The sequence below is a fragment of the Cervus canadensis genome, chromosome 22, assembly GCF_019320065.1.
Source record: "Cervus canadensis isolate Bull #8, Minnesota chromosome 22, ASM1932006v1, whole genome shotgun sequence".
In the NCBI taxonomy this organism is placed as follows: Eukaryota; Metazoa; Chordata; class Mammalia; order Artiodactyla; family Cervidae; genus Cervus; species Cervus canadensis.
In genome coordinates this window covers 3,415,691-3,553,177 of record NC_057407.1, presented here as the reverse complement: position 1 = coordinate 3,553,177, position 137,487 = coordinate 3,415,691, and the positions used below count along the sequence as shown (strand labels likewise).

General features: G+C 47.1%; 3 protein-coding genes, 1 long non-coding RNA gene and 1 pseudogene across 11 annotated transcripts in view; 3 read left to right on the top strand and 2 right to left on the bottom strand.

Moving 5' to 3' along the window:
- The first annotated feature begins 15,879 nt into the window (after positions 1-15,879).
- On the top strand, positions 15,880-38,945 carry LOC122425030 (annotated as a pseudogene).
- Positions 38,946-54,259: 15,314 nt separating this feature from the next.
- RBSN (rabenosyn, RAB effector) lies at positions 54,260-76,938 on the top strand. Of its 4 annotated transcripts, none has more exons than XM_043442690.1 (12): positions 54,260-54,565; positions 56,371-56,694; positions 60,823-60,963; positions 63,134-63,234; positions 64,150-64,195; positions 64,321-64,482; positions 65,817-66,058; positions 67,343-67,413; positions 69,749-69,835; positions 71,070-71,172; positions 72,172-72,276; positions 72,917-76,938. In XM_043442690.1, the coding sequence occupies exons 2-12, from the start codon at positions 56,547-56,549 to the stop codon at positions 74,060-74,062; spliced, it is 2,352 nt and encodes a 783-aa protein (XP_043298625.1). In that variant the 5' UTR covers positions 54,260-54,565; positions 56,371-56,546; the 3' UTR covers positions 74,063-76,938. The 4 variants fall into 4 exon arrangements, with proteins under 4 accessions (XP_043298625.1, XP_043298627.1, XP_043298626.1 ...); XM_043442692.1 differs by having other exon boundaries at positions 54,260-54,630; XM_043442691.1 differs by having other exon boundaries at positions 54,260-54,650.
- Positions 76,939-81,981: 5,043 nt separating this feature from the next.
- MRPS25 (mitochondrial ribosomal protein S25) lies at positions 81,982-128,766 on the top strand. Its single transcript, XM_043442621.1, has 4 exons — positions 81,982-82,255; positions 115,903-116,009; positions 128,071-128,158; positions 128,508-128,766. Exons 1-4 carry the CDS (start codon positions 82,122-82,124, stop codon positions 128,698-128,700), a joined length of 522 nt encoding a protein of 173 aa, XP_043298556.1. The 5' UTR covers positions 81,982-82,121; the 3' UTR covers positions 128,701-128,766.
- On the bottom strand, positions 108,800-110,102 carry LOC122424617. Its single transcript, XR_006264485.1, has 2 exons — positions 109,962-110,102; positions 108,800-109,050 (listed from the first exon to the last, which is right to left on the bottom strand). It is a non-coding gene; the product is annotated as an uncharacterized LOC122424617 (long non-coding RNA).
- A 1,660-nt stretch (positions 128,767-130,426) lies between the features above and the next one.
- NR2C2 (nuclear receptor subfamily 2 group C member 2) overlaps positions 130,427-137,487 on the bottom strand; it is a 108,723-nt gene continuing 101,662 nt past the window's right edge. For 4 of the 5 annotated variants that reach the window (XM_043442619.1, XM_043442618.1, XM_043442617.1 and 1 more), the window contains 2 exons: positions 137,444-137,487; positions 130,427-136,068 (listed from right to left, as the gene is read on the bottom strand). The exon at positions 137,444-137,487 is cut by the window's right edge and continues 62 nt beyond it. In XM_043442619.1, the coding sequence (XP_043298554.1) occupies positions 135,894-136,068; positions 137,444-137,487 (219 nt within the window). In that variant the 3' untranslated portion in view covers positions 130,427-135,893. The remainder of the gene's footprint in view (positions 136,069-137,443) is intronic. The other variant, XR_006264484.1, reaches the window with a different exon arrangement.

The following is a 137,487-nucleotide window of genomic DNA, read 5'->3' as shown; positions in this document are numbered from 1 at the left end:
CGGCATCAGCGGCAGCTGAGGCCTGAGCTCAACTCACACCCACGCTGACAGCTTCCTGAGGATGGAGACAAAAGCCAGGCTGCCCGGCCCCTGAGATGAGAGGCGGGCCTGGTCAGCCTGAGAAAACGACCTCAGCCCCTAACTCAATTTCTTACCAATTATCCAGGCAAAAGGTCTCCAAGGTACAGACATCCGCAGCCTGATGAACTAGAACGCCAGACCACCGGAGACAGACAAACATTCCAACCACAAAATTTGTTTGGAACACTCCAACAGAGAAGGGATGTCAAAAGAGATGGACTGTAATTTCAGAAGCCGCGAGTGGTACCACTTGACATGAGTAATAACAAATAACGGCTATCATTTATCGAGGGCCTGCCAAGCGCCAGACTCCAGGCTAGGTACTCTCCACGCGTTATCTCGTTTAATCCTCACCAGCACCCTGTGAAATAGGTACCCTGGGACCCTCTGAATAGGTGAGGAGATTCACGTTCACAAGCCCCAAGGTCACATAGCTAGTAAGTGACAGAGCTGTGTTTCGCAGGTTTAAACCCCACCCTTGCTCTTATCCACTTTATATCTTCCTTCTCACTCTGTGAAGCCAGGCCTCATAGATCACTGCCTACTTTGGCCTTTAAACAAAGAAGGAAATATTCTTTCCCCGACTCTGCAGAATAATAATTATCCATTCCTGCTAAGCCTAGGAGACTCGGAGCCCAGCTGCTCCTTGGACCTTCATCCGTCTCTCTTGAGTGCCTGCTATCCAACCAGGAAAGGGGCTGGCTTTGCCATCCATCCTTGGGGCCCCAGAGAGAGAAATGGATGAAAATACTCAGCTTTGAAGGGCGCCAGTAACAGAGAGAGTGAGGTTGTGCGGAGCCCCTGACTTCAGTCTTTCATCAGAGCTTTCTGCTGTTTTAATTTTCCCCGGGCATCTGGAAAGACAAGTCCTCTGTTCTAAAGGTTTCATGCAGAAACAACGGCAGGTGTGGTCATTTAATTTCCTATCATAAAAAAATATATATATATGCATATATATCAGGTGACATTTTGAACCAGCTGGCAGGTTTTTGTTCTAAAGAGCAGGACCATTACTAGTTCTTATTTTGTGTTCTTCCCCGCAGGGCACACCATGGTTCTCTGCCCTCCACCAAGGTGACTCCCAGGATACAGGACTGTCTACCTCCCCTTCTGATTGCTGAAGCCTGAAAACCCTTTCATGGGAGGACAAAAGCTTTTCTTCTATAATGAGCAATGAGGCTTACAGGCAGATGGCCAGGAGAAAGACAAGGTGAGGGCTTGCCAGCCTATCTACCAGCAAAGACCCAGAATTATCAGGAACCCCGAGTCTGCCCTTTGGCAGCTGACAACCGGGAATGTCTTGGGACGACAACTGTAAGCAAAAAGCTGGGAGCAGTCTTCAATTGTAGGCTTTCAGCTGACTGACAAATTAATGAGCAAAGACATTGAATTCTTTTTTTTTTTTTCTTAAACTTGCACACTAATGAGGAAACCTCTTTCTTCAAAGTTCAGAGATAGCTCACAAGCTAGGGAATAACTGGACTCCACCATGGATTTCCAGCTCTTTTGTTGACTCAGATTCACCTTGATTTGGAAACACTTTAGCTAGCAAGTAAGCAAGCAAATAGTCCGAGGGACCATCTTGATTTTTTTATCATTTTGGCTACAAAGTGAAAGTGTTAGTCGCTCAGTCCTGTCTGACTCTTTGTGACCCCATGGACTGTAGCCCACCAGGCTCCTCTGTTCATGGAATTCTCTAAGCAAGAATACCGGGGTGGGTAGCCGTTCCCTTCTTCAGGGAAACTTTCCAACCCAGGGATCGAACCCTGGTCTCCTGCATTGCAAGTGGATTCCTTATCATCTGAGCTACCAGGGAAGACCAAACACTAATCTTTTACCAGTTCTTCCCCTAGCTATCACCAATCTTGAGTTCCACTCTCGTTTGAAATAATAGTGGCTAATCTTTTTGAAAAAAATATTTCTTTAGCTGCACCAGGTATTAGTTGTGGCATGTGGGATCTAGTTCCTTGAGCAGGGATCAAACCTGGGCCCCCCTGCATTGGGAGCATGGAGTCTTAGCCATTGGACCATGGGGGAAGTCCCAGTAGTAGCCAGTCTTACTATTTGCCGGAGATACTGTTAAGAGTTTTATAGATATTAACTCATTTGCCTTTCTTCATTCTAATTTACATGTGAAGAAACCGAGACACTGACCCGAGGTAACTTCTCCAAGGACACAGATAATAACAGGCTGACCAATCTGAATCCAGAGGCCACACTCTAATATTTTAACTGGTGAACATCGTATAGAAGAATAACAGACATGGATCAAGAAACAATACGATCAGACCCCAGAAGTGCCTTCCTGCTCAGCCCCACCCGCTTCCTGCCGCCTAGGTAACTACTATCCTGATTTAATACCATGAATCACTTTGCCTGTTTCCAACTAAGTTCAGATATGTAACCTTTCATGTTTATCTTCTTTCGTTCTTCATAACTGTAAGATTCACTCAGGTACTTGCCTCTCTCTCCTTCTGTCAGCCTGTCTGTCCTTGAGTCCCAATTACCATCATCTTTTGTGGTTTTTTTACATCTGATGCTTCCCAGATGGCACAAGTGGTAAAGAACCTGCCCGCCAGTGCTGGAGACCTAAGAGACGTGGGTTCGATCCCTGGGTCGGGAAGATCCCCTGGAGGAGGGCCTGGCAGCCCACTGCAGTATTCTTGCCTGGAGAATCCCATGGACAGAGGAGCCTGGTGGGCCACAGTCCACGGGGCCACAAAGAGTCGGACACAGCTGAAGGGACTTGGCATGCATGTGCGTCTGAATGTAACAAAAAGCTATAAAACTGAAGACAGCTTTATTCTTCTTCACAATTGCTTTGGCTATTTTTAGCTCTTTGCCAAGCTTGTCAATAATTACCAAAATACTTGTTAGGCTTTCTTTTTGTCTTCCCTGGGCTTCATTAAAATTACAAACAAATGTGGTAAGAATTGTCATCTTCACAATAATGAGTCTTTCCAATGAAACATCCTTTCTTTTTTTAAGATTTTTTCCCCCTCAATAATGTTTTGTAGGGTTTAAGGTATTACACATGTTTCATTCAGTTTATTTCTAGGTATTTGACGTCTTTTATGCTATTATGAAGAGATTCTTTAAATTTCTTTTTTCATTTGTTTGTTGCTAGTGTTTAGACATAAAATTATTTTCATACATTGGCCGTATATCCAGAGACCTTGCTAAATTCATTTATTTATTTAATCATTTGTGTGTAAATCCTTTAGAATTTTTCACATACACAATTACAGTATCTGCAAATGATCACATATTTGTTGTTTCCTTTCCAATAACCATGCCTCTTAATCTCTCTTGCTTCAGAATTCTTTACCTAAGTACCATGCTATAACCCAAACTACTATACAGAACAACAGAGCTCTCTGTAGGATCTGCTTTCCTCTCAAGTCCAACATCCTTTGGACTCTGAAGCAGGTCTTCTTTTCCTGTGTTCACTTATCAAGTTTGGAATGTTTGGTGCCCCCAAGGAACAGAAAACCTGACCTTTGTGGCATAAACAAATAGGAGAGTATTCGTTTTCTTTTCTTCTGCCTGAGCTACCTAATGGAGATTCTAAATAAATGGCTGCTGCAGCTCCAGCCATCAAATCACATTCCAGGCAGGAAGAAGAAGAAAGAGGACAAGTCACCTCTCCTCTCCCTCAATGCTTATATTCTGTATACTTTCTCAGAAGTATCTGCAGTAGATTGCCGTCTAGGGCACATTGGCCAGACTAGGGCACACAGTCATTCCTTAACTTCAAGGGAGCCTGGGAAAGTAGGGTATGGACTTATCAGCAATCTGTCATTCGGGCCAAGTTCGTTGCCTCTTTGAACAAGATGGTAGTTCATTCGGCAAAGAGGAGATGGCATTGGATAGACAATTAGCTGTGCCAACTGCAACTTGAACAGATTCACCTGCACGTAACAGGCTTCCGCCTGCCCTGTCTCCCTGTGTCTCTTCACAGCACCATCTCCTGCCACCACCAAAATCTCCAGGTGGTCAGAGCTGCCCTGCGTGTAGCAGCCAAGTGGAGCGAACGCGTCTCCCCTCCCTTCCTGCCGCCCTCTGTTAGAAATTGTCATAGAGGGTGCTGATCATGCATCAAACATCATAGAATTGTTAGTAAAACAGGTCACTTACAATCCCCTTGTGCAAGGACCTCGAGAGGAGTGTCTGGGGTCCAGCCAGAGTCATGGGGGAACCACCATGCAGGTACATGGCCCCATCTGAAAACAAGAATTTGCTGACCAGCCAAGCTTGTTATTGGAGGAGGAAATGGCGACCCACTCCAGTACTCTTGCCTGGAGAATCCCACGGACAGGGGAGCCTGGGCTACAGTCCATGGGGTCGCAAAGAGTTGGACACGACTGAGCATGCACATGTGCAAGCTTGTTATGCCAGGCACCCTCTCCCCTAAGGATAACTTCTCTCCCAGGAGGCACTGGTATTCCAGTAAGCCAGAATTCTGATCTGAACCCCTACTAAGGCTTGAACTAGAACCCAAGCTACTCTCAAAAGTAAGCTAAAAAGTAGGAAACCATTTCAGCCTTAGAGCACTTTTGAACTTGGATGACAAAGCAGTTCTGAGGGGGGTTTTTTGTTTGTTTTTGTTTTAGCAAGCTGGAAAGTCAGGAAATCTGGGTCTGAACCCAGTCCTGGCAAGTTAACCTCAGGCAATTCCATGCCCCTCTCTGTGCCTCAGGGACCCCCTCTGAAAATATAGGAGAGCTGGCGCACACGGCCTCTCACACTCGGCCCCGGCCAGCTCTTCAGACCCCACCCGAGGAGAACGAGCAGGGGCTACAGGCCGGTGAGCCCTCGGTGACTGTCCCTCGGGGTTTGTCAGCTTAGATCCCGAGGACCCTGAGAGGATCCCAATGCCATCCCACATCAAAGATGCGGAAACTGCGTATCTCGAAGGTGAGGCAACCTGCTCACGATGGCACAGTTAGTAAGCAGTGATTGGGGTTTGAACCCAGGTCTGTCTGATTCCCTCCCAGGCTCTGGACCATGACAACAGGTGGCCTCTACCACTACTGGTCCCCCACCCCCTGAGGATGGAGCCTCTGGGACCAGTGTGCAAAGCCTTGGCTGCAGGAAAGATGCTCTTGCTTCTGGGGGAGTAGAAAGAGCTCCCAGGTGAGGGGCAGGGCCGTCATCTGCCCACTCACCCTTCCCGTGCATCAACTGCCTACACAATCACAATTTTCTGCTAAGCATTTGGCTTTTTTTGCTTTCCCCTCCCATAAGCTTCTTGTTTCATGATTTCCATATAAGTGATTTCCTGGGAATTGTCATTCCCTATAGTGCTCAGCTGCTACACAAATCGGATCGCCCAAATCTAAAGTTAGGTTGAACAGAGGAGGTAAACGTACCCTTAGGACTGAGCCAGCTGGCAGCCCTCCGCACGTGCATCATGTCATTTGCTCGGGGCACATCCCTGGGCCAGCCACTCAGGACGCCTGCAAACACCCTCCGCAGAGTCTCCACGGGAACCTGGAGTGTCCTGTCAACCATCCCACCTTGGAAACTTTTTGTGAGAACATATGTCATATCTGTGGAGCTGCCTCGGTTTTCCCAAAAGCAAATCAACCTTTGGGAGAACAAAAGGCAAAAAGAAAAAAAAAAGCAAACAGGAGTATCTGGTTTCTGGACCATTCTCTGAGGCAAAAGGCAGTCAGGACCTCAAACTTCTGAACTCTCCACCACCCCTTACGGCTACAGGTTCCTGAGGGAGAGTTGCAGAAATGTCAGCAGTAACTGATCCTCCTGACTTTGTTGTCTCTGGTTCTAATAAGCTTGCTGGTCAGTTAAGGAGCAGAAATGACGACTCCTTTTGCCTGGAGCTCACAGTAAGTGCTTCTCAAAGTCTCTCTGGTGAAGGACTTCCTTTCTTCCCTCTTCGCATCGATCACGGACTGATAATTTGATAAAATACGATAAAAGTGAATTACTAGAAAAAAAGTAAGAAAAACATGCAAATAAGAGCCTGAATATTTTATTACTAGATTCAGCAAACTCAATAGATTCAATGAGATTCAATAAAGTTACTCTGTTCAGTTACTATAAATTTTTCTTGAACACTTAACTCTCAATTTCAGTTCTTGCCTTGTCAGTAGACCGGTTTCAAACAGCCTATAGATCAGCCCTGGTCCAGGAACCCTGGCTGACGAGCACTTGGCAGATACCTGTCCTCAGGTTTCTCGTCCACAGCCAACACTGGTTCTGGAAGGCAATCCCAGACTCCTTCTCAGCACTGCCAGCTACTCCCCACATCAGGCCGGGTGTGCAAAAGGAAAACTATGTGGTCTCCCTGGTTCTCTTTGCAGCCCCACACTCTGATCCTGGAACTTCTGACTCTGGGCGGAGCCGCTGTCCTGACTCACCCACTCCGCCCGCTCTTTTCCTGCTCTCTCCTGCATGGACAGGTCTTCCATTCCAAGGGGCCAGAGCCTGCCTGCAGGGGCGGAAGCCGAGCACTGGATTCACTAGAAAGAAGAGAGAAGTGTAATCCTGAAATTTCAAGGAAAGAAAAATCTAAGAGGTTTTCTCCCACAACCAGTTCTTTCAATGATCTCTTTACACCCCGCTGGCAGTATGTACTAATCACATGCTTTGAATCTGGAGACACCATCTGTGGAGCACCTGCGATGCATCAGACCTCATTTTAAGTGGTTATTTTTGCTGTCTCAGTTCAAAACACGCCTATGAAATATCATTATATCCCCATTGTAACAGAGGGCGAAACTCAGAGAGGGAGAGCGACGGCTCCAAGTCACGCAGCTGTCAGTGACAGAGCCTGGATACGAAGGAGGTCTGTCACACTCCGAGGACTGGGTTTTGATTCCGTTTACCTTCTCCTCTTCATCCAGACCCGCGTTCGTGTCGGGGGAAGACAAGCTTGCGCTCCCTCTAGAGGTGACACTATGCAATCCTTCCTCTTCTCCAGAAGGTACCGCCGGGCCCGAGAGGCAGCACGTCCGCTCCCTGCCCCTAGGCGGCAGTGGAGAGCAGGCCAAGGCTCAGCCCCAAACCCAGCCCCTTATCTCAAAGACCACATATTAACATCCATTAAGGAACTGTCAATACGACGCCCAATTCGCACAGTCCACGGATGATGCTAAGGCAGCTAATTGGACGTTATTCATTTGCTTCTCTGGGTCCTGGAACCTTGACATTTTAAGGTGGGAGGCTACAGAATGTCCACCCCCCCCCCCAAAAAAAAACCCCTGATGGAATGAGTCAGTATTTTATCAAAAGCATTGGCTGGAGAATTCACCCATCTGGCCTCAGCAATCTGGCCTCCTAGACAACTGCGGAAATAAATAAAGCCAAATAAGAAAATGGGGATAACAACTGCTACTATTTATTGAGCTCCATATGCCAAGCTCCGTGATAAGCATATATATATATATATATATTCCAAAATATATATATTCCAAAAGTCTAAACAGCATTCCTTTGCAATTTCTTCAAGAAGGGAACATTTTCATACTTTGGGAGAATGATTTTTTTCACAAGACCCTAAAGTCATTTGATATAGAGGCAGATGAATTAGGTGGGCGGTGAAACTGAATCATGGCTTTTTTTTTATGGATCCAAAATGAAATGATGACTACAGAGTAATATGATCAATTTCCTAGGCGTCTCAGAAATTAGGTCTTAAGATTGCTAGCAAGGGGGTTCCAGCAGATTTTGAGTAGTGGCAGCCTTCCAAAGGAATATTTGTAGTCAAGGTGACTTCTTTTTTACTTTTTCAGAAAAGCAGTGTTTATTTGTTTTCTGAATTGCAAAGGCCATTTATCTTTACTGCAGAAAGTAGAAAATAGAAAAGATTGAAAACAAAAGCACAAATTATTTGTAATCCTGTTATCGTTTTGTTGTTCCCAATTTTGTTGCTAATAAAATTATGATGCAATAATATTCTCCTATATATCTATTTTTTGCACATCTCTGATTTTTTCCTTAATACAAATTTTTAAGCATAGAACCTCTGGATCAAAGAGTATGTATATGTTTAAAACTTTCACAATTCATTGCCAAGTTGGTTAGTGAAGATTTTTTTTTTTAGTTATTTTAAGATGAACATTTGAATTATTAATAAGATGGAATTTTTTAATAGGTTTATTGTATTTGTTCTTTTGTGTGTTGCCTATTTATAACTTATGCTGATTTTTATACTGAAATATTTAGCTTTTTCTTTTTTTGTGAGAAAAAAGAAAAAATGTAAGAATGCTTACACAGTAAGGAAGCCAACTCTTTGTATGTCTTGTCATTCTCCCTAATTTGTCACTTTTTTCAATCTTGAATGATTTTAAAAGTCATGTTTTTTACTTTCATTTAGTCAAATGTATAGACCTTTTTCTATGTGTTATCTTTCTTTCTGGTATAGCTTTTTTTTCTTCGTACTTTGGCCATGCCACGCAGTTTACAAGAGCTCAGTTCTTGACCAGGAATTTAACCCTGGCCACATGACAGTACCAGCCCTGAATCCTAACCACTATGCCACCAGGGAACTCCCTTTGTTGGTATAATTTAAAAGCCTTTTCCTCCATGGAGGTAATTATTCATTAAGGAGATTGCAGGGAACAACAGGATTTGGGATGTATTTGTTGTATATAAATATTGGGATATTGCTTTGAAAGTCTTGGTTCTTTATAGTTACACTTCTTATTCATTCAATCTTTTTTTTTTTCAGCTCACATCAGATGAATCCTTCTATTTTCCAGGCTCTGTGCCAGTCCTTGGGTGCAATGATGAATATTTTCAGAGCTCATGGGTCACCCAGCCCCGCTGTAGTGTAGCTAAAGCCGGACTTGGAAGCCCACGAGCCACAGGAAGAAGGAAACAGGGTCGCTGTCCTCAGTCTCCCTCCCTGGATCGCAGAGTGTCCCTTAGATTCAGGGCTTCTTGGGGTTCTAGTCTCACTCTCCTTTTCCTCTCATTCCTCACCAGGTCCTAAATGATCGCCTCCAAGGACTGTGGGGTTTAAGGGTGCCTCCATCACCCTCCCAAGCTTCAGGGAGGATGCTACGTTCATCAACACCCATGGGTCCCCACAGGCACCTCAGACTCAGCTCACCACCTCCCCACACTCCTCACCCCCCCGTTCAGCTCAGTAATGGCCCCACTACCTACTCGAGGACCAAGCCAGCACCCTGGGGTCACACTTCATTCCTCATCTCTCTACCGCTAGCCTCTCTGTTTTCTAACCAATCACCAGATTCTGACAGTGCTACCTCCTGTCTTATTTCATCCCCACTCCCTTCTTCCACGACCTTACCTTGGGCCCTCTCATCTTGGATGATGTCCCAGCCCCCTGCTAAACTCCATGCATCCCGTCTGGTCCCCTTCCAACCCATCTTCCACACGGCAGCCAGAATGATTATTCTAAAGAGCAACTCTGACCATGTCACGCCCCTCCTCCGATTGGTCCTCACTGGGCTCAGGATAAAGTCCATGCATCTTAGCCGGCCCTACAGGAACCCCTGGGATGTGGCCCCTGCCAAGCTCTCTAAACTCATCTTCCATATTCCTTGCCCTCCCCCCGTTCCTCATTCCAACCACATAAACTACTCATAGACCCCTGAATGTATCAAGCTTTTTCTTGCCTCCAGGGCCTTCAAATGCTCTTCCCTCTGCTTGGACCGTTTTCTCCCACATCTTTCCCCAGCTGACTCCCATTTTCCCACAAGACTCAGTTTATTTTTTATTTTTATTTGTTTATTTAGTTGGCTGTGGCCGATCTCAGTTGTGGCAGGTGGGATCTTTAGTTGCAGCCTATGGGATCTAGGGATCCCTGACCAGGGATCGAACCCAGGCCCCCTACACTGGGACCATGCGGCCTCAGCCCCTGGACCACCAGGGAAGTCCCAGGGCTCAGTTTCAACCTCACTCTCTCCAGGAAGCCTTCTGTGAAATCCACCTCCGTGGCCAATGCCTTACAGACCCCTGCTCTCTGCTCCCACAGTCTCCCTCCCTACTTGCCGTAACGATGGCGCCATAATGGCCCGTTTACTTGCTTGCCTTCCTCTCTAGACTGTGGCATAGCTGCCCAGGTTATACACCGCACAACTCACAAGAGACAAGAATTATCACAAGAGTGGCCCCTGAAGTTATGCAGTGCACACCCTACCCAGCTGTGCCTGGAAGCTCCGCCTGAGACCTCCTTGAAGAGGACTCTTTCTGTTCACTCTTCTGTATAACACATGTGCGTGGATGGTAATTGTTGAACTGATGAATGGAGAGATGCACAGTGAATGGGTTGATGGATGGATAGATGGCTACCGATCTTGGTCTCCGTGTCTGCTGGCCAACGAAAGAGTCCTCCATCTTTCATTATCCGTGTCATCTCCCATCTGCTCGGCTCCCCTCTAACCAATTCACTGTCTTACCTAGCTTCCAAGCAAAACCTTATTTGGGGGTTTAGTCCTTCTACTGCTGAAAATCAAGACTCATTGCTCTTTAGTTGCCGCCCCAACTCCTAACAGTCTCCTGAAGGTTTAACCAGGAGTGACTGATGACCTGGGATTATGTGGGGTTTTGTCTTTGACATTATGAAAAGTTAGGCTCTCTGCAGTGCTTCCTAAGGCATAGGAGATTTAAAGAGAAAACAACTCAAATCTTCCTTTCTCCTCCAACTCTTTCCTCATTGTTTAAAGAGAAATTGCCTTTGGAAAATTACTGAGTGTTTTTCTTTTTTCTGCATCCTGTATGTGTGCATAATCACTCTGTCATGTCCAACTCTTTGTGACACCATGGACTGCCAGGCTCTTCTGTCTATGGGATTCCCCAGGCAAGAACACTGGAGTGGGTTACCATTCCCTTCTCCGGGGATGCTTGTGGCTCAGAGATGGAATCCGAGTCTCCTACTTTGCAGGAGAATTTTTTCCTGTCTGAGCCACTAGGGAAGCCCCAGAATTCCTTTACTGAATAGCTAATCGTGTGGCCATATTCTTACGCCAGGGGCTCTACAGGTAAGGAAATAGAGTCCAGTTTATAAATGCAGTTTGTGATATAACATATTTCAAGTTGACACAGGGGGTTAACTCTAGTATTGACACATTTTAAGAAGTCAGAGACCTTGTGTCTTCTTTTAGCTGTTACAGACCCAAGGTCCAGCCAGTACTTGGCGCACACACACCCACACACACACACCCTCATAAAATATGTGTTGAATGAATTCATCACAAGAAACTCATAAAAATATGTCCTTAGTGGCGAGACGGCTGGAAGTTATTTAACCATTGTAAACACAGAAACATTGTATGCTTTAGGTTAAATAAGATACTGTATATCGAATGCCTAGCACAGGATCTGGCATTTATTAAATAAATGAAAACTGCCGTTAAAATTATTGGAGTGGGGTCAGATGCAGGGGTGGGAGGGAAGCTCAAAAGGGAGGGGATGTACGTATGCATATGTGTACGCTTAGTCTTTCAATCCTTGAGGTCACTCCTCACCAGGTTCAGGTCCCTTCGTGGCTACTCACTTTTGTCGTTCAGTCGCTAAGTCATGTCCAACTCTTTCTGACCCCATGAACTGCAGCACCCCGGCTTCCCAGTCCTTCACTAATTCCCTGAGTTTGCTGAAACTCATGTCCACTGAGTCAGTGAGGCCACCCAACCATCTCATCCTCTGTTGTCCCCTTCTCCTCTTGCCCACAATTTTTCCCAGCCTCAGGGTCTTTTCCACTGAGTCAGCTCTTTGCATCAGGTGGCCAAAGTATTGGAGCTCCAGCTTCCGCGTCAGTTCTCATCACCAGTTTCCAAGCTGTTGTTACAAGAAATGTCCACGAGGCAACAGCAGAGCTTCAAGCCCCACTCAGGTTACTCAGTCCCCCAGTCAGAGACCTAAAGAAAGTCGTGCTCCTAGGTTGCTCATTCCAGGGGAACGTGTTAGAAGAAACACTCCAAGGTTTATGTCTCAGAAATTCTCTTCCCTTACCATTCACCCTCAAGACCCATGCCAAGCCCTGGCAGACCGCTCCGTTGAGGACGCTGTGGTTCCCAGGTGGGGCGATGGCTCCATGAGAGGAGGCTGCGGCGGGAAATTCCACCAGCGTGAGAGTTGCACACCAGGTGACTTTTTCAAGCTCTTCCAGCCCAGAGCGTGCACCGATCTTTGGATGCAGGAGGTTTTATGGAACCTTCAGGAGGGTGCACCTGGATTGGGAGACCCTGGTCCCGTCCGCAGGGGACCAGACACCAGAGTCCACAAGGCTTTTGTAACTCTTTCTGATAGACACATTTGAAATTTAATACCAGGGCTGGAGAGCTACAGGCTTAAAGCCGTAAGAGCAAAGGGTTATATGTGAGCACAGAGGACAGAACAATTACTTCTGATCAGAAGGGGGTGATATTTGAGCCGAAGGCAAAGGAAGAGGAAGACTTCAATGGGAGGATGAATGAGTGAATCCCTTGGGAAAAGAAATGGTTTGTGTTCCTTTTATGGTACAAAAATGAAAAGAATTAGACTTGGCGCTGTGTTCACAGGGATTGGCATTAGTCCTGCAACTTCAAGCAAATCATTTTTCTGCACAGCAGTTTATCCATCTGTAAAATTGGACTAGTAACCACTCATTTCCCAGGATTTGTTTTAAGACTTAAATAAAGCTATGTCTGGAAAAGTTCTTTGCTTGAAATGCTAAGTGCCATAAAGATATTAGGTATAATTATGCTTCTTAATTTCTCTTGTACTTTGTCTCTTAAGAATTCAGTACAATGCAGAACATTACTGAGTGCTTGTTCAGAGGCAGACACCATTCTCTGTACTTCCTGGATACTGTTTCATTGGCCGTCCCAACAATCCTATAAGGTGGGTCGTATCCATATGCCCATTCTCCAGATGAGGAAAAGAAGGCATAGAGAGCTTCAGCTGCCTTGCTCAGGTCACACAGCTCTTAACTACTGGGGCCCCAGATAGTACCTCAGCACCCCTGATCAGAGACTAAAGATGCGTTAAAGATGACGTTAGTCTGGCCCACTTAGGACACATCAGCCAGCTGAGAAGGGATGGATGTGGCAGGGTGACCACCTCTGAAGACACAGTCATCAAGACCCCTCTCCTCCAGTTCCATCAGTAGATCAGCTGAAAGTAGGATTAATTATAAGGATCACAGAATTCGGTTTTTCTTTTCCCAAACATTTTATGTCCTTTACTTAAACACTGATTACAAGAAAAACCAAGGCATAAAAGTTATAGAGATTTCACAGGGCTTTTTAGAAAATGAAATAGGCGAACATCCTCCTGGTGAAACCTAGCCTGACAAGGTCATTGTTAAGGAGTACAAAGCCAACAGCTGGATAAATCAGAATAAACGAGGCCCAACCTTCAGTCAAATCAAGTGGCATTTATCTGTATTTTTAAATGGCTCTCTAACGCTTTTATTTCCTTGGTATAAGAGTTCCAATAGAATCCTAAAGTGATTGTATAGAACACTGGGGCTTTTTAATAGCTTCTAACTTAGCAAGCCATGGTAATTTAAAGAGAAGTGGATGAGCTGCTACGAGGAGGAAGATTTCTGCTGATGAAAACGAAGGTGTTCTGGGCCCACTGCTTCTGCCTCTTTCTGGAGAGGCGAAATGCACACAGGAACGTGATGGAACTTTCCAGCTGGTGATTTTGCATTATCAGGAAGGAAAGTGTTTATGAAAATGAAAATTACTGATAATTATGTGTGAAAGCCCGCAAGGGAGAAAAATGCAGAAACATTGCAGAATCTTTATTTATATCCACAGCTGAAGCCTGTTTGGTGGGAGTGTGAATTGGTCCAGTTTTTTGGAGGGTACTTGTTAATGTCCTGACACTTTGACCCGGCAAGGCCCCTCTGAAAATCTACTTTTTAGCAAGACTTAACACATATCCAAGGTCTGTGTACAAGAATGTTCACTGTAGTGTAGTTTGCACATACAAAAATATAGAAATAATCTATTTCCATCATCATGAATATGTTTAAAAAATGCTGGCATAACCATATTTTAGAAAATTTTGCTAATAAATGGAATGAGATAGATCTAGACATTCTGACATGAAAAGTTGTCACCGATGTTTTAAATGAAAAAAAAAGCAAATTACAAAAAAAAAATATCTATTGCATGCTTTTATTTTGTATGCTTTCATTTTAAAATGAAAGCCCTCACCGTGGGGCTTGGGGAAATTTACTTCTCCTTTCAGATGGTCTGTCTCCTCTTGTGAGCAAAGATGGTCTAAGAGAACCTGCCCCAGGGGTCTTTGTAAGGAAGAGAAAATCAGAGAGAGCCTAAGAACAGACCAGAAACGAGGTCACCGATTACTACTGTCCTGTGGGTCCTTCCTTGGTAGAGTCTCCCTCCCGTCGTCTTCAGGATGAACTCCTTCCCATCCTTCTGGACCCGGCTCACCGGCCATCGCCGACGGTCTCCCTGGTCTCTGCGGCGCAGGCAGAACTGATGGGGGCTCCTCCTCCGGTCCTGCGGGGCCCTGGGCACCCAGCCTCGCCCCTGCACGGTCCAGCCTGGGTTTGCTCCTCCGTCTCCGCCATCCCCCCCGCCCCCACCGCCCCGAGTCCCTGCGAGGCCAGCCAGCACATTGCTCTCTCCAACGCTTGGCTGCTTCATCTGCGAAATGAAGGCATCACCTCCTCCCACAAGGCTGTAGAAGGAACGCAATGAAAAATGCATGTGAAACGCATCAACGGCATTTAGCCAAACCCAAATTTAGCTATTACTACTTCTGTTATCCTTGAGAGGCCGGGCTCATCAGGGGAGAAGGGAAGCATAGCTGAAAAGTCCCTGTCCAGGAATACATCCTGAATGGCCTGGTGATGTGGAGCAAGTTTCTGTGTGTGTCTGTGTGTGTGTGTGGTTCTGTCACTCTGTTGTGTTCAACTCTTTGAGACCCCACAGACTGTAGCCCGCCAGGCTTCTCTGTCTGTGGAATTTTCTAGGCAAGAATGCTGGAGTGGGCTGCCATTTCCTTCTCCAGGGGATCTTCCTGACCCAGGGTTGAAACCCACATCTCCTGTGTCTCTTGCCTTGGCAGGCAGATTCTTTAACCACTGAACCACCAGGGAAGCCCCACAAGTTTCTTTAATTATTCAAGAAGAGGTGAGCTCTTACCTAGGATCCCATTTCCATCAGAAATTGCATTTCATGTGCCCCTTTGTGAGCCTAATCCTTAAGGCAAAGGGGAAAAGACTCTTCCTCACCCTTAAAATTAAATACAAATATTAGAGAACCTTGGTGTGGGTTTTTTTTTGTTTTTTGTTTTTTTGTTTTTACCACTTACGAAGCACTTTCCTACCCATCATAGAATTTGGAGACGATTTTAATGGGAAGAAAGCACAGCCAAATCTTAACAGTCATAGTCTCTGGGTGGTGGGATTTGGGGTGATTTTAACCTTACTTGTGTTTCCCAAAGCTTCAAAAATCTTCTGCAGTTTCAGAGCTGAATAGAAACAATGGTTACATAATATTGTGAATGCAATAAATGCACTAAATTGTAAAGTGTACAATTTTACATTATGTGAATTTCACCTCATCCAAAAGATCTCCTGCAATGCTACACACGTGATTTCACAGTCATTTATGAAAATGAGCTTTGAGGCGAGAACCAGCAAGGACTTTTACGGCTCAAAGGCAGTTCAATCAGCAGTCACGCTCCCCCTCCCATGTCCAAGTCTTAATCCCAGGCGGCCAGCCTGCAGCGCGCTCCTCCGACCACCAGGGGGCTCTGCGGAGGCCTGGCGTCCCCACTCGCGGGAGGGCGCCTGCTCTTGCTCTTGCGCCTTCGGAGCACGTGTGCGCGCGGGGGGCGTGGCCCGCGTGGCCGCCTGAGCGGCGGGACGTCGCCTGCTCGGTTGTGTCCCGGGTACCTCCGGCCTGACCGACTTCATGTCTGACAGACTTCGTGTCTGACTGACCTGCCGCCCCGAGTCCTTGCGGACCCCCCTCTTCTCGCCCCCCAGCCCCAGCCCTCTTCCGTCCGGGCGGGTCCCCGGCTTCCATCTCCCACCCCGAGCGGGTTCCCTGTCCCGCCCGCCGTCCTCCGGGGGGCCCTGGGTGAGCCCCGGCCCCATGGCGCGGCAGGCGTTGCAGAGCTCGGGGGTGGCCTTCCGCAAGATCCTGTCTCACTTCCCCGAGGAGCTGAGCCTGGCTTTCGCCTACGGCTCGGGGGTGTACCGCCAGGCGGGGCCCAGCTCACACCAGAAGGTGAGCCCGGGCCAGCCCCGCGCCGGGAACGTGCTTCCGAGGTCGCTTTGCCCTCGGTCCCTCCCGAGCCCTGCAGCTGCCGGGCCGCTCTGCGCATCCCCGTATCAACTCGCAAAGTCCTGATACAAACCCTGCGAAAGGGCTCTTAGCAGAGCGTCAGCGTGAGCTGCTCTTCGAAGGGAACTTAGGAGTCCGCTTGGGTCTAAGAGCGGGAGATGCAATTATGTGGAGGGAAGAGCTGGTGCCGGGACAAAACGGGAGAAAAAAAAAAAATCTTGCCAGGTCCTCGTTCAGTGTTCTCGAGTTTTCTGGAAAACTTAAAAAAAAATACTGATAATCTGGGTTCCAGTTGCGGAGATTCAGATTTAATTGGTCTGGGATGATCCCGGGCTTTAGGAATTTAAAAAAACTTCCCAGGTGATTCTGTCTCGCAGCCAAGCTGAGAGTTCCGTCTCTGGCAATGGGAGAAAATACAAAGTGATTCCCTGACTTTGGGAAGCTGATGGATGGATGGTAGGGTTTGGGCATTTGCAGTGACTTTAACAAATAGCAAGGGCTTCCCTGGTAGCTCAGCTGGTAAAGAATCTGTCTGCAATGCTGGAGACCCCGGTTTGATTCCTGGGTCGGGCAGATTCCCCTGGAGAAGGGATAGGCTTCCCACTCACGTATTCTTGGGCTTCCCTGGTGGCTCAGACAGTAAAGAAATAGCTTGCAATGCCAGAGGCCTGGGTTCAATCTTTGGGTTGGGATCCCTTGGAGAAGGGAACAGGTACCCACTCCAGTATTCTGGCCTGGAGAGTTCCATGGACAGAGGAGCTGGCCAGGCTACAGTCCATGGCAGGTCACGAAGAGTCTGACACGACTGAGCAACTTTTCACTTGCACTAACTAAATCTGAAACCTGTATGCAAGTCAAGAAGCAACAGTTGGAACTAAACGTGGAGCAATGAACTGATTCAAAATTGGGAAAGGAGTACATCTAGGCTGTATATTGTCACCCTGCTTATGTAACTTATATGCAGAGTACATCATGTGAAATGCCAGGCTGGATGAAGGACAAGCTGGAATCAAGATTGCTGGGAGAAATATCAATTACCTCACATATGCAGATGATGCCACCCTTATGGCAGAAGGCAAAGAGGAACTAAAGAGCCTCTTGATGAAGGTGAAAGAGGAGGGTGAAAAGCTGACTTAAAACTCAGCATTCAGAAAAGGAAGATCATGGCATTCAGTCCCATCACTTCCTGGCAAATTGATGGAGAAACAATGAAAAGAGGGACAGGCTTTGTTTTCTTGGGTTCCGAAATCACTGCAGATGATGACTGCAGCCATGAAATTAAAAGACACTTGCTCCTTGAAAGAAAAGCTATGACCAGCCTAGACAGCATATTAAAAAGCAGAGACATTACTTTGCCAACAAAGGTCTGTCTAGTCAAGGCTGTGGTTTCTCCAGGAGTCTATGGATGTAAGAGTTGGACTATAGAGAAAGCTGAGCGCTGAAGAATTGATGCTTTTGAACTGTGGTGTTGGAGAAGATTCTTGAGTCCCTTGGACTGCATGGAGATCAAACCAGTTAATCCTAAAGAAAATCAATCCTGAATATTCATTGGAAGGACTGATGCTGAAGCTGAAGCTCCAATACTTTGACCATCTGATGTGAAGAACTGACTCATTGGAAAAGCCCCTGATGCTGGGAAAGATTGAAGGCGGAAGAAGGAGGGGATGACAGAGAATGAGATGGTTGGATGGCATCACCGACTCAATGGACATGCATGAGTTTGAGCAAACTCCAGGAGTTGGTGATGGACAGGGAAGCCTGGCATGCTGCAGTCCATGGGGTCACAAAGAGTTGGACATGACTGAGCGACTGAACTGATTGAACTAACAGGGAGAGTTAGTGGGTGAGCGGTATGTTTGCTCTGACCCAGGACATTTACCAAGTCTGTTCTGGGCAAGGCATTGTTATTCTTTAAAGTTGGCTGAGCATAACAGCAGTGAGGGTACAGTTTTCCTTGTGATTGCAGATTTTTTTTTTTTCCCCTGCAAATGGGGGAAAACAAGTTTGCTTCCAAGATGGAGTCAAAATTTAAGACATCAAAGATGGCAGACAAATATTTTCTGTTTAGTGAGGCTTGTGATTGACTTTGGCAAGGCTTTTGAGCTCTTGCTGAATTAAGGTAAAAGGAGCAGGAGTCTAGATAGAGATGTTTTCTGTATGTGCAGCTCATGTTCTGGACTGGGTTTTTGTTTTTTTTTAATAAACAAAGGAAATGGTCACGTGCTGTCTGCACTAGGGCCTCATGGCTTTGGACACCTTGCTGTAATCTTTCAGTTAATCTTTGCCTGTTCACTTCCTGGTGAGGCCATCTATACCATGCCTTGAATTTGCTGTTTACCACCTATACCAGTATTTAAGTAACGTGCTCATTTGTATTTCATCATGCTCAGTTGCTCAATCTTTTCCAGCTCTTTGCAACCCCATGGACTGTAGCCCACCTGGCTCCTCTGTTTATGGAATTCTCCAGGCAAGAATATGGAGTGGGTTGCCATTTCTTCCTCCAGGGGATCTTCTTGACCTAGAGATTGAACCCTCAGTTCCGCGTCTCCTGCATTGGCAGGCGGATTCTTTACCACTGAGCCACCTGGGAAGTCCCCTAATTTAAGTAGTACTTTTCTTTAAATTGACAACATATGGGAAATGATACATTTGGGGCACATAGTAAATTATAGATTATAATAGGTTATTTTTTTCCAACATACGTTAACATGAAAAGTTTTAAAAACATATCCACTCAAATTCTTAACTATCACCACTAGTTTGTAGGGAACTCAGAGCATCCTGATTCTATAGTCACCCCTTCATTTTCCTGTGAAGATTTTCCTTTGAGCAGACCTGGAATTCCCTCCAAGAAAAGGTGTTTCCTTTTCCCTCACCCTCGTTCCCTGCAAGTTCACAAATAGATTCCAGCACCTGAGTCTGTCCCGGATGAGTCCCTGCCTTGGTGCCCTGGTTACTGGCAGGCAGCCTCGTGTGTGGTGGTGCATCCTTTAGCCCGCCCTCCCTTTCTGCTGCAGGAACATTTCTTACCACGGCAGCCAGCGTCTCTCTTTGGTCCCATCTCCCACCACTCTATACCTGCATCCCATCCCAGCCCTACTAACCTAAGCACAGCACCCAGAACTTGCCCAGTCTCCTCAAGAGCATTTTCATCCAACAGGACTCCCCCGATCCACTATCTATCTGAGCGAGGCAGGGATGAGCACTGAGGGTGATGTCTGCATTGCCTTTGGGCCGGGCATTTACTTTTCTGGTTGCCGTCCATCCTGCCTCCTGTCTGTTAGGCGCCTGCAGCAAGAAGGGCTCTGCGCTGTGGTGGCCGGAGTGGGGGGAAGGCGGTCACTCAGCCCAGCCCCGCACATCCGCACTAGTCATGGAGCTCGGAGCTCTGTGCTCTCTCCAGGGTTAATGTTATGCTGAGCCGACCTCTAATTAGTAGTTTCAAACACCATTGCAGGCTCCAGTAACCAAATGTTTGGGCATAATTGTGTGCCAAAGGGACTGTACTTTTTAATTAAAATTCTTTAGCTACTTTTTAGATATTTGCAGTCTGCAAAGGCTGCTTAGATACTGAAGTTCAGTGAAGTGAGTCTGAAGATATCTGTTGAAACAAATGGAATTTTGTAACCTAGAACAACTGCATTCAGGGTTTGTGCAAATTACTACTGAAATGAGCTTGACCAGAATTCCACGTGTTCAGAGCTGATAAAGAGGTTTTATGTTTGCATGTTGCATTGTAGTTACACAAGTCAACCGTGAAAGAGAAATTCACCATGTCAAGGATGTCAGTGAAAACTTTGAGGAAAATTTCTCATTCTCTGCGATGAAACAAACACTGGAAGCCCAGCCTGAAATTCAGGGACCTGGTTTAGCTCTGCTCCTCCGGGCGCCACCTTGGGCATATCGTTTATTCTCTCTGAGCGTCAGGTTTCTATTTCTCACGTGAGGAGAATGAACTGTACCACGGGTCTGTCGGGACCAGTGTTTTTATTGATATTTCCAGTCCATTGAGGACCGAGACCAGACAGCCTATAAGAGCCATTCTGCCTCTGACATCACAAGTGCCAGAGTTAAAACTGTGGTCATTGCACCATAAATACCTTAGACAACAGACAGTCTTGGAAACTAACCCTTTGCAAAAGATTTTGTGGAGATGTGTTTTTACAAGTTAGGCAGTTTTTTGAGTGGCTTTGGAAATCAAGCTTCTGCCCTGGTCAGAAATTTAGTTCTTTATATTTTGCACTTGCACAAGGGTCAGGATGGTATTTTGCTCTTTTTCATGCACATTTCTTTTCTTTTCCAGCTTATCAAATACGGAGTTATTAGCACCAGTGTTTTGATTGAAGATCTTCTCAACTGGAATAACTTATACATTGCTGGTTGACTCCAAAAACCGGTGAGTGAGTGTTCTGTTAGGGATGGTTCTCGTCTCCAGACCATGCTTCTGGAATGCTCCCTGCTTTGAGTTTCTGCAGATGTTTGTGGTAATTCCACACTCAGCCAAGTGCTCCAAGGCTTAATTCAGGGCCATTAAGTCCTTATAATTGTGAGGGAGGAGGCAATATGGAATTAAGTAGCTTACGTACCGTATGAAGCTTTGTATGTTATAAATATTCCATTAAAAAAAATAAGGATAAAAGGTAAAAGGTAGAATTCAGGTTTTTCAGTTCAGTTCAGTTGCTCAGCCGTGTCCAACTCCTTGCGACCCCATGGACTGCAGCACACCAGACTTCCCTGTCTATCACCAACTCTTGGAGCTTGCTCAAACTCATGTCCATCAAGTCGGTAATGCCATCCGACCATCTCATCTTCTGTCTTCCCCTTCTCCTCCTACCTTCAGTCTTTCTTCAATCAGATTCTTAAGCCTGATTTATAAAATAGTTAAGTTTTCTAATATTGTTATTCACAATTAATTAAAAAAAAAACAGAAGAAACTATCCTTTGGGATGTACATCACTCCCGTCTTTCCTTGCTATCTAATACAGTTTTAATTTGGAGTTTCTCATACTATATGTGTCTTTTATGTGTCATCTGAATTTTGCCAGAAATTATCCTTGTTTGATAAATAAAAGGCAGTTTAAACCCTACTTTCTGGAACATGAGAAGAGTTTGGTTACAGCACTAAGTGGTTTAGAGACAGTGGCTGCATTTCAGATACATGAGTGTCCTCAGTAGGGAGTTCTAGACTCACCGCTTGTTTAGAAAATCCGTCAGAAGCAGCACGATGGTCCACAGTCGTGTCGGGAGCGCACACTGCCACAGCCGCACAGAGAGCACCTTGGCCGTCCGGGCTCCGAGCGCGCGCCTCAGGGCAGTGGGGCTCCCGCGCGGTCCCTGGAGCGGCGTCAGCGTTACCTGGGAGCCTGGCAGAAATGTACCCAGGCCTGCTGAGCCAGAATCTCTGGGGATGGGCCCGATACTGGGTGTTTTAACAAGCCCGCAGGAGACTCTGATCTCACTGAAGAGAAGAATCCCGGCTCAGAGAAACACGTGCACTGTGCACCAGGAGACACGCGGGGAAGCTGCCTTCAGCTGTGGGTTCGGATGTGGGCTCTCACTTAATCTTCCCAGCAGCCTCAGAAGCCTGGTTCAGTTATTAACCCCGTCACAGAGGTAGTAAGAGACAGAGATGGGACTTGGGCTCATCCTGTTGACTGCAGTGCAGTCTGTACAACCAGCCAAACACACCGGAGCAGTTTGTATCTTGATGGGAGGGGGCGTCAAAGATGGTAGCTCCTACCAGCTAGTTTTCCCTTCTTCTTCCTTAGTCGGGTTCAAAATCAGTTCAAAATGGAGCATGGCCTGCCCAGGTTAGATAAGAACAGAGATGAGTTCTGAATAAAGAAGTAAAATGCCTTTGTCCACCATAAAATTAAGTGAAGAACAAAGAGATTAAAAAATAAAGTTCTCAATTTCTCAAAGGTCATTTATTCCATTTTGTACTAACTTTCTCAAAATTCATGTGGAGTTTCCTCACTTAAGAAAAATGTTTATTTTGTTTTCTTTCCTATGTCATGAGTTGTCTGGTTTGGGCTTAAAACAGGAGACTCCAGAGTTGCTTATTAGATTAGTAACTATTTCATGTCAACCTGCCTAATGCTGCAGCATCTTCAGGGCTGAGGGTGCGCGTAGTAACACCCAGGTTGGGCCCTGCTCCACTTCAGGACGTCTTCCCCTGAACGTCCTGCTTTTCCAGGTGAAGATCGTGGCGATGAATGAGGATATGGCTCTGCGCTCAGCCCTGGATCAAAACCTGCAGAGCGCTGTGACCGCGGCTTTCCTCATGCTCCCGGAAAGCTTTTCTGAGGAAGACCTGTTTACAGAGATCGCCGGGCTCTCCTACTCAGGTTAGTGGGCTTCATGCTGCGCTTCCTGCCGGAAGGAGATTCGCTGCTGGGAGACGGAGCAGGCCCGACCCCCCCGCCCCTCGCTGCGGGGAGACCCGGCAGGCCCGACCCCGCCCCTCGCTGGCAACTGAGGTTCCGGTCCCAGCACCTCTGTCAGGGTCTCTGCAGGAACCCGGCGATCTGCCTCCTTCCCCAGGGTCTCTTCCTTTTCACATCTCTACATAGGGTAACCCCTCTGTTGTTGTTATTGTTCATTTTTATTTTGAAACAGTTTCAGAGTACAGGTAAGTTTCAGTAATCATCCAGGAAGCTACCATATATGCCCTGTCCCCAGAAACATCTCACCACACTTCTTTTATCATTCTGTCTGTATCAGTGATGTTCAGAAGTTGGCAGCAGACCCCCTGGAGAGCCTGTCAGAACAGACAAGACCGCCGATTTGGGAGGTCTGGGGCGGGTCCCCAAAGTCTGTGTTTCTCTCCCGTTCCTGGTGATGCTGATGCTCCTCCAGGGAGCCCACTTTGAGAACCACTGTTCCCTCTCTGCGTGTAAATACACCGTATGATGTATGTTCTTCTGAGCTGTTGGGGAGCAGGGCACACGTGTCACGTCCCGTTTAGGCCCATTGCTTCAGGACGTGTTTCCTGAGAAGAGGGCATCCTCTCACAGAACCACAGTGCAGGCACCAAATAACAGCGATACATCACTTCTATCAAACTGGTGATTTTCATTTCTAATGTTGCCGGTTGTCCCAATAATCTCCTTTCTAATATTTTACCCTCAAGTACATTATCCCGTCAGGGATTACATAATGTATTTAGATGCCATCTCTTTTATCTTTTAATTTGTAACGTTTCCTCAGCCTTTCTTTGTCTCGTACGACACTCACATATTTGCAGTCTGCAGACCAGTGATGTTGGTGCCCTGATAAGCAGTGTTTTCTCCCATCTAAACAAACTAGGGGGGAGACATCTGAATACCAGGCCAGTGTCCTGCTTCTTACCAAACTTTCCCTCCAAGGGTGAGTTTCCACTGGCGATTCTTGCTGGAATAGTCTTTACTGTGATGGGTGCAAAGTGGTGACTTGGCCACTCCACCTTTCCTCGTATTAAGGAAACCTTTCTCCCTCCTCCTCCATTCATCTATTGATTTATCTAAATACTAACTTCCTTTCCCCTTAAGCCAGCTGTGCTCCTCAGAGGTATCGGGGAGGGGGAGGCCGAGAGGGCAGAGCCCGGCCCCTCCCCGTAGCCTCAGCCCAAGAGTCCCCCAGAGATCTGTTTAATGTGTTAAGGATTTGTGTATAACTCCATTTTCAGAAAAGTAGTCTGTCTTTTAAACCATAGTTTGAAAATCACTATCTTAAATATCCCTCTTTCCCAGCTTTTAAGTATGAGTCAGAGAACTCTATGCTCAAATGCTGCAGAAGCAGCTGACTCATCCTCTGAATCCCTGCAAAGATAAGACTGCATGGAGACGCTGCGCTCACAGAGACACGAAGGATCTCGCTCTTCAGTCTTGTTCCCACAATGTGTGTGCTGTGAGCCCAGCTGCCATGGCAGCATGGGTGAGAAGGCAGGTGAAGTCGCCTCGGTCTTGGTTGCTTCCAGCATCTCACGGCAGCCTCCCTGCCTGTCAGCAAAGGCCAAGGGGCCAGCATGGTGGGGCTGCATCCAGGAGGCGCGTGTGGGGACGGGGCCTCTGTCTGGGTACCTCCCCCACCCCGCTCCCCTGTGAGGAAAGGTGGACCTGAACCTCTGGTTGACTTTGTGGGAGAAGATGCAGAGCGTCCTCTGCTCTGACCGCGGCGTCAGCGTCCGCTTAGTGTCAGGTGGACGCCAGGTTGCTGTTGCTGCTCAGTTGCTCGGTCGTGTCCGACTCTGTGGCCCCAGGGACTGCAGCACGCCAGGCTCCTCTGTCCTTCCCCATCTCCCGGAGCTTGCTCAGACTCATGTCCATTGAGTCGGTGATGCCATCCAACCATCTCATCCTTTGTCGCCCCCTTCTTCTCCTGCCTTCAGTCTTTCCCAGCATCAGGGTCTTTTCCAGTGAGTCAGCTCTTTGCATCAGGTGCTCAAAGTATTGGAGCTTCAGCTTCAGCATCAGTCCTTCCAGTGAATATTCAGGGTTGATTTCCTTTAGAATTGACTGGTTTGATCTCCTTGCAGTCCAAGGGACTCTCAAGAGTCTTCTCCAACACCACAGTTCAAAAGCATCAGTTCTTCGGTGCTCAGCCTTCTTTATGGTCCAACTCTCACATCCATACATGACTACTAGAAAAAACCATAGCTTTGACTAGAGGGACCTTTGCTGGCAAAATGATGTCTCTGCTTTTTAATGTGCTGTCTAGGTTCATCATAGCTTTCGTTCCAAGGAGCAGACTCTCTTAATTTCATGACACTAGGAGTTCTCCGTAAATTCCAAACATTGACTGAAGACATTTACTTACAGACTTTAAGTAAGCATTCAAGCTGCTCTCTATCTTGAGCTGATTTTTGTTCCGCCTCCTGAAAGGACCATGTCACATGCTCCTGGTTTCTCCTGTTGTTCAGTAAACACTTGCTGACTCACAGCAGTATCATCCTCTGTTCCGCTGCTTCTAGAATGTTCATTAGGAGCTGCTGTATAGCGATGCTCAATAGGTCAGTGAGTAGGTAGGTGGGTGGATGCGTGGGTAGGTGGATGGAGCATTACTCCTTTATTCCGTCACAGAATCCTCTTAGTGCAGCCCTGTCCGTTCAACAAACGTGTGTGTGTCCTGTGTCTCCCTTGGCCACACACTGCACTAGGCCGGGCACCCGCTCACAAGCGAGATACAAATGAAACTCCTCGTGGAGGTCATGTTCTTTCAGGGAGAGACAGTGAAGCAGCAGTGGGCGGTTTCAGACAGTGGTGGGTGCCGTGAGGAGAAGAAAATGCTTCAGGTTGAGGGTGGGCTGTTTCTCAGGGGGTGGTTCAGGAAGACCCTCTGAGGCGGGGAACGGTGTCTACAAGCCGGCCTGGGGCTGCTGGGGAAGAAACGACCGATGAGTGGGTTGCTCCCCGGAGCCTGGTCTCACAGCTTGCTGTGTCTGACCCCAGCCCCTCGGCCTCTGGTCACTCCCATACCTCATCTCGCCTCGTCCTGTTTTCTTGCAGTTATATCTGTCATTGCTTAATCAGCCTAGGGTCTGTGACTCTGGCCAAGTAGCCTACATTACTCATTTCAAAGAGGTTGGCTTCTTTTTCCTGCAACACTTAGGACACAGTGCTTTACAAATCCTCCCCAGAGGGGGCTGATTCCCACTCTGTGTGACCCCTATCTTGTGAATAAGACCTTTTCCAAAGTCTTCTGTAAGTCAGTTGTTTAGATTGGGAATATATTTTCCCATTGAAACAGCATAATATATGATGGTTGTTGGTAAGCCAGGACACAGTGTAATTAATGGTTAACTAGCCCGTGATATGATGGAACTAGACTGGGATGGTGCGGATGGGAAGGATCTAGACCCTGCAGGCAGGTGTCTTCTGTAGATGTGAGACTTGCCCCAGGTGATGTGTTGAAAGACCAGCTTTTCTACTTGCCTTTCCTGGGCTTCTGAGAACACAGTATACCTGAGTTGATCAGATTCTAATCCCTTCAGGAAACCACCCAAACCTCCTAAGCCCTCAGAATATTCCAGACTTCAACTTACCCACCAATCTCATTTTTATTTACAAACTTGGACATCTACTTTACACCTGTTTTCAGTTGAGATAGTTGATATGTTGTCCCTAACCTGCAAAGTTCCGTTTCTCCCTGGCGGAGTCTGGGGGACGTGGAGAAAACAGTGGTCTCTGTGTCATCGGACAAGTTCTTGCCAGTAATTGCTGGTGGAGGCAGGATCCGTCAGTATTACTAGCAATAATAATAATAATAATAATAATCCCTGTATTCTGTGTAGTATTTGAGGATCACTTTAAGTGCCCCAGGGTCAGTATTTATGGCATTATTGTTATAAGTGATGGTGAGAAAGCAGTGGGTGGAAGATGGGAGCCTACAAAACTGGGGAGGAGAAAGCCTTCTAATCCTTCAGTTATTCTTAGAACTCAGCGTTTAAGTAAACAGGAAAGGAAACCGAATGAACTTTAAAGGGCCGCCTTTCACATTCTCGTGAAAGTACAAACTCTAAAATGACTAGTTTTAGGTAATGATCCCTGGTTTAACATTTATCAAGTGAATCACCGTCCCATACCTTATAATGAATTAAGGATGCAATGTCTGCTCTGAGGAGCTTCACATTCACAAACATGCAGTCACAGTGAGTCCGTGGCAGACTTAAGAGCAGCCCGTGTGGAAAAGGCAGGCGTGTGTAAGTGCACGTCCCGTTCGGGGAGGGAGGAGCAGACAGCTGTGATGGAGGTCCATGCTGGTGGCAGGAGAAGGTCGCATTCTTTGTCGTATGTCAGGAATGACTCTCGGGACTTTTGATCCAATAACTCGTTTCATCCTCACACACAGCCCTTTGATAGGGTGCTAAATTATCACACCATTTAACAGATGAGAACACCAAGGCCCAGATCTGTCTCAGGCCAGTTGTCTGGTAGATTAGTAGGTGGTAGAGCTGGAATCTTAGCCCACACTTTTTTTAACTTTTTATCTTGGGTCGGCACACGGCTGATTAACATGTTGCAGTAGTTTCAGGTGCAGAGCAGAGCAACTCAGCCATATGCATGTATCCATCCTCCCCCAGACTCCCCACACATTCAGGCTGTCCCATAACATTGAGCGGAGATCCATGTTAGCCCTCATTCTTAACCACTGAAATTCACTGCCTCTCTGGTGTTTCAGGGAAGAGGTTAGACCTGGATTGGGCAGGGTGTTGAAGACAAAGTGAGCAGATGGGAATTTGACAACCAAGAGCCACAGAAGTTTTCTGGCATTGCAGGTTGGTCCAGGATTTGTGGTTGTGGAAAGATAATTTTGCCAGCAGTGTGCAGGAGGGAGAAAGACTGAGAATGAGAATGTTTTTTCTCTTAGCACACGGTCACGAGGGTTTCCTCTGCTGGACGCCATCTAAGCTCTGGGGATGAGGCGGGCACGGCCGCGGCCCTCGTGGGGCTCTCTCTGCGGTTGGAAAGTCAGCCAGCAGACACGTGGCAGCACAGAACGGGGTGGGGGGGCAGGTGTCACTTTAGTGCAGCCAGAGACGGTCTCCCCCAGGGTGGGAGCTGAGCACCAGCGTCTGAGCACCCGTGAAGAGAACCGGAGAGCTGACCAGGCAGAGAGGCCCTGCAGGGAGGACGGTTGGGACCCGGCCTGTGTTGGGTCGCCTCCAGAACCCCCCGTGGCGCGTGGCAGGCCCCTCAGCATGCGTGTGGGTGGATGGACAGAGCACAGCCAGTCTGAACCACGATGAGGGCTCAAGCAGGGCCTCAGGACCGTGGACAGCCTCACGTGGAAACGGCTGGTTGTTCCATTTAGTCGCTAAGTCGTGTCCAGCTCTTCTGCGATCCCGTGGACTGTGGCCCACCAGGCTCCTCTGTCCATGGGATTTCCCAGGCAAGAATACTGGAGTGGGTTCCATTTCCTTCTCCAGGAGATCTTCCTGACCCGGGGGTCAAACCCACAACTCCTGCATTGGCAGGTGGATTCTTCACCACTGAGCCACCCAGGAAGCCCATTCTATTTAATACTTTGCTTTTTTTAATCATTATATTACTTCACGGAAGGCAGCATTACTAAAGTGTTTACAAGCTGGGGCTCTGCAGTCAGACTCCTGGGTTCACCTCTTAGCTTTAACCTTAGTTAACTTTCTGTCTTTGGGCAAGTTTCTTATCTCCTTGTGACTCAGTTTCTTTCTCTCGAAAGGAGGTTTTTATACGGATGAAATTAAATCATACATGGAGATTAAATCGTATGTGCCTGGCACATCATAAATGCTCAGTAAATGTTAGCCTGCATTATTCTAGATCCATGTTTGCTTGTATTAACAGAGGACTTCCCTGGTGGCTCAGACGGTAAAGAATCTGCCTGCAATGTGGGAAACCTGGGTTTGATCCTGCGGTCGGGAAGATCCCCTGGAGGAGGAAATGGCAATCTACTCTAGTATTCTTGCCTGGAGAATTCCATGGACAGAGGAGCCTGTCAGGCTACAGTCCTTGGGGTCGCAAAGAGTTGGACATGACTGACTAACACACACACACGCAACACAGCCGCTTGCTGTAGACAGAAAGGCAAGGCTGCAGTCAGACCTGAGTTTGAACACTAGCCTCGTGGAGGTGCCGGAACCTTTCTGAGCCTGTGTTCTCCTTTGTAAAGTGGAAATAACTATTTCCTGAAAAGATTTTCCATGAGATAATATGTATAAAAGCCCCCAGTATCACAGCTCACTGATGGTTGGTGCTCAGAAAATGACTCCTATCATTACTTATCACTGTTACCGTGTATCATTCTGGCTGCAGAGGTTTTCCTCAGGCTGAGACACCCTGATCCGCCCAGTGATTCAGTGATTGGCGGGCGCTCAGGCCGCCATCATCTGCCTTTGTTTTACTAACGACATGACTATGGTTCACTTCCACCAAACCTGTTTGCTAGGGAAGAGGGCAAAAGGGGGCACTGGCTTCCTTGGACACGTTCGCCAAACTGGGATTATGTCGTCTGATATACTAACCACTAAACTGGTGCATGTTGACAAATGATGCCTGTCAGAGTTAGCAGAGGACTTAAGTCAGGTAGAGTCACTTGGCCCTTCACAGTCCTTGAGGAACGAAAAACACCTTCAACCGCTGACATGTGCGAGAGAGAGAGTGGGTTTCTTTTTGATGCCAGATTGTCTGATCGCAGGCTCAGCTACTTCTAGGAACAAGACAAACAGTGAGGAAGTGCCAGCTGAGTGATTCTTAGAGAAAAAAAATCAGGAGTGAGCGCCAGCCCTCTCCAGCGTGAGTGAACGTCCCCATTTCTGGATCCTGGTAAAAGCCAGTAGAGACGTTTCCTCTGGGCTGAGAGCTCCTGCGATTTCTCCCATGACAGTCACACCTCTGTGCCCGCGCCAGCAGTGTCCCTGGGTGACGTGGGTGTTGGCCTTGACTCTCGCAGTCATTTGGAAACAGATTTCCGCAGGCTTGGCCCGCTTGCGCTTTTGCTGAAGCCTCGCTCGGAACGCTGCTTTACTCGGTCACTAGCTGATTTTTGAGCCTGCCGCACTCCTGAGAGGGTTTCAGTCACCAACCATGTCTAACGTCTCCAGGTTACTTACCGTGTGTCTGGGAGTGTTGTAAGTGCTTTACGTGTATTAACTCATTTAATCCTGGGAACTCATGGGCTCGCTGTCCTGCTGCTCCATACTGTAACATGTGTGAAGCTCCCGAAGCCCAGAGCAGGAGGGAGCTTGTCCCTGTGGCTTCTGGTCCGGAGTGCGGATGCACGCGGGCGCTCTGGTCCAGGATGCTCGCTCCTCCCCTCCCCGTCCTGCAGAGCTCACCCGGGGACTAGGGGAGGGACTGTAGGGCCCCGTGGGTCTCCTCCCCATTCCTGGCCATCTTCCTCTGCTTGTGTTTCCTTCTTTGCACTCTCCACCTCTGAGGGACTGTGTATCTGTCGGGTTTCTCATCTCTGGTCTCTGTCCCACCGCTAGGACGTGGAAGGCAGGCGTGTTTTCTTGCTTTGTTCCTTCCTTCAGTGATTACGGTGGTGCCTGACACACACCAGGTGCTCAATAAATACTTAGGGGACGGACGGATGGATGGATGGATGGATGGATGGTGGTGGTGGTATTGGTTCCTTCCTGAATCAGTATCATAAACCTGATGCTTCCTACACCTCTCCATTTTGTGTTCTCTAAAGTGTGCGAGAGAATAATTTATATATGATTCAAATGGATATCACCAGTGCATCAGCTATTTGTTCTTACCTCATTCTCTTCCATGTGTGAGTTAGTGCAGTGATGGTATCGTTTCTGCAACCACGGAGATATTTTTGAGGATGTATTTTGAATGGTCTGTTAGGCTCCCTCCTAGAAATACTGCCTTAGTCATCTTTGTTGAAATAATAATTATTTTTCCACATGGAAAAGAATGAAGTTGTACCCTTAACACACCCTACACAAAATTAACTCAAAATAGATCATGGATGGGTCTTTCCAGGAGTCACTAGTGGTAAAGAATCTGCCTGCCAGTGCAGGAGATGCAAGAGACACGGGTTCAATCCTGAGTTGGTAAGGTCCCCTGGAGTAGGAAATGGCACCTCACCCCAGCATTCTTGCCTGGAGAATCCCATGGGCAGAGGAGCCTGGCAGGCTACAGTCTGTGGGGCTGCAAAGAGTCAGACACAACTGAGTGACTGAGCACACACAGATCATGGATGTAAGAGCTAAAACTGTAAGACTTTTAGAAGAGTCACTTTGAGTTATGCAGTGTGTTCTTAAATACAAAACAAAAGTACAAGCAACAAAAGAAGAAATAGATAAATGGGACCATATAAAAATTAAACTTCTGTGATGCAAACAAAACTTTCCAGAAAGTGAAAAGGCATCCAAAGAAATGGAAAGAAATACTTGCAAATCATGTATCTGATAAGTGACTAGTATCTGAAATATATAAAGAATTTTTAGAACACTGTAAAAAGACAAATAGCTCAATACAGAAATGGGCAAAGGATTTGCATAGACTTGAAAAAGTGTACAAATATCAGATAAACACAAGAAATGCTCAGCACTGTTTGCCACTAGATCCCAATTCACTCTCAAAACCTATAATCAACAGCATGTATATTATCTACGGTGAAACAGATCACCAGCCCAGGTGGGATGCATGAGACAAGTGCTCCGGCCTGGTGCACTGGGAAGACCCAGAGGAATCGGGTGGAGAGGGAGGTGGGAGGGGGGATCGGGATGGGGAATACGTGTAACTCTATGGCTGATTCATATCAATGTATGACAAAACCCACTGAAATGTTGTGAAGTAATTAGCCTCCAACTAATAAAAAATAAATAAAGAAGGAAAGAAAGAAACATAAATGTAAAAAAAAAATAAAAAAAATAAAAATAAAAATAAAAATGTAAAAAAAAAAAAACCTATAATCAAAATACAGACGAGAACAGGTGTTGCTGAGGCTGTGGAGAAACTGACCTGCATACGTTGCTGAGGAATGTAAATAATACAGCCACTTTGGAAAAAATATTTTGGCGGTTCCTCAAAATATTAAAGCAACTATGTGACCCAACAATTCTACTCCTAGGTATCTACCCAAGAGAAATGAAAATATATATTCACACAAAAATTCATACACAACTGTTCATAACAGTGTTACTGATAAAAAAAAATGGCCCCAAAGTAAAAACAACCCAAATGCCTGGTAACTGGGAGATAGATATATAAATGTGGTACATCCATCCAGTGGAATATTACTTAGCCACAAACAGGAATAAGTATTGATAGTTGCTCCAACATGATGAACTCTGAAAACATGCTAATCATAAGAGACCCTGTATTGTGCAGTTCCACTCATACAAACTGTCCAGAACAGGAAAATCTGTAGAGAGAGAAAGTGGGCTGGTCTCTGTGCGGGGCTGAGGGTGGGAGCAGGGAAGGAAGGTGACTGCTGACGGGACAGGGTCCCTTTTAGGGAGGCTGAAATGGCCTAAAGTTAGATGGTTGCATAACCCTGTAAATATCTATAAAAAGCATATGCTTTATATAAGAATTATATGGTATGTGATTTATATCTCAAAAAAAAAAAAAAACACCCAGTTTAAGATGAGTATTACATTGCACATATCAACTTCCAGTTTGAGCTGCTATTCCTGACCACTTCCATATCAGGAGTCCCGGGCAGTAACCTGCTCTGAAATGCCCTGTTTTCATGTCCCTTGCTGCTTGAGGCAGAGTCTGTATCTTTGTATGCCCTGATTCCAACACAGCTCCTGGCACTTAGAAGCCACCCAGGTATTTATTGAATTGAGATGACAGGAGTATGGCAGTTAGTCTAGGAGGGAAAGTTAGCCTGCCGGTGTCGTTAGAGACCCAGGGCTTCCTGCACCCTCTGCCCTGCCCCTCCCATACACGCATCATGACAGCAGTGATGTCTCCCTCACTGTGGACAGAGGATCCTCTAATACCTTAATCACGGAAGCCTAAAGGCAGTCTTGGGAGGTTAGCGTGACTGTTACAATCATTTTGCAGAGAAGGAAACTGATTGAGAAAGGTTAAGTAACTCACCCCCCAGCCACCCAGGGATATGGTCCAGACCGGAGAGCCAGGGCCTTTCCACTCACACCCCTATGTTCGTAATAACGGCCCTGACCGCTGGGGATGTGCTGGAATCATAGAGCAGGCCAGCTCCAAATGGATTACAAGCCTCTGAATTTGTCTTACTTCAGGTCAAGGAGAGATTACCCTTTTGTCTAGCCATTGCATTAGACAGGCTGTTCTCTGGCTTGGGCAGTTAAGAGTTAAACTCCCATAAAATATGAGTCAGCAATCGGATTTTCTCAACCTCTGTGTTTTGTTGCGAGTGTATCTCCAGAGGTAAGAAAAATTGATTCTTAGGGTCAGATGCTGGTTCATGCTGTGTCCACAATTCTATTCACTTTGTTCTGAAGCAGCGGGCGATAAGCCCACTTGCTTGCTGTTCCCCGTGGCTGAGCTGGTTCTGCTGCACAGCAGTTGGAGAAATCCGGTTCGGCAGACATTTATGGATCTGCCTTCATGTGCCAGGCAGCGGGAGAAGAGCCGGGGTCACAGGGACGAACACGCCTTGGTCCCTGTCCCCAGAAATTCCTTAATGTTTCCCAGCTCCTTCCATCGTGGCCGGCAGTTGTTGTTTGGGGAGGGTTTGGATCATTTGCCTTTAAATTTTGGTAAAATATACTCCCTCTCAGAAAGTTACTGTCTAAAATGTAAGAGCTTTTGTTTGTTAAACGGACAGGAGGTGAGGAGGTGGCATAAACATTTAGAACTCGACAGTGGTGCAGACTGATCCTTCAGTTCTGAGCCAGCTGTGTGAGACTCAGAGTTTGATGACAGTTCATCCCTTCAGGGAGAAACAGAAAACATTTATAGGCTCTGAATGAAAGCATGAGGGTATATACACAATTGAAAGTCAACCCAGCTGCCTCTCCATTCACATTTGCTGGGACAGCATGTCTGTGCATCCATGAACTTACTTCAGAACGCTAGAGGTAGTGAGCCAGCGTTACAGAAGTGAGGGAGAGGGGGGAAATTACAGGGGAGAATTGCAGAGTGAAGTGAAGTTAGCACCTGAAATGTCACTGCCCTGATCTGAGAGGTGGCCGGGCCCTGGGCAGGTTGTCGCTCCTTGTCCTCGTCCGTGAGACTGAGGATAATCTGCACCTTCCTCGTGAGGCTTGGCAGCCTTAAACGAGACAGCAGGTGCGGAGCACATGCCTTTAAAGAGCCCGCAGTAAATGTGTCTCTTATTAGAGCAAACATAGCCATTTAAAAACAGTCTTTTGTCTCATTTTTTTTTATAAAGTTGTTTCCTTCTGGTACTTTTGTGTCCTGGCTTCTCAGCTGCACATTATCCCATGGTCATTTTCCATCTTGGTGTGTGGTTCCTGTAACGCTTAGTGGGTGAGCCCTGATCCATGGTCAGTGTGGGCATGCCCCGGTTTGTGGTTTGTGTGGGTGGTCCATGGTTGGTGTGGGTGGTCCGTGGTCCGTGGTTGGTGTGGGTGCTCCGTGGTTGGTATGGGTGGTCCGTGGTCGGTGTGGGTGGTCTGTGGTCGGTGTGGGTGGTCCGTGGTCCATGGTTGGTGTGGGTGCTCTGTGGTTGGTATGGGTGGTCCGTGGTCCGTGGTCACTGTGGGTGCTCCGTGGTCGGTGTGGGCACGCTCTGGTTCGTGGTTGGTGTGGGCACGCCCTGGTTCGTGGTTGGTGTAGGTGGTCCATGGTTGGTGTGGGTGGTCTGTGGTCCGTGGTTGGTGTGGGTGCTCCGTGGTCAGTGTGGGCATGCCCTGGTTCGTGGTTGGTGTGGGTGGTCTGTGGTCAGTGTGGGTGATCCGTGGTCGGTGTGGGCATGCCCTTGTTGGTGGTTGGTGTGGGTGGTCCGTGGTTGGTGTGGGTGGTCCGTGGTCAGTGTGGGTTGTCCGTGGTCCGTGGTTGGTGTGGGCATGCCCTGGTTTGTGGTTGGTGTGGGTGGTCTGTGGTTGGTGTGGGTGGTCCGTGGTTTGTGTGGGTGGTCCATGGTTGGTGTGGGTGGTCCGTGGTCCGTGGTTGGTGTGGGTGCTCCGTGGTTGGTATGGGTGGTCCGTGGTCGGTGTGGGTGGTCTGTGGTCGGTGTGGGTGGTCCGTGGTCCATGGTTGGTGTGGGTGCTCTGTGGTTGGTATGGGTGGTCCGTGGTCCGTGGTCACTGTGGGTGCTCCGTGGTCGGTGTGGGCACGCTCTGGTTCGTGGTTGGTGTGGGCACGCCCTGGTTCATGGTTGGTGTAGGTGGTCCATGGTTGGTGTGGGTGGTCTGTGGTCCGTGGTTGGTGTGGGTGCTCCGTGGTCAGTGTGGGCATGCCCTGGTTCGTGGTTGGTGTGGGTGGTCCGTGGTCAGTGTGGGTGATCCGTGGTCGGTGTGGGCATGCCCTTGTTGGTGGTTGGTGTGGGTGGTCCGTGGTTGGTGTGGGTGGTCCGTGGTCAGTGTGGGTTGTCCGTGGTCCGTGGTTGGTGTGGGCATGCCCTGGTTTGTGGTTGGTGTGGGTGGTCTGTGGTTGGTGTGGGTGGTCCGTGGTTGGTGTGGGTGGTCCGTGGTCCGTGGTTGGTGTGGGTGCACTGCTCCCCTGCTGAGGGACATTTGGTTGCTGCCAGGATTTCGGTGTTGTAAATCATGCTTTAGTGAACAGTCGTGTGTGTGTGGAGGGTGTTCACTGGCTTCCTGGGAGACCTCAGGCTGGTTCCGTCGTCCCCGTGTCCCTGTCCCCTTCCTGCCACATGGGGAGGGGGCAGTGCCCACCTGAGGGGACGGCTGTGTGGACAGACGAGGTAGGACGATGACCCAGACCCTCAGTGAGCTCACCTCCTGGCCTCGGTTTGGGTTTGGGGCTTGGGGCTCACTCTCCAGAGATGAGGCTTCGTCAGTCACAGCTTCCAGAAGGCCTGCAGCAGTGTACAAAGTCAAGAGCATTACGTGAGAGAACCAGTTTCTCCACCCTCTCACTAGCAGTCATCCTCGTGTGTGATTGTGGAAACAAACAGTGAGAAAACGCTGTCGTCTGTGTTTGAGCAGCTTGTCAGGACAGGACTCACTCGAGCTCGCTGCCCTAACCAGTCCCCACCTCATCTCACGGAGGTCAGGTTCCAGGGGCTGCCTGTGAATCTTTTCCAAAGCTTGTAGTCCCCACACGCTTTCTACTGAATTGCAGTGCGTGTTCGTGCTTTGAAGCTTAAAAATGCAGTGTATTTTATTCCTCACTGAGGTACATACTTACTGTTGGGTATCTTTTAATTTTTCCAAACAAACCCACAGTTTGCTCTAGAAAATTTGCCATGGCAGGTCATAATTTCGATGATTCCCTTTCTGCTCTGTGGAAAAAAATTGGCAAGGGCAACCACATATCCTGGTTTGCCCACTTTTTATTCATCATAATGTGATGACTCACAGCACCCCCTTCACTGTCAAAAGTGACCTCTTTTGGATGATAAATTACATTGTCACCCTCACCCCAGGGCTTCCTCAGCTGCTGAGGTATGTGTCTGTTCTTCCCACCTCACTTCTCCCCTGGACGACTTTCTCTCTGCCCAGCAAGGCCTTTAGCCATGCAGCTTTCTCTAGGCTTCCCCTGGAGGGCCTCACACGTGCCCAGCCTCTTCCATGTATCACCACAGCCGTGTCCTTGGTACTGTTTATTGAGCTTAGTATAACATCCTCTCAGTTCAGTTCAGGCGCTCAGTCATGTCCAACTCTTTGCGACCCCATGGACCATAGCACGCCATGCCTCCCTGTTCATCACCAACTCCCGGAGCTTATTCAAACTCAAGTCTATCAAGTCAGTGATACCATCCAACCATCTCATTCTCTGTCGTCCCCTTCTCTTCACGCCTTTGATCTTTCCCCACATCAGGGTCTTTTCAGATGAGTCAGCTCTTCGCATCAGGTGGCCAAAGTATTGGAGTTTCAGCTTCAGCATCAGTCCTCCCAGTGAATATTCAGGAGTGATTTCCTTTAGGATGGACTGGTTGGATCTCCTTGCTGTCCAAGGGACTCTCAAGAATCTTCTCCAACACCACAGTTCAAAAGCATCAATTCTTTGGTGCTCAGCTTTCTTTATAGTCCAGCTCTCACATCCATATGTGACTACTGGAAAAACCGTAGCTTTGACTAGGCTTTGGTGTAGTCAATAAAGCAGAAATAGATGTTTTTCTGGAATTCTCTTGCTTTTTCCATGATCCAACTAATGTCAGCAATTTGATCTCTGGTTCCTCTGCCTTTTCTAAATCCAGCTTGAACATCTGGATGTTCACAGTTCACGTACTATTGAAGCCTGACTTGGAGAATTTTGAGCATTACTTTACTAGCGTGTGAGATGAGTGCAATTGTGCGGTAGTTTGAGCATTCTTTGGCATTGCCTTTCTTTGGTATTGGAATGAAAACTGACCTTTCCCAGTCCTGTGGCCACTGCTGAGTTTTCCAAATTTGCCGGCATATTGAGTGTAGCACTTTCACAGCATCACCTTTTAGGATTTGAAATAGCTCAGCTGGAATTCCACCACCTCCACTAGCTTTGTTTGCGGCGATGCTTCCTAAGGCCCACTTGACATTGCACTCCAGTCTGGCTAGATGTCTGGCTTTAGGTGAGTGAGCACACCATCCTCTAGGCCCAGTTATATTGTTGCAAATGGCAAAATTTCATTCTTCTTTTATGGCTGATATTCCTTTCTATATATGTATATATATCCCATCTTTATCCATTCATCTATCAGTGGGCACTTAGCTTGTTTCCTTATCTTGGCAAATGTAAATAATGCTGCAGTGAACATAGGCTCCCGGGTGCCCCCTGGATAGGCCTCACGGGCCCTTCTGTTGGGGCGGGGCTGGCTTCTGGGCATGCGCTTAGGCAGGGCGGTTCCCTGGCCCACGAGTTACCTGTGCGGTGGCTGCTGGCCTCCCGTGGTCGGGGCTTGTCCACGGGTGACTGACTGCAGGGCCTGCGGCGGTTCCGGACCACTGGATAGCAGGCTGGTGCTGACGGGCTGGACAGAGGATGCCAAGATGCCCTGGCCAGCAGCGGAGTAGTCGTGGGCGGAGTGAGCTCCTCAGGAGGGCGGCCATCAGCGCCTCTGTCCCCAGGAGGAGCCCTTGCTGCCTCTAGCTTTTCTAGATCGGCAGTTCACCACTTGCAACTTTTTAAAGTTATATCAGCTTTACAGTTTATCCTAAATGTAAACTTTGCCTTATCAAGTATAATAAGGTTATTTATATTCACAGAGCACCTCAAAAGCCCTCGTACAAACACAGCAGGCAGGGCCAAGCTGAGTGAGCAGCACCAAGGACGAGATACACACAACTCCCGTCTCTGATTGGTCACAGGCGGAGTTTTGTTAACAAGATGAAAGTTTATAATAGAGAAGCTTCTGCGTTGGAAAAACAAGTGCATATTAACTCTCAGGGTGACTTCCTTCTGTACTTCAGTATATTTTAACTGGCTGACGGGCTTTGTGATTTGAGAGGCTCTATTTTCCCCCAAGCAAGTGCCTGCATTCCTGGATGCTATGTTCATGTCCTGAAGGTGAAAAAGCCAGTGTTTCGAGTGCGAGATCCTGCCAGGTTAAGCTGGTGCGGTGTCAGCTGGGGGGCTTTGGTTCACAGGTCATTTGGAGGCCTGCAGTCCACAGGGCAGAGTCTGAAGTCGCAGTGCAAAACTGGTTTTGTATTTGTTTTAACCAGGTGACTTTCGGATGGTGGTTGGAGAGGATAAGGCAAAAGTGTTGAATATCGTGAAGCCCAACATGGCCCACTTCCGGGAGCTGTACGGCAGCATTCTGCAGGAGAGCCCCCAGGTGGTGTATAAGGCCCAGCAGGGCAGCCTGGAGGTGAGCGGTCGGAGGGACAGGATGGTCCGTCCTGAGGCAGGAGCCCGTTTAGGGGGAAAGTAGGGTGAGCAGTATGACCAGTGAAGTGATGTATTCATAGAAAGTGCGTTTTGTGTGTAAACATGTTCTCTGTGTATTTGAAATAAGGCTAAAAGGTAACATAAGAAACTGGTGACAGGAGGCTGCCTCTGGAGAAGGGGACTGGGGCTGACATGAGGCTGGGGGTGGGGACCGGTCTTCACCATGTGTGTCTTTTGTGCCATTTGAACTTCTTGCTATGTATATTAATTATTAATCAAACACAAATGAAAGCAAACTCTGAAATTACCTTCTTTTTGCCTCCAAACCCATCTGCCTCCCAGAGTTATCTTATTAACAGGTTGGTGTATTTGCTTCCAAATCTCATTGCATGCACTTTTGTGTGTATTTGTACATGTATACACATGTTCAGTTCAGTTCACTCAGTCATGTCAGACTCTTTGCGACCCCATGGACTGCAGCACGCCAGGCCTCCCTGTCCATCACCAACTCCCAGAGTCCACCCAAACGCATGTCCATTGAGTCGGTGATGCCATCCAACCATCTCGTCCTCTGTCGTCCCCTTCTCCTCCTGCCCTCAACCTTTCCCAGCATCAGGGTCTTTCAAATGAGTCAGCTCTTAGCCTTAAGTGGCCAAAGTTTTGGAGTTTCAGCTTCAACATCAGTCCTTCCAATGAACACCCAGGACTGATCTCCTTTAGGATGGACTGGTTTGATCTCCTTGCAGTCCAAGGGACTCTCAAGAGTCTTCTCCAACACCACAGTTCAGAAGAATCAATTCATCTGCGCTCAGCTTTCTTTATAATCCAACTCTCACATCCATACATGACTACTGGAAAAACCATAGCCTTGACTAGACGGACCTTTGTTGACAAAGTGATGTCTCTGCTTTTTAATATGCTGTCTGGGTTGGTCATAACTTTTCTTTCAAGGAGTAATCATCTTTTAATTTCATGGCTGTAATCACCATCTGCAGTGATTTTGGAGCCCCAAAAAATAAAGTCAGCCACTGTTTCCCCATCTATTGCCCATGAAGTGATGGGACCAGATGCCATGATCTTAGCTTTCTGAATGTTGAGCTTTAAGGCAACTTTCTCACACTCCTCTTTCACCTTCATCAAGAGGCTCTTTAGTTCCTCTTCATTTTCTGCCATAAGGGTGGTGTCATCTGCATATCTGAGGTTATCGATATTTCTCCCGGCAATCTTGATTCCAGCTTGTGCTTCCTCCAGCCCAGTGTTTCTCATGATGTACTCTGCATAGAAGTTAAATAAGCAGGGTGACAATGTACAGCCTTGACATACTCCTTTTCCTATTTGGAACCAGTCTGTTGTTCCATGTATGAAGCAGTTTGGTCTTTTTCATTTGGTTTTATTTTACATAAGTGTATTCATACACGTTATTCCAAAGCTTGTTTTTCCCCACTTGTTAAACATATTGTGTCTTGGGACTTTTCTTTTGACATAGCAGACAAAACTTTCACGTCACTTTTCAAAAAAATATTCAGTTTTTTGAAAATAAAAGTCAAAAAACCTTTCCTTTGAAAAATGTAATTTGGATATAAGATTGTTTTTAACTATAGGATTCATGTTTTTTTAATCTTTAAGATAAGACTGTTAACTTCTTTGAAGCTCCTTCTCTTCCACATAATGGGGCAATTCATGTCGAATAACAAATTAATGGTATTTCTAGAACTGAAAGGAAACTTTAAAAAACAGGAATTATTTTAAATGTAATATTAGGGAATAACATGAATGCCCAGAATACCCACCACTCAGGTTAACAGATTTTACCATGTTTGGTTTAGATTGAGATATTTTTAATTTTTACTTTTCTCAAAGTAATGCCTGCACACTTTAAAAACCAGCTGATGCACCAAGGTTTTTACCAAAAAGCAGCGGTCCCCTGCCGCACACTCCTGCTTGTCTGAGCTAATTCCCAGAGCAACTGCCTTCATCTCCTTCACTGATTCTTCTGATGTTTATCTCCATATTTACAAGTAATATCATTTGATTGTTATTTGTTGATTTGTTTTCAATTTTGTACACTTTTTGTCATCCTTTTATGGAAAATGAGAATGTTTTACTCTCATGCACTCCATTCACACACAAACACACACTCTCTTTCTCACACATTCTTTCTTTCCATCTCTCTCTTCCCCACCACCCACTTATGCTCCACATATAGTTATCACATGGGCTTCCCAGATGGTTCAGTGATCCACCCAGATGGTTACGATCTGTCCATTTGCAATGCAGGAGATGTGGGTTCAATCCCTGAAGCAGGAGGATCCCCTGGAGGAGGGCATGATAAGTCACTCCAGTATTCTTGCCTGGAGAATCCCATGAACAGAGGATCCTAACAGGCTACAGTCCATGGGGTCACAAAGAGTCAGGACACAACTGAAGTGACTGAGCATGCATGTATGCATAATTATTACATAATTGTAGGTTAATAGTCAAAATTTACTTTATTAAGGAACTGGCTTTCTGCATTGCTGTGATATACTACTATGAAATTTACTTTCCTGTGCAACTTTGTTTTTCTTGGAGTTAATCAGTCCATTTGTTTAGTTTCTATGTTTGCTTGCTTAGTTTCTATGTTGTGGTTCAGTCACTAAGTCATGTCCAACTCTTTGTGACCCCATGGACTGCAGCGTGCCAGGCTTTCCTGTCCTTCACTGTCTCCCAGAGTTTGCTCAAACTTACATCCATTGAGTCAATGATGCCATCCAACCATCTCTCTTCTGCCGCCTCCTCCTCCTGCCCTCAGTCTTTCCCAGCATCAGGGTATTTTCCAATGAGTCAGCTCTCCACATCACATGGTGAAAGTATTAGAGCTTCAGCTTCAGCATGAGTCCTTTGAATGAATATTCAAGGTTGATTTTCTTTACGATTGACTGGTTTGATCTCTTTGCAGTCCAAGGGACTCTCAAGAGTCTTCTCCAGTTTAAAAACATCAATTTTTCAGTGCTCAGCCTTCTTTATGGTCCAGCTCTCACATCCGTACCTGACTACTGGCAAAACCATAGCTTGGACCATACAGACGTTTGTCGGCAAAGTGATGTCTCTGCATTCTAATACACTGTCTAGTTTGGTCATAGCTTTTCTTCCAAGGGGCGTCTTTTAATCTCATGGCTGCAATTGCTGTCTGCAGTGATTTTGGAGCTGAAGAAAGTACAGTTTGTCAGTGTTTCCATTTTTTCCCCCATCTATTTACCATGAAGTGATCACACTGGATGCCATGATCTTAGTGTTTTGAATGTGTAGTTTTAAGCCAGCTTTTTCACTCTCCTCTTTCACCTTCATCAAGAGGCTCTTTAGTTCCTCTTCACTTTCTGCCATTAGGATGGTGTCATCTGCCTATCTGAGGTTGGTGATATTTCTCCCAACAGTCTTGATTCCAGCTTGTCATCCAGCCCAGCGTTTCTAATGATGTATTCTGCATGTAAGTAAAATAAGTAGTGTGACAAAATACAGCCTTAATGTACTCCTATCCCAATTTTGAACCAGTTTATTGTTCCATGTCCAGTTGCTTCTTGATCTGCATACAGGTTTTTCAGAAGGCAGGTAAGGTAGTCTGGTATTCCCATCTCTTTCAAGAATTTTCAACAGTTTGCTGTGATCCACACAGTCAAAGCTGTTACTTAGCGTGGTCAATGAAGCAGAAGTAGATGGGTTTTTTTGGAATTCTCTTGCTTTTTCTGTGACCCAGTGGATGTTGGCAATTTGACCTCTGGTTTCTCTGCCTTTTCTAAGTCCACCTTGTACATCTGAAAGTTCTCAGTACACATACTGTTGAAGCGTAGCTTGAAAGATTTTGAGCATTACCTTGCTAGAATGTGAAAGGAGCGCAATTGTGTGGTGGTTTGCACATTCTTTGGTATTGGAATGAAAATACCTTTTCCAGTCTTGTGGCCACTGCTGAGTTTTCCAAATTTGCCAGCTAATTGAGTACATTCTACCAGCATCACCTTTTAGGATTTGAGATAGCTCAGTTGGAATTTCATCAGTTCTACTACCTTTGTTCACAATAATGCTTCCTAAGGCCCACTTGACTTCATACTCCAGGATGTCTGGCTCTAGGTGAGTGACCATTCCATGGTTGTTATCCAGGTCATTAAGACCTTTTTCGTATAGTTCTTCTGGGTATTCTTGCCACCTCCTCTTAATCTCTTCTGCTTCTTCTAAGTCCTTACCGTTTTTGCCCTTTATCATGCCCATCTTTGCATAAAAGTTTCCCTTGGTATCTAATTTTCTTGAAGAGCTCTCTAGTCTTTCCCTTTCTGTTTTGAAAGAAAATTGTTTTCCTCTATTTCTTTGTGGTGTTCACTTAAGAAGACTTTCATTTGTGTTGTTGCTTTTCTCTGAAACTCTGCATTCAGATGGGTATATCTTTCTCTTTCTCCTTTGCCTTTCACTTCTCTTCTTTTCTCAGCTATTTGTAAGACCTCCTCAGACAATCATTTTGCCTTCTTGAATTTCTTTTTCTTAGGGATGGTTTTGGTCACCACCTCTTACACAGTCTTATGAACCTCCATCAGTAGTTCTTCAGGCAGTCTATCAGATCTAATCCCTTGAATGTATTTGTCATTTCTACTATATAATCATAAGGGATTTGATTTAGGTCATACCTGAATGGCCTGCTTTCTTCAATTTAAGTCTGAATTTTGCAATAAGGAACTGATGATCTGAGCCTTAGTCAGCTCCAGGTCTTGTTTTTGCTGACCATATAGAGCTTTTCCATCTTCTGCTACAAAGAATATAAAGTGAAAAAAAATGAAAGTCACTCAGTTGTGTCCAACTCCTTGCAACCCCATAGACTTCAGGCCAGAATACTGGAGTGGGTAGCCTTTCCCTTCTCCAGAGGATATCCCAACCCAGGGATTGAACCCAGGTCTCCTGCACTGCAGGCGGATTCTTCACTAGCTGAACCACAAGGGAAGCCCAGGAATACTGGAGTGGGAGGCCTATCCCTTCTCCAGCAGATCTTCCCGACCCAGGAATCAAACCAGGGTCTCCTGCATTGCAGGCAGATTCTTAACCAAATGAGCTATTAGGGAAGCCCTGATTCTGTTATTGACCATCTGGTGACGTCCATGTGTAGAGTTGTCTCTTGAGTTGCTGGAAGAGGGTGTTTGCTATGACCAGTGCGTTCTCTTGGCAAAACTCTGTTAGCCTTTGCCCTGCTTCATTTTGTACTCCAAGGCCAAATTTGCCTGTTACTCCAGCTATCTCCTGCCTTCCTACTTTTGCATTCCATTTCCCTATGATGAAAAGGACATCTTCTTTTGGTGTTAGTTTTGGAAGGTCTTGTATACCTGTAAATAATTCACCCTCAAACTCTCTTGCAAATCTGTAAAACATCCTGCTTTGTAGGCAGACACATCAGGTGTTTTCTCTGTTTCTTGCTTTTCGTGGGGACATTCATCCCGGAGTCCTGTGTCCCCCGTTCCTTTCGGGGCTGATTGCTTTCTAGACACGCTGCAGAGATCTTCCCCTGGAGCTTTATTTCACTATCACCTATAGTCTACAGGGTTCTTCCTTGCTGGTTTCATCTTCTCCTTGTCTATCTAAGTGGTATTTTGTTGAGATTTCCATCTGCCTCTCCCTAATGATTGCTTTTCTTGTGCTTAAGCAAAATCGCCACCGCAGCAGCACGTTCTGCCTACTGTTCACCTCTTTAAATTTGCTTCGTGAACGGGGGTTCTTTACTGAACTGTTTCTGATGACCAGCTCTGGACATTTCTGGAGGCAGGGGGTCATTTCCAGGGCTCCAGCCCCTATGAGTATCCGGTGCCCAGAAGCAGTAGTTTTCAAGGTGTTGTTACAGGACGTGTCCACAAGGCGGCAGCACGTTTCCGTTTCCAGGTCTGGTGGGAGAGGAGGGTGGACAGAGGGAGGAGACACAGCCGAGGGCTTGTGCTCCTTGCTGTTTCCCGGGACGTTTCCCACCCCCGACCCATGCCAAGCCCTGGCAGACGGCTCCGCTGAGGACGCTGTGGCTCCTAGGTGGGGCGACGGCTCCGTGCCAGGAGGCTGCAGCCGGGATTCCACCGGCGTGAGAGTTGCACACCAGGTGACTTCCCCAATCTCTTTCAGCCCAGAGCGTGCGCTGGTCTTTGGATGCAGGAGGTTTCATGGAGCTTTCAGGAGGTGCGCCTGGATCAGGAGGTAGTGGTCACGGTCACAGGGGACCAGACACTCCAGGATTCAGAGGGGCTTGTTTGCTGACCCGTCCTCCCTGGCTCTCTCAGCTGGCCCAAAGTCCAGGCTGGGGGGCCCCAGGCTGCTCAGGCCCCAGAGAGGTGACACAAGCCTGCTCAAAGGGGCTTCAGGGAAATCGTGTTCATATTTCTGGGTTTTTTTTCCCCCACCCCACTTCTCTCTAGGTTGAAGGGTTATGTTAGGTTAAATAGAGTTTATTTACAAAGTTGTGGGGTTTTTTTTTGGGGGGGGGGGCAGTTTCCAGCCACCTGATTCCGTTATGCTAAACATAAAAGTTTTCTGTGTTGATTTCTTTCTCCTTACAGATTTCTGGAGTGTGTGGAGTAAGCAGCCTGTGCAAATGGGACCTTTTTGATAATTTATCTATATATTAGTGCATATCTATTACTGTTAAACACCTCATATGTGCTTCTCCCTGACCTTTCTGCTTCAATAGCCATCCGTTTGGTTTCTGGTCCCAAAAATTGGTTTTTCTTCCCTAAATGAGTTCATTTGTTTCAGTCTTTGGATTCCGTCTCTAAATGACATCAAAAGGTACTTGTGGTTCTATGCCAGTGGCCCTTCACTTAGTGTGATCCACTCCAGGTCCATCCATTTTTCTGTTTTTTCTGTAAAAGGCAGTATTTCAGTCCTTATTTTGGCAGAGTAATATCCCAGTGTATGAATGAGCCAGATCTTCTTGAGGCATCCATCGTTGATGGACATTTTTTTGTTGTTTCCAGGTCTCCGCTTGTGAATGATGCTGCATGCAGGTTGGGTGAGTGTGTCTTTTTGAATGAAGGTTGGTTTTACTTGTTTGTTTTTAATTTTTATTTTTTTCACATAGCACCCAGGAGTGTGATCACAGGCTTAAGTGGTAGGTGTATTTTTATTTTTGAAGGGGCCCTTTCTCCCGTTCTCCATTGTGGCTCTTAGCAATTGACCTTCCCAATAACGGCGAAGGAAGGCTCCCTCTCCTCCGTACCCTCCCTGGAATGTATTCTTTGTCCACCGTGGTTGATCTGCTTTCTGACTGGTGTGAGGTAATACCTGGTTGTGATTTGATTTCCTTCTCATAATAATTGATAAGGGAGAGCCATGGTTTTTATGCAAAAAATGAAAACACACAGTGGGTGTAAAAAATCACCTCTTGACGTTTGCTCTCTGAAAGGTGCTTGTGTTTTGAATTTTTTTAAATTTTTTATTTTTATTTTTAATTTATTTTTTAATTTTTAATTTTTTAAAATTACCTCCCCTGGCATTTTCTGGGTCTCCATTTTCCGTCTCCCAGGCCTCAGGGCTCAAGGCTGGTCAGGCTCCAGGGCTATGACACAAGCCCAGGTCACCGAGGGCTCCTGGAAGAGCCGTGGCATGTGTGTGTGTGTGTGTGTGTGTGTGTGTGTGCACGCGTGTGTGCGTATGTTCGTATGTGTGTGTGTGTGCGCGCGCGTGTGTGTGTGTGCCCTCTTCCTTTAAAGTTTACATATTTTTTTTCAATTGGAATCGAGTTCATTTTCAATGTTGTGCTTCTTTTGGGTGTTAGGTACCCTAACTGCTCTCCATGTATTTCATTTCAGGTTTCTTTTTCCATACAGGTTGTTAGAGAGGGTTGAGCAGAGTCCCTGATGCTGGACAGTTGGTCCTCGTGACTGCTTTCTGTATGCTAGTGGGGATTTGTCAATCCCAGACTCCTAATTCATCCCTAACCACCCCCCACCTTTTTCCACTGGTAACCATCAGTTTTGTGTTTTTTTTCCTGGGTCTGGGCATTGTTTTCTCTTAGGTCAACCGGTCTGTTTCTGTCCGTTTTCCACCTCCTATCTAGGTGACATCACAGGCTATTTGTCATTCTGTGACTGAGGTCCTTCACTAAGTATGATCAGCGCCAGGTTCATCTGTGTGGTTGCAAAAGGCAGTATTTAATTCATTTCTGTTTATGGCTGAGTGAGAGTCCATTGCATCTGGGTGCCACTGACGCATCCATCTGTCCATGGACATTTTTGTTGCCAGCCGGTCTTGGTGACTGCAGATTATTCTGTAGTGAACATTGGTTTTGCTCGTTGTTTTCACCCATTGTTTGGGAATCAGGGTTTTTCTTTGCATATAGTTTCAGGAATGTGATTGCAGGACCCATCGGTAGCGATTGGTCTGTATTTGTCTTTATTTTCTCTGAGGGTGCGACCTTCAAACCTTTGCCATCGTGGTTCCTGCGCTTTTCCCTTCCCCAAACGACCGTTGGATGGGTCCCTTTCCCCCAGGCCCTATTCCGCTTTGCTTCTCTGTTGCATTTTTCCTGATCTCCTCTCTGATGGCTGTGAAGTGGTATCTGGTAGAGATTTCCATCCGCCTCTCCCTAATGCTTGCTTCTCTTGTGCTCTAGCAAAATCACCACCGCAGGAACTCATTCTGCCTACCTACCACTCACCTCTTGAAATTTGCTTCATGAATGGGGTTCTTTTTTGAACTGTTTATGATTACCAACCCTAGGACATTTCTGGAGGTAGGGTGTCATTTCCAGGGCCCCAGCCCTTGTGAGTATCCAGTGCCCAGAAGCAGTGGTTTTCAAGGTGTTGTTACAGGACATGTCCACAAGGAGACAGCACGTTTCCATTTTTGGCCCTGGTTGGGCGGCAAACCATTCATATTACCGTAATCCAAGCCTATGCCCCAGCCAGTAATGCTGAAGAAGCTGAGCGGTTCTATGAAGACCTACAAGACCTTTTAGAACTAACACCCAAAAAAGATGTCCTTTTCATTATAGGGGACTGGAATGCAAAAGTAGTAAGTCAAGAAACACCTGGAGTAACAGGCAAATTTGGCCTTGGAGTACGGAATGAAGCAGGGCAAAGGCTAATAGAGTTTTGCCAAGAGAATGCACTGGTCATAGCAAACACCCTCTTCCAACAACACATGAGAAGACTCTGCACATGGACATCACCAGATGGTCAATACTGAAATCAAATTGATTATATTCTTTGCAGCCAAAGATGGAGAAGCTCTATACAGTCAGCAAAAACAAGACCGGGAGCTGACTGTGGCTCAGATCATGAACTCCTTATTGCCAAATTCAGACTTAAATTGAAGAAAGTAGGGAAAACCACTAGACCATTCAGGTATGACTAAACCAAATCCCTTATGACTATACAGTGGAAGTGAGAAATAGATTTAAGGAACTAGATCTGATAGACAGAGTGCCTGATGAACTATGGACAGAGGTTCATGACATTGTACGGGAGACAGGGATCAAGACCATCCCCATGGAAAAGAAATGCAAAAAGGCAAAATGGTTGTCTGAGGAGGCCTTACAAATAGCTTTGAAAAGGAGAGAAGCGAAAAGTAAAGGAGAAAAGGAAAGATACTCCCATTTGAATGCAGAGTTCCAAAGAATAGCCAGGAGAGATAAGAAAGCCTTCCTCAGGGTTCAATGCAAAGAAGTAGAGGAAAACAACAGAATGGGAAAGACTAGAGATCTCTTCAAGAAAATTAGAGATACCAAGGGAACATTTCATGCAAAGATGGGTTCGATAAAGGACAGAAATGGTATAGACCTAACAGAAGCAGAAGATATTAGGAAGAGGTGGCAAGAATACACAGAAGAACTGTACAAAAAAGATCTTCACGACCCAGATAATCACAATGGTGTGATCGCTCACCTAGAGCCAGACATCCTGGAATGTGAAGTCAGGTGGGTCTTAGAAAGCATCACTATAAACAAAGCTAGTGGAGGTGATGGAATTCCAGTTGAGCTATTTCAAATCCTGAAAGATGATGCCGTGAAAGTGCTGCACTCAGTATGCCAGCAAATTTGGAAAACTCAGCAGTGGCCACAGGACTGGAAAAGGTCAGTTTTCATTGCAATCCCAAAGACAGGCAATGCCAAAGAACGCTCAAACTACCACACAATTACACTCACCTCACACGCTAGTAAAGTAATGCTCAAAATTCTCCAAGCCAGGCTTCAGCAATACGTGAACCATGAACTTCCAGATGTTCAAGCTGGATTTATAAAAGGCAGAAGAACCAGAGATCAAATTGCCAACATCCGCTGGATCATTGAAAAAGCCAGAGAGTTCCAGAAAAACATGTATTTCTGCTTTATTGACTATGTCAAAGCCTTTGACTGTGTGGATCACAATAAACTGTGGAAAATTCTTCAAGAGATGGGAATACCAGACCACCTGACCTGCCTCTTGAGAAACCTGTAAGCAGGTCAGGAAGCAACAGTTAGTACTGGATATGGGGAAAAAAAAAAAAAAAGAACTGGACATGGAACAACAGACTGGTTCCAAATAGGAAAAGGAGTACGTCAAGGTTGTATATTGTCACCTTGCTTATTTAACATATATGTAGAGTACATCATGAGAAATGCTGGGCTGGAAGAAGCATGAGCTGGAATCAAGATTGCCGGGAGAAATATCAATAACCTCAGATACACAGATGACACCACCCTTATGGCAGAAAGTGAAGAGGAACTAAAAAGCCTCTTGATGAAAGTGAAAGAGGAGAGTGAAAAAGTTGGCTTAAAGCTCAGCATTCAGAAAACTAAGATCATGGCATCTGGTCCCATCACCTCATGGGAAATAGATGGGGAGACAGTGGAAACAGTGTCAGACTTTATTTTTGGGGCCCCAAAATCACTGCAGATGGTGATTACAGCCATGAAATTAAAAGATGCTTGCTCCTTGGAAGGAAAGTTATGACCAACCTAGATAGCATATTAAAAAGCAGAGACATTACCTTGCCAACAAAGGTCCGTCTAAAAGGCTATGGTTTTTCCAGTGGTCATGTATGGATGTGAGAGTTGGACTGTGAAGAAAGCTGAGAGTCCAGAAATTGACGCTTTTGAACTGTGGTGTTGGAGAAGACTCTTGAGAGTCCCTTGGACTGCAAGGAGATCCAACCAGTCCATCCTAAAGGACATCAGTCCTGAGTGTTCATTGGAAGGACTGATGCTGAAGCTGAAACTCCAGTACTTTGGCCACCCCATGTGAAGAGTTGACTCATTGGAAAAGACCCTGATACTGGGAGGGATTGGGGGCAGGAGGAGAAGGGGACGACAGAGGATGAGGTGGCTGGATAGCATCACCAACTCGATAGACATGAGTTTGAGTAAACTCCAGGAGTTGGTGATGGACAGGGAGGCCTGGCGTGCTGCAGTCCATGGGGTCACAAAGAGTCGGACACGACTGAGCAACTGAACTGAACTGAACTGGGCGGCAAGCAGAGCCTTAAAAGAAAGTGGCTTTCCTGGGTGGGAGAGGAGGGTGGACGGGGAGAGAAGAAACAGCCGAGGGCTTGTGCTCCTTACTGTTCCCCGGAACGTTTCCCACCCCTGACGGATGCCAAGCCCTGAAAGACTGCTCCGCTGGGGATGCTGTGTTTCCTAGGTGGGGTGAGGGCTCCATGCGAGGAAGCTGCAGTGGGGAATTCCACCAGCGTGAGAGTTGCACACCAGGTGACTTTTCAAAGCTCTTCCAGCCCAGAGGGTGCACCTGGATCGTGAGATCATGGTCCCATCCACACTCCAGGTCTCGGGAGAGACACGTCCTCCCCAGCTCTCTCAGCTGGCCCAGAGTCCAGCCTCGGGGGCCCCAGGCTGCTCAGGCTCCGGGGACGTGACACAAGCCCCGGTCACCAAGACTTCAGGTATAGAGCCTTGGCATTATCTTTTTTTTTTCCTTCTTTCAATTTCAGGTGTTTTGTTTGTATTGGAATAAAGTTGATTTCATATGTTGTTTCTTTGAGTGTTTAGCATCCTGTTTCTGTTATACATTTATATAGAAGTAGTCTTTGTTATTTTTTTTAATTTTTGGTTTTTAGATTATTTTGAGTAGTGTTCCCTTGTTGATTAGGTCCTCCTTGATTATTTATATGTATTAGAATTGATATATTACTCCTGTACTCCTAATGTATCTCTCCGCTTAGCTTTTTGCTTCGTTAAGCATCAGTTTATTGTCTGATTCCTGGAATAGATTTCTGCTTTGTAAATGGCTGTGTTTGTATTAATTTGTTGATACCATCTCATGAAATCATAGGCCACTTTTTGTTCTATGCCTGACACCCTTCACCTAGTATGATCAACTCTGGGTCCATCCATGTTGTTGCAAAAGGCAGTTTTTCATTCATTTTTTTTTGTCCGAGTCATTGTTCATTATATATAAGTACCACATATTGACACATCCGTCTCTCTCTGGACATTTCCATTGATTCCACTTCTTGGCTATCATATCATAAATTATGATGCAGTGAACATTGTTTGTATGTTTCCTTTTGAACATCAGGTGTTTATTTGCATGTATGTCCAGGAGTTTAATCACTGGCTCAACTTTTTGTGGTATTTTGTAAAAATACATATTTATTTACTTGTTTGGCTGACCTGGGTCTTAGTTGCAGTACCCAGGATCTTTATTTACCAAATGCAGACTCTTAGTTGCCTAGTTGTGGCATCTATCTCCCTGACCAGGGATCGATGGAACCTGGACCGCCTGCATTGGGAGCATGGAGTCTTAGCTCTGGACTATCGGGAAGTGTCCCTCATTGAAATTTTCTTTTTTTAAAGGAGAACATTCATTCCATTCTAAGTCTTACCCATTCATATTCCCAAAAAGAAGGACAGTTCATTTTTTCCTTGCCCCTCCACGTTTATTGAATGTAACAATTTGATGATGGCCATTGTGACTTCTTGGAGGTTATTTCTTGACATAGTTTGATTTGCCTCTCTCTCGTAATTAGTGATGTTGAGCATCCAGTCTTATCCTTTTTTTTTTTTTTAAACATTGTGAGTAAAATTTACCTCCTTTAATTCGTTTCTTGAAAGCTTTTTTGAATTCTTTTTCAATTACTTTCCCCAGGGCTAATTTTTGTGAACAGGTTTCATTAATATCCCTTATGACTTGTTAATATTAACAGCCCCTAAGCACTTGTTGCTTTCCCAGGTTGTTCTGTGGGAAACAATTTGCCTGCCAGTGCTGGAGTCGTGTATTCAATCCCTGGGTCAGGAAGTTACTCTAGGAGGAGATGGCAACCCACTGCAGTATTCTTACCTGGGAAATCCCATGGAAAGAGGAGCCTGGCGGGCTACGGTCTATGGGGTCACAAAGGATTTGGATATAACTTAACAAAAACAAACCACAGGCTTTATATTTTTACTGGAACTAGCCATGAGGTGGCAGCAGTTCTTCTTGTACGACTCTGGTTTGTTCTGTGACCAGAACTTTGATGAATGTCTTTGTCCTGGCTTGTGAATTAGAGTGGAATGTACCAGAGCAAACAGTCAAGGGTTTGTGTCTTATTACTTCTTCCCCCTTAAGCTTCGCCCCTTCCCCCCGACCTAGGGCAAATGTCCACCCTTGCATAAACCTCTATGGTGAGTGTGCTGTGGTTCATCGGTGGTGTGACTATGAGGAAGAAGGCTACCCTCAGTTCAGTTCAGTTGCCAGTCATGTCTGACTCTTCACGACCCCATGGACTGCAGTGCGCCAGGCCTCCCTGTCCGTCACCAACTCCCAGAGTTTACCCAAACCCATGTCCATTGAGTTGATGATTCCATCCAACCATCTCATCCTCTGTCATCCCCTTCTCCTCCTGCCTTCAATCTTTCCCAGCATCAGGGTCTTCTCATATGAGTCAGCTCTTCGCATCAGGTGGCCACAGTACTGGAGTTTCAGCTTCAGCACCAGTCCTTCCAGTGAACACCCAGGACTGATCTCCTTCAAGACGGACTGGCTGGATCTCCTTGCAGTCCAGCCCCTAAGGCTACCCTACCACTAGGATATGTGGAGACCAGTTGACTTTTCGAAGCTCTTGCATCTTTCATGTCCACCGTCATTTGGGTGCAGTAGGTCTGGTTATACTGCTGCAGCGCCTGCCTGGGTCAGGAGAGTAGAGGCCCAAATGGGGCTCATTTGCCAGACTATCCTGTCTTACCCCGTCACCCCCACTGTAGTACAGCCTTGGGATCCAAGGCTCCTCAGATTTAGGGATGTCAAAGCAGTCAGGGTCACCAAGGCCCACGCTGAATATAATGAGCAACCCCCCCCCCTTTTTTGGGTCCCTTTTTTTTTTTTTTAAGTCCATTCATCCATCCCTGGATACTCTAGGTCATTTCCATATCTTGCCTCTTGAGAGATGCTGCAATAGCTAAGTGGATGCAGATACCTTTTTCAGTTAGTCTTTTCTTCAGATAAAACCTAGAAGCACAATTAGTGAGCCCTATTGCAGCTCTGTTTTTAATGTTTTGAGGCTCTCCGTACTGCTTTCCACAGTGGCTGCATCATTCCCAGTTCCCATCTTCACCAACACAGAGGTGATGTCTCACCGCCACCTCGTTTTGCATTTGAAGATTCACAGATTTCCCTGACAACACTATATGTGCTTGGGTTGGATCCTCTGTCTTATTTCAAGCTTAAGTTCATGCAGTAATATTCCAGACGGTTCCACATACTGCATGTTTCTCAAATACGCCTTTTCTCTCTAGCTCTCAGGAACTTTATGTACTAGGTATATGTGCTCAGTTGCGTGCGACTCTTTGGGACCCCACTGATTGTAGCCCACCAGGCTCCTCTGTCCGTGGGATTTCCCAGGCAAGCATACTGGAGTGGGTTGCCATTTCCTCCTCCAGGGGATCTTCCCAACCCAGGGATTGAACCCACATCTCCTGCATTGCCTGGAGGATTCTTTACCACTGAATCACCTGGGAAACCCCAGAACTTTTATTGTTTCTAATTAATTTATTAATAGAACTGCAGTTGTTGGTCTGGGGGAGGCATTAAAGACCCCTGGATGCCTCATATACCGCACACCTTGGCGAAGGCCTAAAGGGCTACAAGGTTCAGTTTTCCAATTTGTGCAATGGAGTGGAAAGCAAGGGGTGGGGTTTAACTTCACTTACCCCCCCCCCCCCCCCACTCCCAGCCCCTGAACTTCCAGTAGTTACGTAAGGATGTGAGAGTTGGTCCGTAAAGAAGGCTGAGTGCCAAACAATTGACGTTTTCCAATTGTGATCGTGGAGGAGAACCTTGAGAATCCCTTGGACTGCAAGGAGATCAAACCAGTCAATCCTAATGGAAATCAACCCTGAATATTCATTGGAAGGACTGATGCTGAAGTTGAACTTTCGGTACCTTGGCCACGTGATGCGAAGAGCTGACTCACTGAAAAGACCCTGATGCTGGGAAAGATTGAAGGTGGGAGGAGAAGGGGATGAGCGGGTTGGATGGCATCACCACTCGATGGACATGAGTTTGAGCAAACTCCGAGAGAGACACCGAGAGAGGATTGGGAAGCCTGGCGTGCTGCAGTCCGTGGGGTCGCAAGGCGTCAGACATTACTTAGCCGTTGAACAACAACCCCAACTTCCGGGGTTGGGAAAAACGTAAAATCAAGGAGCGTCACCCGGCCACTCGTTCCGGCGCCTGCGCAGAGGCCGCCGCTGCGCTGTTCTGGGGAAATTTTTTCCGGCCTCTCGACGACTCGGCGCTCCTAGGTCTTTTCTCCCCCGGTGTTTTGGTTTCGGTGCCGCCGCAGGCGTGCCTGCCGAGCGCCGAGCTGTTGATGGAGATGGCGGCCGCGCCCGTGTGAAGGCTCGCGGAGGCCCAGAGCCCGCCTCTGAGGACTGGACAAGCCTGCGCGCCCGCGGGAGTTCCAAGCCGGGTACAGAGAGGGGCAGGCGAGTCTCCGGGCCGGGGCGCCGTCCCTCTTCGGCAAGCAGACAGGCGGTTGGTGGCCCTGTGTTGTGGTGGGTGTGACTTGCGTGGTGGGCGCCGGGCCTCTCCAGCCGCGCGTCCCGCCCGAGTGTCCGCGGTGCTTTTACTCCGGCCGTGGCTGCGCGGGGGCGCCTTAGCGGACTTGGGTTCTGCGGCGGGGGGCTGCGTGGTCCCAGGGGGCAGAGAGCGGCCGGCGGCTCTCGCGCTGGACGAGGAGATGCAGGAACCGTGGGCCGTATTTGGATTTCGGACAGGATTTCGGGTATGAGGGGCTCGCTTGTGTGTGGACGTGGGGCCCAGCTAGGTGGTCTGTTGTGGGTGTTTGGTTTTGTGATCTTAGAGTTCGTTCATTCATTCATTCCTTCCCGGGGCGTTACTAGGATCGTCGGAGGTTCGTGCCGGGTACTGACCCAGCGGGTGTGGTGGAAGAACGTGGACGTGGCCTCTGCCCTCACACAGCTCACAGGCTGTGGGTTTTAGTCGCTTTGTGTACCTGTGATTACAAATTGAGGTTAGTGCTGTGAAGAGAGGTGCAGGGCTACGGGACAGGAGAACACCGTGAGCAGCGCTTTTCCGAGGACCTGAGGGTGCCTTGAGATTTCGGGAGTGTTTTGGATTTGCGGCTGGTTGGGTGAGTGGGAAGAGAAGAGGCTCACGTGAGCCTCTGGCTAGGAACTGCTTGTTCTTTCAGCGGCTGTCTGGAAAAGGGGCTGAGAAGTGAGTGTGTGTAATCATCGGGCTTTTTCACTGGAGGAAGAAAACAGGAACCTCGTGTTTCATTTGTTTATTTCCTGGGTCACCGACCCGTTTCGCTTTGGTGACTGGGCAGTCCCTCTTCAGTGGCCCTGTAAGCGGGTCCATCCGCAGCTCAAAGCTGAGGTTCATACATCCTCCTCACTCTCCACCCTCGTTTGTGGCCTCAGATTCTTGAGAAATTTCTCTGCTTTGTTGGAATGGTTTTGCCTACGTTTTCCCTATGGCTGGGAGTCTTTCCAAGTTGACATTGAAAGTGACTTTGTCCAGGCTGGATAAAACTGAAAATGTAACTTATTAAACTCTGAATTGTTTAAGCACCGGGTTCTTTTATTTTTGAGGCAGGGAGAACGTTAGGCTTGCTGGTTTATAAAGTCTAGTAAGGTTATTGGAGAACAAGTATTGTACAAACATAAGGCACAAAATATATTTTTCTTCTTTTGATAAGTATTTGTGTTATTTTCAGTTCGAGGCTATCAAAGTAAATTTTTCTTTCTGATCGCTGAAGTTTCTAATGCTGTTCCTTAGACTGAAGTTGGAATTTCTTTTTGGTTTCTAGGATAGATGCTATCCCTTTTACATCAGTGCATTTCTGACACAGATGCAAAAACTCCATATATGTAGTTGAATAAAATGGTCAAGGGAGAGAGAGTAAAGTAAAAACTTGCACTTGTTGAGAACTACTTCAGACATGGTATACACATTATGAAGTTGGAATAAATGTTAGAGAGTTGACACTTTTGATGTTATATTTTTCTTTCTTATCTTCAGGACTCTGTGCTTCCCCCTTTATTGAGTTGCTGTTGTCCAGTGATGGTCTCTTATCTTAGAAAGTTTAGGTTTTCGTCTAAGGATTTGAGAAAGCAGTTTGTATTCTCAGACTTGCACTGGAAAACATTAAGTACCCATCTTGAATTGTGAAAAGAACAAAGAAGGTTCTCAGTTGCTGCTAATTTGCCTGAATTTGTTCCCCCCTCCCTTTCTTTTTTCCTTTCTTAGGACTTCTACTCCAGAGAGGACACCTCATCCAGGACTATGATGCCACTTCCCCATCGTCTGGGTGTTGCTGGATCCCTTGTCTAAGCTAATGCTGCGGGATCCCTTGTCTCTTGTGGAGGAATCCAGCTGACTCCTGGCATGAAGGCCCTGCGTTGTGGGGGTTGAGAGGGACACCCATGGCGTCCCTGGAGGACCCAGGAGAAGTGAGAGAGGGCTTCCTCTGCCCTTTGTGCCTGAAGGACCTGCAGTCTTTACATCAGCTGCGGTCACACTATGAGGAAGAGCACTCCGGGGAAGACCGCGATGTCAGAGGGCAAATTAAAAGTAAGAGGCTAGGATTTCCTGCCTATCCTGTTCTGTCACCGGGAGCTTTAACTTGTGGGATGGTTTTTATCAGCTCCTATGCTTGCCACTGTCAACTAAAAAAAGATGTACAACTTGAGAGTTGTGAGTTAAGTTTTATTTGGGGCAAAATGAGGACTGCAGCCCAGGAGGCAGCATCTCAGACAGCTCTGAGAGACTGTTCCACAGCAGCAGTGGGGAAGGTCAATATATAAGGCTTTGGTGAAGGGGGAATTCAATACCATGAAGTACTCAATTTACAAAAGGTTTTTTGTTAGTTCTGAGGGTCTGATGTCACCATGAAGGGATTTAGAGCTTCTATAGATATGAGGAGATGCAAGGATTGAGATAATAAAATCTGTTCCTAAAAACCTCCAACTATCTAAAGACCTGTCCCACCACATTCCCTGGAGCACAGAGGGCCTCCCTCCACCCTGAAGTCCCTCAGGGGTTGTTGAAGGTCAACAGCTGGAGCAGTGTGGGGTTCAGTCTCCATAGAGGCAGATGGCAAATGCCTTTGTTGTTCAGTTGTTGGCAGTGCTCTTGGTAAGTGCCAGTTTGTAGTTGACACCACCATCACAGGATAAATAATGGTAAATTAATAATAACAATAATAGAGAACATGTTTCTAGTGTTTTCCTTGTAGCAGGCATTATTAAAAACATTCCCCTGCATTAATTTCATTGAATTCTCACCATAACTATGTTGTCAGTGAGCCCCATCTTACTGATGAGAATTCTAGACACACAGAGACAATTTGCCTACACAGTGAGGCTTCACACATAATGTGAAGCCACACAGTGAGGTAGAGCCTGGCTTTGAACCTAGTAAGTGTAATTACTGTTCTCTGCTGTCTTTTCCTAGCCTGTTTGAATTACCTAACTGCCAGTGCCAGAGGGTTTTGGGGTGGAATTCCTTTCCTTTGCCCTGTAAGCGGAGGCACACTGTCCACCGTTTACCTGTCACAGATTCAGGCCTCCCTGCCACCCTTACTTCCTTCACTGTGCCCTGCCCTGTGGAGCGCAGGGAAAGGAAGGTATGGCTGAAATGGGAGGAGGAAACCCCACAAAGGTGAAACTTGGTGTCTTCCAAGTTTCCAAACTTGGTGAGCTTCCAGGGACCCTCACGTCCTAAAGGGTTGCAGAAAGAATTTTTGCAGATAATTTTTGCTGTTCAGAGTATTCGTTTCCTAGACTTCAGACTGTAACCCCTAAGTACGATGCTGGTGCCCTGGAACTCTCTTTCCTAGTGATTCAGTTAACCGCCAGCCACGCTTCTGAAGGCAATGAAATTAAAAAGGTCTGATGGCATATTCACAGCTCTGTGTTGGGTGGGCGAGAAAGGAGTGATCCGTGTGTTCCTAAGTGGACTTTGGCTTCCACACCTGTCAGTCACACGCCCCCTGTAATCAAAATAATCTCACTCCACGTCTCACTTTTCAGTTCAGAAAAAAAGGTTGTTGAAATTGAAAGTATTACTATTTATAACCCCTGACAAAAAATATGACAGTTAGACATTTTCAAAATCCTGAAGGCTGCGATGGCCAAGGCAGCTTCTGGCTGCAGAGGCTGGAGCAGAGGCATAACTCTTAGGAGACGAAAAGAAAAAGAGAGAAATGTATGTTCTTTTACATACATTGTCATTTCATCAGCTCTCCCAACAACCCTGCAGGAAGGTGGTTGATCTCATTTTACAGAGAAAAAGCAAGACTCTGAGATGTGCAGCGGCTTCTCCAAGGTCATGTAGGGGTTGACAGAGCTAAGCCTTGACCCTGTGTCTTCCATCACCTCTGAACCTAATGCCTCTCTTTGCCCGTGGCATCACAGCTGAGGTGAGGCCCTGTATTCCCATCACAGCAGACACTGCAGCTGGAAAACCAGCAAACAAATGCACTGCTTGTCTGAGTGGCCTTCGGACAGCTGAGGGGCTCCGTGGTTTTCAGTGAACGCCCAGGCTTAGTGTCGGCGGAACTGGGCCGTGTGCTGGGATTCTGCTAGGACTTTGGTGCCAGTGGCTAGAGAGGCTAGAGAGTGGTGTCCTCACGTCGCTGGGACGGCTGCGCTCTTGTTAGAAAATGTGTAAGATTACTGATGAAATAACAGATAACAGGACCTTTTGTTTCCGACTGAAAGGAAGTGAGGGTTGATCGTGAATACTGGCTAGAGAGAGACTGGAAGTTACCAGATTTAGTTCTTCTTTTCTGTCTGTCTGTTTCTCTCTGCTTTTCTGTTTCTGCCTCCTTTGAGAGACAGTGAATTTCTTGTTGGCTTTGGCTGCGAAGGGAAGACGGGCAGAATGAATCAGACGCCTAGATTTTAGTCCCCTCTCCTTTCATCTGGCTCATAATCACAAAACATTTGTAAGAAGTCAAGACGTGGGCTTTCTTCTCAACTAATGAAAGGGAGAAACGTGGTACTGAGCTGAAGAAATACTTTGGGCTGATCAGATACTGGAAACCACGTCTCCACATGGAGTTCCTTGCTCCTACCTCCTGCTTCCTTTACTTGACTTGTGGACGCTTGGAAAACCCGGGACTGGAAAGAACTCTCAAAGATGATGCCAGCTAAGGGGCCAGGCTGCGAGCACTAAGGCCTGCTTTTATTCAGAAGGGCGTTTCTCATTTTCCTTTTAGCGTTGGTCACACTGGAAGCCTGCAAGAGGGACCTTCTTTGGTTGGCTCAAGCTTTGGTTCTAACTCCAACATAACCTCTTAAAAGTAGCCTCACCATCCCTTCAAGGGCAGGTTACGGGCTGTTTTCTCTCCTAACTCCCAATATCTGACATCAGAGGAACACTATGTACACAGCCCATGGTCCTCCTGGTGCCTTCACTAAGCTTACTTTATTTATTTTTTAGATTATTTTATTTATTTATTTTTGATCTTTTGGGGACTGTTTTTCTGTCTTGTTTTTAATTTTTATTGCAGTACAGTTGCTTTACAATGTTGTGTTAGTTTCTACCAAACAGCAAAGTGAATCAGCTATACACAGGCATCCCTCCCCCTCTTTTTGAATTTTCTTCCTGTGTAGGTCACCACAAAGCATTGAGTAGAGTTCTCTGTGCTACACAGTGGGTTCTAGGCTTGCTTTGTAGCTGCCTTCTGCCCCAAAGCCATACAAAACCTTTCAGGAAGGAGTCATTGCCTGGTCCATCTTGAATTGAGGACATGTGCCTTGTCTGAAATGCATTTTTTTTTTTTAACAAAGCATTTTCGGGATACAAGGGCTGTCAGTTGAATTTAACTTCCCTGATTCTCTCTGTTCCTCTTAAGATCAGCCTCTTATTTGGGAAACTTGAAATCTGGAAGCCACTCTGGTGTTCATAAAGACTCTGATTCTATTTGTCTTGCTGGAATCTGGGAGGCAAGACCCAAGGCTAGGGAGTGACTTACTGGGGGTAGACGATGCTCTCCATAGTGTCCTTACTCCTGCTGGCTAGCTCTCCCTTTCCATCTTTCGAACTCTTGACTGGGCATTTTTGTCCTCATAGAAGCACATGGTTCCTCGAGTGTCCTTACTTGGCCTCCAACTGTTACCGTCCTTGAAGTTCTTGAATTTTATCTGAAGTCTGTTTTGCAGCCCTAAGATTTTAGACTAGAGTAAATTGTAACAGTACTGCTGAAATCACAATCTGCAGCTTTCTTACGGAACCCGAGACCCAGGAGTTCCTCTCTGTACTACACATCCAGCATGTATAGATCTTTCACAGTACATATCCAGATCTTTGAATCCAAGAGTCTTTACCTCAGAACCGATTTTCTGGTAGGGTTTGCTAATGTTCCTCAGCCTGCCTTTGAGTCGTTGAGTCTCCCCTTAACTTCATAATTGATTTAAATCAATGATTTTTTTAAGCAGCAAGATCCCTATAATGACATGGGCTGGAGGATGGAATTGGAGCAGTAAATGGGATTGGGACACTGGTCCTAGAAGTTTGCCTCCTTTCCTCACTGCTTCTGTCCTGGGGGAATGAAGGAACCCTGATACAGGAGAGTTCACGAAATGCACTGGGACCCTGTTGATAGGTGAAACCTGAGTGCTCTTCCTGTGGCACCTCAACACTCCACTGGGTATTCTTCATGGATTCATATGGCGTCTGTTCCATTTTTTTAAGGTCTTGTCCAGAAGGCTAGGAAAGCAAAGAACAGGCTGTTGAAACGGGAAGGAGATGATCGAGCTGAATCAGGCACCCACGGATATGAGTCTTTCAGCTATGGAGGGGTCGATCCTTACATGTGGGAACCCCAGGAGCTTGGTAAGAAATGCTTTTCATTCATTCATTCATTGTTGAGCATCTGTATGTTTTCAGAGTTTGCTGAAGAGACACCAGTAAACCAGCATGGTCTTAAGCTTCCCATGACCTTTGTGTCCTAGTAGGGGGAGATAACTGACAAGGATGAGCTGGGCATTTGAACACAAAGCATTACGGCATTAGGCACCACATAAATCTTACATATGGACTCTCATTTAATTGTTACCGAACTCCATGGGGACCTGCCCAGGGTCAGACAGCTGGGGCGCTGCAGAACTGGAATAGGAGTCTCTGATTGTCAGTCCGGACATAGTCCATTGTCTCTTTTCATGTAGACATTACCTGCCTACTGAAAAGCACTGAGTCATGCAGCTTAATTTTCTGAAGTGTGTAATTATGGTATCAACTACTTGCTTTCCGAATTATCATCTTTTAAGGGTAATGGAAATAATCTAAAATTTATTTTGATGATGGTTGCACAAGCCTGTCAGTAAACTAAAACCCATTGATTTTGTATGCTTTAAATGGTGAATTGTATGTATTTGAATGATAACTCAGTGAAGCTTTTACCAAAAAGATCATGCCACATGGAGCTGAACTAACTTATCTTCCATGTCCTTTAACTGTTGAACATTAGTGATCATTAATATAATACTGTTCATCCATGTGATGGATAAATAATGATTCTTTTTTTTTTTTGTAGTACTTTGTTATACTTTGTTTGCTTTTTGGCTGAGCCATGTGGCTTGTGGGATCTTAATTTCCCGACCAGGGATCAAAGCCACAAGCCCTGCACTGGATGCGTGGTGTCTTACCCACCAATTGCTAGAGAAGTCACATACTGCTTTATTATACTGTGATACTCATTATCTTGTTCATCTTTCATAAAAGCCATGTGAGGTAGGAAGGATAGTGATGCTCATTCCATTTAAAGTTAAATAAGATTTAAAAGTCAAAGTCAGTTCCATGACCACACACTGGCCAAATTTTAAGAGCTCAGTCTCCATGTGTGGCCAGTGGCTAACATTTTAGAGAGTGGAAATGTTTTTACATCATGGCAGGAGAAAATAAAAATAAGACTATATGCATATAACTATTTGTTACATGTGAAAGACAATTAAAAACATGAAGGAGACATTTTAAGTGTATGAATTCTTATTAGTTTTTTGATAACATATTTCATGATTGCCAGTGTTAAATTTATCAAGGTGATGTTTCAATTAACTTCCCTGATTTAACAACTGAAGGAAGGCACAAATTGGAAAAGGTCAAGTGAATGGCAAATTTTCAGTTAATGCTTATCGACACTCCTAAAAATTTGAAGCTAAATTTTAATTAGATGTTAAAGTATGGCTAGGATGAAGAGAATAATGGATGGTTAAGAATCTAGTATAAAGATGTAGATACAGTGAAGTACCTACGTGAACAAGCCGTCATTGGGAGGAAGAAATGAATTGAGTGCTGGGAGGGCTAGGGGGCAGGGCCAGCTTGCAGAAGCAGTGTGAGATTGAGCAGGAGCTCTTCAGACGCTCTGAGACAACAGGCTACTCGGTTCCATCTGTGTGAGGATTGTCCTAGGTCTTGGCTGTGGACTGAGGATGCTATCGGTTGAGCTAGCCCCACAAAGGCATCTCTTACCATTTGCATGTTGGGGGCTATTTAGAGAAAGGTTGTGTTCCTCCTGATGAAAAAGCCATATTGTACCAACTTTGAAAAGTATAGGAAAAATAGCCCATAATGTTATTTCCTTTTTGTTTAACAAAAGTTCACATGCCGGGCAGTGTTCTAAGGATTTTATAAATTTAACTTCTTTAATCCGGATAACAGCACTGTGCAGTAGCTACCCATGTTTTCCTCATTTTATAGCTGAGTACTCCAAGTTAAAGAGACGTTAAGGAACTTGTCCAAGGTCACACAGTTTGTGGCAGAATTGAGCACAGGCTGGTTCCAGAGTCCAGGCTCTGTCCTTGAGGCCTTTCTTAACGTACTTTGCGGCCCCAAGGTGACCGTAGTCAACATTTTAGCAAACTTCCTTCCGTTTGCTTTTCTAGTTTTTACATTTTTATTAAGACTCTAAAATCCTAGATTTTTGGCTTGCTTTTGAAATTCAAGGTAGGGAGGCTCCCTCGGAGAAGTGACAAGTCATTTATGTTGCCTCCCCCCTTTCTTCTAGGTGCTATGCGAAGCCACCTTTCTGACTTCAAAAAACACCGAGCTGCCAGAATCGACCACTATGTTGTTGAAGTCAATAAATTAATAATCAGGTTAGAGAAGGTAAATTTTTTTGTTTTAAAACATGTTTTTTTCCTGCAAGTATAAATTCTTTGGAGGGAAAAATTACACTTCTGCAGCACGCATCTTGTCTTAAATCTATTGTGTTTGTCTGGCGCTGGCAGGAAAACACCCTACGTAGAGTGGTGCTGAGGATGTGGAGCCCAGTTCTAGCCTGGGCTGGTTTTACAGAGGGTAGCAGCCTGGGTCGATGACCGACACATACCCAGCTGCCCTCTTCCTTCCTGTGAAGCCCACTTGACTGCCTGGCAGCCTTCTGCCTTCAGATCCTTTACTCGTTTGGGGGTCCCAGGCACCGTCACACGAAGGGGTGGAGTGGGTGATACCGTGTGATGGCAGACAGGCTGGTAGCCAGGAGCGGGAGGAGCACCCACCAGGACCAGCATGTGGGGTGGGAACCTCTTGTCCTGTGGTTGGTTTAGGAGCGAGTCTTCAGCACCATGACCGCTGTCTTTGAAATCAGCCCTGAAAATGCTTGTGTATCAGCTGGGTTGTGAGATAGGCCGACATGGCAGCACCACAGGTTCAGCTCTCTGCCTGCGCTTCGTGGGGCAGGAATATGGTGTCCGCTTTCATTGTCCAGGAGGGCTGTGGAGAATCGGGGGCTCCCCCTCGCCCTCGGTAGCCACCCCACCGTGTCCTTGCCTGCCCCTGGTTATTGCTTCCGTGGGCAGCCAGCAGTCGAGAGACTGGAATGGGTCATGGGAAGGGGAGTGCCTTCCAGATGCAAAGCTAGTCCTCTGTCCCCCGTGAAGTAGTTTTTGTGACATCGTGGGGTTGGAGATGACATAAGACTTGAGTGATGCCTGTGTGCTCGTTCCCACTTGATGCTTCCGCCTGTAGACAGTGTATCCACCTCCAGATTCATTCCTTCTGACCCTTTTTTCTCCTTGTCAGCTGACTGCGTTTGACAGAACAAATACCGAGTCTGCGAAGATCCGAGGTAACTAACTCGCGAACTTTGCTCACGTTCCTTCTGTTCTTTATTTTTCATCCTGACCCGATCTCTCTTTTTTTTAAATGGCCTCCCTTCGTGTGTGTTTGGTTTTTGTCTTCTTCTTCCCACAGCAATAGAAAAGTCCGTGGTGCCCTGGGTCAATGACCAGGATGTCCCTTTCTGTCCGGACTGCGGGAATAAGTTCAGCATTCGTAACCGCCGCCACCACTGCCGCCTCTGCGGGTCTATCATGTGCAAGAAGTGCATGGAGCTTATCAGCCTTCCCTTGGCAAGTAGGTGACGTGGAGGCAGCCTGGCCCCGACGACCTGCGGAGACCAGCCCCTGGTGGGAGACTGGGGTCTTTTTGTTTCAATGTATGGCCCATGGGACCTTCATTCATTTACTGTTGATTCCTTGAGGCCCACTACAGCCTTGGCAGTTTGCTAGGGCCCAGTGGAGCAATGGTCTATAATAGAGGTTCGCCAACTTTTCCCATAAAAGACCAGATAGTGAGTATTTTAGGCTTTGTGGCTCACGTCCTGTCTGTGTGACATTTCTTCTTTATTACACAGCCTTTTTGAAGTGTAAAAACCACAGGTAGCTTGAGGGCCATACAAAACCAGGCCGGACTTGGCCTGCCAGTCGTCGTTTGCCCACGTATGGTCTATCAGTATCGTCTATTCCTCCAGGGTAGGAGGAACCCAGTGGCCCAGGACTTTGAATCTCAGCTGGTGAAAAGTTGCTGGAGATGATCTCAAGGCGTTTTGGCTGACTCTGGGATGTGTGGGGTGGTTTTGCAACCCCGCAGAGTTCCGCTGACTCTGCACGTGCTGTTGGCTGCAGGGCGTCTGGGTAACGTGGGACGGGGCAGATGTTTCCTGGGTGGGGGCTCTGACGTCCAGTGGGCACGCGTCACCTTGGTAAGTTCCCTGTCTCCCCGAGACGACTCCCTGTCTCAGCTGAGCCATATTTTGGGGACAGTCTTCACCTTCCTTCTCTTGGGCTGATTAACTGATATTTACTGGGCAACTGCTGTGCGGTAGCCCTGTGGGAAGAAACCCGTAGGGATGCAGCTATGAAAGACAGCTCGTGCCCTCGGCATCGCAACTGCTTGGGCAGCTCTGGGCTGTGCGTAGAGCTGTCATCACACGCAGCAAGTGGGAAGTGCCCCAGGAGGAGCGCCGTGGGGGGAACTGATAGGCGGGCAAATGGTTTTTGCCTCAAGGAATTGGGGAAGGCTTCCTGGAGGATGTGCCATTTGAGCTGAGCTCTGGCAGGGGTAGCAGTTGGGGTTTGGGCATCGGGGAAGGCTGCGGGGGACGGTCCAGGGAGAGCCTGGGTGTGTCTGGGCAGCTGGAGAAGGGGAGCAGGTAAGCTGGAGGTGGTAAGGCCAGATTGGGGTGAGCGTCAGAGCTTCAAGGATAGCCTGTCCTTGGCTCCTGGCTCTCTGCTGGAGGCGCTGGGCATCCAGCCCTCTGCAGAGCCTGAGCCCCGGCAGGCAGAGGTCTGGGTGCCTCTTGCCCAGAGGCAGCATCTGGCCCCCACCTGTGGACTCCACTGCTGTTGTGGGCAGTGGGGTGATCTAAGCTTTGGGGTTCACTGCTGCCTGTCCTGTGTTCTTTACAGACAAGCTCACCAGTGCCAGCAAGGACTCACTGAGCACTCACACCAGCCCCAGCCAGTCACCCAACAGTGTCCACGGCTCCCGCCGGGGCAGCATCAGCAGCGTGAGCAGTGTGAGCTCTGTCCTGGACGAGAAGGACGACGACCGGATCCGCTGCTGCACACACTGCAAGGACACGCTTCTCAAGAGGGAGCAGCAAATCGACGAGAAGGAGCACACGCCCGACATCGTGAAGCTCTACGAGGTGATTCCTGGGCCGGCTGAGTCCGATTTGAGAGGCCGGGCTGATTGTCATATGCACGCCTGCAGATTTTGAAGAATGCTTTGTGAAATCGTTCCTTTCAATCGTTTTTAGTTTCTGCCAGAGGGCACTAGCTAGGGCCCTGAGTGAGTCGCAGAGTCACTGGGTGTGTTGCAACAAACTTGCTACCTTGCCCTCCCTGCCCACCTGAGAGTTGGAGGTTGGCGCTTTCGGTGGCCCGGGGCAAGAGGAGGAAGGCTGGTTTCCATGCAGTGTAGACAGCTTCTGTGGTCAGAGCAGGAGCAGGAGCTGGTGGTGAATGGTGGACCAGAGGGTCCTAGGACACTCACTTGGGAGTTTGAGAAACTTCCCAAAAAAGAAAAAAAAAAAAAGAGAAACTTCCCAGAAGTGTAGAGCTTCCTCTTTTGAGTCCATAAAATGCCTTAGCTCTGGTTACCACCAGCGGCCCTGCAGGGCCTTCAGTAGCTGCTGCATTACAGGAGCAGAGTGTGGTCAGAGCCTGCGGTTTAGAGTCGGACTGGGCGTGAGCTTGACTGCCTCCTAACCCGGATGAGGCCTGCAGGCTGAGAAGGATGAGGCAGGAGGGTGTTGGGCAGGGAGGTGATAGGAAACGGGGAGGAGGAAAGCAGCCTGGCAGCGGAAGGAAGCAGCTTGAGCAAAACCGGACAGGGGAGGAGAGAGTTTTTGTCTGGTCATCACTGAGTGGTAACTGTTAGCAGTTCTTCCGGTCCCAGTGGCTGTGTTTCTGGAACCACCATGAAAACAGTCAGACTGCTAGAAGTGGTGTTAATTAAACCTTGCTGCGCTGCAGACATTGCCGTTGTCCACTGTTGTGCGGAGCTCACGATCTGACAGTCTCTGTAAACAGCCGCCGAGCTTGTGGTTTCCTGCTTTTCTGAAGGGAGCCCTGGCCGTGCCTTGTGCGGCGTCCGGCGTCACCTGGCAGATAAAGGCCATAGCAACTGATATCTTCTCGCTACCTTGGTGAACTCACATGACTTGTGTCCTGGAAGGTCTTGCTCCTGTCAAAAACATCTGGTCAAAGTTCACCCTTCTTTCCTTCCTACAAGATTTTCTTGTAGAGTAGGTCTGTAAATCAGGAAATTGATAACAGTGAACAGAACAAAACTAAAAGCCACTCTCTGCTTTTTTTTTTTAATTTAGAAAACTGCACATTTTATATACATCTCCATTGATTCTGCATAACCTTTTTGTTGCATTTTCTGTACCTTGAGACACAACTCACCTCTTCTTTTTTGTTCTTAGAAATTACGGCTTTGCATGGAGAAAGTTGACCAGAAAGCTCCTGAATACATCAAGATGGCAGCATCATTAAAGTAAGCTCTTCCTCTATGTTTTACTGACTCAGTGGTGACTGTTTTCTGTCATTTTAGGTCAGTTCTTTAGTAGCTGAAAGTGTAGGCCCTGCCCCTTTCCCCTCGGTGCTCACAACTAGACGCCACAGCCCCTGGCAGCAGACGGTGGAAGTGCGGGGAGCCCTGTTTCTTGAGCCCTCTCAGCCCCAGTGTCCCTGACTACCCCGTATATTTACGCCCCCTGGGTCCCAGTCCTCTTTGCACCCCTTGCCCGAGACCGCTGGCCCTGAAGGAGAGCAGGGAAGGGCCCCAGTCCCTTCTCCGCCTGCAGTTCACCGAGCAGTCATGTGACTCAGTGGGTCACACTGCCTTCCTGTGAGTTGGTGCGAAGAAGCGTAAACCTCCCCGGGATGGCGGGGAGTCGACTCGGAGCATCTGCCGCCTGCTCCTTTCCTAACGAACTCACTGGACTCAACACGCCCTCCTCCCGCCCCTGCCCGTGGGTTTGAGATTAGAGCAGGCCTGCCTTCTACCTGGACGCCAGCAAGGACAGCTGTGTTCCTGGCATCGTGCTGGCACCTAGCCTCTCCTTAGGACGTTGTCACCCGAGGGCCTCCTCTCCCAGTGTGCTCTTGGCTTTTTTGCTTTGTGCTTTAGACACAATTGTGGATCAGTGGGCTCTCCTCTCGCTAGAGGGGAGCTGCCATCGCTGAGAACGTTTCCAGGTGTCTTAACTCTTCCTCCCAAGACCAGTTCTGAAGGGCTTCGAGTGAGTGCGTTCAGTCTGTCCCTCATTCATTCAGGGGATGTTTATCAAGCACGCGTTGGGTGCCAAGCACTCTTCTGGGTGCTGGGGCTGCAGCAGTGCATAGCCAAGACAGCTTCATTATCACGGGAGCGCAGACCATAACAAGTGGGCAATAACACCCAAGGTAACGAAGCCCGGCCTGATGGGTGCCCCGAGGATAACACGGTGGGTTGATGTGCCTGGGACCAGGGCAGCGATTCCAGATTTAGGCCAGCCCTGTTATCTTCCACATGACTTGGCGATATCGAGACAAAGTCCAAGTCCTCTTAGTTCTGGTCTGATGTTCTTTTTGCAAACTGTGCAGTTAGAGATGATGAAGCAACTTTACTGAATCTGTAGATTACAGAACACGCCAGGATTTTTCCAGCCAGGATTGCCTGATAGAGGGAAAACAGGTAGACCTGGCAGTTCTTTTATTTAACTTTACTTGCTGCTGCCTCAGGAAGGGAGTTTAGTGGCTATAGCTGAGGCTGGATTAATAGCTGGGAGATCATCTGAAATGTTTCTGTTCTCAGTAAACCTTGTTTAGGCTCGTCCCATGTGCTAGTTACTGGGGGTGTAAAAATGAAAAGCCATGGTCACTGCATTTGGCCTTCAGCAGTCTGGTGGGAGTGTGTGTGTGCTCTTGGTTGCTAAGTGATGTCTGACTCTTTTCCACCCCATGGACTGCAGCCCGCCAGCCTCCTCTGTCCATGGGATTTCCCAGGCAAGAATACTGGAGTGGGTTGCCATTTTCTTTTCCAGGGGATCGTCCTGCCCCAGGGATCGAATCCAGGGTCTCCTGCTTGGCAGGCAGAATCTTTACCACTGAGCCCCCAAGGAAGCCGCCTGGTGGGAGTGGCAGACTCGTAAATGAAATCCTAAGACCACATGATAACCGCGTTGTTCCTCTGAGACTGAGGTTAAGCTCCCACTGGCCTTTCCTAACGTCCCCTCCTCTGCTCTCTGGGTAGTCTTTGAGGAAAGAAAAGTGCCCTCTCCTCTGGTATAGTGTAAGCAGCTCATGTATAAACCATTTCATCTCTCTTCCTAGATGCACAGAAGTTGTTCAGAGAAAGTGTTAGTAGGCTGAAGCAGGGTCAGTCCTACTTATTTTGACAGTGAGCTTAGGAGCTGGCCCCATAGGCCTTGGCACTAGTTTTCCCACGGCATTGGCACATTAAAAGCGATTTCTAGTTAATTAACACTCACAATTTGAAAAGGAACGAATATTGCATTATATTAAAGTGACAGTGAAAGTTGCTCAGTCGTGTCTGTTTGTGACCGATGGACTATACTGTCCATGGAATTCTCCAGGCCAGAACACTGGAGGGGGTAGCCTTTCCCGTCTCCAGGGCATCTTCCCAGCCCAGGGATTGAACCCAGGTCTCCCACATTGCAGGCGGATTCTTTACCAGCGGAGCCACCAGGTGGGGGAGTCCAAATGCCGTTTGAAGAGAATTAACTGTCCCCCTCTCTGTGAGGCCTTAAACTGTAGAGCCTTTTACACCACTGTCTCCGTTCAGTGCAGTGAAACTTAGATCAAACATCTGCCTTATTTCTCCCTAGTGCCGGAGAGACAACCTACAGTCTGGAACACGCCAGTGACCTTCGAGTGGAAGTGCAGAAAGTGTATGAGCTAATAGATGTGTTAAGGTAAGGTCTGTTAGGTGACGTTCGTACCTGTTGCCTTCAGTGGAGGATGTGCTGGGTTTACGGGGTGGTGGGCGACCAGCAGACCTAGCTTACCTGGTCCTGCTGATCGGGGGTGTGTGTGAGGAGGAGGCTGAGGGGGCTGCCAGCTCCGGACCTCAGTGCGTCTCAGTAACTGTTGCCTGAGGATTTTTACTGTTCGTGATTGTTACAGGAACGGGAGCTGATTGGCATCAGCTGTGTGTCGGCTGTTTCCACACAGAGTGGCTCCTGTGTCCTACCACAGTTACCCTGTGACGTAGAGGGTAGCACCCCCATTGCATAGGTGCAGGAATGCCCCACAGCTAGCCAAAGTGCTGGAGCCAGAACGGAAGTCCAGGTTCTTTCTTCAATTTGACCACTGCTTTTTTTTTTTCTTTGGCTGCACTGTGTGGCTTGTGGGATTTTAGTTCCCCAACCAGGGACCAAAACCAGGCTTAGGGCAGTGAAAGTGGCCGAGTCTTTAACCACTGGATCACCAGGGAATTCCCAGCTACTGCTTTTTAACTGTGGGTTGGCTATTGGGGTTAGATCAGCCCTTTGCAGTGTAGGAAGTACTCTGACTCAGAGAACAGAGATACGGAACCCTTGTCCATCTGTACATGAAAGACTAGCTACATAGGTTGCAGGGTTAGATGCAAAATGAAAATGTAGGTCCCCTGATCAAAGTTAAGAATTGTAAGGGACTTCCCTGGTGGTCCAGTGGTTAGGAATCTGCCTTCCGAAATGGGTTCAATCCCTGATCGGGGAACTGAGATTCCACAGACCACAGGGCAGCTAAGCCCGTGTGCTGCAACTACTGAGCCCTCGCCCCACAACTGGAGAGATGTCTGTGTGCCACACCCAAGAGCCTGCAGCAGGAACTAGGGCCTGATGCAGCCAAATACATAAATAAATGTGAAAAAGGAGACTTGTGAGACAGGGAGCAGAATGTTAAACTAAGCACAGGGCTGCTCTGCGGCACCGGTCACGGGCCCGAGGTGGCTGAGTGTTTGTCGTTTGCCCCCGTGCTTGTTTGGGGCCTTGGGTGCAGCCATCGGGTAAGAAATGGGCTTCACCCGCAAGGGCATTTCAGGGGAGCCTTGAGCCCATTTCTCCTCATCGCTTGCCAGCATGCAAGCCTGGCGACTCGGGATTCTCCATCCATGTTTCTGAGGCTGGCCGTGCCTCTTACAGCGACGTGTTTGTTCTCATGCAGTAAGAAGATCTTAACCCTAGACGTGAAGCAGGACCCGCCGCCACATCCGAACGCTCTGCGGCTGCAGAGGATGATCAGATACTCGGCCACACTGTTTGTGCAGGTAAAGCCGCCGCACTTCCACCATCAGAGGGCGGACAGGCCCACGGCTTGCTTGTTTTCTGTTCGTACACTTACTTCTCTTTAGGATTACAAGGGTGTCAGCCACATCTAGAGAAAAATCTGCATGTCAAAGAAAAGTGACACAGACCCTGCTCTGAGTATGCGCCGCCCTTTATGTAGCTATTCCCCTGTCCCTGCGCATTTGATAGGCTCCCACTTCTCTGCTGTTGTGAGGAGTGCCTGGTGGACCTGCTTGCACAGAGCATTTGCTCCTCTGGATAAGCTCCTGGGGGACTCTTCCTGGGCTATTGGTCTGGAGGATACAGTGATTGTTCAAGGGCCCACTCCACTTGGGAGACTGCATCTGAGTCGTCTCGACCTCAGAAAGCCCTTGTGAGAGTCACAGTCAGTCCCCTGTGGGGCCCTGACGGAGATCTACGTGTCCTGTTGGGTTAGTTATCTGACACCATAATGCAGAGTGAGGCCCTTCCTGCTTTTGATGGAGGACTGTATTCCATGGTCGTTGGTGGGTGCCCGCTGCAGCCCAGGCGGTGTTTTAGGTGCTGGGTGTCCTGATAGACCGTTCCGTTCTCATAAAGCTTGTATTATAGAGGGGATAGATGAGAAAGAACAGAACATATGGCTTACGAGGGTGGAAAGGGCTGCGGAGAACTGAAAGGAGGGCGTGGGGGTGGGGCTCAGATGGCGGCTTACGGGTGTGTTAATAGACAGGGAGGGCAGGAAAAGGCCTCACTGAGACGGCAGGGAACCAAGGTGTCTGGTGCTGATCATCTCCTAATGAAAAGGCTGGCCCTTCCAGAAGGACGCTGGCACGGACCCGATTTCAGGGTTAGGTCCTTCCCTGCTCTGCTCGTTAGGGTGGCTGTCCGAGACCGACGTGACATAGCTTCAGCAGGCTCTCATTAGGGAGCTTCAGATTCTTTTTTTCTTTTTTTTCCCGCGGAAAGGGTTTAAGTGTAAAATTGCTGACTCCCTACAGGAAAAGTTGCTTGGTTTGATGTCACTGCCGACCAAAGAACAGTTTGAGGAACTGAAAAAGAAAAGGAAGCAGGAGATAGAGCGGAAGAGGATCCTGGAGAGGCAGGTGAGTGAAACTCAGGGACGCTGGCATCTGGCTTCTTCCGAGCGGCTGCCATGAGCACAGAGGCCTCCACAGGCTCCCGGGAGGTCCCGTGAGGTTGTCGTTAAGTCAGAAGCTCTTATTCGCTCTGGCTTGTGTTTTCCTTCTGTTCTGGCCTCTCGCATTTTAGAAATCAAATAATTATTTTCCTCCCAAGGCCCTATTTTTCTTTCAGAGGCTCTCCTGATTCTCTCCTGTCTAGAATACCATGGAGACTGGCAGTCCCGCCCCCAGCACAGGCTGAGACGACCCAGACACCAGGGAGTTCTTAGAGTGCTTGGAATATGCAGCAGTAAACAGAATAATACGTGTATTTACGATTGTGTGGGATTCCAGTGTAGATGAGTGGTAATAGACCTCAGAGGTTTAAGATAAGTGCTTAGCCAGTGAATGTGAGATGGAGAGAAGCTTACGCCTGAACTTAATGTTGTTTGTTATTTTAATTTTGAAAAAGCATGGTTTGAGTTTAGCAGCGGGATATTGTAGCCCTGAGGTGGGGAATTGGGGTCTCACTGGAATGGGGATGGTGTGACCGCAGTGGTGGCTGGCAGTGTGGCTGTTGGCCAGGTGACCGTGTTTCTTTTTGGCTTTGGTGTCTTCCCAGGCTGCCCTGGAATCCCAGCGGAGGCTTGAGGAGAGGCGGAGTGACCTGGCATCGCGTGCAACCAACGGGGAGGTGGTGCCCCCTCGGAGGGGTCCCGCCCCGCCGAGAAAGGCCGAGGGCTGGCTCCCGCTGTCGGAAGGCCAGAGGCAGAGCGAGGACCCGGACCCCCTCCTGCAGCAGATCCACAACATCACGTCCTTCATCCGGCAGGCCAGGGCCGCGGGCCGGACGGACGAAGTGCGCACGCTGCAGGAGAACCTGCGCCAGCTGCAGGACGAGTACGAGCAGCAGCAGACGGAGAAGGCCATCGAGCTGTCCCGCAGGCAGGCCGAGGAGGAGGACCTGCAGCGGGCGCAGCTGCAGGCGCTGCGGGCGCGCGAGTGGGCACGCGAGCGGGGCCAGGCGGCCTCTCTGCACACGCGCACTCGGTCCCTGGACTTCCGCGAAGTCAGGCCTTTTCAGCTGGAGCCGGGCAGGGAGCCGCGCACCCACCTCGCGCACGCTTTGGATCTGGGCTCTTCCCCAGCTCAGAGCGGCACTGCCACCAAGACCTCTCCACCCAGCCTGGCACCCGAGCCCTTCCGAGGGTGGTCTGGGCCCCCAGCTCTGGGCCGGGAGTTCCTGCCCCAGAGCACCCCGTCGCAGCGCAGTGAGGCACCCTCCCTGAATCCCTTCGATGAGGAAGAAGACCTCGCCAGCCCCTCAGCCGAGGGCACGGCTAGCCCTCCTGCTCCGGAGCCTTCCCTTGGCCCGCCGGCCCGCCCGCTCCGAGAGTACAACCCTTTTGAGGAAGAGGAGGAAGAGGAGGCCGTGGCCGGGAATCCCTTCGCTAGGCCAGACAGCCCCGCCCCCAACCCCTTCGACGAGGAAGATGAGCACCCCCCGCGGACACCTGCATCCCCCCCTGTTCCTGGCAACCCCTTTGAGGAGGCCCCCTGCACCAACCCCTTCGAGGAGGACAGTGATGGCGGGCGGGAGGGCGCCGAACCCATCGAGGAGGAGCTGCTGCTCCAGCAGATCGACAACATCAAGGCGTACATATTCGACGCCAAGCAGCGCGGCCGCCTGGACGAGGTGGAGGTGCTGACGGAGAACCTGCGGGAGCTGAGGCGTGCCCTGGCCAAACAGAAGGGGGGCAGCGACTGACCAGGCCGGGCAGGGGCCCACGCAGCAGGCGGGAGGGCTGGGGGGCGTGGAGGAGGAGGGCGGCGTCTAAGGTGCCTGCAGGTTAGCAGGGAGGAATCCGCTGTTTGGTGCTGGGCACTTGGAGCTTTTCCCGTGACAGCTGAATAATAAAATGGGAACGAGAACAGGAAGGATCAGCATGCATTTGCTGTTTTTCCTGAATTTTTCTAATAATTGGGTTTTCCCCGTAGAAGGGACATGGAGCCTTCACTGCCGAGGTGTCACGAGTGCGGTTCTGTTGGGCCCTGGTCGGAAACGGCTCCCGAGTGCAGCTCGTGCCTCCACTCGCTCCTGCCTGGCGTCGGTCCGTTTGCAGCCTTTTATAGGGCCCTTCCTTTAGACAAGACACAGCAGAGAGCCCTTTACATCTGTCTCGGTTCTGGCGGAAGTCCGTCCCATCAGACTGCGTTCCTTTCGCCTGGGACTTCCATTGCCCTCCTGGGCGCGTCCTGTGCGATGGCAGGGGAAGGTCTCACTGTGGAGGCAATAGTTTAGACCCAGGAAAGCCCCTCTTAAGAGGGGTGATGGGGGTGAGGTTTCATCAGGGTCTCTCGCCCTCTTCCTTTCAGTTCTTATTTCTCTCTTTCAGGAAGTTAATCTCCCAGTGCAGGGTTATCACTGTGAGTCTGTTCATGAGCTTTTTAGAGAACAGCAGTTTTTAACTTTTTGGCTGATAGAAGTAGTATACTTTGGGAGCAGAGTCTCTGTCCAGGTGTTGCTCTGTGGAACTGAATGACCGCTGGGACAATTGTCTGTCCCCGGAGAAAGTGTCCTCTAGAGCTTTGGCACAGTTACTCTGATCTGGGCTTTTTCAAAGGTGCCAGGCTATAATTTAGGAGTTGGTGGTCAGGAAGCCCTCGTGGAACCTTGTCAGAAGAGCTGACGTCCCCTGAGTCGGAAGGTCAATGACAGTACCTTCTAAGGCTCGTCGATGAGCCTTTTTGTCTTGCGGGTCATCTTGTGCTGACCGTGGGCGCTGGTGAGATACTCTCTCACCTATGTTTAGTAGTATTAAGAAATTAAATGGGGAATTCCTTGGTGGTCCAGTGGTTAGGACTCCGAGCTTTCATTGCTGAGGGCGTAGGTTTAATCCCTGGTCAGGGAATTAAGATCCTGCAAGGGGTGTGGTGTGGCCAAAAAAAAAAAGTAAAATGTTTGCAGGAGGCACAACCAGTATCATTCTGGTAGAACTGCAGTGCTTGAACTCTTCACCAGTTAAGGGCAAAAAGGGAAATTGTGCATTTTGCTTTGGTGCTTAGGTTTACAGGGACATGACCCTTAACTGACATCTGACATCAGATACCCAAGTGTGCTCAGCTCTGGGTAGAGTTGCTGCAGTTACGCTTGTTAACTAATGAACAATAACTGACCACTAGTCACTTTATACCCATAACTAACTCTGGCTCTTATGGTCACTGGTTACTGGTGTAAGAGCTGAAATTTATTTTGTCTCATTTTGGGAAGACCCCTATTGATCTTGGGAATGTCTGAAAAAACACTGTGGTGTAATAGTAATCTCTGTTTGTGTTGACACTATTCACATTTCTTTAGCCCCTGCTGGCTCTTTGGGCTGAATGAAGAGGTCCTGTACGGGAGCATGGCAGTGGGGAGTGGGTGTGCGGAGCGTCTATGCAGGACCTCTTGAGTTTGGGTCCTATTCACAAAGGAGTGCGAGTGGGTTACTAAGGTCAGCCAGTTACCAGCCTTGCTGATTGTCATGGTTTTGGGAAGCTGGCAGTCAGGCATCTCAAATGCTGCCTGGTACAGATGTCCTTACCCCTCAAGATCAGTGCCCTTCATGCTGTTACTCTCGAGGGACCTAGGGATGACTGCATGCTCCTCGATGATCAGTCTGTCCTTTCTCTCTGACTGAGAAGAAGGAAGCTCTCTGCACCAAAAAGCAGGTAGTTCTCGGAGCCAAGTGCTGCTTGCCCTCATAGTTATTTTTCTAATGAGAATATATCTCTTTTAGTTAGCTGGTGGTTTCAATTAAAACTAGTTTACCAAACATACCCTTTCCCTGAAATCAGCTGCAGGTAGCAATCTGTTAGTAACTTAAGAGCACTGAGAACCAGACCTATAAAAAACATGTTTTTAAATTTAAGTAAGAATCACTGAATATACTAAACCCAAAACAAACTAAAACCCTCTGATGTGATTGAATTCCTCCATAGCTGCATTCTCCTGTACTCACAGACATGACTGGAGTCAGAATTCTCTATCCCTCCATTGTACCATTTCCCGGAATTCGTAGACCCCAAGATGGGCACAGTGTTGGACTTACAGGGATGGGGGAGCATCATGGAAAAGGTGGCCTATGAATTGCAACCACAGCTTCAAGTTTTTCCCTCATGTCAGTGTTTCACCCATCCTACATCCCTTCACCATGGACAGCTCCATCCATCTCATCAGAAAATGAGCAAGTCCTTGATCCGTCGTTGGCAGATGTCCGTAGACACAGGTCATGTGTGGAAGAGACTCTGGGGATTCGGGCATCAAATGAAGCTGACTTTCCCCTTTTATGCCTTGATTGTATTTTCCCTTGTCTAATACACTAAGGACACTTACTCATTATACTCGCTGCTCGATGTGTCTCTTTTGTCCAGATACTAAAACGTACCTGAGTCACCAAGAGCCATGTGGTAGGCTGGACGTTGGCATAGATAGGCGGTGGGACTCAAGGTGAGAGGCTGCTCTCCAGTAGGTCACCGGCTGCAGTAGTAGATTGTGCTGGTCACCTGACAATGACGGTTGGAGGGTCAGTGGTTTGCATGTACTACTCTGGGGCCTTGTATTGGAACCTTTTTAAAAAATAAAATAACAAGATATTCATGGTTGGGGGTGTGTGTGTGTGTTTGTGCACACCAAGAATTACCAGATAACATCTGGTCATTTCCTTAATGACTTCTGAGTACAAGAAAACAGCTCCAGCTCCTGTGTTCCTGTGTGGTTATGGCCTCCAGACAAAACCAGGAGTCTTCCCAGGGGGTAAATACGGGTTCTAGTTCTGCCCTTATGTTCAGTGATTCCTGCAGTGTTGATTAAATGAACTGTCTTACACAGGTGTCGTGCCCAAAGGTGGTAGAAGTGGGCAACGGGAAAAGAGAGGAAGCTGCTATGTGGGTCTTTGATGCTGCCATCACTTGGACCTTTGAGACCTCCCAGGACTAAAGCAGGAGGAGGTGATGTTTAGGAGAGTGTGGGGTGTCCTTTAGGCTGCCACTCCCATGCTAGTCCACACTCAGCCTCCAGCAGTTCATCTGGTGTTCCAGCTCTGGCTCCAGTGGCTTCTGCTGCAGGTAAGCAGATCTTGGCTGTCACTCTGCATTCACCTCTCTAGATTTCTAGGTGGTAGTCGGCCCTGCTGACTCCATTCTCTGGGGTCCGAAGAGTCACTGGCTTTCAGTTTGCCCAGCTTTCTCATGTAAGGACAGGTGTGACAACTACCAAACTCTTCATGTTTCTGAGCTGAAGCTGGAAGTCCTGAAGGCTTTTTGAAAACCATGCTAGGCTACTGAAGAGTTTTAGGCAGAAGAGCTTTTGACCTTAAAGTTCAGAAGAGGTGCTTCCTATGGATGAAATGTCCTCCCTAATGTTAGAAACTTGAGTGTACACGAAGCAGGACAGGGCAGCTTGGGTTTTGGAGTCACGCAGACCTAGGCTGGAATCCAAGGGGTGTAACCCTTAGCGTGCTTAACCTCACCACACACTCTTTGATCTGTAAACTGGAGTTCTTTGGAGGATTAAATGAGGTACCCATACCCAATACTTGACATTCTGTCTGACCTACAGCAAGCACTAAGTATTACCTGTTTGTTTTGTTTTAAAATTTTCTATTTAGCTGTGCTGGGTCTTAGGTGCAGCACTTGGGATCCTTGATCTTCTTTGCAGCATGTCAGATCTTTAGTTGCAGCATGTGGGATCTAGTTCCTGACTGGGGATTGAACCCAGGCCCCCTGCATTGGGAATGTGGGGTCCTAGGCACTGGACCACCAGGAAAGTACCCTACAAGGGTTTTAGGAGCTCTGGCCAGGAGCTGGGAAAAAAGACCAAATATATTTCTTTTTTATCACAGAGGTGGATTAAGAAACACTTTTAAAGGTCACTGCCCAAGGACACTAACCCATTAAAATACTGAGATTTCACCATAAAATTGCAGAATGCTTCCCTTCCCCCACACTTTACACCACACCAACGGAACGCCAGTTTAAGAGCAGTCTAGCTGAATGTGGTGCAAAACGCACACTCCAGGGAAGCCCAGAGTCACAAGAGACAGAAGCTCAGACACTAGAGGAGCTGAAGCCTCTGGGCACCTATAGCTATAGCAGACGTTAAACAGCTCAAGTCCCAACCAGGAGAACATAACCCTTTGTAACAGAGGCTTATTTACCTCAGTTCCTATTACCTAATACAGCCAATAATGTCTGACTTTCAACCAAAAATTTTAAGTGTGCTAAAAAAAGGTAAGGAAAAAAAATCCCACTCTGACAAGTATATATCACAACCAGATTCAGATATTAGACAGATGTTGGAGTTACCAGATAGGAAAGTTAAGTGATTAATATGGTAAAGAGTCTAGTGGTAAAAGTAAATAATATGCAAGACGAGATGAGTAATGGAAACAGAGATAAGGAAACTCTAAGAAAAGATTGAAAGGAAATGCTAGAAATAAAAAACACTAACAAAGAATGCTTCTGATGGGCACATCAGTTGATTGGACACAGCCAAGGAAAGAATCAGTGAGTCTGGAGGTTGGTCATAGAGACTTCCTTTGTTGTTGTTCAGTTGCTAAGTCGTGTCTGACTCCGCGACCCCATGGACCGCAGTGTGCCACGCTTCCCTGTCCTTTCCTATCTCCTGGAGCTTGCTCCAACTCATGTCCATTGAGACGGTGATGCCATCCAACTGTCTCATCCTCTGTCGACCCCTTCTCCTGTCCTCAGTCTCTCACAGCATCAGGGTCTTTCCCAGTGAGTCAGCTCTCTGCATCATGTGGCCAAAGTATTGGAGCTTTAGGTTTAGCATCCAGTCCTTCCAATGAATAGTCAGGGTTGATTTCTACTGGAGAAAGGATAGGCTACCCACTCCAGTATTCTTGGGCTTCCCTTGTGGTTCAGCTGGTAAAGAATCCTCCTGCAATGCAGGAGTCCTGGGTTCGATCTCTGGTTGGGAAGATCTCCTGGAGAAGGGAAAGGCTACCCACTCCAGTAATCTGGCCTGGAGAATTCTATGGACTGTGTAGTCCACGGGGTCGCAAAGAGTCAGACACAACTGAGTGGCTTTCTCTTTCACTTCTCCTTTAGGATGGACTGGTTTGATCTCCTTGCAGTCCAAGGGACTCTCAAGAGTCTTCTCCAGCACCACAGTTAAAAAGCATCAATTCTTTGGTGCTCAGCCTTCTTATGGTACAACTCTCACATCCATACATGACGACTGGAAAAACCATAGCTTTGACTATATGGACCTTTGTCAGCAAAGTGATGTCTCTGCTTTTTAAAACACTGTATTAGTTTTTCATAGCTTTTCTTCCAAGGAGCAAGTGTCTTTATATTTCATGACTGCACTCATCATCCTCAGTGATTTTGGAGCCCAGGAAAATAAAATCTGTCACTGTTTCCACTTTTTCCCCATCTATTTACCACAGAATGATGGGACCAGATGCCATGATCTTAGTTTTTGAATGTTGAGTTTTAAGCCAGCTTTTTCACTCTCCTCTTTCATCCTCATCAAGAGGCTTTTTAGTTCCTCTTCACTTTATACCATTAAAATGGTATCATCTGCATATCTGAGATGGTTGATATTTCTCCTGGCAATCTTGACTTGTGATTCATACTCTGCATATAAGTTAAACAAGCAAGTTGACTGTATATAGCCTTAACATACTTCTTTCCCAGTTTTGAACCAGTCCGTTATTTTTCCATGTCTAGTTCTAACTGCTGTTTTTTATCCTGCATACAGATTTCTCAGGAGACAGGTAAGATGGTCTGGTACTCCCATCTCTTAAGAATTTTCTAAAGTTTGTTATGATCTACACAGTCAAAGGCTTTAGCATAGTCAATGAAGCAGAAGTAGAATTTTTTTGGAATTTCCTTGCTTTTTCTATGATCCAGGGGATGTTGGCAGTTTGATGTCTGGTTCCTTGGCCCTTTCTAAATCTAGCTTGTACATCTGGAACTTCACAGTTCGCATACTATTGAAGTCTAGCTTGAAGGATTTTGAGCATTACCTTGCTAGTATGTGAAATGAGCACACTTGTATGGTAGTTTGAGCATTCTTTGGCATTGCCTTTCTTTGGGATTGAAATGAAAACTGACCTTTTCCAGTCCTGTGTCCACTGCTACGTTTTCCAAATTTACTGGCAGATTTCCCTACTGAACTTCCCTACTGAAATGCAAATGGGAAAAAGGATGGAAAACAACAATAACAAAAAACCCACAGAACATCCAAGAATGATAGGACAATTTCAGAAGAGGTAAAACATACAGAATCAGAATACTAGAAGGAGAAAACAAAATGAGAGAATAAAAATATTTTAAGTAATAATGGCCAAGAATTTTCCAAAATGAATAGCAGTCACCAAACTGAAGGTCCAGGAAAGCTCCAAGAACATCAAGCAGGATAAATACCAAAAATAAACACCTAGGTGTATCTTTTTTTTACCTAGAAATTTTATTCTGGTGCACTTCACTGGATTGACAAGTACCTTAGAGATTTAATTTTGCTAGAAATACATACTGTGTGCAGGTTATATGTATATATGTGTATGTATATACACACACACATGCCATATACCTAAATTTGAATTCTACTTGTGTGGGTGATGACAAAGGTGATGATTGTCACAACCTATACTCCTGCTGCTGCTGCTGCTGCTAAGTCACTTCAGTCGTGTCCGACTCTGTGCGACCCCGTCCCTGGGATTCTCCAGGCAAGAACACTGGAGTGGGTTGCCATTTCCTTCTCCAATGCACAAAAGTGAAAAGGGAAAGTGAAGTCACTCAGTCATGTCTGACTCTTCGCGACCCCATGGACTGTAGCCCACCAGGCTCCTCCGTCCATGGGATTTTCCAGGCAAGAGTACTGGAGTGGGGTGCCATTGCCTTCTCCGAACCTATACTCCTAGGTGTATCTTACTCAAACTCTATAAATGAAAGACATAAAGAAACTCTTGAAAGAAACCAGAAGAAAAAACTCTTAACCTATAGTGGAAGAAAGCTGCCTACTATTCAGAAACCATGCAGGAGAGTGGAGTGAAACATTTAAAGTGTTGAAAGTTGCCCCCCACTCCCAACCTATATTTCTGTATCTGGCAAAACTGTCCTTCAAAAGGAAAGAACAATTGACATATTCGGATCAATAAGAGTACTTCAGAAAGAGTACTTCTCAGCCACCTTTTGCTTTTAAGAAACAGAGATCCAGAGCTCTCAAGTGATGGAACTAGGAAGGGGATAGATACTCAATTCCTTTTTTCCCCCCTTTTGCAAATCAGTTTTTTTTTTTTTTTTTTTTTAAGTCCGTGTTAGACATTGCACAGTTCTAACCCTTCACCGTAAAGCTGGAGAAGTTGAGTGAGGAAAACTGACACGCTTGAGGTTGAACAGAAAGTTATTGGGCGCCTTGGTATTGAAACTCAGCTCTCCCGAATTATTTCCTCCTGTTAAAACATATAAAACATATAAAATGTTTTCCCTTGGCGGAGGGGAGAAGGACCGAGTCACAGAGCATGAAAACCTCAACGTCCCACGAGTTCTAAGGCTGTAGGCAGAGGCGCGGTCTCCCCGCACACGCCGCCGCCACCTGAGGAGAGCTCCGCCAGCCAGGACTGCAAGTCCCAAGCTGCTCCGCGGCGCGCGTGCTGCCCGCCGGGAGCGACCCTCCCTCTCCCGTGAGTCTGCGCGGGAAGTGGAAGCCGGCGCTGAGGCGAGGCTGCCCGCGGGGAGCGGGGGAGCTGTCGGCGGTGCTCGCCTCTCCGCGCTGCTGGACTCGTGGCCGGCTGGCTGGCGCCCACTCCGCTGCAGCCATGCCCATGAAGGGCCGCTTCCCGATCCGCCGCACCCTGCAATACCTCAGTCAGGGGGACGTGGTGTTCAAGGACTCGGTGAAGGTTATGACGGTGAACTACAACACGCACGGGGAGCTGGGCGAAGGCGCCAGGTCAGTCCGATCCTCAGGCTCCCGCCAGTCGCCTGCGAGCCCGCTGGAGACCTGGCGCCACTGTCCCCGCCCCACTGCGCGGACGGGCAGCTGCCCCAGGTCCCACAGCAGAAGGAGACCCTGGGCCGGGCTGGGTGAGGGGCTGGGTGAGGGGCGGAGTGGATGGAGCCCAGCCCGGCCGGGCGGCCACCGAGCGGCTGGCGCCCCGGCTCTCCTTGCACTCGCCGGCTCCAGGCGAGCTGCTTTTCCTCAGTGTCCCGACTGGACACCTGTGCCCCAGGGCTGAGGTGGCGGTGCGCTGGGAGAGGTTACCGCCGCTGGCCTTGGTGGAGCCGGAGCCCTCAGGCGTGCAGCGGGGTGTCTGAATGCTCCGCGTGCTAAGCCCGTTTGCTGTTTACCCCAGTGTTCCTCTCGGCCCGGGGATGAGGGAGCGCGAGACGGTAAGGGACCGGCTCGGCCAGGCACACCCTCCTGAAGGCTGGTGAGGGGCAGCTCTGAAAGGGCTTCGTTCTCCAAGGACTCATCACCGTTTTTTCTTTTTTTAAAAAATAATTTTGGGCTGTGCTGGTCTTCAGTTGCCGCGGGGAGAGGGGGGCGGTGTGTGTGTGTGGGGGGGCTTTCTTTTGTTGCCCAAGCAGGAGCTACTCTTTGCGCTGGTTGTGGACCATGGGCAGTGGGCGCCCGGGCTTAGATGCTCTGCAGTATGTGGGATCTTAGTTCCCGACCAGGGATGGCCCCTGCGCCCCTTGCTCCACCACTGGACCACCAGGAATGTCCCGACTCATCACCCTTATAAATGAAGGGACTGTCCCATGTCAGCTTTGCAGCCACTCGTTACCCACCTCGCCCCTGCACCCCCAACTCCTTGATGCTCTTTAGGCCGCAGAGTCGGGATTCATTGGAAGGGAAGCTTGCAAATGAAAGGTTTGAACTGGACCTTGAGGCAGCGACAGTGCCCTGGGCTTCTCAGGTGTTAGATATAAATTTACCGAGTGCCTGCTCATGCTGGGCCCTGTGATATGTGCTGGGAATGTAATTCCTGTTTTTCAGAAACTTTGGGCCTGGGTGTGTGGGATGGATCAGTGTGACTGGAGAGCAGCTCCCTGTGGAGGGTGGTCCCCCCCTACCCCCCGCCCCCGCTCTGGGAGGGGTTCTTCAGTGCAGGGCTGTTCAGGAAAGCCAGAAGCTACCCCCAGGTGTGTTTGCTTTCAACAGGTGAACCTAGGAACTTGGACATACTTGTGTGGGGTCAGCTGGGATGAGGGCTTCCTGGAAGACTCAGTCATAGGGCTGAATGGGCTCCAGATCCTTCTTCATAACCGACTTGGAATCCTTCCATCCACACCAGGAGTCCCGGGGCAGAGGCCAGACAGGTACAGCAAAGGAGGGACACAGTGTGGATGGACCTGCAGTAAAGTGAAATCGTGCCCTGTCTCAGGGGCTCATTCACTGCTTGGCCACATGTTAGCTAGGTGGGCTCCATGGAGAATCTCTGACTTGTCAAGAAGCCTGAAATTCAGCTTTTTGTGTAAGTCTCTGATGTTTTAAATGGTCAGCTGGGGACTTCTGGGACTTCCTTAGCAGTCCAGTGGCTAAAACTCAGTACTCCCAATGAAGGGGGCCCAAAGTTCGATCCTTGGTCAGGGAGCTAGATCCCGCTTGCTGCAACTAAGACTCAGGGCAGCCAAATAAATAAATATATGTATATATATATATTTTAAATATGTATATTTAAAAAAAAAACAGTCAGAATAGACCTTCGCATACTTGCATGCTCAAATATTTTAATACTCTTTAGGTAAACAGGAGCCAAACAGCCTGTGTTCCTAGTGTTAGAGGCTTGCCTTGTCTCACTGGTGTTGAGATTTTAGCCTGGCAGACTTGCTCTTTGGCCTTTGACCTCAGCGCTTCAGCTGTCCCTTCGTTTCAAGTGCCAGTGGCCGGCACAGCCCCAGGCTAGTGAGTCTCAGGGTGTGCGCTGGGTGTGTGGGGAGCTGCCTTATTCAGTGTCTGAGAGCCTCATCTCTGCCAGGTGTTCTTGCCTTTACGATCCAACAGGAGTAGTAACAGCTGCTGGCATTTATCGGGTTCTGTGTTCAGCCCTGTGCTGCAGGCTCCAGGTGAATTTGATAATGACTGGAGCCCAATGCTCACGGCCCTGAGTCTGTGGCTTTCTGGTCATGTGACCAAGGACATTTTACTTTTTGGACTTTTTTTTTTTTAAACATTTGTTTATTTGGCTGCACTGGGTCTTAGTGGCAGCATGCAGGATCTTCGATCTTTTTTGCGGCATGCGGGATATTTAGTTGGGGCATACGAACTTCCCTGGTGGTCCAGTGGCTAAGACTCGGTGCTCCCAATGCAGGGTTCCTGGGTCCGATCCCTGACATGTTTTCTTTTTTTTTTTTGACATGTTTTCTTAATGTAAAAACCCTACCCTCTGGGGTTGCTGCCGGTGTTTGAGTATAAGTGCCCAGCAAGGTATCTGGCACAACAGGTGACCTTTTGTTATTAACCTTCCCCCCAGGCTCCAGCAGGAACCATTACATAGCCCTGTTGAATGTTCCAGTAGTACTAGGTGCGAGAAGCTCCTACACAGGTGTGCCCTGATTTATTTGTAAACAGTTTTGCTACGTGGCAATCCTCTGCTGTGGGGTGGGAATTGAGGAGAGGGGTCCTGAATCCGGGAAAGTCCAGTCCTGTGAGCTGTGATGGTCTCCATGGCTTATTATGATAGTTAGTACTCGGCTTCCACTTCTTCCCAGAGGCAACCACTTTTCAACTCTAACCATTTGATTAGCGAAGTGTTTTACCTTCATATGAATACCGTAGTTAGCTCCTCCTTATTTTCTTAGCTTTAGGCTTTATCGATTGACTTGCTGCTTTAGAAGGCAAGGATTTAACTCTCCCAGCAGCACTGCCATTCCCCACCCCAACACATGCATGTCGAGTGTGAGTTGGAAAAGAATTTCTAGACACAGTATTTCAGAAAGGAGTTTATTAAGAACAAAGAGCAGAGATAAATGAGGGCTGCAGGCACAGAGGACTGACCGCTGACCGGCCAGGGAGAGCCAATGCGGGGCTAGTAGCCGATTGTTATAGTCTCAAGACAGAGAATTCCTGCTGGAAGGGTGACATTAGGTGATTGGTTAGGGTGGGTATTTGTACCTAATGTGGGATGAGGGAGCTGGCCGGTTTAGATGGGTTGGGTGCTCATGGCAGTGGTTGCTATGGGCTCAGTCAGTTCTGGAGATGACCAGGGTCGCATCTGTGGCCTTGGTATGGGACTCCACCATGCGTACTGTTGACAGCCTCCACCATCCTCCCAATATAGTCATTTAAGAATTTTGAATAAATCGGTATTCACTGTTAAGTTACTATGACTGTAAACACTATACACAGTTGAGTCAGACAGAGTACGGTGATTATTTTTTATTTTTCTTTTTGCAGTTTTTTGTTTCCCTAGCATTATTAATTGTCATTGCTTTTGTTTTGACGTTGGATTCTGCCCCAGTTTTGGATGTCTGCCTAAAGATGTCAGACAGTCAGGCTCTCTGTTGCTCCTGTCCTTTTCTTGAGAATAGACCACAAGCTCCTGTGTGGACTGCTTGTCTTGCCTTGCCACTGTGTTGACATAAACACTGAGGCACAGAGCAGTGACTTGCCCTGGGTCGGACGGCTGGGACGTGGTAAAGCCAGGCGGCACTCTTCTACCAGGTACCACTCACACCGGTGCATGGTCTGCTGTGAGGGCAGGGCTGCAGCAGGAAGCAGAGGGTGCTCTGAAATTCGGGTCATTTGGGGAGCCTTTAATCAAGGGATGATTTGCAAAGGTGTGGCAAGGATGGGGAAAGAAACCACAAGGGAGATACGGACCAGGGTTCTTGGCTTTCCCCAAGCAATAGAAGTTGACTAGAGTCCTGACAAGAGATTTAGGCACGGCTTTACTGGGGCTTTTGTTCCGGCTGCAGGATGGAGCGAAATCAAGTAACAGGTTCCCTTGAGCTGTTTCCTTCTGTGAGATGACGGTGGTGGTGTGTCCAGGGAGAACTACCACAGTAGCTATTTAGGGACTAGAAAGGGGAAGGAACCAGGTTACCTTTGGCTTAGCCGTTGATGAGAGTAGGGCTCACGTTGCTCCTGCCAAGGAGCTGTTCTGCTCAGATGTGTATTTGTGTCAATCCCAGGGATGAAGTCTCCACCATGTTTTCCTGGGTTTATTTTTACTGTATTTTATTGGAGTATAGTTGCTTCACAGTATGATGATAGTTTCTGCGGTACAGCATCTTGAATCAGTCAGTCGTATATATTCATGTATCCCCTCCCTCTGAAGCCTCCCACCCCACCCCGCATTCCACCCTTCTAGGTCATCCCAGAGCTCAGAGCTGAGCTCCCTGCTAGTCATCTGTTTTACCCACGGTAGTGTATAAATGTCACTGCTAGTCTGTCAGTTTGTCCCCCTTCTCCTTCTCAGCATATGTCCACAAGTCCGTTCTCTACGTCTGAGCCTATATTCCGGACCTGCAGTAGGTTCATCACTACCATTTTTCCAGATTCCAAATATATACATTAATATATGCTGTCTCTAACTTCACTCTGTGGAACAGGCTCTGGGTTAAACATTATTTCATCTGACTCAAATTTGTTACTTTTTATGGCTGAGTACTGTTACATTGTATAAATGTACCACTTGTCTTTATCCATTCATCCCTCCATGGACATCTAGGTTGCTTCCATGTCCTAGCTGTTGTAAATAGTGCTGCAATGAACACGGGGGTGCATGTGTCTTTTTAAAAAAATATATTTTATATTTTTGGCCACAATGAGTCTTTTTTGCTGTGCACCGGCTTCATCTATTTGGCAGTGAGTGGGGCTAGTGTTTGTTGCGGTGCATGGACTTGTCATTTCGGTGGCTTCTCCTGTTGTGGAGCAGAGGCTCCGGGCACACAGGTTTCAACAGTTGCGGTGTGTAGCCTCAGCCGCTGTGGCTTACCAGCTCGAGAGCAGGGGCTGAGTAGTCGTGGCTCATGGGCCTCGTTGCTCCAAATCATGTGGACTCGTCCCCAGCCAGGGATCAAACCTGCGTCGCCTGCGTTGGCAGGTGGATTCTTATCCCCTGCGCCACCAGAAAAGTCCCACCTGTGTCTTTTTGAATTATGTTTTTGGCAGGGTATGTGCCAAGTAGCGGGATCGCTGAGACATATGGTAGTCTTATTTCTATTGTCTAAGGCATCTCCTTAGACACTGATGAAATCACTGCAGATGGTGACTGCAGCCATGAATTTAAAGGTGCTTGCTCCTTGGAAGAAAAGCTATGACCAACCTAGACAGCATATTAAAAAGCAGAGACATTACTTTGCAGACAAAAGTCCGTCTAGTCAAAGCTATGGTTTTTCCAGTAGTTATAGATGGATGTGAGAGTTGGACTATAAAGAAAGCTGAGCACTGAGGAATTGATGCTTTTGAACTGTGGTGTTGGAGAAGACTCTTGAGAGTCCCTTGGACTGCAAGGAGATCCAACCAGTCAATCCTAAAGGAAATCAGTCCTGATTATTCATTGGAAGGACTGATGCTAAAGCTGAAACTCCAATACTTTGGCCTCCTGATGTGAAGAACTGACTCATTGGAAAAGACCCTGATGCTGGGAAAGAGTGAAGGTGGGAGGGGAAGGGTACGACAGAGGATGAGATGGTTGTATGTCATCACCGACTCAATAGATATGAGTTGGTGATTGACAGGGAAGCCTGGTGTGCTGCAGTCCATGGGGTCGAGAAGAGTTAGATGTGACTGAGCAACTGAACTGGAGGCATCACCATACTCTTCTCCACAGTGGCTGTACCGGTTTATATTCCCACCAACAGTACAAGAGGGTACCCTTTTCTCCACTCTTAGCATTTATTGTTTGTAGATTTTTTTGAAGATGGCTATTCTGACCTGTGTGAGGTGATATACCTCATTATAGTTTTGATTTGTATTTCTCTAATAATGAGTGGTGTTGAGCATCTTTTCATGTGTTTTGATGGTGATCTGTACATCTTCCTTGGAGAGGTGTCTACATAAAAGTCTTCCAGCCATTATTTAATTGAATTGTTTTTTTGACATTGTGCTCTGTGAGCTGTTTGTATATTTTGAAAATTAACCTTTGTCAGCTGCTTTGTCTGCAAATATTGTCTCACATTCTTCGGGTTGTCTTTTTGTTTTGTTTGTGGTTTCCTTTGCTTTGCAAAAGCTTTTACATTTAATTAGGTTCCGATTGTTTTTATATTCATTATTTTAGAAGGTGGGTCAAAATTTTTTTATTTCCATTTTTAAAATAATTTTTGTTTGTGTTTCCTTTGCTGAGCAAAAGCTTTTAGGATTAAATATGTCCCAATTGTTTATTTTTAAAATATATTCATTATTTTAGAAGATGGATCAAAAATTGTTATTTTTTTCATAATTTTTTCTCATTTTTTAATTGGGATATAATTGCTGTACATGTTGTGTTGGTTTCTGCCATACAACATGAGTGAGCCCTAAATATACATACATCCCCTCCCATTTAAATCTCCCCATCCCCACCGGTCTAGATCGTGACAGCCCACCAGGCTGAGCCTCCTGGGTTATACAGTAACTTCCCACTACCTCTGCTCTTTAACATGGTAATGTATATGTTTCCTTGCGATTCTCGGTTTTTCCCACCCTGTCCTTGCCCTGATGTGTCCAGAAACCATTCTCTACTTTTGGGTCTGTATTCCTGCCCTGCATATAAGTTCATCAGGGCCATTTTTGTAGATTCCATATATATGCATTAATATATGTTACTTGTTTTTCTGACTTCACTTTGTATAACAGGCTGTAGGTTCACCTACCTCCCTAGAACTGACTCAAGTTGTTCCTTTTTATGACTGAGTAATAGTCCGTGGTGTATATGTAGCACATCTTCTTTATCCATTCATTTGTCCAGAGATAACTAGTTTGCTTCCATGTTCTGGCTATTACAGATAGTGCTGCAGTGAACATTGAGGTACATGTGTCTTTCTGAAAAATGTTTTCTCAATTATATGCTCAGTAGTGGTATTGTAGGGTTAGCAGGTTTCTTGTTTTTCTTTTTCTTATGCATTCTCCATACTGTTCCCCACTGTGACCACATCTTTCCACGTAGTACAAGAGGGTTCCCTTTTCTCCACACCCTCTTCAGCATTTACTGTTTGTAGAATTTTTCTGATGGCCATTCTGACCTGGTGAGGTGATAATGGTACCTCATTGAAGTTTTCATTTGCATTTGTCTAATAATGAGTGATGTTGATCATCTTTTCATGTGTTGGTTGGTCATCTGTATGTCGTCTTTGAAGAGCCGTCCGTTAAATCTTCCCCCAATTTTGATTAGTTTGTCTTTTTTCTTGAAACTGAGCTCCATGAGCTGTTAATATGTTTTGGAGATTATTCCTGTGTCAGTTAGCTTTCAAGTATTGTCTCCCATTCTGAGGGTGGTCTTTTCGTTTTGTTTGTGCTTTCCGTTGCTGTGCAAGAGCTTTTAAGTTTAATTAGATCCCATTTGTTTATTTTTGTTTTAATAGTCATTATTTAGAAGGTGGCTTCACATTTTTTATTCTATTATTATTTTTTTAAATATATTTTGTGGTATTTGAAGTTGATTTTTGATTGGAGTATGATGGCTTTACAGTGTCACAGGGTTTCTTCCATATAACAGCATGAACCAGTCATAAGTATAGATACATCCTTTCCCCCTTGTACCTCTCTCCCTGCCACCTCCCCCAATCCAGTCTCTCTAAGCTATCACACAGCACCAGTCTGAGCTCTCTGTTATACATCATCTTCCTGCTAGTTGTTTTACACCTGCTAATGGATATATTTGTATGCTACTCTTTCAGTAGGTCCCGCCCTTTCCTTCCCCCACTGTGTCCACAAATCCATTCTCTACCTCTGCCTCTGTATTCTATTTTTCTAGACCCCATACATGTGCCTGGATATACAATATTTGTTTTTCTGTTACTGACTTCCTTCACTCTCTATAAAAGTCTCTAGGTTCAGCTGATTCCTTAGAACCAACTAAAATCCATTCCTTTTTATGGCTGAGTAATATTCCATTGGATGTACGTAGCAACTTTATGCATTCATCTGTTGACAGACATCTAGATTGCTTCCATGTCTAGCTTTCGTAAATGGTGCTCCAAACAACAGCGGGCTCATGTGTCACTTTGAATCATGATTTTGTCAGGGTATGTGCCCAGTGGCCTTGCTGGGTCATACGGTATTTTTATCCTCATTTTTTCAAGGGCTCTGCATACTTATCTCCTGAGTGGGTGTATCACTTTACTTTGCCACCAGGAGTGCAGGAGGGTTCCTTTTCCCACACACCCTCTCCAACATTTACTGTTTGTAGAATTTTTGTTGATGGCCATACTGACCTTGTGTGGTAATACCTCACTGAAGTTTTCATTTGCATTTCTCTGATAATGACTGATGTTGAACGACATTTCATGTGTTGGTTGCCCATCTGTATGTCTTTGGAGAGATGTCCATTTAGGTATTCCGCATGTGTTTTGAATGGATTTTTATTGTTTGTTGACACTGAGCTCCAGAAACTGTATATTTTCTAAGGTAATATGATGTCAGTTGCTTCCTTTAAAATATTGTCTCTGATTCTGAGTGTGTTGTCTTTATCGTTTTGTGTGTCGTTTCCTTTGTTGGGCAAAACCTTTTAAGTTTAATTAGGTTCAAATTTTTTATTTTTTGTTTTATTTTCATTATTTTAGAAAATGGGTCAAAAACTGTTATTTTTATTTTTCATAATTATTTCATTCTTTAACTGGAGTATGTTTGCTTTACAATTATGTGTTGATTTTTGCCATACAAGGTGTCAGTCAACCATATATGTGTGTATACCCCTCCATGCTGAACCTCCGTCCCACCAACCCCCACCCGTCTGGGTCGTCACAGTTCACCAGGATAAGCTCCCTGTGTTACACAGTAACTATGCACTCACTATGTATTTTACACATGCTCATGTATGTATTTCCATGCTACTCTCTCAATTTGTTCCACCCAGTCCTTCCTCTGCTGAGTCCACAAGTCCATTCTCTACCTCTGGGTCTGTGTTCCTGCCCTGAAAATAGGTTCATTGATACCATTTTCCTAGATACCATATAGATGCATCAAATACAATATTTGTTTTTCTGACTTCTTCACTCTCTCTAAGAGGCTCTAGGTTCAACCATGTCCCTGGAACTGAAACGAATTTGTTCCTTATGGCTGAGTAATATCCCATGGTGGGCTTCCTTTGTGACTCAGCTGGTGAAGAATCCGCCTGCAGTGTGGGAGACCAAGGTTCGATCCCTGGTTGGGAAGATCCCCTGGAGAAGGGAAAGGCTACCCTTCCAGTATTCTGGCCTGGAGAATTCCATGGATTGTGTAGTCCACGGGGTCACAAAGAGTCGGACATGACTGAGCGACTTTCACTTTCAATATCCCGTGGTATTTCTGTAGCACAACTTCTTTATCTGTTCACGTGTTGACAGACATCTAGGTTGCTTCCATGTCCTGTCTATTGTAAACAGAGCTCCACGGATAATTGGGATACATGTGTCTTTCTCAGTTATTGTTTTCTCAGGGTATATGTCCAGTAGTGGGGTTACTTGGTCATGGTAGTTTTACCCCTACCTGTTTTAAGGAGTGTCCATACCGTTGTTCATGATGGCTGTGTCAGTTTACATTCCCACCCACAGTGCAAGGGTGTTCCTTTTCTCTACACCCTCTCCAGCATTTATTCTTTGTCGAATTTTTGATTGTGGCCTTTCTGACCCTGTGAAGTGATACCTTATTGAGGTTTTCATTTGTATTTCTTTAATAATGAGCAATGTTGATCATATTTTCATGTTGGTTATCTGTATCTCTTCTTTGGAGATGTCCATTTAGTCTCCCCCCATTTTTTGTATTAGATTGTCTTTTATCTTGAGCAGACTGTGGCTCAGATCATGAACTCCTGACTGCAAAATTCAGACTTAAATTGAAGAAACTAGGGAAAACCAATAGGTCATTCACGTATGACCTAAATCAAATCCCTTATGATTATACAGTGGAGGTAACAGATTCAAGGGATTAGATCTGATAAACAGAGTGCCTGAAGGACTATGGGTGGAGGTTCGTAACATTGTACAGGAGACAGTGATCAAAACCATCCCCAAGAAAAAGAAATGCAAAAAAGCAAAATGTTTGTTTGAGGAGGTCTTACAAATAGCTGAAAATAGAAGAGAAGCAAAAGGCGAAAAAGAAAAGGAAAGATATACCCATTTGAATACAGAGTTCCAAAGAGTAGCAGGGAGAGATAAGAAAGCCTTCTCAGAAGAGTGCAAAGAAATAGAGGAAAACAGTAGAATGGGAAAGACTAGAGATCTCTTCAAGAAAATTAGAGATACCAAGGGGACAAGGGACATTGCAGTCCCTTAGACTACAAGGAGATCCAACCAGTCCATCCTAAAGGAAATCAGTCCTGAATATTCATTGGAAGGACTGATGCTGAAGCTGAAACTCCAGTACTTTGGGCCACCTGATGCAAAGAACTGATTCATTTGAAAAGAATGTGGTGCTGGGAAAGTTTGAAGCCGGAGGAGAAGGGGACAACAGAGGATGAAATGGTTGGATGGCATCACTGACTTGATGGACATGAGTTTGAGTAAACTCCGGGAGTTGGTGATGGACAGGGAGGCCTGGCGTGCTGCGGTCCAAGGAGTTGCAAAGAGTCAGATACGACTGAGCAACTGAACTGAAGGGGACATTTTATGCAGGGATGGGTACAATATCCTAACAGAAGCAGAAGATATTAAGAAGAGGTGGCAAGAATACACAGAAAATGCACAAAAGAACTGTACAAAAAAGGTCTTAATGACCTGGATAACCACAGTGGTGTGATCACTCACCTAGAGCCAGACATCCTGGAGTGTGAAGTCAAATGGGCCTTAGGAAGCATTGCTACAGACAAAGCTAGTGGAGGTGGTGGAATTTCAGCTGAACTATTTCAATTCCTAAAAGATGATGCTGTTAAAGTGCTGCACTCAGTATGACAGTAAATTTGGAAACTCAGCACTGGCCACAGGACTGGAAAAGGTCAGTTTTCATTCCAGTCCCAAAGAAGGGCAGTGCCAAAGAATGTTCAAACTGTTGCACAATTATGCACATTTTATATTCTAGCAAGGCATTGCTCTAAATCCTTCAAGGTAAGCTTCAATAGTACCTGAACCGAGAACTTCCAAATGTATAAGCTGGGTTTGGAAAAGGCAGGGAAACCAAAGATCAAATTTCCAGGATCCACTGGATCATAGAAAAAGCAAGGGAATTCCAGAAAAACACCTACTTCTGTTTCATTGGCTAAAGTCTTTGACTGTGTGGATCACAACAAACTGTGGATAATTCTGAAAAAGATGGGACTACCAGACCACCATCCCTGTCTCCTGAGAAACCTGTATATAGGTCAAGAAGCAACAGAACCTTACATGGAACAAGTGACAAGTTCCAAATTGGGAAAGGAGTATGTCAAGGCTGTATATTGTTACCCTGCTTATTTAACTCATATGCAAAGTACATCATGTGAAATGACAAGCTGTGTAAAGCTTAAGTTGGAATCAAGATTTCTGGAAGAAATATCAGTAACCTCAGATATGCAGATAACACCACCCTAATGGCAGAAAGCAAAGAAAAACTAAAGAGCCTCTTGATGAAGATGAAGAGAGTGAAAAAAAAAGCTGGCTAAAAATTCAGCATTCTCAAAACTTAAGATCATTGTATCCAGTCACATCACCTCATGGCAAATAGGGAAAAAAATGGAAACGGTGACAGACTTTATTTTCTTGGGCTCCAGAATCACTGTGAATGGTGACTACAGCCATGAAATTAAAAGACACTCCTTAGAAGAAAAGCTATGACCAACCAAGGCAGCATATTAAAAAGCAGAGACATCACTTTGCTGACCTAGGTCCGTCTTGTCAAAGCTGTGGTTTTTCCAGTAGTCATGTATGGATGTGAAAGTTGGACCATAAAGAAGGCTGAGTGCCAAGTAATTGATGCTTTTGAGCTGTAGTGTTGGAGAAGACTCCTGGGAGTCCCTTGGACTGCAAGAAGATCAAATCAGTCAATCCTAAAGGAAATCAACCTGAATATGCATTAGAAGGATGAATGCTGAAGCTCCAATACTTTCGCCCCCTGATGTGAAGAGCCAACTCATTGGCAATGACGCTGATGCTGGGAAACATTGAGGGCAGGAGGAGAAGGGGGCAACAGAGGATGAGATGACTGGATGACATCATCAACTCAGTGGACATGAGTTGAGCAAACTCCAGGAGATCATGAAGGACAGGGAAGCCTGACGTACTCCAGTCCCAGGGTTGCAAAGAGTCCTGCATGACTGAGCGTCTGAACAACACAATTTTTCTTGAAACTGAACTCAATGAGCTGTTTATATAATTTGGAAGTTAATCTGGTGTCAATTTCCTTGTTTCAAATATTGTCCTCCATTCTGAATGTTGTCTTTTCATGTTGTCTGTAGTTTCCTTCATTGTGCAGAAGGTTTTAAGAATGTTCCAGTTGTCTGTTTTTGCTTTTATATTCATCATTTTTGAATATGGGTCAAGATTTTTATTTAATTTTTCATAATTTAAAGTTTCTTTCAACTGAAGTAAAATTCCTTTATAATGTTGTGTTAGTTTCATCATACAACAACGGAGTCAGTCATAAATACACGTATATCCCATCCTTCTTGAACTGTATCCACCCTCACCTGTCTAGGTCATCACAGCTCCCCAGGCTGTGTTCTCAGTGTTATACGGCAGCTTCCCATGAAGTATGCATTTTCACATGGTAATGTTTATATTTCAGTGCTCTTCTCTCAATTCATCCCACCTTGTCCTTCCCCGACCTTGACCACGAGTCCATTGTCCCTCTGGGTCTCTATTCCAGCCCTGCAGATGGGTTCATGAATACCATTTGTCTAAATTCCCTATAATGTTATTATATGATATTTGTTTTTCTGAATTCATTCTGTATAAGAGACTCTAGGTTCATCCACCACCCTCAGAACTTACCCAAATTCCTTCCTTTTTGTAGCTGAATAATACTGCACTGCATATATGTAACACAACTTCTTTCTCCATTCACCCGTGGATGGGCATCTATGTTGCTTCCATGTCCTAGCTATCATAAACAGTGCAGCAGTGCGCTTTGGGGTGCATGTCTGGTTTTTAATTATGATATTTTTAGGGTATATGCCCAGTAATGGGATTACCGGCTCATATGGTCATATTTGGCAACCCACTCTGGTGTTCGTGCCTGGAGAACCCCGTGGATGGAGGAGTCAGGCCATCTACAGTCCGTGGGGTCGCAAAGAGTTGGACATGACTGAGCAACTTGTTAGTTGCACAGTATGGTCATGTGATGCCTAGTTTAACAAATCTCCATACTGTTGTCCATAGTTGCTATATCAGTTTACATTCCCAGTAATAGTCCAAGAGGCACGCATTTCCCCACACCTTCTCCAGTATTTATTGATAGAATTTTTGACGATAGCCATTCTGACCCATGTGAGGTAGTACCTCATTGAGTTTCTCATTTGCATTTCTCTCTTAATGAGTGATGTTGATCATATTTTCATATTTTTGCTGGCCAAGAGTACATGTTTTTGGAGAGATGTCTATTTAGGTCTTCCAGGTATTTTTTGATCAGATTGTTTGTTTTTAAAGTTAAGCTCCATGGGCTTTTTGTATAATTTGGAGCTTAATTGTTCATCAGTTGCTGTTTTTGCAGACCTTGCAAACATTGTCTCCCATTCTGTGGACTGTCTTTTCGTTTTGTTTGTGGTTTCTTTGCTGTGCCAAAGCTTTTAAGTTTAAATATGTCCTAATTGTTTATTTTTGTCTTTCTAGTCATTATTTTCAAAGGTGGATCAAGCTATTTTTATTTTTTAAATAATTTTTCTTTGGTTTTTAAAATTAAAATGTTTTTTTTCCTGACAATTTTTGTTAACTGTTCTACAGTGTTGTGTTGGTTTCTGCCATAAAACAGTGAGTCAGACATAATTATACGTACATCCCTTCCCTCTTGGATGTGCCTCCAGCCTGCCCCACCCACCACCGCCCACACCCCATCCCTGCAGGTCATCAGAGCGCCAGGCTGAGCTCCCTGCTGCACAGCACCTTCCCACTGGCTGCCCACCGTACCGCTGGTGATGCATATGTCTCAGTGCTACTCTCTCAGCTCTTCCCGCCCTGTGCGTCCCGCCGTGGGTCTGCAAGTCCATTCTTGACCGCAGGCTCTCAATTCCCACCTGCAGATGGGTTCATCGGTACCACTTGTCTGGATTCCATATATATGCATTAATATACGATACTTGTTTTTCTAACCTACTTTACTCTGTATCAGAGGCTCTAGGTTCATACACCTATCTAGAACTGACTCAAATTTGTTCCTTTTCATGGCTGAATAATATTCCATTCTATATATGTACCACAACTTTTTTATCCATTTATCTGTTGACAGATATCTAGGTTGATTGCATATCCTATCATAAAAAGCAGAGTTGATAGCCAGGATAGTGACTATCCATTGCACTGAAATAGTGCAATGGACCCTGGAGTTTACGAGTTTCTCAGGTGTGTGCTCAGTGGTGGGACTGATGGGCTATATGGTAGGTTTTTTTCTTGTTTTTTAAGTCTCCATACTGTTCTCTATTGTGGCCATATCAATTTACATTTTTACCACCAGTGCGCGAGGGTCCTCTCTTCTCATCCTCTTCTGAATTTTTTGTTTGTAGATTTTTTTTTTAATGATGGCCTTTCTGACCCGTATGCAATGATTCCTCATTGTTTTCATTTGCATTTCTCTGAAGATGAGCGATATTGAGCATCTTTTATGTGTTTGTTGGCCATCTATGTTCACAAAGGTGGATCCACAATTTTTATTTTATTTTTAACTTTTTAACCAGTATTTACAAATGATTTTTAATTGGAGTATAATTACATTAACATGTTGTGTTGGTGTCTTCCATATAGCAACCTGACTCAGCTGTAAATATACATGTGTCATCTCCCTCTTTTAATCTCTCTCCCCACCCCCTGTCCAATCTGGAATAGCCATCATATGCTTAACTTTGAACTGTTACAGCCAAAAAGGCACAAATTTTACTAAAAGGTTAAAAAAAGGCCTAAAAGGAGAACCACAACTCTAGCTACTAAGGAACCTAGGATGGGGTGGGACCGGGTTGCCTTTGGTTTTACTGCTGGCCGGACAGCAGGTGATGGGCCCCTCCCGCCTCCCAAGGAGCCATTGTGCTTGGATGTGTATTTTTGTTAATCTCAGGGTTACAGTCTAACGTGTTTTTCTATTTTATTTTTATTGGGATAGAATTGCTACTGAGTTGTTAGTTTCTGCTGTCCAGCATGGTGAATCCTTTGTGTGTTCATATATCCTCTTCCTCTTGAGCCTTCCACCCCCCGAATGTCACCTGTCCAGGTCCTCACGGAACCCTCACCCGTGCTGTGCCGCAGCTTCCCGCTAGCTATCCGTTTTACACGTGGTCAAGTACACATGTCAGTGCTCGTCTCATCCATACCCTTCTCTTTCCACGCCTGTGTCCACACGTCCTTTCTGTCTGTGTCTCTATTCATGCCTGCAAGTAGGTGCCCCAGTACCGTTTCTCTAAAGTCTGTATATGTGTGTTGATATATGATACTTGTTTTTCTCTTTCTGACTTACTTCAGTCTGTAAAACAAGCTCTAGCTTCATCCACATCAGTCCAGCTGACTCCAATTCATTTCTCTTTATGGCTGAGTAATATGCCATTGTATATATGTGTCATATCTTCTTTACCCATTCATCTGTCGATAGACATCTAGGTTGCTTCCGTGGCCCAGCTATTATAAACAGTGCTGCACTGAACACTGGGGTCCATGTGTCTTCTTTTGTTTTTAGATTTGTTTATTTTCGGCTGTGCCGGGTTTTTGTTGCGGCGCCTGGGCCTCTCACTGCGGTGGCTCTCTTGTGGAGTGCAGGCTCCAGGCGGCGGGCTTCAGTGGTCGAGGCACGCAGGCTGTTACTGCGGCTTGCAGGCTCGGGCTCAGGCTTAGGAGTTGGGGCACCAGGTGTAGTTGCCCTGCAGCATGTGGGATCTTCTCAGACCAGGGGTCAAACCTGTTCCCTTGCATTGGCAGACGGATTCTTATCCACTGTACCATCAGGGAAATCCCTCAATGTGTCTTTCTGAGTTATGGTTTTCCCAGGGTATATATGCTCAGTAGTGGGATTGGTGGGTCATATGGTAGTTCTCTGTTTCGTTTTTTAAAGAACCTCCACACTGTTCTCTGTAGTGGCTGTACCAATTTATGTTTTCACCAGCAGTATTAGAGGGTTCCGTTTTCTCTAAACTCTCTCCAGCATTTATTGTTTGTAGATTTTTTGATGATGGCTGTTCTGACTGGTGTGACACGATACCTCATCGTCTTCGTTTGCATTTCTCTAATAATGAGCGATGTTGAGCATCTTTTCATGTGTTTGTTGGCCATCTGTGTCTCTTCTTTGAGAGATGTCTATTTAGGTCTCTGCATATTTTTGGATTGGATTGTTTATTTTTTGATGAGCTTCATGCGCTGTTTGTATACTTTGGAAATTAACTTTTTGTCAGTTGCTTCATTTGCAAATATCATCTCTTATTTTGAGGGTTGTTTTTTCTTTTTGTTTGTGGTTGCCTTTGCTGTGCAAAATCTTTTTAAGTAGGTCCCATTTGTTTATTTTTTGTTTTTACATTCATTATTTTAGACAGTATGTCAAAAATTTATTTTATGTTTATTTTTTAAGAATTTTTTGGCCTTTTTAAAAGTGTTTTGCATTTTTAAATGTTTACTAATATTTTTATTTGGAGTATAATTGCTTTTCAGTGTTGTATTGTGTTTCTGCTATACAACAGCGTGAATCAGCCATAAGTGTACATATATCGAGCCCTCCTCTTGAGCCTCCATCCCATCCCTCTAGTCTTCACGGAGCACCAGGGTAAGCTCCCTGTGTTACACAGGGCTTTCCCACTAGCTCTTCCTCAGATGGTCACATACATATTTCACTGCTGCTCTCTCAATTCAATTCACCCTCTTCTTTCCCCTCGGTGTCCACGAGTCTGTTTTCTGCGTCTCTATTCCTGCCCTGCAAATAGGTTCATCAGTACCATTTTTCTAGATTCCGTATGTATGCGTTAATATACAATATTTGTTTTTTTCTTTGACTTATTTCACTCCATATAACAGGCTCTAGGTTCATCCACCTCAGCTCAACTGACTCTAATTCATTCATTTTTATGACTTGAGTAATAATCCATTACATATATGTACCACACCTTTTCCCATTCATCTGCTGATGGATATCTAGGTTGCTTCCATGTCTTGGCTATTGTAAATAGTGTTGCAGTGAATATTGAGGTAGATGTGTGTTTTTGAATTATGGTTTTCTCAGCATATATGCCCAGTATATTGCTGGGTCATGTGGTAGTTTTATCTCTAATTTTTTTTAAATGAATCTCTATACTGCTCTCTACAGTAGCTGTATCAGTTTACATTCCCATCAACAGTGTAAGAGGGTTTCTTTTTCTCCACATCCTCTCCAGCATTTATTGTTTGTAGGTTTTTTGTTCTTTTTTTTTTTTGGGTGATGGCCATTTGATTATTGCGAGGTGATACTTCATTGAAGTTTTTGTTTGAATTTCCCTAATAGTGAACAGTGTTGAGCATCTTTTCATGTGTTTGTTGGCAGTCTTTATGTCTTCTTTGGAGAAATGTCTGTTTAGGTCTTCTGGGTTTTTTTTTTTGGTGTGTGTCCCTAAATCAATTTAATGTGGTAACAACTCCAAACAAACAACAGATTGGGCCTCTTTAGCAAAACACAATTAAAAAACAAAGATTGCCAGAAATTGTTCACAGTATATTCTTCATCAGATTTCAGAGGAAATTATCTGACAGAATTAAATACAAAGTCAGTTATAAGAAATTTATCCTTTTGGTGGCTAATGTTGAAAATATTACTTACATTAACAGGCAAAATAAGCTGGCAATACACAAGAAATTTTCTAAATTTTATGAATGTGGTTCCGGGTAATGATGCCATATCTCTTATGAAGCTGTATTATTTTTTTATTTTTAACTGGAGGATAATTTCTTTAGAATGTTGTGTTGGTTTCTGCCATACAACAACTTGAATCAGCTATAAATAGGCCCGCTCCCTCTGGAACCTCCCTTTCACCACCCACCTCATCCCACCAGTCTGGGTTTTCGTGGGGCCCTGGGCTGAGCTCCGCGTGTTGCATAGCGACTCCCCACTAGCTGTCTGTCTCCCACGTGAGTGTGTGTGTCTCAGTGCTGCCCGCAGTCCGTCCCAGCCTCTCCTTCCCCCGCCGCGCCGCCCGTCTGCTAGTCTGCTTCTCTCTCCCTGTCCTGAAAGTGGGCTCGTCAGTACCGTGTTTCTAGAGTCCATGTATATACATCCATATACGATATTTGTTTTTTCTCTTTCTGACTTACTTCACTCTGTATAAGAGCTTCTAGGTTCATCCACCTTAGTTCTTCTGACTGAAATCCACTCCTCTTTATGGCTGAGTAATACTCCATTTTATACATGTACCATAACTTCCTTATTCTGTCGATGGACATCTAGGCATCTTCCACGTCCTGACGATTGTGAACAGTGCTGCAGTGAACATTTGGATATATATGTGTTCTTGAATTGTGGTTTTTCTCAGGGTATGTGCCCAGTAGTGGGTTGCTGGGTTATATGGGAATTTTGCTCCTAGATTTTTAAGAAATCTCTGTACTGTTCTCCCTTGTGGCTGTGTCATTTACCTCCCTACCAGCTGTGCAGGAGGGTTCCCTTTTCTCCAAACCCTCGCCAGCATGTATTGTTTGTAGATTTTTTTGATGGTGGCCACTCTGAATGGTTTGAGGTGATATCTCAATGTGGTTTTGATTTGCATTTCTCTAATAATGAGTGATGTTGAGCTTTTTTTCATGTGCTTGTTGGCCACCTGTATATCTTCTTTGGAGAAACGTCTGTTTAGGTCTTCTGCCCATTTTTTGATTGGGTTATTTGTTTTTCTGATATTGAGCTGCACAAGCTGCTTTTATATTTTGGAGATTAATCATTTGTCAGTTGCTTCACTTGCGATTATATTCTCCCATTCTGAGGGTTGTCTTTTTGTTTTGTTTATGGCTTCTTATGCTGTGCAGAAAGCTTTATGTTTATTTAGGTCCCATTTGTTTATTTGGGTTTTATATTCACTATTTTACAAGTTTGGTCAAAAATTTTTATTTTACTTTAATTTTTTTATTAATATACTCTTTTCTTTTTTTTTAAAAAAAATATTAACTGTGCAGTGTCTTACTTGTAGCATATGAGATCTTTAGTTGTGACATTTATAATCTTTTGTAGTTGGAGCATAGAAACCCTTAGTTCCACTGTGTGGGATCCAGCTCCCCGATCAGGGAGTGAACCTGGGCCCCTGGCCTTGGGAGTGTGGAGTCTGAGTCCTGTCCGCTGGACCACCAGAGATGTGCCTGTTTTTCTATTTTTTAGAGTGTGACGTCTGGCCCTGTTGGTCCCAGGTCTCCTTGGATTGAAGAATCTTAGTTTCAGGTTTACGACAGTAGGGAAGACAACGGGTATCCAAGGAAATAACAGCCTAAATAAGAGTGACTGAAGAGGAGAGAGTTAACAAGAAAATAAAAACCTCCAAAGTTTTTTACACCTTGTGGAATCCAGGAGAACACACTAGTAAACCGTTTTTGGGTGTCCCTGCCCATAAAGAATAGCAAGATTTGGTGGTTAATTGTCTGCTGAGGCCAAGTGGCTTGTCAGCTTTTCTCAGTGCTGGTCTCTCTATCCTTTTGCTTCGTCGTTTGTCTTTGGCTGTGCAGGGCCTTCACTGCTGCGCGGGGCTTTCTCTCCTTGAGGGGGCGGGGCGGCTCTGCGTGGAGGCGCTGCGGCTTCTCTCCTGGCGGCGACCAGGCTCTGGGCGCGAGGGCTCGGTAGTGGGGCTCACGGGCCCGTTTGCTCTGGGGCGTGGGGCAGACCCGCGTCCCCTGCCTTGGCAGAGGGATTCCTCGCCACTGCACCAGCAGGGAAGTTTTCTCAGTGTTGGTTTTTACCTGGTTTGGACATCAGAGCTGCTTTGTTTACCTCCTGATCGGCCCTGTTGTTCCCTCGGGGTAATTTGAAAAATTTCCTTTTGGTGTCTGTGGCAGTAAATGGCTACCACTAGTTTGGTTTTTGACCTGCTTTTATGAGATATAAGGTCTCAGTCCCATCTTTTACAGGGGAATTTTTTGCATTCAAAAGCCCTGTTTCTTTCTGGAGAGTTGCATGGGCATGTAAAACAAGGTAGGCATATTTTGAGTCTGTATGTGTATGTCTAATTTTTCCTTTTCCCAACGTAAGGCCTTAGTTAGGGCTGTTAGCTCAGCCTTCTGGGCTGAAGTGTTAGGTGGCAAAGGTTTTGCTGCTGCTGCTTAAAAACAAACAAACAAAAAACCCAAGAGCAGTCAGTGAGCCTGAAGAGCATTTGGCATTTCCTCAGAGGATGTCCTCGTCAGCTAGAAACACAGACCAGATTGACTCTTTCAACTCGTCGTTGTCCTGAAACCGTGGCCTCAGCTTCCAAACGCTGTGACCCCAGGTAGGTGCTGCACCAGCCACTTCGCTCTGTGTAGGCTGTCATATTTTAAAGTTTCTAACCCCGTTTTTTATCTCCAAGAATGGGGAAAGTGGAATGTACAGATTAAAGTAGATACAACGTTGGAATAAAGCACTGATTTTTGTTTGTTTTCTTCTAAAGCGGAACACACATTTTTCTACCTTATTTTCTAGTTTTTATTTTATGATAATATTGAAAATTAGAAAGTGTATAAATGTTAAAAACCTCTAATTGCTAAAGATCACTGAGGAAGTGGGAGCACACACTGAGAATAATAAAAACAAAACGATTTTCGTGAAAGCAGATCGGTGATGGAGTGTTTTAAACAAACCAGCATCACTTATAACCTCCAAAAAATGACCCGAGTCAGCTTGTTAATGTAGTAGTTAGTAGGCTCAGTGTTTTAATTCACTGTTTGGAATTCTAGGTCCTTTACTGTGAGAAGTCCACAGAGTCTGCGGTGCACACCGCATGGAGGTGCAGAGCGCGTGGGAACGCAGCCTCACGTGACACGGCGGTGGCACGCGCCTGTCTGGGCACAGGCCGGCGGGGCTTGCATCTGTCCACTCACTCCAGTGTTGCTAGCGAGCATTCGCACTGGCACGTTTTGAGGGTTAGCTGTGAGAAGTCAAGCAGTCAAGCCTGGTCCTTAGCAAGGTGACCCCTGGTTAGTCAGTGGTGAGTGCCTCGTACTTGATGAGGGACCTAGACTTCTGGTGACTGTCCAGAGGTACACTTGTTAGCTTCCTCCACTAAAAAAGCAGCGCCAGGTACCACCCAGAGGCAGCCAGGCCACGAAATCTAGTTTAGGAAAATAGCCTGTAGGCTGAGGAACTTCTAGCTTTTGTACTAGGACCCCTAGAGGTGCCCCCTGCTCTCAGCTACACTGAAGATAAATGTGGTTTTTTGTTTTTTTTTTCAGTTGGTGAGCCCCGGAGCAGGAGCTCTGGTGAGGGCCTCCGTGGTTTTGTTAAAAGCCCTCTCTTGTTCCCCAATCCAAAGTAATGGCTCTGCATCTGGGCCTTTGGTGGCTTCATATACAGGTCTGGCCATTAGTCCGAATCCTGGAATCCAGATCTGCAAAAATCCTGTCATGCCTAAGAAAGTACAAAGATACTTTTTTTTTTTTTTTTTGGTCTTTGGGATGCTCAGGCCTCATATAGCTTGTTTTCTGTCTGGAGAGAACTGTCTCCTCCCAGGATTGGTAATATATCCCAGATATTTAACTTGTTGCTTTGAGATTTGTGCTTTTCTTCCCTCCCCCCCTCCCCGCCCCGCCCCGGGGAGATCCTGTAGCCGCGGACCCCAAGGAAATTAAGGACTGAAGTGATATTCTGATCCGAGGCCTCCATGGCAGGACTGTATATTAACACGTCACCTACATACTGTGGAAAGGCCCCTCTTTCTGTCTCTTTGTTGGCTGCGTTGGGTCTCCGCTGCTGGGTGTGGACTCTTCTCTAGTTGCAGTGAGCAGGGGCTACTCTCTAGTTGCATTCCGATGGCTTCTCTAGTTGTGGGCCTTGGGCTTAGTTGCCGCACAGCATGCAGAATCTTTCCAGACCAAGGATGGAACCCATGTCCCCTGCATTGGCAGGTGGGTTCTCAACCACTGGACCACCAAGGAATTCCCACAGGGCTCCATCTTTTAAGTCTATTTCCCCTAGTTCTTTTCCTAGGACCTGGGCGAAAAATGTGGGCGATCTTGAAACTCCCGAGGCAGTACTGTCCAGGTGTATTGTTACGTTTGGCCTGACTCGGGCTTAGTCCACTTGAAGGCAGACAGATGAGATGACACAAAGGAAGCCATCGCTGAGGTCACGCGCAGTAAACCCCCCGGCATCTCCAGGACTCTGGACCGACATACTGTTACGGATTGGCCACAGGGGATGTGTGGGGACCCCTGCCTCGTTTACTGCCCTAAGGTCTTGAACTGCTCGATAGTCCCCATTTAGCTTAAAAACTGGCAGAATAGGGGCATTGCATGGAGACCGACAGGCGCTAAGAGGCCATAATTTAAGAATTTCTCTGTGAAGGGCTGCAAACGTTGTTTTGCTTCCAACTTTATAGGGTACACTGTCTTTTGTTAGGATGAGCGACTCTGGCTTAAGGCTTGTTTTTAAAGGTTGGGCATTTGTAGCTCTCCCAGGGATTCCCAGTCCACAGGGTCGCAGAGTTGGACAGGACTGAGCAACTGAACTACAGGGACTCCCTTGTCGCAAACTGCAGGGTCTGCTGTGTGCGGGATGTGGCTGGCAGCCAGCCCTTGTTCTTCCAGCTGATCCGTCGTGAGTCAAGGAGAGGGGCCTCTCAGGGCCTGCTAGCTGTAATAAGACTCCAAGAGAACCCACAAGTGGGGTTTGGGACACTCAGGCACAACTAAAACGGCGTGTGAGGTCAAACGCTGTTCAGATTGACAAGTGAGAGGCCCAGCGAAGACACGAGTGTGAGGCTTTCCCTCGACACCATCACAGCACAGCTTTTGGAGAGAAGAGGCCCAGCCCGAGAAATCAGGACAGAGTGAGTGACTCCCGTATCAGTTAAAAATTGGTTTTCTTACCTGCCATGCCAAGGGCCACCTGAGGCTCCCTGAGGGAGACAGACGTCTTGTTGGAGGGGAGCCACCAGCATCCCGGGGCTCCTCAGTTGTCCAGTGTGGTTGTCTCAGGAGTGGGAGTCCCCCTTCCCTTTGGGACTGGGGACAGTCCCACTTCCAGTGACCTGTTTGTCTGCAGACTGGGCACGGACCAGGGAGTTCTTCCTGGCACTCTGGAGCCCACTGGCTGGTTGACTTACATTGGAAGCATCCCCCTTGCTGGTTTTACCTCCAGGTGGATGCTTAAACTTCCTTTCCCGCCTTGGGTTGTCCTGAGGTTGCCAGGCGTGGCCCTCAGTTTAGCTTGAGCCCTGGCCTGTTTTCACATCAGGTTCTTCATCCTCAGTTTGGTCTGGATTACTGAATACCCCAAGGGCCGCCTCTAGGAGTTGCGGCACTGGGGTCTGTGGGCCGATTTGTAACTTCTGGAGTTTCCGCCTAATGTTAGGGCTGACAGCATGTTCCAGCAAGGTCTGACCGTCAGGGGTGGGTGGATCAATGTCAGTAGATTTTCTAAAAGCCTCCACATGCTGTCCCTGAAAGAAGGCTGGATTTTCTCTTTCTCTCTTTTGGGTCACTTCTTTGACCTTTTTGTAGTTACCTGACTGTGGGTACACTTTCCCGTCCCTCCTAATGCACACGCACCACGCACATCCCAGCTTCTGTTCCCTCCCAGTAACTGACTCCCGCTGGGCTCCTGATTTGAAGCAGCACAAACACGAATTGGCAGGCTGGTCACCGTGACGCTGGATTGCTGCCCAAATTCTCTTTCCTCGCAGGTACAGCAAGTAGAGAAGACTATTTGGGCATCCTTCCAAGTAGAATCAAAGGCCAGTGTTAGGGCCTGAAACCCTTCGACAAACTTACTAGGGTCTTGAGAAAACTGGCTCAGTCTGCCTTGGGCTAACTACATCGATTAAAGAGAAGGGGTCGTGTCCTTTGATTGTCTCCCTGCCATTTGCCACTTCCCTCGGAGGGCACACTTTGCCGGATCTTGGATGATAGGAAGTTCCACTGTGAGTTGCTGGGGTGTGGGATTGGTCAGAGGGATCTGGGGAAGTAGGTGCCTCCGGGGAAGTAGGAGGGTCTAGAGATGCAGGGGAAGCTTGGTCTCCCCCTGAGAGCTGGTGGATGTTAGGAGATGACCTGAGATGTCAGGGGTGCCTTCAAATGCCCAGAAACCGCCTGGAGTGAGTGGGGTTTTGGTAAAGGACCATGAAGACTTGGACATACAGAACCTCAGTCCGTTTTCCTATCTTGCGACAGTAAAGATTTCCAGTTGCAAGATGATATTGTAATTTAGAGACGGATTTTCAGGACATTTTTATCCATCTCCCAACCTCTATAAAGGCCAGGCAGCGTTATAGTAAAGTACAACCCCCCCCCCCCCACCTTTCAGCCCATCTATTTTTAACACTTGTAATTTTTAAGGATACATTCCAGAGGTGTCTCTTCTGGCTTAGAAGAGGATCCTCCCATGTTGAGTCATCTGCAACCAAGAGCACTCCTAGAAATGAAACCCATCTTCCCAGAGACATTTTCCCAGGAGACTTTTGTCAGAGTGGGGTTGGCATGCCCTCCTCACATAATGGGGTTTTGAGCGTCCCCTACTCTGGCCACCTCCATCCCTTGCACCAGGGGTTCCCGATGGGGGACGTTTGAACCAGTGCCAGTGCGTTGCCAGGACTCTCCCTGAGGGGGGCATCTGTTGTCTATGAGCTTGTTGTCCTAGAGCAGTTTTCTCTATGTCGGATTTTGGGGTGTGTTCCTCAAGAGTGGGCATCTATAAATCCCAGGATGTGGGCTACTTGGATGTGGCCAGCCGAATAGTCTGTAATAAGGTACGGGCTGCCGAAGCCTGGAGGAAAGGGGAGATTAGAGATGGAGAAAGGAACTCCTGGAGGAACCTAACCGGGCACAGTGGAGAACGCCCTAGGGTCAGGAACAGAGCTGGGCACAGTGGAGAATGCCCTGGGGTTGGGAACCGAGCTGGGCAGTGGGGAACGCCCCAGGGTGGGGAAGCGGAGCTGGGCACAGTGGGGAACGCCCCGGGGTCGGGAACCGAGCTGGGCACAGTGGGAAAGGCCCCGGGGTTGGGAACTGAGCTGGGCACAGTGGGGAACGCCCCAGGGTGGGGAAGCGGAGCTGGGCACAGTGGGGAACGCCCCAGGGTCAGGAAGCAGAGCTGGGCACAGTGGGGAATGCCCCGGGGTCGGGAACCGAGCTGGGCACAGTGGGGAACGCCCCAGGGTCAGGAAGCAGAGCTGGGCACAGTGGGGAATGCCCCGGGGTCGGGAACTGAGGGCTGGAGGTGGGAGTGCTCCCACAGGGGATTTGTTGGACGTAGAATAAGGTGAGAGACTAGACAGCAGAAAAACCTGAAACCCTTTCCCCCATGTGTTTAGTGACTGCGATAAAATTGGAGACAACCTCTATGTGACACAGGCAACAACGGGTTTGGACAGCATCGCCCATGTAATTTAACCTACCAGTTAAATTAGGGTCTGTTTGGGATAATCCAGGGGCCCTTTGAAACACCCCCAAGGTTAGCTGGAGGTCAAGAGAACTTTAATTAGAATCTGATGTTTGGGAAGTCTGTCAAAAATTTCAAAAACCCAGTCAGAATCATCGGTCACTGTGAAGCAATTATTCCTTAAGCTAAGGTGAAAAAAAAGTTTCAAAACCAAGTAAACTAAGTACAGATCACCTAAAGGCACAGAAACTCGGCATCTGTTACCAGAAGCAGCGTTCCCGGAAAACGTCGTTCTCTTACCAAAGGCCAAATCTAGCCCTTCTATAGCCTGTCTTAGTAAAACCCACTTACCTAGTAAGGTTTAATTCCACTGTAGAAAATCCAAACCCCATACAAAATTCTTCTCAATGTTCTACTTCTGCAAACCTGTCCCTTTCTGTAGCAATACTTTGTCCCTTATTCTTCAATTTAGAAATAATCAGCCTTAGGAGAAAAATCACCCTTTTTCCCTTAACAAAGTGTATGTCCGTTCCTCATACCTCCTTTCTCAAAAACATACATCTTACAAACCTTCTCTCACATTGGCATTCTATTCTCAAAGCAGCCCCAAACAAGCATCAGCTTCTCTCTCAAAAGCAGGCAAATTTAGACTTATTTAGCAATTCATATTCCCAACATTTTATCCATCATATTTGAAATGGCCTGGATATTCAGTGAATTCCTATCATTTAACGTAATTTAGTTTTGAGTACCAGGATGTACAGAGACTTTTTTCTGCTTTTAAATATTTATTCATATATTTGGCTGCGGCAGGTTTCACTGGCAGTACGGGGGATCTTCACTGCGTGGTGCGGGATCCCTCGTTGCGGACTCTCTAGTTGGGGTCCTCGGCCTCAGTAGTTGCAGCGCGGGCTCAGTCTTGGCGTGGCGCGTCGAGCCTTACTTCCTTCTCCAGGAGTCGAACTCTGGTCCTGCGGGTTGCAAGATGGTTTCTTAACCCCTGGAGCAGCATGGAGGTCCTGTAAAGAGACTGTTTTAGATGGATGCTTCTAAAACATAGTCATTCCCCTAGAGTTAACCAACAATTGTTCATCCCATTTACTTAAAAATTTAATCATATCAATTATTACACCTGTTGGCAAATTTCATAACAAAAACACAATGTGTACTTAACTGACCTTCAGTAACCTTAGGTACAGTGAAAGTATTATACTTATCGTTGATGACTCTCAAGACATCTGAATGAGGTAAACCCACAAGCTTAAAGTCAGACTAGCCAGTTTCTATAGGACCAGAGATTTCCTAGTTTTCCGGCTTGAATTTAAAATGGCTTCCTTCCCCTGGGCACCGCCCCCCCCCTGCCCCCGCCTTCAGTCTGGGGCGCTACAGATGAAGCGGGCTGTTCCTGAGTTCAGGCAAAATAGTTACATTGCAAAAGCAGAGGACAGCTGCAGGCTCCCAGAGCCCAGGAGGAATAGTTACACTGTGAAAGCGGAGGGGGTAAGTGCAAGCCCCTCTGGTCTTTTCGTTCTTAAAGTCTCAGGCAATGTGGGCTGCATTTTTATTTCAAAATTTAAATGCTCCACCCTGCCCACAGTTTGGGCAGAGACTTGCAGGAGCAACCGGACAGACAAAAGTACATAATAGAAAGACCCCAGTGACAAAACCTTAAAGACAGAAGAGGGAACAGGAGCACAGTTATAAGGACTGAAGGGGAGTTACAGGGAGGAGGGACAGAAAAGACTGGAAAAGAGAACAAGACAGCAGGGAAGTGAAGAGAATACTGGGACCATAGAAGTTCCAGCCACTACAATCTCTAACACGCACAAATCTCTCAGAAGGAGAGGACAGAGATTTCAGGAGAGGGAGGAGGGACAGCACTGCCCGAGCCAGGGTCCCGAGGCCCCCAGGGCCAGGAAGGCAGACTCACAGCAGGCGGTGTTGGTGAAGCATGCGGTTCAGGTAGGCGTTGGTCAGCCACGCAGCTTCACTCGGTGGTCTCGGACTTTCCCCGGCCCTCGCCCCGGCAGGGGACTGGCCCAGGTCGGGTGCCATCGCTGGTCGGGTTCCCGGCCTTCCCCAGTCACTAGAAACGGACAGACTGGAGACTCAGACGGCGCTTCGCTGGAGTTCTTGCACGGGCTCAGGGAGGGAGCAGGCCCTGGAGCTGGTTCCTTATATGGGGTGAGGGCAGGGGTGTGTCCCGGGGTCGGGCTGAGGTGGGGCTTAGGTGTTTTGCCCACCTCTTTGTGGTGCTGAGTGCAGTGGGGCATGCGCAGTACCCTGGTTTTGCTCCCGACACCCAGTTTTTGCTCCCGGCTCTTCAGAAGTGGCCGTTGGGATTTGTAAATTTTGTATCTTTTGGTCGAGAACTTGCCCCAACTGCGCATGCACAGGGGGTTATTTTTAGTCCCATATAGTTTCTTTGTATTTTGTAGCTCCCCAAGAGGTACCAGGTGCAGGCTTTGCAGGACTGCAGCAAAGGGCCGCGGGTCTTGGGAAGGGTGCAAGACCCCAGGTCGAGGCTGCAGAAGTGAGGAGGAGAATGGTTGTTGGGCCCTGGGCGTGAAGAGGGCTGCCTGACAGGAGCCTGCGGAGCTGGGACTGAGCCTGGGGTCGAGCCAGACAAAGAACCTCCTTGACTCTCCCTGACTCTTTCTGTTCTGACAATGCTCCCTGTGGGCTGAACCCAACATGAAGCCACTGGGGAAGAAAGCCCACTCCCTAGCGTGTATCTGTCAGCCACTCAGGCTGGAGAGCAGGTAGAGAGGGATCCTGGTGTGCGGTTGTGTCATAATTTATATATCAGCCTGACATTTAAGCTGTTTCTGTCCCTTTGCTGTAAAAAATGATCAGTAAAGTTCACGGGTGTCTTTGCATTCAAGTGTGAAAATACCTAAAGGCAGAGGTGAAATCATTAAGTCAAGATCTTTGCTAGTTCCAAAATGATCCCCAAGGACGTCAAACCAATGAATATACATAAAGAAAGGTTTCCTCACTTCCGTAAGTGTGAAAATGTTAGTTGCTCAGTCATGGCCGACTCTCTGCGACCTCATGGACTGTAGTCCACCAGGCTCCTCTGTTCATGGAATTCTCCAGGCAAGAATACTGGAGTGGGTCGCCATTCCTTTCTTCAAGGGATCTTTCCAACGCAGGAATCAAACCCCGGTCTCTGCATTGCAGGCAGATACTTTACCATCTGAGCCACCAGGGAAGCCCCCTCACTTCTGTAAATTAATTGCTTATAATGAGAAAGGAACGGCTGCCCAAGATTCTGGGCAGTATACTCCAGTGTTCTTGCCTGGAGAATTCCATGGACAGAGGAGCCTGGAGTGCTGTGATCCATGGGGTTGCAAAGAGTCTGACATGACTGAGCGATTAACACTTTCACTTTTTGAGCACTCTAAGAGATGAAAAGGGATGATTTTCATGTATAGTTGTTGGGAAGATGCTGGGGATCCTTCTCTGATAGACCATGTGGGTTTCTGCCTGTTTGTAGCCTTTGCCTGCCCTACTGGATTATGAATCTTGTTAACGGCGTGCAGAATTCTGTGTAAGGGAATTAACCTTTTGTTTTGTGTTTTGTGCTTGGCAGATGTTGATTTTGTTTTTGGCAAGTTTTGCGTTGCGAAGGGCTGTATTTATTTATCTATTTATCTGTGGCCGCCCTGAGTCTTCATTGTGGCACACAGCTCTTCATTGCTGCAAGCCAGCTTCCTCTAGTTGCAGCAAGCAGGGCCTTCTCTCATTACAGAACATGGGCTCTAGAGCATGCAGGCTTCAGTAGTTGCAGCTCCCAGGCTAAATAACTGGGGCACATGGGCTTAAATGCCCCATGGCATGTGGGTTCTTAGTTCCTACCAGGCATTGAACCCGTATCCCCTGCACTGGCAAGTGGACTCTTAACCCCTGCCACCAGTTGTTGTTCAGTTGCTAAGTCGTGTCTGACTCTTTGTGACCCCATGAACTGCAGCACTCCAGACTTCCCTGTCCCCCACTGTTTCCTGGAGTTTGCTCCTATTCGTGTCTGTTGAGTCAGTGGTGCTCTGTAACTGTCTCGCCCTCTGCCCTCCCCTTCTCCTCAGTCCCTCAATCTTTCCAGCATCACGGTCTTTTCCAATGAGTCAGCTCTTTGTATCGGGTGGCCAAAGAATTGGAACTTCAGCATCAGTCTTTCCAGTGAATATTGTGGGTTGATTTCTTTTAGGATTTAGGACTGGTTTGATCTCCTTGCTGTCCGAGGGACTCTCAAGAGTCTCCTCCAGCACCACAATTTGAAAACATCAATTTATTGGCACTCAGCCTCCTTTATGGTCCAGCTCTTACATTAGTACAGGACTACTGGAAAAACCATCGTTTTGACTATATAAACCTTTGTTAGCAAAGTGATATCTCTGCTTTTCAATACACTGTCTAGGTTTGTCATAGCTTTTCTTCCAAGGAGCAAGTGTCTTTTAATTTCATGGTGGCAGTCACCATCTGCAGTGGTTTTGGAGCCCGAAAGTAAAACCTGTCATTGCTTCCACTTTTTCTCCTTCTATTTGCCATGGAGTGATGTGACCAGATGCCACAATCTTAGTTTTTTGAATGTTGAGTGTTAAGCCAGCTTTTTAGCTCTCTTTCACCCTCATCAAGAGGCTCTTTAATTCTTCTTCCCGGTTGTTGGTGTTTCTCCCCGCAATCTTGATTCCAGCTTGTGCTTCACCCAGCCTGGCGTTTCGCATGATATGCTCTGTGTATAAGTTAAATAAGAGGGTGAGAGCGTACAGCCTAGTCATACTCCTTTCCCAATTTGAAACCAGTCAGTTGTTCAATATCCAATTCTAACTGTTGCTTCTTGATCCACATACAGGTTTCTCAAGACAGGTAAGGTGGTCCGGTATTCCCATCTCTTTTAAAAGAGTTTCCCACAGTTTGTTGTGATACATGCAGTTAAAGGCTGTAATGTAGTCAGTGAAGTAGAAATAGATGGTTTTCTGAAATTCCCTGCTTTTTCTGTGATCCGATGGATGTTGCCAATTTAATCTTTGGTTCCTCTGCCTTTTTTCAACCCAGCTTATACATCTGAAATTTCTCTGTTCACGTACTGCTGAAGCCTTGCTTGAAGGATTTTGAGCCATTACCTTGCTAGCGTGTGAAATGAGTGTGATTGTATGGTAATTTGAACATTATTTTGCATTGTCCTTCTTTGGGATTGGAATGAAAACTGACCTTTTCCCATCCTGTGGCCACTTCTGAGTTTTCCAAATTTGCTGACATATTGAGTGCAGCACTGGAACAGCGTCATCTTTCAGGATTTGTAATAGCTTAGCTGGCTCCACTAGCTTTGTTTGTGGTGATGCTTCCTAAGGCCCAGTTTACTTCGAATTCCAGGATGTCTGGTTCTAGGTGTGTGATCACACCATAGTGGTTATCTGGGTCATTAAGACTTTTTTTGTGTAGTTCTGTGTAGTTCTTGCCACCTCTTCTTAATCTCTTCTGCCTCTGTTAGGTCTTTACCATTTCTGTCTTCTATTGTGCCCATCCTTGCATGAAGTGTTTCCTTAATATCCCCAGTATTCTTGAACAGATCTCTGGTCTTTCCCATTCTGTTGTTATCTTCTGTTCTTTGAAGGAGGCCTTCTTCTCTCTCCTTGCTATTCTCTGGAACTCTGCACTCAGTTGGGTGTATCTTTCCCTTTCTCCTTTCTTCTCTCCTCATCTCTTTGTAAAGCCTCCTTGACAACCACTTTGCTTTCTTGCATTTCTTTTTCTTTGGGATGGTTTTAGTCACTGCTTCCTGTACAGTGTTACAAACCTCCATCCGTAGTTCCTCAGGCACTCTGTCTACCAGATCTAATTCCTTGAATCTATTCATCACCTTCACCATATAATCATAGGGGATTTGATTTAGGTCATACCTGAGTGGTCTAGTGGTTTCTCCTACTTTCTTCAGTTTAAGCCTGAATTTAGCCATAAGGAGTTCATGATCTTAGCCACAGTCAGCTCCCGGTCTTGTTTTTGCTGACTTTATAGAGCTTCTCCATCTTTGGCTGCAAAGAATATAATCAGTCTGATTTCTGTGACCATTTGGTGAGGTCCATGTGTAGAGTCATCTCTTGTGTTATTGGAAAAGAATGTTTACTATGACCAGTGCGTTCTCTTGACAGAACTTTTAGTCTTTACCCTGCTTCATTCTGTACTCCAAGGCCAAACTTGCCTGTTACTCCAGGTATCTCTTGACTTCCTAGTTCTACATTCCAATCCTCTATGATGAAAAGGGCATCTCTTTTCGGTGTTAGTTCTAGAAGGTCTTGTAGGTCTTTATAGAACAGGTCAACTTTGGCTTCTTTGGCATCAGTGGTTGGGGCATAGACTTAGTTTGCTGTGATGTTGAATGGTTTGTCTTGAAAACAAACTGAGATCATTCTGTCCTTTTTGAGATTGCACCCAAGTACTGCATTTCAGACTCTTGTTGACTGTGAGAGCTACTCTATTTCTTCTAAGGGATCCTTGCCCACAGTAGTAGATATAATGATCATCTGAATTAAATTCACCCATTCCTGTCCATTTTAGTTCACTGATTCCTAAGGTGTTGGTGTTCACTTGTAACACCTCCTGTCTGACCACTTCCGTTTTACCTTAATTCATGGACCTAACAACGTTCCTGGCTCCTATGCAGTATTGTTCTTTACAGCATCAGACTTTACTTTCATCACCAGACAAATCCGCAACTGAGCATCGTTTCCACTTTGGCCCAGAGGCTTCCTTCCTTCTGGAGCTATTAGTAATTGTCCTCTGCTCTTCCCCAGTAGCATAATGGACACCTTCTGATCTGGGGGGCTTATCTTCTGGTGTTACCTTTTTTTGCCTTTTCATACTATTGATAGGCTTCTTGTGACAAGAATACTGGAATGGTTTACCATTCCCTCCTCCAGTGGACCACGTTTTGTCAGAACTCTTCTCTGTGACCCGTCTGTCTTGGGTGGCCCTGAATAGCATAGCTTGAGTTATGCAAGCTCCTTCACCACCACAAGGCTGTGATGGCAGACCACCAGGGAAATCCTGCAAAAGTTTTAATTAATCAAATTGGTCTGTGTTTTAAACCTTCTGAGTTCAGTGATTTATCCACTCCTAGATTGTAAGAGTATTCCCCATGATTGTTCTTATGATTCCTTTTATTTTTAAATATTGGTATAAAAACATAAGGACTTCCCTGATAGCTCAGCTGGTAAAGAATCCATCTGTAGTGCAGGAGACCCTGGTTTGATTCCTGGGTCGGGAAGATCCCCTGGAGAAGGGATAGGCTACCCACTCCAGCATTCTTGGGCTTCCCTTGTGGCTCAGCTGGTAAAGAATCTGCCTGCAACGCGGGAGACCTGGGTTCAATCCCTGGGTTGGGAAGATCCCCTGGAGAAGGGAAAGGCTACCCCCTCCAGTATTCTGGCCTGGTTTGCAAAGAGTCGGACATGACTGACCAACTTTCATGACGACGATAAAAAACATAAAGTGCTCACCTGGAAATATACAGTTTCTCAAATGAGTACACTGTGTAATTGTCACACCAAGCCAGACCAGGGACATTTCATTTTTGTATTTACACTTGTGTATTTACACATTGCTTCAGGTTAATGTGCAGTGTGAGGTAAGGATGTAGATTTCTTTTCCTTAAATGACAAATCAGGGGTCCCAACACCTCCATTCAGACAGCATGTTAATGGACTCCTGTGACCTGCTTTTCCTCACTCCACCTTTTTGGGGGGCTGAGTCCTCTCGGAATCTGATGAGAGTTCTGGACTCTTTAGAACTCTTTAGAATTCTCTTTAGAAGAATACACAGGTACCTAAAGTTTTAGGTAAAAACTCTCACGGGTTTAATTTCTTGTGTTGCAGGAAATTCGTGTTTTTCAACGTACCTCAGATCCAGTACAAGAACCCCTGGGTGCAGGTCATGCTGTTTAAGAACATGACACCGACCCCTTTCCTGCGGTTCTATCTGGGTGAGTGTCCCGGCTGTCTGGCGCGGGTTGGAAAAGAATTTCCTGACACAAGCATTTCAGAAGGGAGTGAGTTTATTAAGAACAAAGAGCAGAGATAATGAAGACACTGCAAACACAGCGGGCCAACACCTGCTGACAGACCAGGGAGAGCCCACGCTTTTCGGGGGTCAGTAGCCAGTTTTTATCATCTGAAGAGAAAGTTCCTGCTGGAAGGGTGGCGTTGGGTGATTGGTTAGGGCCCTCGAGGGTGAGCACTGGAGTGGGCATTTTTGCCTAACTTGGGGTCAAGAAGCCTGCTTGGTGCTGACCGGGGGGGCTTTTGGGAACGGTTACAGTGGGGCTCAGTCAGTTCCGGAGGTGACCTTGGTTCTGGGCTCCACTTCTGTGGCCTTGGGTTAGGGCTCCCCAGTGAGCACGGGGCCCTCTGCCGATCCCCCATGTTCCTCCTGTGCGGCCGTCACTGGGGCCTGAGGGGGCGCTGCAAACCTGTTGGTCCCGTGACCTTGGCTTCTGCACCTGCTGCCCAGCGGCCACAAGGTCTCTCCACCCGCCCCCGCCTTAACCCTCCGCCAGACTCACTCCTGTCGCCCCACATCTCCTGCAGGCCTCACATCATACGGGCCAGTCTGCAAATTCCCTTGCTGCACTGTGCTTTGATGCCTTTGCTCATGTCAGGCCCTCTGCTGGAAATCCCCTTGCTACTTTTCTTTGCTAAATTAAAAAGTAAATCCTTTGAGACTCAGCTTGGGCACCAGCTCCCCCGGGAAGCCTTCCCTGCACCTTAGATTGGTCTCCCAGGGTGTGTCCTTCAGCACTGGCCACGTTCTCTTGAACCGTGTGTGTGCGTGTGCGTGTGTGTGTGTGCGTGCGTGCGTGTGTGTGTGTGCGTGTGTGTGTGACCTTTCTGGATCATACGTACTTTGGCAATGCTCTCCTGTCCTCTCAAGGAACAAATGTGAAGACTCCATTCAATTGGGCTCAGTCCCTGGAAGTCAGACCCAGTGTTTTAGCCCGGCTCTCTCATCAATCATTCTGATCAAGTATTGTTCCCAGTTCCGTATTTCTAGGGGAAGGCAAAATATCTGCCTTACACAGTTACGAGAATCAAATGAAGTGTAGATTGGGAAATGCATCAGGAAACAAATCGGTGATGTTCTTTCATTCATTCAACAACTATGTATCAGGTTCCTGCTAGGACCCACGGACTCTTCTGAGTGCTCGGGGTGTCAGGGAGCCATAAGGACAAAGACCTCCAGTCGTGTAGAGATGATATTCCAGCAGGAGGAGATAGAATGAACAGGAAACTCAATAGCATGGTTTGTTAGAAGATGGGAAAAAAGAAAAATAGAGCAAGGTGGAACTGAGGAGCATGGTGGTGGTTTGGCAATTCTGTGTTTGTATTTGTGTTGTTGTTTTAAAAAACTAACTTTATTGAGGGATAATTTACCCATAATGCAAGGTCTTTTGTGCACTGAGCGATGAGCTCTGATAGATGTGAAGGACCTGTGTCCCTGTTCCCCGGGGAAGACAGAACAGCCCTCCTACTCCAGGAAGTCCCCCAGGCCTGCTTTCCAGTCAGTTCCCACTCCCAGCAGAGGCAACCGCTACGAGCAGTTCTTCCTTTTTTGTGTGTGTATGTGGCTGAACTGCATGGCCTGTGGGATCTTAGTTCCCCGACCAGGGGTCAAACCCTGGCCCTCAGCAGGGAAAGTGCTGAATCCTAACCACCGGACCACCAGGGAATTCCCACTGTCAGCAGTTCTTTCACCATAGACTGATTATCTGTGTATTTTTGGCTGCACTGAGGCTTCACTGCTTTGCACGGGCTTTCTCGAGTTGAGGTGAGCGGGGGACTTCTCGTCGCAGGGCCCGGGCTCCAGGCATGCGGGCTCAGTAGTTGTGGTACCTGGGGGCTTAGTTGCTCTGAGGAAGGTGTGGGCTCTTCCCAGACCAGGGATTGAACTATGTCCCCGGCACTGGCAGGCGGGTTCGCATCCGCGGGACGTCCGAGACTACCTCGTTTTATTTATTTCAGGACTTAATATATATTTCTCACAGTATATATTCTTTTGTGTCTGGTTTTCACTCATGGTGTTGAGAGTCACCCACGTTGTGTGTATCCGTAGCTCACTCATTTTTACTGCTGAGCAGTGTGATGAACATTTGGGTTTTTGATAGATGCCCAGACAGTTACAGGTGTGAGCCCTATGGAGGGCGGGGTGGCGGGCAGGGAAAGTCTTCAGATGGTAAGGCAGGTCTGCCGTCTCTGGAAGGAGGACTGGACAGGAGTTGCCCCAGATGGAGGTGCAGTGCTGGGAACTAGGGGACTGGCCGGCGGGCAGCTCTGCAGAGGCAGCAGGTCCTGGACCGAGGCCTGGGGGTGCCGGGCTTGGCTCTGCTGCTGGGGCGTGGGGTGTCCTCGCTCGAGGGGGCTGCGAGCGGCCGTCTCTGTGGACCTTGGTGCTCAGTTTCCCCCTGGGCACGGGCTCGGGCTGGCTTGTCCACAGAGTGGACACACAGCGTCCTTAGAAGCCACCAGGCAGGCCTCCAAGGTGACCCTGCCGCTCAGCCTGCCGTGCACAGGGTGGGGGTCCTGCTGGCCCCCCAGCCTCAGCCCGGCCCTCCGTTACTGCCTGCATTTCCTGTCGCTGCTCTTAACATCACCACGAGCTTGGGGCCTTAAAGCAACAGAGTGCATACCTGAGGGTTTTGTAGGTCTCAATCCAGCAGGGTGTAAACTCAGCCTGTCAGCAGAGCCTCCGCTCCTGGGGGCCCTGGGCTGAAGCACTCCCGGGCCTCGTCCAATTGTCGAGGCCGTGCCGCCCTTGGCTCCGGGCCTCCCTCCATCCTTGGGCGCTGCCTTGGCGGCCGGCTGCCTCCCCGTCCCGTGTGCGTCTGACCACAGCATGGGAAGTTCTCCAGCTTTAAGGACCGTGGAAAATGGAGGCGCCAGGTTGTCTGGGAGACTCTCCCCATTTCTGGGTCCTTGAGTTTAATCGCACCTGCCGAGGCCCCTTGGCCACATCAGCGGTCATACTCACAGGTTCTAGCGGACGAAGAGGGGGTCCATCTACGGGAGCCATCTCTTGTCACTTAAGGGTTTTCAGTGTTAGCCATTCCAGCGGGGGTATGTCTCCTTGGCATCTTGGTTTGCATTACCCTGTGAGTGTCTTTCCATGTGCTTATTGGCCATTCATTTCTTTTCTGAAGGGTGTACTTGGATCTTTTGTCTGTTTAAAAATTTTAAAAGGTGAGGGCTCTTTTCTTGTTGAGTTGCTGGTATATTCTGGATTCAGTCCCTTCGTCAGATAGACGTGTTGTGAATATTTCCTGTCTGTGGTGGGCTTTTCTTAAAGGTATCTTTTGAAGAACAGAAGTTTGCATTTTGATTAATTTCAGCTTCTCAGCTGTTTTCTTTTGTCTAGTATTTTTTTGTGTGCCGGCCAAGAAATCTCTCTTCCCCAAAGGTGCAAAGATTTTTCTCCTGTGTTTCCTTTAAAACTGGGCGAGTCTCTAATTTTATATTCAGGTCTGTGATCTAGTTATTTGTGTGTTAAGTGAGATAAGGATTGAGGTTCAGTTTTGTTTTTTTTAGATTTGGGATATTCAGCTATTGTAGCACCGTTTGTTGAAAGACAGTCACTTCCCTTATGAAATTTCTTTGACGTCTCTGTCAAAAATAAAAATTGACCGTGAATGGATAAACAAAATGCATGTATTCATTCAGTGTGGGATATTATTCAGTCACGAAAAGGACTGAAGTACCGACATATGCTTCAACATGGGTGGACCTTGTAAACAAGCCAGCAGAAAGAAGGCAGATGCAGAAGGCGTGTGTGAGTCCATCTGTATGAGGTGAAGGGAGCAAAGCCGCGGGACAGGAAGTGGTTGTCTGGGACTGGGGCGCTGTGGGGAGGAGGAAGGGACAGCTTCACGGGTACCGGGGTCTGTTTGGGGTCACAGGAAAGTGCTGGAACCTCGGTAGCGGTGATGTTGCACAACATAGTGAGTGTGCTAAAACCCACCATATTTTACACCTTAAGACGGTTAAATGGGGGAGTTCCCTGACTTTCCAGTGGTTAGGACCCGATGCTGTCACAGCCAAAGGCGTGGGTTCAGTCCGCTTGGGGAACTAAGATCTTGAAAGACACAAGGCTAAAACCAGATAAAACTGAAGTACAGTATAGTTGATGTTAGTATAAGTCACAGGTGTACAAAACAGTGAATCACAATTTTAAAGGTTATATGCAATTTATAAAATACTGGCTGTATCCCCCACGCTGTACATCTGTGTAGATGGTTTTCATACATAACACTTTGTACCTCATGTGCCTGCCCCTTACTGTCCCTCTCTCCCTCCCGCTCCCTTCTGGTGACCACTAGTTTGTTCTCTGCATCTGTGAGTCGTCTTTTATGTTATTCTTACTGGTCTGTTGTACTTTTCAGATGCCACAAATAAGCGATAACACACAGTATTTGTCTTTCTCTGTCTGACTTATTTCACTTACATTGTTGTTCATTTGCTAAGTCGTGTCCATTTTTTTGTGACCCCATGAACTGCAGCATGCCAGGCTTCCCTGTCCTTCACTGTCTCCCAGAGTTTGCTGGGAGTTTGCTCCCCCATTTAACTCATGTCTCTTGAGTCAGTGATGCCATCTAACCATCTCATCCTTTGCTACCCTCTTCTCCTCTTGCCCTCTATCTTTCCCAGCATCAGGGTCTTTTCCAGTGAGTCAGTTCTTCACATCAGGTGGCCAAAGCATTGTAACTTCAGCATCAGTCCTTCCAATGAATATTCAGCACTGATCTCCTTCAGGATTGACTGGTTTGATCTCCTTGCAGTCCAAGGGACTCTCGAGAGTCTTCCCCAACACCACAGTTTGAAAGCATCAGTTCTTCGATGCTCAGTCTTCTTTATGGTCCAACTCTCACATCCATACACGACTACTGGAAAAACCATAGCTTTGACTACATGGACCTTTTTTGGCAAAGTAATGTCTCTGCTTTTTAATATGCTATCTAGGTGTGTCATAGCTTTCCTTTCAAGGAACAAGTGTCTTTTAATTTCAGGGCTGCAGTCATCATCCACAGTGATTTTGGAACCCAAGAGAATAAAGTCTGTCACTTTACATTTTTTCTGTATCTATTTGCCATGAAGTGATGAGACCAGATGCCATGATCCTAGTTTTCTGAATGTTGAGTTTTAAGCCAGCTTTTTCACTCTCCTCTTTCATCTTTATCAAGAGGCTCTTTAGTTCCTCTTTGCTTTCTGCCATTGGGGTGGTGTCATCTGCATATCTGACGTTGTTATTTCTCCTGGCTTAACTAATAAATCTTAATTCAGCTTAGTTTATCCAGCTTAGTTTAAATTTTAATTCCACTTACATTATACAGTGGAAATGAGAAATAGATTTAAGGGACTAGATCTGATAGAGTGCCTGATGAACTATGGATGGAGGTTCATGACACTGTATAGGAGACAGGGATCAAGACCATCCCCAAGAAAGAGAAATGCAAAAAAGCAAAATGGCTGTCTGAGGAGCCCTTACAAATAGCTGTGAAAAGAAGAGAAGAGAAAAGCAAAGGAGAAAAGGAAAGATACTCCCATTTGAATGCAGAGTTCCAAAGAATAGCAAGGAGAGATAAGAAAGCCTTCCCCAGTGATCAGTGCAAAGAAATAGAGGAAAACAACAGAATGGGAAAAACTAGAGATCTCTTCAAGAAAATTAGAGATACCAAGGGAACATTGAGCAAAGATGGGCTCAATAAAGGACAGAAATGGTATGAACCTAACAGAAGCAGAAGATATTAGGAAGAGGTGGCAAGAATACACAGAAGAACTGTACAAAAAAGATCTTCACGACCCAGATGAGCACAATGGTGTGATCACTCACCTAGAGCCAGACATCCTGGGATGTGAAGTCAAGTGGCCCTTAGGAAGCATCACTACGAACAAAGCTAGTGGAGGTGATGGAATTCCAGTTGAGCTATTTCAAATCCTGAAAGATGATGCTATGAACGTGCTGTACTCCATATGCCAGCAAATTTGGAAAACTGAGCAGTGGCCACAGGACTGGAAAAGGTCAGTTTTCATCCCAATCCCTAAGAAAGGCAATGCCAAAGAATGCTCAAACTACCACACAATTGCACTCACCTCACACGCTAGTAAAGTAATGCTCAAAATTCTCCAAGCCAGGCTTCAGCAATACATGAACCATGAACTTCCAGATGTTCAAGCTGGTTTTAGAAAAGGCAGAGGAACCAGAGATCAAATTGCCAACATCCGCTGGATCATCGAAAAAGCAGGAGAGTTCCAGAAAAACATCTACATCTGCTTTATTGAGTATGCCAAAGCCTTTGACTGTGTGGATCACAATAAACTGTGGAAAATTCTGAAAGAGATGGGAATACCACCTGACCTGCCTCTTGAGAAACCTATATGCAGGTCAGGAAGCAACAGTTAGAACTGGACATGGAACAACAGACTGGTTCCAGATAGGAAAAGGAGTACATCAAGCCTGCTTATTGTCACCCTGCTTATTTAACTTATATGCAGAGCACATCATGAGAAGCGCTGGGCTGGAGGAAGCACAAGCTGGAATCAAGATTGCCGGGAGAAATATCAATAACCTCAGTCAATCAGATGACACCACCCTTATGGCAGAAAGTGAAGAGGAACTAAAGAGCCTCTTGATGAAAGTGAAAGAGGAGAGTGAAAAAGTTGTCTTAAAGCTCAACATTCAGAAAACTAAGATCATGGCATCTGGTCCCATCACTTCATGGCAAATAGATGGGGAAACAGTGGAAACAGTGTCAGACTTTATTTTTTTGGGCTCCAAAAATCACTGCAGATGGTGATTACAGCCATAAAATTAAAAGACACTTACTCCTTGGAAGGAAAGTTATGACCAACCCAGACAGCATATTAAAAAGCAGAGACATCACTTTGCCAACAAAGGTCCGTCTAATCAAGGCTATGGTTTTTCCAGTGGTCATGTATGGATGTGAGAGTTGGACTATAAAGAAAGCTGATCGCTGAAGAATTGATGCTTTTGAACTGTGGTGTTGGAGAAGACTCTTGAGAGTCCCTTGGACTGCAAGGAGATCCAACCAGTCCATCCTAAAGGCGATCAGTCCTGGGTGTTCATTTGAAGGACTGATGCTGAAGCTGAAACTCCAATACTTTGGCCACCTCATGCGAAGAGTTGACTCATTGGCAAAGACCCTGATGCTGGGAGGGATTGGGGGCAGGAGGAGAAGGGGATGACAGAGGATGAGATGGCTGGATGGCATCACCAACTCAATGGGCATGAGTTTGGGTAAACTCCAGGAGTTGGTGATGGACAGGGAGGCCTGGCGTGCTGCGATTCATGGGGTCACAAAGAGTCAGACATGACTGAGCGACTGAACGGACTGAATTCCAGCTTGTGATTCATCCAGCCTGTCATTTCGCAGGATATACTCTTCATATAAGTTAAATAAGCAGGGTGACAATATACAGCCTAGAACATACTCCTTTCCCAATTTTGAACTGGTCCATTCCATGTCCAGTTCTAACTGTTGCTTCTTGTCCTGCATACAGGTCTCTCAGGAGGCAGGTAAGGTGGTCTGGTATTCCCATCTCTTGAAGAATTTTCCACAGTTTGTTGTGATCCACACAGTCAAAGGCTTTAGCATAGTCAATGAAGCAGAAGTAGATTTTTTTTTTTTTAATTCTCTTGCTTTCTCTATGATCCAACATATGTTGGCCATTTGGTCTCTGCTTCCTCTTCCTTTTCTAAATCTAGCTTATACATCTTAGTTCACAGCTTGAAGTTCTTGGTTCACAGCTTGAAGTTCTTGGTTCACATATTTGTTGAACTCTAGCTTGAATGATTTTGAGCATTATCTTGCTAGTGTGTGAAATGAGCATGATTGTATAGTAGTTTGAACATTCTTTGGCTTTGTACTTCTCTGGGATTGGAATGAAAACTGATATTTTCCAGTCTTGTGGCCACTGCTGAGTTTCCAAATTTGCTGGCATATTAGATGCAGCACTTTAACAGCATTGTCTTTTTAAATAGCTTAGTTAGAATTCCATTACTTCCACTAGCAAACAAAGATGCTTCCTAAGGCCCACTTGACTTCACAGTCCAGGATGTGTCTGACTCTAGGTGAGTGATCATGCCATCGTGGTTATCAGGGTCATTAAGACCTTTTTTGTACAGTTCTTCTGTGGATTCTTGCCACCTCTTTTTTTTTTTTCTTTGCCCCCCACCCCCCGCCACCTCTTCTTAATCTCTTCTGCTTCTGTTAGGTCCTTACCATTCCTGTCCTTTATCATGCCCATCTTTGCATGAAACGTTGCCTTGCCATCTTCAGTTTTCTTGGAGATCTCTAGTCTTTCCCTGTCTATTGTTTTTTGTCTATTTCTTCGCATTTTCACTTAAAAAGGCTTTCTTATTATCTCCTCTTGGTATTCTTTGGAACTCTGCATTCAGTTAGGTATACCTTTACCTTTCTCCTTTGCCTTTTGCTTCTCTTTTCTCAGCTATTTCTAAGGTCTCCTCAGACAGCCACTTTGCCTTCTTGCATTTCTTTCTCTTGGGGATGTGTTTGATCACTACCTCCTTGTACAGTGTTACGAGCCTCCATTCATAGTTCTCCCAGATCTGATCCCTTGAATCTATTCATCACCTCCAGTCTATAATCATAAGGGAAATCATAAGGGCTTAGGTTATACACAAATGGTCTAGTGGCTTTTCCCTACTGTCTTCAATTTAAGTCTGAATTTTGCAATAAGGAGTTCATGATCTGAGCCACAATCAGTGGCTCACATCATTTTCTCACATCCTTGCCAACTCTTGGACATGGGGTCTCTCTGATGATAGCCGCTCTGACAAGAGGAAGGTGATATCTTAATTGTGGTTCTGATTTGCATTTCTCTGGAGATTATCTTAGAATCTTTCTCTGTGCCTGTTGGTCATTTGCATTTCCTTTTGGAAAGATGTCAGTTCTTCTGCCCATTTTTTTACAGCTTTTATTTTTGATACCAAGTTGTGTGAACTGTATATATATGTTGGATGTTAACCCGTTATCATATCATTTGTCATTAGTTTCCCCACGTTATAGCTTGTCTTTTTGTTTTCTGGTTTGCTGGGTCCAAAGCTTTTAAGTTCAACTAGGCCCCATTTGTTGTTCAGTTCAGTTCAGTTGCTCAGGCGTGTCCGAGTCTTTGCGACCCCATGGACTGCTGCACGCCAGGCTTCCCTGTCCATGACCAACTCCTGGAGCCTGCTCAAACTCATGTGTTTTTAGTTTTCAAACAAGTATGTATGTGCTTGGCTACATCGGCTGTCAGCTGCAGCACGCAGGCTCTGCAGTTGCGGTACTCGGGCTTAGTTGTTCCGCAGCACGTGGGAGGGATCTTAGTTCCTCAGCCAGGGATCAAATCCAAGGCCCCTGACTTGCAAGGCAGATTCTTAACCCCTGGACCACCAAAGAGGTTCCCCATTTGTTTACTTTTGCTTTGTTTTAGCAGATCAAAAAAAATGAAAATATTGCTGAGATTTATTTCATATTTATTTTCTTCTAGGAATTTTGTGGTAGCTGGTCTTAGGCCTTTGATGCATATTGAGTTTATCTCTGTAGATGGTGTTAGAAAACGTTCTGACTTCACTCATCACTCTGCAGTGTCTCAGCGCCGCTCACTGCAGGGAGCGTCTCTTCTCCGTTGTGCGCTCTCGCGTCCTCTGTGCGGCTGCGTTTCTGGAGTCCCTTCTGGAGTTTCTGGAGTCCCTTCTGGAGTTTCTGGAGTCCCTTCTGTGCGCCACTCATCTGTGTCTGCTTTCTCCGTCGTGCGCTCTCGCGTCCTCTGTGCGGCTGCGTTTCTGGAGTCCCTTCTGGAGTTTCTGGAGTCCCTTCTGGCGTTTCTGGAGTCCCTTCTGGCGTTTCTGGAGTCCCTTCTGGAGTCCCTTCTGGCGTTTCTGGAGTCCCTTCTGGCGTTTCTGGAGTCCCTTCTGGAGTCCCTTCTGGAGTCCCTTCTGGCGTTTCTGGAGTCCCTTCTGGCGTTTCCGGAGTCCCTTCTGTGCCCCACTCACCTGGGTCTGCCTTTGTGCCAGTGTCTTGCAGTTGGGATGCCGCGGCTTTCTGGTGTAGTCTCAAGTCAGAGAGCATGACTCCTTGAGCTGTTTTTCTTTAAGGTTGTTTTGGCTGTTCGAGTTTCTGACTCTTCATCCTCTTTAACTGATCTGTGTCTGTCCTCACGCTAATAGCACACCGTACTGGTTTTTGTCCGTTTAAAATCTGTGTTAAGAGCAGGTAGTGTACATCCAACTTTGTCCCCCCGCCCTTTCTTTCCCCCCCAAGATTAAAGTTGGCCCTTGTAGGTTCTTTGCATTTCCATATTAACTTTAAAATTTGCTTACCAATTTCTAGGGGAAAAGCTTGCTGGGATTTTGATCAGAATTACATTATAGATCACTGAGGATAATGGACATTTTAATAGTATTGAGTATGTTTTCTGTAAATATTCAGTTCAGTTGCTCAGTTGTGTCCGACTCTGCGACCCCAAGGGCCAGAGCACGCCAGGCCTCCCTGTCCATCACCAACTCCCGGAGTTCACCCAAACTCATGTCCATCGAGTCGGTGATGCCATCCAGCCATCTCATCCTCTGTTGTCCCCTTCTCCTCCTGCCCCCAATCCTTCCCAGCATCAGGGTCTTTTCAAATGAGTCAGCTCTTCCCATCATTTTTTAAAGCTTCATTTTTCTGTTCTTTGGTTAACATCACACAGCCTTATAGAAGTACTGCTGATTATTATACGTGGGTCTTGTGTCTTGTAACCCTGATAATTCACATTTCTAGTAGTTTTTATTTGCTAAATTCCTTAAGATTTTCTACATAAACAATCATTCCTTCTACAAAGAGAGTTTTACTACTTTCCAGTCTTTTTTGTGTGTCCTAATTACCTGTCTGACATGGCTGTAATGTTTTTGCATTTTTACCAGTAACTCAGGAAAGTTTTGAGTGTTACTCTGCATCTTAACACTTGGTATTGTGTTTTAAAACAAAATTAGCCACCTTAATATCTCACTGTGATTTTATTTTGTATTTTTGTAATGACTGATGATATTGAGTGCCTTTTCATGTGCTTATTATCCATTTTTCTTGTTAAATTCAGGCATTTAATTGTTGTTGTTTATTCAGGTATTTAAGCCCATTTTTCCTTTGGATTGTTTGTAAGAGTTCTTTAGTCGGAAAACAGGTCTTTTATCAGATGTTCTTCTTTCTCATGGAGTTGTCTTGCCATCTTTGTTGAAAAGTAGACCTTAAATTTCATGTTTAGTTCTGGACTCAGTTTGGTTCTATAGTCTGTTCTTTCGCTCATACCACACTGACTTGATTATGTAGCCTGTGGGGGTGTGTGTGTGTACACTCAGTCATGTCCGGCTCTTTGGGACCCTAGGGGCTGTGTAGCCCACCCTGCTCCTCTGCCCATGGAATTTTCCAGGCAAGAATACTGGAGCAGGTTGCCATTTCCTATTCAAGGGGATATTCCTGACCTAGGAATCGACCCCCCATCTCTTGTGTCTCCCGTGTTGGCAGAATTCTTTACCACTGCGCCACCTGGCAAGCCCATATTGTAGCCTGCAGTAAAACTGAACCTGGAAAGTGAAATGTTTTCCTATTTTCGGGTTGGTCAGAGTTGTTTTGGCTATTTTGGGTCCTTAGCCTTAAATTCATGCAAAGTTTTTCAGGGATGGAGTGAATCCATAGACTGACTTGGCTAGGACTGCCATCTTAACAATATGAAATCTTCCTATCCATGAACATGGAGGTTGTTTCCTTTAAAAGAGAATGAACGCTTTTGTACATACCTGAAGTTCATCTGTGTTCACAACTACAGAAAGTTCACAACTACAGAAATGGAAAAGGGCTGCATTGTGGGTTATGTAAACACCTGCTTTATTGCTAGAATTCTCCACTGAACGCACAGCCCCCGTCCAGCACCAGCGGAGACTGAGCGGCGTCCTGCCGCCTTCTTAGCCCTCCCCCCCATTTCCTTCCCCTCCTGCTCCAGATTCCGGGGAGCAAGTGCTGGTGGACGTGGAGACCAAGGGCAACAAGGAGATCATGGAGCACGTCAAGAAGATCCTGGGGAAGAACGAGTGAGTCGCTGGGCTGGACTTAGAGGGGTGCAGGCGACCTGCAGAGGTCCAGTGTTCGGAGGAGACAGGCGGTCGGGAGGGGTGTCGAGGGGGCAGCCGGAGGCCCTTCCTCCTGGGTCCGCAGGGGGCTGAGAAACCTCTGAGACCCCTGCCCTGGTGGCTGTGACCGTGTCCCTCCTGGGGCCTCTCAGGTGGGACCTAGTGGTGAGCGGCCCCAGGCCCCTTTGTCCCGCCCGCCCGCGGCCTTCCTGCGCGCCCTCCTCCGCGGCCTGGGGCGCGGGGCGCAGGGCGGGGCTCACTGCCCGGTCCCGGCTCGGCGCCCACGCCCCCTGCGCTCTGCTGTCCGCAGGGAGACCCTCCGGAGGGAGCAGCAGGAGCGCGAGCAGCTCTCCCACCCGGCGCACTTCGGACCCCGGAAGTACTGCCTGCGGGAGTGCATCTGCGAGGTGGAGGGCCAGGTGCCCTGCCCGGCCGTGGTGCCGCTGCCCCGGGAGCTGACCGGCAAGTTCCAGGCCGCCCTGAGAGCCGGCGCCCAGGACTGAGGCCCCGAGAGCCCCGCTTCTGTGCCCCGAGACTGACCACCGCTTTGCAATAAAGGGTCCCCTTTACACACGTGTGGGAAGCACTTTGCGCGGGGGCCGGGCTGCAGCCAAGCTGCTCAGTGGACACCCTGCGCCGTCACGGCCGTGAGACCGCGTCACCGAGCAGCGCGGCGGGACCCCGGCCGCTGGGCCTTCGGCGGGGCCGGGGCTTCAGGGCCGGGAGGGGGCCTAGGCCGCAGCCCGGAGACGCGCGTCTGGGCCCGCGGTGGGCAGGGCTGCCAGCGCGCGCGGCCCCTCCAGGCGGGACGGTGGGGCCGCCTCAGACCCCGGGGGCGAGCCCGTTTCACTGACGACCCTGAGCTCCGGGCCGCGGCTGTGGGAGACCCGCAGGCCCCCGCGGAGCAGAGCCTCCTGCGCGGTCGGGCGGGCCCGCTGCGGACGCGCTCGGCGCTCCGCCTGCGCTCTGGTCGTGTTGGTTTCAGGCCTCAGGAGACAGGGCCTGGGCTGACCCCGAGCGCGCCGCGAGATGTTGTGTATAAACGTTGCAAATTTATCTCAGGATAATAGAAGTTTGGCGCTCTTCACGTTTGATGTTTGGGTGATGATTTACTGTGATTTTGTACCAAATCCGCCTTCATGGAGATGGTCTAAATGTGCGGGTCTGAGGAGGAATGGGCAGGTTCCGCAATGGCCACAGGCTTAACTGCTGGGGTGGTTTCACTGGAACCCAACCCCTCGGCGCCCTCCCCCACCGCCGCACCGGAGGGGAAAGCCTGTCCCCGGGGGGCCGGGGTCTCAGTCCCGCCCTGTTTCTGATACCACACCCGCTGAGTGTGGTTCAGGACGAGGCCGGCTGGGCTTGTCAGGGAGTGGGTTCCCGTCCCCTCGGTCTCCAGAGCGCAGTGAGACAGCCTCATGGGAACAGCCTTCCCCTCCATGGGCCACAAGAGCGCCCTAAGAAGGCTGCCAAGTAGGAGGATCACCCGGAACCAAGGCAGGTGCGGACCCCTCTCTAGAGAGAATGATGTCCAGCAGCTCAGGGGAAGGCGCTGCTGTTCTCCGGGGCTGTTTTGTAGGCAGCAGGTAACAGGCTGAATCAGCACTGCTGGGGGGCATTATTCTCTCCTATTTCCTACTTTAACAGGGACAAAAAGATGGGTTTAAAATGTGCAGGAAGCAATGGTAAGAGAAGATTGCTATGAGGATCTTATAATGGATATACTTTAATTTGCATAAGCAGTGTTCACTAGATGGTCTTTGGCCTTGTTCTCCTGAAGTAACCCGTTTGAGTTCCATTTTGACTTCTACTTGGCAACGCCATTTAAAGCTATCATCCGGCTGCCAGTGGTTTCTGCCATGAGTTTGATTGGACCTCAGCATCCTCACCTGTAAAACGAGCCGTCAGATGACACCACAAGGGCTGGTCTTTTACCCCCTGGACCGCAGACACCCTTCCAGGAAGCCTGGTTCTGCGCGTCCGTCTGTGCATCCGGCGGCACAGGCTGTGTTCTGCTGCTGAAAGCTGCGTGTGGCTTCTGAAGACGCCGAAGGGAGGGTCTCGCCAACGCCTCCCTTAAAGGTACTTGTGACGCAGCAGACCACAGAACACGGGGGGAGAGAGCTGTACGGCTCTGGCAGCCAGGTGCTCCTGGCCAACGACTTGGGGTTCAGGGTTACTGATGTTGTTACCATTATGAGGAGAAATGAAAAGCAGGATATCCGTGCGTTACTAGTTTTTAATTCGCTTTAATAGTATAAACCTCATTTAGGTAGCAGTATTAAGCCACAACAATAATGCCACATTGAAACAGCATTTAATAAAATGCATAAAGCTAATTCATGCACTGCAATACTCTATATACAAACACAACAATGCAAATTCTTCTTCAAGACTGAAGACATTGATTAGATATAAAACTCAGTTTAAAAAGAACATGCTATTTTTTAAATGCCATCACATAAACAAAGCTGATTTCAAGCTACAGCTTTCAACAGATTTTAAACCTGGAATTAAAATGTGATGGCATAAACAATATATTCTATATTGTGAAGGGCAGAGGTTACAGAAACGGTCCCAAGAAAGTAACACCCAAATTTTCCTTTAACATACTTCTTTTAAAAGGGTTGGTAATGCAGGTACATTTTAACAGAGAGCTCTGAACTACAGGTAAAAACTATGGTTTGTACTATGAAAAATGTGCAGCTTTCAGGTATAAAACTAGTTGAACACTGGTTCACAAGATAACTGGGAGGATGGAGAGACTGTAGAAAAATACTCCAGCTCTTGAGTTGTGTGTGGCAGCAGCATTTGAGTCCGTGAGTGCTCTGGTTGTTAAAATAATTGATGACACGCTTTCTAAAGAAAAGCCGTTTTTTATACATTTCCAAATGTTACCCAAGTGTTAAGCTTTATCACAGTCTGTCAATCGATAAATATTGCTGAGCCTTTTTTCCTAGCGTATCTCAGACATTCTTCACCCCTAAAATACTCTTAAAACTGAGAGTTTACTCCTAGACTAGTTAAGGTAAATAGCCCCAAGGAGAACTCCTAAAGATTCACTTAGAGACTGCCAAGCTTCCACTTGTATTTTAACTGGAGAGCCCCCTTCTATAGTGTGATTGTCACGACAGGTAAGGACGTGGGAAAGGTCCGACCACCACTGGGTGAGGCCACTGAAGTAGCAGGAGCGTCGTCACATCAAAGCCACGGGAAGCCGAAGGCCGCACACCCACCGTCTCACAAAAGGCACTGAGGACTGCGGTCTCAATGAGCTGTTTCCAAACATTCCAATAAGCTTAGATTTTTTTTTAAGTAACCTGTGGTGTCTGAGTTTTCGTACTTATCTGGTGATTTCTTTCAGCAGGCCAGCTTTCAACCTTCCCGCCATTCAGGTCTCCTGCTTACAGGTGCGTGGGAAACTATCGCTGGGCCCTGGCTCCCGAGTGCGGTGTCTCGGCTTAAAGCTCGATTAACGGGGAGAATTCATCAGGACAGACCTGAACAGGGGAAATTTGGCATCTGTAGCATTAAGGTATCCAACTGTACTAGAATGCAGTTTTTATCTGAAATTTAAAAGTTTTAGAAACATAATTTATAGAAAGGAATAAGGGCAGTGAATTTTATTCACATGCTACAGTTACAGAAATATCTGTAATTTATATGCCAAAGGAGTTAGCCATCAACATTCATGCTTATTTTTAAAGAATGCTTGTTTTGCAGCTGTGGTAGAGAGATGCTCAGAGGCGGCATACACTGTCCGCTGAGTCCCAGAGCACGCGTGGGCTGTTCCCACCGCACCGGGAGTCAGGGCCCACCACACAGCCTGCTCTCGGTCGTGGGGGAGGCCAACACCACTACCTACCAAGGTCCTCCCGGTTAGGCCATAAATAGATGTATAACAACTAGGTTAAAGGTCCCCACCTCGTTTTGGACATTGGGATAAACTAATGTCTTCCAGCTTCCTGGCCCTGGTGGAGGGCGGGGCCTTTCCCAGCCAGGCTCACCCCAATGAAAATGTCAGCAAATCCATCCTTCTGCTGAGGGACCAAGGAACACCCACGTCAATGACTGTAGCAACTCTATCATAGATTCTCTGTAAAACGTAAGGGAAGGCTGGCTACGTGTCTGTATACATAATATACATCTATGTACACATATGCTATATACACTGTACATACAGAGAAGGTATAAACACATGTACATTCAGTCAGTCATACAAGCCTATAAATCTGTACACGCACAACGTTGCTGAAGGGACCCCAGGGCTGGACACACAGAAGTGCCCGTTAGCAGGAGGCACGGGTGAGGAAGCCCAGGACCCTGTGTACAAAAGACTCAGACCACTCTGTTGTGATGAGAGGCTGACTCTGCAAATCTGCATCAGAGTGAAGACATTTTCTAAGAGTCGCACAACCAGTGGAGAAGGGAAGTGGGACACTGGAGGGCGTGGGTGGCTGCCCAGCCTTGTCGGACCCTCCTGGGTGCGCAGGGCAGCGGCCTCCAAAGTCAAGATGCGCGCATCAGAAGATGCCACCTTCCCTGGACTCAGGAGAGCTGAAATGTCACCTGGAGCCCCACTGCACCCAAGGCCACTTCCCCTGGAAAACGGGCAGGATGCTGCCAGGCTCTCATCCATCCTCAGGCCCTGGAAGTTGGGTCCTCAGCCAAGGGCTGCCTGGCGGGCAGAGGGCAGGGTGGAAGCAAGAGTGCTCTGCTGGGCGTCCCCCCAAAGGGCCAGGATAAAAGCAGCAGATACCGCGAGAGCCTGGTGAGTATTTGGCTCTGCCACCATGACCCTCGCCAGAGTCCACATTTAATACTGACAGGCTAGAGACCAGTCCCTCTCAAGGGTGATCACAGAACACCTCAGAGTGACTGCACATGAGACCAGATACGAAAACCCGGACCACAAAAGGACCCTGACCACAGCCTCCCGGCAGAGGTTAGAGAATAAATAAGGTAGCCACCCCCCTCGCCAAAAAAAAAAACACAAAAAACCACACACACCTCTCTCAAAATCAGAAGGGCAGTAACACACTTCCTTAAAAATACTTTCCAGGAATACCTTGGAAAATGCCTGCTTGAGTAATTTGGTCTTTATATCGTCTTGTTATGTAATGAACTTGTAATGAACTCCACACATTTCAACATGTAACTGTCCCCACCGTCTGAAACGCCCCTGAAGCAGAGCCCGCTTCCTCAGGAAGCATCACCGTGCGTCCATCCTCACCTCCCTCAGGGGCACTCGTGCCCTCTGCTCTGCGGCGGGGCCCCCAGACGGCGGGTGTCAACAGGCCACCAAGAACCCCATCCTGGCTGTTTCACTCAGATGCAGAGGCCGCTCTCCCTTCCCTGAAGCAGTCTCTCAAACCACTCACGGGTGAAGAGCCCTGTGAAAGTTGAGGATAAGTATTTGCTTCCAGTCTCTCTAATTTTTGACTTTGGGCTCCTCTTAGCCACTTTGACAGGAGAGGGATGAGCCTGCTGTCAAAGGTTTGAGATGATTGGGGGAGGTGAGAATTCAGGTAGTGTGGAGCCAATTTTTAAAGAAAAGGCCACTTCAAAGTAAGGCCAAGGCAATCTGGGACACGAAAGAGGAGTGTTCAAAGCCCAGAATGGTCCACTGGAGTCAGCCATCAGCAGCGTTGGGACTCAGGCGCAAGACCCGGTTAAAATCGGCGTTTCTCCCAGGGCGTCCTGCAGGCGCGGGGCACGTGCCTATCCCAGTGTTCACTGTCTCTCCGCCGTCCCACCTTCTACTCCCAGCCTGTCTCAACAGCACCTCAGCCCAGGTCTTGGCTAAGCTGTCCTAATACCTAAGGCCACCTGAATGTAAAGGCCTCACAGACACAGGACGATGCCCCAGAGAGCAGGCCAGTGTTGACCTTCTCACCATCACAGAGCGCTCAGACCCGAAAGATGTGACACAAGACGATGTGTGTTCCCAGGGAGCTGCTAGAGGAGCCTCAGACGTGCTTACATCAAAAATCAGAACAGACAAGTGTGCACCTCACTGTGTAAGACGTACACAAATGCTTCAGAATGCCTCTGCAAAAATGCTTCCCAAGCAGAAATGAAACAGACCCACCTTGGTCATCCTCTTGGCCAGTTTCCTATCTTAATTTTGAAACTTAAGTCACTTTGAAGTTAGAAAACCAAAATTGTAAGCTGCCAATATTAAATCCTTTCCATCATTTTACAATGGGTACTACACTTTCTCTAAGATATGCTTTAAAGCATGAACAGTAAATGATATAATTGATACAAACAAGAGTATCTGTAAGTTGGAGACACTGTTCCCACTTGATTCCCACTAATGACTAAGTGCTCCCGACAGCGACGGTGTGCCGTCTGGTCCTGCCATGGGCCCGTGCGGTGACCCGGCGTCACGCCACCCTGCTGCTCGCCTGCCCTGGGCCTAGGAGGTGCCATCTGATCCAAAGCTTTAGGAGATGCAAACCTGGCCTCGCTGCACTTCCTTAATCTGGGCCACACAGAGGGTGTGGACACCTGATGCTGCTTGCTTACAACCAGGGGGATTTACGAGCACTTTCCTCTAGGTAAACTTCCCAGTAACTGCATTCTGTTTTAATAAAACGACGGTCACTAAGGTGACTTTGGGGTTAAAGATTGTTTTTAAGGAGAAGGCAGCCTGCCTTTGATCCATCATCTAAAACACTCCAGGGGTCATCTGCAGACTCGGCCCCAGGGGACCCCAGTGTGCCGCGCCAGGACCATCGAGAAGCCCACGGCCCGAGGTGGTGCTGGGCCTGGAGACGAAGAGAGCCGTGCCGCGTGGCTCCACCGCGGATGTCACAGCCCTCCCGGCCCTCCCCCGAAGACATGTGGGCGGGAGGCCCCGACAAGGGTTCAGAAGGCCCACCTTGCACTTGCTGGGCAGACCACTCCGTCTGCCGTGAGCGGCAGAGGTGATGCAGCGATGTTTTCGGTTGCCGCAGGAGTTGGTGGTTGAATCCAGTTCTGAGAACCAGTCACGGAGGAGCCCGCGGAGGCCCATCACAGACCAGGGAATGCAGTCAGCATCTGCTCGGGCGAGGAAGCTTCCTGCTCAGCCCAGCACGCGTGTGCCGCCGCACTCCCGGGACCCGGCTCGAGGCCGGCAGCGTGTGCGCACGGTCAGGAATGACGCCTCGCTTCCTTACGCGTGAGTGATTGTCTCCTGTACCCTACTGCATGTTCACAGAAACCATTAGCATTTCGGCAAAGACAGACACAGTTTCCATCTGCCCTGCACATTGGCAAGGTGTTGCTAACATCATACATCGATAAGTGCTTAGAAAGTGCTAGTATTATTACCCTGGTAATTAGTAGCTATTCCAAGGACATTTTAATATATACACACATACCGTTCTCTTAGGTTCTTTTAGTTTTAATACTAGTCTCTGACATTATAAAACTTTGCTTTTTTTTTGCCCTTTGAGAATTTCTGGATACAAATTGAGATAAAAGATTGTTTCAAAATCTGTTGCTTCATCAAAAGGCATTAAAACATTTCTTATGGCAGGAGAGGATCCTGCTAGTCTTTGAGTGGCTACTGTCTGGGACTAACAGCTAAGGAGAAGCCAGCTGGGGACAGCTAACGTGCTGGAGTACTTGCGCATACCAAACCCCACTACTCCACTGTCTGTCTGAGCGGCCCGGCAGCCGGCGCTCCTCGCAGGCCGGGCCTGCGCTATAGGCTGGCTCCGGTGATCTGGCCGTTATACTCCGCCGTCTCCATCTTGAGGATGTAGGGGATGATGCTGTCTATCGAAACATTACCAATGAGGCCAGTGAAAAACAGCTCTTCCGTTATGCTGGAACTCATCAGCCTGAGTGCCGGCAGGCGGACGAGAATGCGGGCCAACCTGTAAGAGGGGGGTTGTTAGAGGGGGCCGGGCCGCGGCACTTGAGGCTTCCCCCAGACAGGGCCTGTCTGCAGCCCTCGGGACCGAACCCAAAACCCACTGTCCACTCGTTTCAGTAGTTGCTCTTGTAGGGATTTATGATGAGTGCAATGATTACGTACCAATGTGTTCCCTTCGTTGTTTATAACAACTCTTCCCAACCCCACCAAAAAGAAAAACCTGGAAGCTTGTTAATGGAAGGTAGGTTAAACTAACGTGTCAAATCACTACACACATTAAGGAGGAGAATCAAAGTCTGTTCACTGGTAAGAATCCCATGACACACAGCTGAATAAGAACTTAAGAGCAGGATGCGCACCAGCATGAATAACATTTGGGTGTGCGTGTAAATAAAGTACTCGGAAGGACAGTCACAAAAATGCTAACTGTTGACCTCTGGGTATTGGGATTTTAAGTGATTTCATCGAAACTTTTTCTGTGTTGCTCTAATTTCCAGTGTTCACTTAGCATTATAATTAAAAGGAAAGCAGTGAGATGTTTATTCTGAAGGAACCCCAGGAGGGCACAGCACGGCCCTGTCCTGCGGCAACCCGGATGGGCCAGTCCACAGGCAGCGCCCAGAGGGGTGGGCGCCGGGACACTGTACTGCAGGGCACTTTCATCAGGAGGGAAATGATGGGGAAGTTGCGGCATCTCCTCAGCCACGGAAAACGACTCTAAGAATATATACATACTTGCTGAGTATTAAGTGAAAAAGATGCTAGTAGAAAATGGATCTTGCTTTGGCAAAAGCTGTGTCTGGCCATGGCAGCGTGCCTAAAGCATGAGCAGGCTCTCTGCCAGCCACGCTGGGCACAGGTCCCTGAGGCCCAAACATGATAAACTTGCCCTTGAATAAAGGAGTTTTTAAAATACCAATTTACGCAGGGAGTGAATTATTTTGTACAACCCAATCGCGCTTTGTAGGGGTCGGATTTAGTTTGTCAATGGACTCTTCTGTCAAGCGCTCTAGCTAGCACTGTCTCCTCAGTAGGTGCAGAGCCAGGGTCAGAGCTGCTGACTCTTCTGGACTCGGGGGCGGTCTCACACACACTGTTAGCCCCAGAGGAGAGGATGACTCCCAACCCCTCGAATTAGAGGGGCAAGCCCAGGTCTTGCCCAGTCACCCAGCAACACGGGGACGGCCTGGGCTTCCTGATTCCTGGGCTTCCCCGGGGCTTCCTGGGCTTCCTCCGCAGTCCACGGTCACCGAGAAAACGCAAGCATTAACATGTGGTCACACAGAGGCTCTACCGGGCTGCCCGAAGCGGAAGGCCAGCGTAGCTGACATCTCAGCGAGGTCCAGCCTCGCCCCCGTCTCGCCTGTGTGCCTCACCGGTAGGTGTCTTCCGAGTAGGTCTTCTGAACGTAGTCCTGCAA

Bases quoted from the DNA above. Each gene is read 5' to 3' on its own strand.
- MRPS25 (XM_043442621.1), top strand. From the start codon at position 82,122: ATGCCCATGAAGGGCCGCTTCCCGATCCGCCGCACCCTGCAATACCTC. The intron at 82,256-115,902 runs GTCAGTCCGATC...CTTGTGTTGCAG, and splicing joins GAGCTGGGCGAAGGCGCCAG to GAAATTCGTGTTTTTCAACG. The intron at 128,159-128,507 runs GTGAGTCGCTGG...TGCTGTCCGCAG, and splicing joins AAGATCCTGGGGAAGAACGA to GGAGACCCTCCGGAGGGAGC.
- RBSN (XM_043442690.1), top strand. From the start codon at position 56,547: ATGGCGTCCCTGGAGGACCCAGGAGAAGTGAGAGAGGGCTTCCTCTGC. The intron at 64,196-64,320 runs GTAACTAACTCG...TTCTTCCCACAG, and splicing joins CGAGTCTGCGAAGATCCGAG to CAATAGAAAAGTCCGTGGTG. The intron at 67,414-69,748 runs GTAAGCTCTTCC...ATTTCTCCCTAG, and splicing joins AAGATGGCAGCATCATTAAA to TGCCGGAGAGACAACCTACA.